General features: G+C 46.5%; 12 protein-coding genes and 1 long non-coding RNA gene across 24 annotated transcripts; 7 read left to right on the forward strand and 6 right to left on the reverse strand.

The window, feature by feature from the left end:
• Window positions 1-14,060: 14,060 nt before the first annotated feature.
• Window positions 14,061-17,955, forward strand: LOC121590648 (nucleolysin TIAR). Of its 7 annotated transcripts, XM_041910491.1 has the most exons (6): window positions 14,061-14,255; window positions 15,097-15,143; window positions 16,040-16,728; window positions 16,828-17,390; window positions 17,468-17,567; window positions 17,644-17,955. In XM_041910491.1, exons 3-6 carry the CDS (start codon window positions 16,176-16,178, stop codon window positions 17,805-17,807), a joined length of 1,380 nt encoding a protein of 459 aa, XP_041766425.1. In that variant the 5' UTR covers window positions 14,061-14,255; window positions 15,097-15,143; window positions 16,040-16,175; the 3' UTR covers window positions 17,808-17,955. The 7 variants fall into 7 exon arrangements, with proteins under 7 accessions (XP_041766425.1, XP_041766424.1, XP_041766423.1 ...); XM_041910490.1 differs by lacking the exon at window positions 15,097-15,143 and having other exon boundaries at window positions 15,313-16,728; XM_041910489.1 differs by lacking the exon at window positions 15,097-15,143.
• A 173-nt stretch (window positions 17,956-18,128) lies between these two features.
• Window positions 18,129-19,784, forward strand: LOC121590283 (uncharacterized serine-rich protein C215.13-like). The gene is made up of 2 exons (XM_041909796.1): window positions 18,129-18,950; window positions 19,122-19,784. The coding sequence occupies exons 1-2, from the start codon at window positions 18,129-18,131 to the stop codon at window positions 19,782-19,784; spliced, it is 1,485 nt and encodes a 494-aa protein (XP_041765730.1).
• Window positions 19,785-25,208: 5,424 nt separating this feature from the next.
• On the reverse strand, window positions 25,209-43,525 carry LOC121590647 (spastin). Of its 4 annotated transcripts, XM_041910485.1 has the most exons (7): window positions 41,891-43,525; window positions 41,812-41,820; window positions 31,574-31,744; window positions 30,703-31,158; window positions 29,253-29,506; window positions 28,302-29,181; window positions 25,209-28,224 (listed from the first exon to the last, which is right to left on the reverse strand). In XM_041910485.1, exons 1-7 carry the CDS (start codon window positions 42,639-42,641, stop codon window positions 28,061-28,063), a joined length of 2,685 nt encoding a protein of 894 aa, XP_041766419.1. In that variant the 5' UTR covers window positions 42,642-43,525; the 3' UTR covers window positions 25,209-28,060. The 4 variants fall into 4 exon arrangements, with proteins under 4 accessions (XP_041766419.1, XP_041766420.1, XP_041766421.1 ...); XM_041910486.1 differs by lacking the exon at window positions 41,812-41,820; XM_041910487.1 differs by lacking the exon at window positions 30,703-31,158.
• A 430-nt stretch (window positions 43,526-43,955) lies between these two features.
• On the forward strand, window positions 43,956-44,971 carry LOC121588980 (ribosomal RNA processing protein 36 homolog). The gene is made up of 2 exons (XM_041907480.1): window positions 43,956-44,186; window positions 44,258-44,971. Exons 1-2 carry the CDS (start codon window positions 44,043-44,045, stop codon window positions 44,969-44,971), a joined length of 858 nt encoding a protein of 285 aa, XP_041763414.1. The 5' UTR covers window positions 43,956-44,042.
• Window positions 44,955-45,771, reverse strand: LOC121588981 (39S ribosomal protein L11, mitochondrial). The gene is made up of 2 exons (XM_041907481.1): window positions 45,682-45,771; window positions 44,955-45,611 (listed from the first exon to the last, which is right to left on the reverse strand). The coding sequence occupies exon 2, from the start codon at window positions 45,604-45,606 to the stop codon at window positions 45,016-45,018; it is 591 nt and encodes a 196-aa protein (XP_041763415.1). The 5' UTR covers window positions 45,607-45,611; window positions 45,682-45,771; the 3' UTR covers window positions 44,955-45,015.
• A 3,030-nt stretch (window positions 45,772-48,801) lies between these two features.
• LOC121588979 (sodium-independent sulfate anion transporter) lies at window positions 48,802-66,187 on the forward strand. 2 transcript variants are annotated; one of them, XM_041907479.1, is made up of 9 exons: window positions 48,802-49,164; window positions 62,966-63,139; window positions 63,237-63,372; window positions 63,483-63,591; window positions 63,676-64,089; window positions 64,165-64,519; window positions 64,602-64,904; window positions 64,968-65,113; window positions 65,204-66,187. In XM_041907479.1, exons 2-9 carry the CDS (start codon window positions 62,992-62,994, stop codon window positions 65,558-65,560), a joined length of 1,968 nt encoding a protein of 655 aa, XP_041763413.1. In that variant the 5' UTR covers window positions 48,802-49,164; window positions 62,966-62,991; the 3' UTR covers window positions 65,561-66,187. The 2 variants fall into 2 exon arrangements, with proteins under 2 accessions (XP_041763413.1, XP_041763412.1); XM_041907478.1 differs by lacking the exon at window positions 48,802-49,164 and adding an exon at window positions 61,677-62,110.
• A 976-nt stretch (window positions 66,188-67,163) lies between these two features.
• Window positions 67,164-68,011, forward strand: LOC121588330 (60S ribosome subunit biogenesis protein NIP7 homolog). The gene is made up of 2 exons (XM_041906119.1): window positions 67,164-67,350; window positions 67,436-68,011. Exons 1-2 carry the CDS (start codon window positions 67,295-67,297, stop codon window positions 67,920-67,922), a joined length of 543 nt encoding a protein of 180 aa, XP_041762053.1. The 5' UTR covers window positions 67,164-67,294; the 3' UTR covers window positions 67,923-68,011.
• A 55-nt stretch (window positions 68,012-68,066) lies between these two features.
• On the reverse strand, window positions 68,067-69,617 carry LOC121588329. Its single transcript, XM_041906118.1, has 2 exons — window positions 68,853-69,617; window positions 68,067-68,664 (listed from the first exon to the last, which is right to left on the reverse strand). Exon 1 carries the CDS (start codon window positions 69,474-69,476, stop codon window positions 68,895-68,897), a length of 582 nt encoding a protein of 193 aa, XP_041762052.1. The 5' UTR covers window positions 69,477-69,617; the 3' UTR covers window positions 68,067-68,664; window positions 68,853-68,894.
• LOC121588328 (peroxisomal carnitine O-octanoyltransferase) lies at window positions 68,446-72,675 on the forward strand. Of its 2 annotated transcripts, none has more exons than XM_041906116.1 (3): window positions 68,446-68,697; window positions 70,793-71,725; window positions 71,799-72,675. In XM_041906116.1, exons 1-3 carry the CDS (start codon window positions 68,446-68,448, stop codon window positions 72,477-72,479), a joined length of 1,866 nt encoding a protein of 621 aa, XP_041762050.1. In that variant the 3' UTR covers window positions 72,480-72,675. The 2 variants fall into 2 exon arrangements, with proteins under 2 accessions (XP_041762050.1, XP_041762051.1); XM_041906117.1 differs by lacking the exon at window positions 68,446-68,697 and adding an exon at window positions 69,239-69,328.
• A 30,520-nt stretch (window positions 72,676-103,195) lies between these two features.
• On the reverse strand, window positions 103,196-104,785 carry LOC121589655. The gene is made up of 2 exons (XR_006004331.1): window positions 104,072-104,785; window positions 103,196-103,971 (listed from the first exon to the last, which is right to left on the reverse strand). It is a non-coding gene; the product is annotated as an uncharacterized LOC121589655 (long non-coding RNA).
• A 16,194-nt stretch (window positions 104,786-120,979) lies between these two features.
• LOC121589073 (UDP-glycosyltransferase UGT5-like) lies at window positions 120,980-123,157 on the forward strand. The gene is made up of 4 exons (XM_041907679.1): window positions 120,980-121,268; window positions 121,340-122,202; window positions 122,297-122,742; window positions 122,808-123,157. Exons 2-4 carry the CDS (start codon window positions 121,363-121,365, stop codon window positions 123,073-123,075), a joined length of 1,554 nt encoding a protein of 517 aa, XP_041763613.1. The 5' UTR covers window positions 120,980-121,268; window positions 121,340-121,362; the 3' UTR covers window positions 123,076-123,157.
• Window positions 123,147-124,777, reverse strand: LOC121589075. The gene is made up of 2 exons (XM_041907681.1): window positions 124,039-124,777; window positions 123,147-123,772 (listed from the first exon to the last, which is right to left on the reverse strand). The coding sequence occupies exon 2, from the start codon at window positions 123,770-123,772 to the stop codon at window positions 123,347-123,349; it is 426 nt and encodes a 141-aa protein (XP_041763615.1). The 5' UTR covers window positions 124,039-124,777; the 3' UTR covers window positions 123,147-123,346.
• Window positions 124,778-127,144: 2,367 nt separating this feature from the next.
• Window positions 127,145-130,069, reverse strand: LOC121589074 (transcription initiation factor TFIID subunit 12). Its single transcript, XM_041907680.1, has 2 exons — window positions 129,856-130,069; window positions 127,145-129,753 (listed from the first exon to the last, which is right to left on the reverse strand). Exon 2 carries the CDS (start codon window positions 129,751-129,753, stop codon window positions 128,326-128,328), a length of 1,428 nt encoding a protein of 475 aa, XP_041763614.1. The 5' UTR covers window positions 129,856-130,069; the 3' UTR covers window positions 127,145-128,325.
• Between the last annotated feature and the right edge of the window lie 10,541 nt (window positions 130,070-140,610).

Consider the following 140,610-nt stretch of genomic DNA (forward strand, 5'->3'; position numbering starts at 1 on the left):
TTCTAAATCCAATCCAAAAAACTAAAGAACTAAAAACCTAAACAAGTAAAAACAAAAAGAACTAAAAAAGTAAAAAACAAAAGAATTAAACAACTAAACAACTAAACAACTAAACAGCTAAACAACTAAACAACTAAAAAAATAAACAACGAATGTACTAAAGAACAAACAACTGAACAACTAAACAATCAATTAGCTAAAGAACAAAAACACTAAAACAATGTTTTTTTTTATTTTAATATGATCTTCTGATTGTTATACTTAATTTACGATGTTGTCAACTCATTAGCACTTGTTTTATCAAACTCTAAATCATTCTCGTATAAATTTCATAACACATATACTATTTATCCAGCAAAAGAACAGTACCCATTCATCCAATTGCCACACGCTCATTCAATAGCCCTCTAACTGTATTTATGTTAAACTGCCCATTATATGCTGCATGAAACCGACATTAAAATTGATTTCACAGTAATCATCGTTGGTTCGTACGCGCTATGAGCCATTTTCATCAATGAGCATGCGTGTGTGGGTAATGCTCGTGTGTGTGTTGAAGTGAAAAAAAGTGGAGCTACGACAAGCAACACATAATTAACAGTGGGGATTATACTGCTCGGCGGAGACAATAAAACACAGCGTTTGTTACTGATATCGGCCGGCTGGTGACCATCTCATTAGCAGCTAATGGACAATCCAGGGGATAAGCACGATTAACTCATTTTAACATCAGTAATCAACGCAATATTTATGACACCGAGTGTTTTTTTTTTTATTTGTCACCAACCAGTTGGTGCATGGATTATACATGATTATCGAACAATTCTGTTGCATCTGCAACCATTCGTTCGTTCGTTGGATAAAGTAAAAAGTTCTTATGCAAGGGATAAATGGCATATCAGCAAGAAAAATAAAACACGCCCAACGCAGCAAATCTCTCGTTCTCACCTTCCTTCCCATGTTACAGTATGTACGCATGAAGTTGTTCACCCCTGCACTGCTCTCACAGACACCGTGCAACGATTATTTTATCACCATTTAATGGATCATTGGACGGGTGCTTACTTTCTTGCGAAATCGCCATTCGCGAATGTTTACCAGTCCCATGCGAACAAAGAGCTCGCGGTGAAAGCCATAGTCCAAATTAAGATCCCTCTCCACGGCTGGGGACGGCGCGTTCAAACCCAAGCATACCCTTCGATTATGCTATGAAACCTCCTTCAATTCTCGCGCGTGATGTACAGATTGAAGGGGCGTTCCATTATGTCCACCCTCTCGGGATGATCCATTACAATAACATCATCCATCTAGAGGGAAATTATGCTCCTTCAGTGATACATTCGTCTCGTGTACTCGTTGGCACTCGTTTGTTCACACCGTTCACCTTTCACCTTAAAGCTGCTCTCTAAGCTCCACGGCGAGCTTTGCCACGGCCTGCTGTGCGATTTTGCGTCAAACACAGTTGCATCTTATTTTGGGTGTTAATGGTGTTTTCTTCTTTCTATGACTGGACTATCATCCCCTTTTTTAACGGTTTATCTGGTGGGTGGCACTTCGCCACTCTTAACATACAGTGCCTGTCACATAAAATTGAGATTTATGACAAATCTTCCCTCAGTCCCATTTTACACTTTCTAATGATGATGGCTGGAAGAGTCAAGTGCCTGTCGAGGTGTATGCCTCTGTGTGTGTGTGTGTGTGTGTGTGTGTGTGTGTGTGTGTGTGTGTGTGTGTGTGTGTGTATGTTCCGATTTTCCGCAAACTTGCCCCAGGGTACAAAGCGTAATGTTGAATATGGTGCAAATTTTCCAAACATGAAATCTACATAAACCGTACGAAGTTCGACGTGATCCCACGAACGCCCTGCTTTCGCACGGGTCGAAGGCGGTCGTCCGTTGGACCGGGGAAGGGTAAGTGTGAACGCATTTACCGATTAGCTGCGTTTATGGTTAGTTTTATTACCCACCATTACTGCTCAAACATAGCTCCACCCAAAGCTTTGTGTTGTGGCTCGGAACATTCGAGGTATTTCCGGGAGCGCTGTGTTTCTAACCCCTCCGTTTTTTTTTTTTTTTTTGTTCAAAGGAGGATTCAAGAGTGAGCCTAGCGTCGGAAAATGTCACAAATGAGCCTGTTTACGTGGCTCACAAAAGTAACAACCTCGCTTTAAATGTATTACTTCTGCAGCAAACAAGAGGCAAACAAGTGGCTGGCCGCATGAAAACGGGCCCCTTTTTTGAAAATTTATGACACAATAAACTCTTCCCCGTTTATCGCACAATGATAAATTGTTAGGATTCTTTATTAAAACTTCCCCGGCTAGATGGATGCGTTCTTGGGCTTATTACTCTGCGACACGTGTATACAGAGTTCTGTAAGTGTGCGTGTGTGAGAGTATTGTGTACATGACAATGGGTGTGAAACTTTATTTAAGCTAGTGTTGGTAATGTAAAGCAGCATGTGAGGGAGGTACAACTTTGTTAACATTTATGCAAAATCTACTCAAACAAACTTGATACGATGGTGTTAAATTTTTATGAATTTTGTTTTGTGCTTTAATTTGTGTAAGATTTGTTATTAAAAGCAAGCTTTATTCGGTTCGCTGTTACTTAAAGTATAAGCAGAATGTTCATGAGACGTATTGGCGTATGGATTGTAATTTTTATAAGAGTAATGGTACTATAAAACAATAGGACCATAAATCTCTCAGGTAAAAAAATGCGTTTAGAATCCTTTTTAAAGACGATATGCAGTACCGAAATTTAACACAGAAGGAAGGCAAATGGTAGATGCCATTGTTTAAAGCAAGCTGAATACGACACCCAAGCATGCTTAAACTTTAAAAAAAACGTAAACGCACCCATTCCATCGCATTAAGGCCAAACCATGAGTGATTAATGTGGACGTACAACGAAAAAAAAAACACATTCGATCGATAATAGTGCTGCAATGAGGGTAGCTTTATTTGAATGGTTTTCCGCACCAACGATCTGAACCGAGCCGGGAGCTTTAAATCCCTTTGCCATATGCATTCCAAATGCACTTCCGGTATGGGCAGATCAATGTAGTTTTTCCCCGTTTTTGTTTTGTTTTTTTTGCATTTTCCTGCATATCGTTTTCCGTTGTCCCGCATGGAGTTAACCAGCTTAAGCACATACGACTACATCGCCTGCATTTTCCCGTGTTAATTAAACGGAACTGTGACACGGGAAAATCAATATCGCTTCACTCACACGCTCTCGTGGGTTTTGGTCGAACCGAGCAGTGCTCGACGCAAAAATGGAAATCAATCAAAATAATCTCTTTCCCAATTTTCAGCAGATGAAAGCGAGCGTGTAGAGATAATGTGGAACAAATCGATGGAATTAATATTTCACCTCACCGAACAATGGGAATGTGTGGTGACAAATGTCCTGCCACCGCCCGTTTGTCTTTCGATCTTGACCGTCGATAGGAAGAGATAGCAACCATAAAAAGGTTGAGCAGTGGTGCATCACATCTTCGAGCAACAAGTCCACTCACGGTGCTGTAGATAACGCGCTTTCCGAACGCTGAAAGCATTGCAAGAAAAATGTACAAATAAGACACCGTTGCTTTCTTCGCTCTTCCCCAACTCACCCACTGCCCTGCCATGGGGAAAATGCTGCATATGAGTGGAAAAACAAGCACGAAGCAAACCCATCCACCTTCCACTGCGCAACAAACAAACACAGACACGATTCGGTTGTGTGGTGTCATTTTTATTGGACGCTTTATCGGTTCCCTTTTTAGCCCAGATCCTTTGGACGTAACGCAGCACGCGTCAGGTACGCGGGCAGCGACAGGTGCTTGTTAGTACCGTACACGAACCGATGAAATCCTTCCCCGCTGGACCCCCTTCCACCCCCAGTACGCTCACTATCGATTGCCTTACCTGATAAATTATCTCCCTCCCTACAAGATAGCTCCAAAGTCGGCCCGGCGGAAGGCAAACGAAACAACATTCGAAGAAAAGGCAAATATTTCTCGGTCAAGTCGACCCGCAAACCAATCAAAAAAAAAGCAACGGACCATGTCGGTGGGACCGAGAGTGGCGGGTGTGCGGGAAGCTGCTGACGTAAGATTTTGACAAATCGAACAACGATAAGATGGAATGTCGGTACCGTGCCAGTATCTTCACACACGTACATACCTACATACAAGGCACTTCCTCTCACCGAATCTTCATCTCCCGTTGGGCCCCAGGAAACCTTATCGGTGGGAGGGGGAAAACCAATAATAATAAATCACTATAGGTTGTGTTATGTAGCAGCAGGGAATGCGGGCATAAGTTTACGACGGGGTTGCACGGGCCGAAGCAGCAGGTTGGGTTGGCTTGCTGATGGGCGTAACACACTGTCATCCGCAGGTTCTCGTGTCTTCCGTACCGGCATGTAGTTAGGGCTCGCACTCCAAACGTTCGCTTCCTACTGATTGCCGATCTCGCTCGCTTGGGTTCGAAGTACTTAGTCGGTGTGATTGAACGCTGTTAAAGGTTTGCTGTTGTGCTGGCAGAGGAGAGACAAGAATAATTTCTCTAAAAAAAAACAAAGAAAAAACAAACTTTTGTTAAAAACAAAAACATCTCATCGGAATCGGTCCCGGAGCTTTGTCCCGTCTCGGGGGATTGCTGTAAGGAGCAGCAAAATCAAAACACCATTATTAATGGAGCTGGCCGGCGTCACTTAATTACGTTTTGGTCTGCCCAGCAGCAAGTTCAGCAATATATTCTGTCGGTGTTTTAGTTTTTTTCCTATCACACCGTTCTGTGTCCTTTGCGTTCTTTCTTTTTTTGTGTTTGGTCTGCTGACCGATGAGGCTGTTTATGAGCCAGTTTTGTTCCGTTTTTAGCCGACGGGAAAGATAAAGAATTTTTAATCTGTGTCAAAGTGTAGGTAATGAAAGGAATGGGGAAAATCAATAACTGCTTCGTTACATGGGGCTAATTTCTTTCTTCCTTTCGTTGCCATCGCATGACCGACCAGGCGTCTCCACCAGTAGAATGTTTCAGGAAATAAGCTTCCATTCTGTGATCAACAATAAGTGAGTGCTATCCGTTTAAAGCTTGGCTTGAAACGTTAAATATTAAGTTTTATCACAAACATTTACGGAAAAAATACTACTGAAACATACACTTTTTCATCTTCAAATGTGATCCTTTAAACAAAACGTGAGCCACCAGGCGCACTGGCACGTGGTCACTGGCACAAAACTGTTTATTGTGCAAGCGCAATAATTATAATTTTTAATGGAATGAAAAATGTTTAACCACCTAAGCTACGTTCCACACAGCCCATATTAACAGCCCATAAAACCGTAAACATCATAGCCCTCGGACGACCCCAAAACTCATTTCGTACCGGCCGATGTGCGTATTTACCGAATGTTTCAGTGTTTCATTATTCCGCCGAGAATTGGCCGCCCACAAAACGGACGCCGGTGCGTTAAATCTCACCAGACTGTAGTCAGTTGTCACGCGGGACCTGCCCGGTCCCCGTTGGTTCATTGAAAATGATGGAAACAACAACAACTCGCCACCATAAATGCCATGCCATCCATCTGCCCAATCGGCCAAAAATCGGGCTCTGAAAAGACGAATGAAAGGAAAACACAGAAACGCTCAATAAAAAAATTAACCTTCACATCAGAAACATATCCGCACTGGGATGGATGGCCGCCAGTAACGGCTTCGGTGGTTTTTGTGCAAGCGTTTAATTAAATTCTGCCTTATCTTCTTCGGTTCCGATCGGGATTGGGCGCTGGAATGAAATTGGTTGATTGAGATTTACTTGCCAGTGAAAAGCGGTTCGAAGTTAAAGTGGAAATTTAACCATGAAGAGTGAATACAAAGCGCCCCATACAATATGGAATGGGAATGTGTGGACCATTTTCCCGCAACTATCTTTAATCGCTCCCAAGCTGGACCTGGAAAGCAATGAAGGATGAACGAGTGCTTGAATTGACAACGTTTCATTCCGTTGCAGTCGTATGCACTGTATAGTAGAAGTGGTTATGCACCATAAATTACACATATTCTTGGAATACTTGCCCTATCAGTTAGCCGTGCTATAACACAACAATCGGTGAAGCAATGGAGGATATGCAGGTGCAACCCTTTTCATCGAAGTGCAACAAAGCAAGAAATAGTTATGGTTAAGGGAAAAATTCCATGAATTTTATGATTTTCCGAAATGTTTTGCTGCCTGTACAACTGACTGTTTAAAAAAAAACCGTACATACCAGGGCAATGCATCCACGCAGCCCAAGTAAGGCGGTTGGATAGTTATTTAAAATTGATGCAAACAATTCTAACATACTTGAGTGTCGGAGCTTCGGCTGGGGAATGGGACACTGAAGGATGAGTTAAAGTGATGTTTCGTTTCGTATTGGTTCGTTGGTATGCTAGATAAATCAGAGATGCTTTTTGAAACCTTCCAGGAATGTACCGTTATGCTTCAAACTACGGACAGCTTCAAATTCCGGACATTTGGCTTGTTTTTATTGAATACCTTCGGATCTAGGCACTGGTCATACCGTTTTTTCGCATATAATTGCCACGATTACAAGCAAGGAATTTTAGCTTGTTTAAAATTCCGTACAGCCAAATTTCCGGAATTGTAATTATTACATAAAAATACGTTTTTACACAGTGATAATAGCAAGAAAACAACGATATTTGAAGAGGTTTGTGACAAATGCATTAATGGCCGTACGGGAAAGGCCGCCAATTCGCGTAGCAGTTCTTGGGTTGCATTCATTTACGAGTACGAGAGAAAAATAACATCCAAAACCCCGTTGCATTTAAGACCGTCGTTCTGTCGGTCTAGGAGTACACCAACGTACAGAATCGAGTATCCAGGCCTTAAAACAAGTTAAAAACTAAAAAGGTGTAGTGTGTGTGTGTGTAAATCAAAACGTCCGTGATATGAAACATGAGCTCAACACTGTCCGGAATGTGAAACAAAATATCGTTACAGTTTCATGAGTTTTTGCAGTGTTTCGAGTAAAATTATTGGGAATATTTTTTTGTTTCTCAAATGTAGAAGGTTTGCTTTAGTTAAGTGAGTAATACAGATGTTTGGTTGATTAAAATTTAATTAGTTAGAAAATATTAAATGCCAAAAACGTCTTAAGTGTCCGTACTTCGCAGCAGTACGGTATAACTTTATACAATTTGAGCACTCAGTGAAACGATAAAGGGATCGAGAGAAGATGCCTTGGTATGCTTTGGAATTAATAATGCAGTAAAGTATTTCTTAGCCAATCATTCAATGTTCTGTGAAATTTTGATGACAATAGTACAGCCATTTTCTTCTGTTTGTGCTTATACATTTAAATCGCTGCTTTAAACCGATAGTTATATTTCACCTCTTTGAGGATCATATGCATCTACCATCTATTAATACCTTCACAGATTGTTCCCTTAAAGCAATTACCAGCATTAATATGTTTCTGTTAATCTCCTTGGATGAATCGATCAAATGAATTGGCCGCAAGCAATATTGTCCTGCATTCCTCGCGCACGGTGGCACGATCAACTGTAACAAATTCCAACGAAAAGCTCTCAATTGATTGTGTATAATTTATTGCGAACGAGACGAACCCACACAAACACGTCATCGTCTTCTACTACTACTTCTGTCACTGGCCCCCCAAGGAACCCGATTCGATTCCCTTTGTGCTTGGCCGCTGATTTTGTGCCCATGGTGAGAAGATTATCCAATATCATATCCATCTGCAAAGGAGCGTTGAATCATTCAATAGCATGAGCCCCGCCTCGGTGCGGTTTGATAGTTGTGGTTTAGCACCGCGTGCTTCTTGCGCCACCCATCCTGTCCCGGTCCACGTAGCTGTCTTAAGAAACGCTCCAATCGAACATTGTTATGCAGCGAATGTTTATCTTTCATATCTACCGTTGGCCTCGCCTCGGAACAGGGGGTTTCTAATGTTTTTCCTTCCTTTTTTTGGGCACTACGTAGCTCAATTCTGCATCGAGTCCCTATGCCAACCGAATCGAACAGTTCTTCCGAATTGTTATCTTTCGGTGAAGGGATAATATTTCGACAACGATTTCATGCTCGACATACTCACACACACACACACACACACACACACACACACACACACACACACACACACACACACACACACTAAAACCGGTACGCCAAACGACCGTGAGCGATTGGATGCTTATCGATTTGCACGAGCGTACGGACACGGTTGGCAGGGCCCGTACCTGTGCCAACGCCGGGGAGTTGTTACTACATTTATTTTACCGTTTCGTCTATCTCTGCAGTTTCATCGTTGTGTAGTTCTGTTGCGTCTGTCGCATCCTCCACACACTCATCCACGTACATAGCTCTACATGGAGAGCTATCACGCTAGAATGATTTGTTTAGTCAGAGGAAAAATGGGCAAAAGTTCGCTTAACTACCCTTTTCGCAAGTTTGTCGGTTGACAGAGCGGATGGATAGATTGTGCTCCACAATCAACTCACTTCCATCGACAGCTAATTTCGAATGTTTGCGTGATTATTTTACAACAGTGCACACGAAATGCTGGCACACGGGTGAGTACACTTTCCAAATGTAATCATAATACTTCACAAACTGATGGCATCGTTTTTTTTTAAATCTCTTTGTAATGTACATACGTGGAAAGTTAAATGACCTTCGTTAGGACAGTGGGTACGTTAGACTTATTTGCCTTGCATTCAGAACATAATCTTACTTACCTTACAGAAGTTCCAGAAGGTCCACGCGCGGGCTCCAACAAGCCCGAACGTGATCAGTGCCCTTTGATCATCCGGTTCTGGTACTGGTACTGATGAATCCAGGAAGCCTGTAAAGGCCGGCATACACCATACAAGGCGTAGGTTGTTTCATCAAGGTAGATGATTGATGAGGTTCGATCGATTAACTTGTTTTCTCAGAAAGAGACTCATACTTTAAGTTACTGATGGTTGCCAAATTGCTTACTGTGAAAAGTAAAAGCATTCGCCAGTCGCTGATGATAGCAATATACACGGAAAAATAATCAAAATAAGGAGTAAAACAGCAAGTTATTGAGAAAGAAAAATGATCTACATTTTTTACAATACCTATGTCTAGGTCACGCTAACTGTACTGTGATGCAATTCAACATTAACTGCATTCTTTTTGTCAAAGCATCATTCCCTTTTTTCAGTGTTGCTCCCATCCGTCGTAGCGTTGCAGTGACAACAAGGGCCGTGGCATTACAATACCTACCTGTGATTAACAAAGCACACATCATTTCGCTCGTGTGTCACTTCAAACGGTAGCTAGGGAAACGTTACGTTACAACATCCCGGGCCCAGAAACCTCTCCCGTTAAGTGCTGCCTGTACTAACACAGTGTGATGGGTCGTTGCGCGATGCTACATAATTAATGACGAACCAGACGTTCTGGTGCAAAGTGCGCGACAGAAAAAAAAGGCTTTGCAGAAAAAAAACAGCTTCACATTTGTAAATTTTGCAGTCTATCTAGGCTGCATCGCTTGCAGCCCCGCTGACAGTGTGGTAGTGTAAATAATTTCCTCATTACTTTGCACCACGCAGCTTCATCAAAGTGGCTTTTCGCGTTATCATCGTCATTATCATGGCCTCCGGTGATGCTGTTATTTTCCACTTACTTATTGCAAAAGGTGCATGAATTGGTTCATATATGGTTTCAGCATAAGCAAACAAGTGGTGCTTACGTACTTACCAATCAACAAAATTACGATACTGTATGTACAGCTGTAGGAACTGGTCATTTGCTCATACATTTCAGCTGACATTTATTGTATTTTTTTACTGGGTGTAATCGTTCTTCTTCTTCTTCTTTGGCTCAACAACCGATGCCGGTCAAGGCCGGCCAACCCACTTGTGGGGTTGGCTTTCAGTGACTTATTGAATTCCCCCCATAGCAGGATAGTCAGTCCTACGTATGGCGGCACGGTCTATTTGGGGCTTGAACCCATGACGGGCATGTTGTTAAGTCGTACGAGTTGACGACTGTACCATGAGACCGGCTGTAATCGTTATTGTTTTTAATTTTTTCTAAAGCTATTCTATAACTTTCGCTCATTTCTTTATTTGTACTGTGTCGCTTCAACGAACAATACGATATTGTGTGATTAATCTTTAAAGTCATACATTTTACACGGCAATCTTCATAGTGCAATACTCGGTTGAATGTATTAACACTCTGGGCGCTATGTGGCTCGCTTTGGAATCACAGCTTTGTTCACTGCCCTTCTCTGTGATTGGTCTCTCAGCAACTCTCAGCAGAGCGCATTGCAGCGGGAAGAAAGAGAGAGCGCATATTGCAGAAGCGGCATCGTACGTGAGGATCGGAAAGAGAGTGAACGATCGTAAGCCAATGAAACGCTCTCATCGCTCTCTTATCTTTTACTGTTTTCTCCGCAGAAAGCTGATGCAAAATGCCAGCGCCCAGAGTGTTAAAATCACCAGGAAATGACAAATTTGATACATTTCTGCAAATTGTCCAAAAAATGTTCACATTCTAGATTGAGTTTTTGAAGTATGTACTTCTTCTACGGCGGACATTCCGATCTATACAGGTTTTCTGTTACCACGCAATACAGTCTTATTAGTTACAACGCAGCCAAATAGCCAGTCCTTGCTACGAGGGGAACGTCCATGCTAGGCATAAAACCCACGACGAGCGTGTTGTTAAGTCGTGCAAGTTGAGTGGTAATATAATCTGTATTGTATTTGTAACTATCGGTTTTATACACATGGTAAGCAGTGTTATATATGATGCAATGCGACATAATACAGATGATGATTGTTTGTTTAGTGATTTAGTTGGGCTTAGCATTGCGTGATATTACACACTTCAATCTAGGAGGAACTATTATCTCGCGGCAGTATTTATATCAACGGATTTGTTGGCATAGATATTTAGCTTCAGATTCGCCTGGGCTGGACATACATTCCGAGTCTACGGTTCTAATCTCAGCTGGATGCATCAATAGCCAGCATAGCATCAACGCAGCCACTAGTCCTTATTTGCTCATGCGTTTTGATTGGGCACTACAAATGCAAAGAGGACAATACTGGTACAAATTCATAAAATTCACCATTTTTTTGGTTACGGCTTTTCAATTCTTTTCATCCTTTTCTCCTCACTTCCGTTTTCCTCCCCTGCGTGGAGAGGGGTTCGAGTTTCCCCCTTTGCTAGATTTCTTTTGTTTGGATGGTATGGATGGTTTTATTGAAATTTAGGATTACTCTCTAATCGGTTTTAAAGCATCCGACAAACATTTCCCTGCACTGACTCTAAACATCTGTTAACAGCAACATAAAATGTACCCGTTAGATATTACATTATTTTCGGATTAAACAACAATCCCGGAACACATGCCGTGCAAACGATGCTACAAAAAAAAAGAAAAGAAAAGAAAAGAAAAACGACGTACAGCGAAAATCCTACCCCAAGCATTGTAAGCCTTACTTTAGTCCGTTCCAATTCCTGGAAGGAGATGTACTAAACTTTCACCGCAAACTCTACCACATTACAATCATGTGAATTAGTGTGTGAGTGTGTGAATGTAGGCGTGTGTGTGTGTGTGTTTTGGTATGGGTACGAGGAACAATAGGAACCGCATTAGAAATTGTAATCTCCGGGTAGCCTCGCCAGTCATTCGTCGACGCTGAAAGGTGCTGAGTTTACGTCGGTTTGTTCGCAACTTTGCCATCGCTTCCGGTTTCCATCGCTGTCCGTAACGGCGTGCAATAAATTCAAATCAAAACCCGATCCTCGATAGTACGCCATGCGATAGTAGTTGCAACGGGCGATGCAAACGCTCGTTTTGCAAATGCTCGCTTGCAAGGACGATTAATTACTAATTCATGAGTGTATTCGCGTTGGCTTGGGCACACTTGGGCACACGGCGCGCGAACCGAAACCCGCAGTCAAATCGCAACACTCACGTTTGCATCACAAATGTAAGGCTGAGACTGGAATGGATGACGAATGTAGTCTATGTAATAGTAAATAATCATGGTTTAAACCAACTATCTAGACGCCAGGAATGTTGTAAAGCCCACGGTGGTTGTTAAATACTTACTTCATAGTATGAATGATTGTTTCAGAACAAATGTTTGAAAGTAAGAAAAAACCATTTTAGGTGTTAAAAGTAATCAAAAACCGGTAATGAAAATGAAAAAAAAGGAAACAAATAATTCCATGAAAAGTACGCCCAAAAGTATGCAAATGGTATTGCAAAACAACGTTTTGAAGTAGTTCGTAGCCCCACGAAACAGAGGTAAATGTAATCGAAAGGCAAAAGCTGCTGCTAAACAACGCAAAACAAGTTGTTTGCCATCGATTTGGTGGATTTTTTTTTCTCCAGTTTTCATAAACCGATCAAAGCTTAAACGTAAGGCCACAACAAACTAGTGCAGAGAACTTTTCAGCCAATCGAGTTTTGAAGCATTCAATTTGTGCTGTGCGCACTGTAAATGGTACCATGCTACGCTCTGCTTTTGCCCGAGAATTTAATTTTCTGTTCCAGTTATGAGTACTTAAATGGCCGTAAATCTAATTTCGAATGTGTTCGTGCACTCTAAACCGTCCCGTGATTGCTCATGCCAGTGTGGCTGGCGACGATTTCGATGTATTTAGCCCGTCCCGTCGCTTAAAACGTTGCACGGAAACGTTGCCCGCTTCGCACCGATTTGAACAATAACAACGCTAATGGTTAATGAAAATGAATGGCTGTAAAGTTTTGCTGCTCCAGCCTGGCCAAAATGTTTTACGTTTCGAGTAGGTGGTGGGGTGTTTTTTTTTTTTTTGTTTAATTGTATTTCTGCCCAACAATTCTGGCCTTAGACGGCCTAAGCGATGGTATCATATTTGGCTTCTAATTTCGTGGACGTAGGCGCAAAGTGTGACAGGTCAAGAAGTGCGCATAAAAGGTAAATTAAATATATTTTTGGGCCGTTTGAAGCGGTGTCGTTCAGTTGCCTCTGCAAGACCGCGTCTCCCACCCAATTCGTGAAGAGTATGGTCTGTAATGCGCTAATGTTGTCGTTTTGTTTTTATTTTTTCCACCGTTTCATTAAAAAAAGATCCAGGACATTTTAAACTACACAGCAATAAACTGGTGATGGATCATGGAGATGGAGATCTGGAAATGAATGGTGGGTGAGATATTTAATGGTGTGTTAATGTATTCAACATTTAAATGTACGATTTTTGTACACTGATGGTAACCGGCATCTGGCTGCCCCAGTGTTAGATCCGATTTTAACTTTATAGTACATACAAGCCGTTACGCGTTTAAGCCCTTTCAATTACCACGGGTCAGATATGCGTACACTTAACCCCTCAGAAACGTTCATCCCTGGTGGTTTTTATTTTTAACTAATAGTACAGCATTTTAGCAAAGACTGCAGCCTAACACAGAGTTGTGCACGACTTTGTTAGCAACATTTGCATGCAGCACCGTGATTTCATACAAGTACTGTGTGTGCGCGGAACAAAAATTAAATAACGGGAAAAATTATTTAGTTATAGGGTTAATGTTTGTTGTGCTTACTTGATAGTGGGACGGTAGACAACATGAAATAATCAAATCGCGCAAATATTATTTTTAAATTTTTTTTAATCGTTTTTTTTTTCAAATGTCTTGCCTATAAATTCACCACATATGTCCCTATCGTCCCATAGTGCATTCTACCAATGCGTTTATAGCTGCTGTTGCATTACTGCGATGTTTTATCGACGCGGTAATGATGAAGAATTTATTCATTTGCTGGCAGTGTTTAAAAAATGCATCTTAAACGGAAAATAATAAAAAACAATAAAATACAATCCATCACCGGCACAAAGTAATGAAGGATTATTCATACAATTCAAAAAGGAACTTTCTTCAAAAATCGGCACAGGTCCGCTGCAGCTATCAAGGTTATTTTTCACCGGGCTGCACAAGACTGCCAACCTAAACGTACACAATCGAAATTTTTAGCTGAACAAGAAGAAGGGAAAGCAGCACAAGAAGCGGCAGAGTAGCGAAGCAGAGGAAGATTGGGAGAAAACGAGAACGGATCGTCCGGTTAAAGTGAACATTTCATTTTACCCGCCTGTCCAGCCAGTGGCAGCGAATTCGTGCACCGAAAGACGAAAGGTTGCAGCAAAACGATTGGTGCCGCCCCGACGAAGTACACAACCGGAGCGCGTACGATTAATCGTACGAATTAGAAAGAGGTTCGTTCCGAGCTGTGCGGATACGGGAGGGTTTTTTTTTTACTTGCTTGCTTGGCTGCTCGTTTGCCCGCGGTGGTGGTACGTGTTTGTTCTTGAGAGTATCGTGAGTGGGCAATCGGAAAGGTACGAAGAAGGGTGGTGTTTTAGCGGTGCAGCAGCTGAACCAACCGGGCAATTGTTCTGCTAAATGCCACCGTTCGCCGAGTCGATACAGTTTTGCTCTTGCGTGTAAGATTTTTGCATTACTGGTATTTGTCTGGAATTGAGATTGGTGGGCAGCGTGAGGTGATAGAAATTGGATTTTGAGGTGAAAATAGGGAACATTCAGGGCTTTGTGCTCAACAGTGTGTATGCGCGTGGACGTGTGAGTGTGAGTGTGTATGCACGTTGGTAGTGGTAGTGGTAATGGTGGTGGTTTTATTGTGTCCGTCCGTGCTGTGCAGATCCAAGTGTTCGAAGGTAAAAGCTTTTACCTTGTGCGTACATGTGTGTGTGTACGTGAAAATGTATGCGTGAGAGAGAGAGAGAGAGAGAGAGAAAGGTAGCATGAGAGTGCGTAGAGAAAAGCAGAGCACGACCGAAAGTGGTTCAAGAATGGCGAAAGCGCCGCATACAAACAGTCCTGTATTTTTCCGTGTGTATCTATGTGTGTATGTGTGTGTGTGCATGTGTGTTTAGGTGTGTGAGTGTGTGGGTTTTGTATGTGAAATCTCGATGGATGGGGTGACAAGCGCGATAAAAGATACTATTTCCCCAATGGCGCTATATTGTCTTTTATTGTAATGTTTTTTTCCCTTTTACGTTGAGTTTTTAATTTCAATCTTTCCTTACCATTCTATAGTGCTAAAAGAAAGTGAAAGTTGCATCAAACAACGACACATGATCAAGGTTTACATTGGTTTTGTGGTTGACAAGCAACAGCTACCCGGAATCGAAACCGTGATTTGCTCGTGAGCATCTTCGCGTCGCGAGCTGTTTCATGTAGGGATTAAGCTAATCACAGTCAGACACACTCACACACATTCATACATACACTAACACGCCCGGTCGTCTATAGTGGTGCTGTGTATATCCAGTGTAGGCTCGGGTGTGCGATTCCTCGAAGTACGCAATACCAAATCAGCCGGCAAACGCGCGGTCGGAAGTTGTCCACCAACGCGGTCGCCCTGAAAAATAGGAAATATTCATTCAAATCAACGTTAGAGAGAGAGAGAGAGAGAGTGTGTGTGTGTGGTACGGCAACGCAACTGGCGACCGTCGTGGTGTGTCCTGGGACTGTTTGTTAGAAAGCGCCCAAAGTCTCTCGCCCAAACGGCACTCTCAGCTCAGCCAGAATTTCTGCCACCCATCACAAGCTAGGAGCGCGCCTACGGTCCCCGAAAAAAAATCGCCGAAGTACGCGCGCTCGCTCGCCTGATCCGCTGTGTTTGTGTGTATGTGCGTTTGTGTGTGTGTGTTAGTGCGCATTAGTGCGTGGAAGCAGAGCACCACCAAAGTGTGTAGGATTGTTGCGTGCGTAGTGTGTTAGTGCTCCGACCGGGCTATATACTCACATACACACAGCATCACGAGCATACATTCAAACAAGACTGAATTTCGGAGAAACAAACGGACGCTGCCCAGGGACGAGTTTGCAGGACGAAAACACCTGCACACTTTTAAGTTTGAGGAAAAAAGCAGTGAATTGTACCGAAAGCCCTTTAAAAACCAAGAAAAGAAAAATTACCAGTGTAAACGTGAACGTATTTCAGTTCGGTAGGTTAATTCTTCCTTCTCCCTTAAAGCAATCGTAGTTGGCTGTGGTGCGTGTGTGTGTGTGTGTGTGGTTCACTGTGGGCGCTTCCGTTGCAAGCAGCAGAGAGACGTCATTTGCCCCTTAACAAGGAACGATAACAACAGATAAAACAAAAAGACAGCAAAATGACAGAAGAATCCTACCCGAAGACCCTGTACGTGGGCAACCTCGACACGTCCGTGACGGAGGAGCTGCTCTGCACACTGTTCAGCCAGATGGGGACGGTGAAGAGTTGCAAAATCATACGCGAAACCAGCATCGACCCGTTCGCCTTCATCGAGTACGCCAACCACCAGTCGGCCCAGACGGCGCTGGCCGCGATGAACAAGCGGATGTTCCTGAAGAAGGAGATCCGGGTGAACTGGGCGACGAGCGCGGGCAACCAGCCGAAGACGGACACGAGCCAGCACCATCACATCTTCGTGGGCGACCTGAGCCCGGAAATTGACACGGAAACGCTGCGGGAAGCGTTCGCGCCGTTCGGCGAGATTTCCAACTGCCGGATCGTGCGCGATCCGCAGACGCTCAAGTCTAGGGGGTACGCGTTCGTGTCGTTCGTGAAGAAGGCCGAGGCGGAGAATGCGATCGCCATGATGAACGGCCAGTGGCTCGGTTCGCGCTCGATCCGGACGAACTGGTCGACCCGCAAACCGCCCGCACCGCGGGAGAACTCCAAAGGTAAGGCAGAATTGTGTTCGACCATCCGAGCGATCTAACAACCAGGAAACGAACTAGGAACTGTTTAAAAAATGTTCTCTTTTTCTGATTTTGCAATAGGAATTAAGAGCGGCAAAACGCCCGGCTTCGAGGAGATCTACAACAACACCAGCCCCACCAACACGACCGTGTACTGTGGCGGTTTCCCGCCGAACGCGATCACGGACGAGCTGATACAGAAGCACTTCGCCCAGTTCGGCCACATCAACGATACGCGAGTGTTCAAGGACAAGGGTTACGCGTTCATCCGGTTCGCCAGCAAGGAGTCGGCGGCGCGGGCGATCGAGGGCACCCACAACAGCGAGGTACAGGGCCACCCGGTCAAGTGCTACTGGGGCAAGGAGAACGGCGGGGATGTGAACAGCAACGGCATGAACACGTCGGCGATTGCGGCCGCGGCAGCGTCCGGCATGATCGGCATGAACATGAACGGCATGGTCAGCCCGCTGCAGCAGATGCAGCCGAACGCGGCGGCAACGGCCGCCGCCGCCATGGTCGCCCAGCAGCAGCACAGTGCCAATCCGCAACTAACGCAGGCGTCGGCGGCGGCGGCGGCGGCTGCGGCCGGCGCCCAGTACCCGTACTCGGCGGCGGCGTACGGCCAGATGGCGTACTGGATTCCGGTAAGTATGGTGGGAGGCGGGCTGTTCATCGGTTTTGCATTGTAATACTCATTCTGTGTGCTCTCCTCGTTATACAGAGTGGATATCCGCAGATACAGACCCAGTACATGCAGCAAGGGTACTACACCTACCCGACGGCGTACGCACCGTCAGCACCGCAGCAAACGGGTACGCCAGGTTAGTAGAATTTTATGCACAAAAGAAGTTACACGTCGCTACCAACACCGCTTATTTGTGCCTTCCACCATTGCAGGATACCGCATGATGCAACCAAACATGGCAGCAGGCTGGGGAATGCCGACGGTGCCGACTGTTGCCACCAACGGTGCTGCTGCGGCGGCGGCTGCCGCTGCGGCCGCTGCCTCATCGCAGCAGCCGGTGATGTACGCGACGATGCCCCAGTTCCAAACGCAATGAGAACTATTGAAAAATTACTCTACCAGCAACAACATCATCAGCAGCAGCACCAGCGTTAAGTCCAGCACCCACAGCAACATCAACAACAACAGTACGAAGAACCACGCTAGTACCAGTATCGCGAAACCTTACAACAGCAGCAGCAACAACAACAACATCAACAGTAGCAGCAACAGCAGTCTCCTAAGCATTGTTTCACCCTCCCCTGCCGCAATCGCGGGCAACAGTAGCAAGAACAATTTCTGCCTGATGCCAAACCTGCCCCTTCCTTCCGCATCGGGAGCTCTACTATCGTCGGGCACGTTCGACAACTTATCCGCAATGTCGTCCACAACTGCTGCCGCTGCTGCCTCGAACGGCGGATCCATACTGCTCGGCGGCGGTCACTCTACCACCAGCAGCACAAACTCCACCGTTGCCGCCATGGTAGCGGCAGCGGCCGCCGCTGCCGCAGCAACACTGAACAGCAAGCGGCATCCTCCCTCCGCAACGGTCGTTTCCTCATCTCAGCTTCTCGTTTCGAACGGTGTGGGGAGTGGTAGCAGTGGTAGCAGCAGTGGCATTGGAAGCACACTGCTTTTCAGCGGCAGTCACCATCGGCGTCTTCCACTCAATCCATCAACGTACCAGCCGCCGCAGCAGCAATCGACAGCATCGGCCGCCACAGCGCACCACATGACGGCGGCAAACGCGATAGCGGCGGCGGTCGCCGCAGCAGCAGCGACCGTTGCCCAGCAACAGCGCCAGTATCGTCAGCAGCACCAGCACGGCTACTCGACGACGGCCACGCTAGCCGCATTATTCCCGCCAATGAGCAGCACGCTTCGGACAAACAGCAGTAAGCTGCTGCTGCCGAGCAGAAAGCAACACAAATCCATCACAGAGCGCAGCAGCAGCGCAGTTCCTACATCTGCATCGAAGCAATCAGCGCTGGCAGTGAGAAACAGCACGGCAACAACCAGTGCCGGAACCGTGTCGACCTGTGGAGGCGGCGGCATCAGCAGCAGCAGCAACATTCCATCCGTTACGGTTGTGCCCTCCTTGTGCGGCGGCGGCGAGGTGGTGGGGGGTAGTGAAGCGACCGTGCGCACGCTAGTGGCAACCGTCGGGGCAACGAGCACGATCGCCACGCTGGCCGCGCCGGTACCGTCGGCAATGCTACTATCGGCGTCTTCGGCCAGCAGCAGCAGCAATAGTAATAGTAGTTGTAGTAGCAGTAATAGTAGTAGTAACCATAACGATACCATCGGTACGACAAATCATTCCCATCGGGCTGCCGCCGATGGTCTGTCTCCGTCCGCATCATCGTCGAAGGTCGATGGTGGTGAGTTTAGCTCGTCAGTGTCGTCAACCGTGTTGATGCCGTTGATAACGAACCCGCAAAGCAATGAACCCAACATCAGCAATAGTGGTGGAACCGGTGGCGAAGATCTTTCACACGCAAGCGTACCTACTGCCGTTGATGGCGAGACTGATCCAGCAGCAGAATCGTGTACGGAAACGGCAGTAGCAGCAATCACATCAGCAGCAGCAGCACCGCTCGTTGAGGACGGCACTGTAACGGTTGTCAATGGTGCGGACGGGATCGCACAACATTTTACCAGTCGGGACGAGGAGTGCTCCAACTCCACCATCACCACCACTAGCAACAGCAGCCGTAATGCTCTGAAGCACAAGCTAACTTTTGATGACGATGACGACGAGCGCGAACCGGCCGTACCGGCAAAAGTTCGAATATCGGAACAGGAGGATGATGATGACGGTTGTGCATGGGCGGCGACAAAAACCATCCAAACGGACGTGGCTGGTGATGGTGTTATCAGCGGAAAGCTACATCACGAGACAACTAAGAACTATGGTGGTAGTGGGATGCATAATACCATCGGCGCGTGTACTACAAACGGTGCGATCGAGGGACAAAGTCCACAAACCGATGGTGGTTCACCCACGGAACGGTGCAACAATATTCCTTTATAGATGGGACGGATGCCTGGATCGTAATTTAATTTGTCTGATAAGTTCCCTTCCCCCCTCCCCATTGCTGTTGCTGCTGCACACGCACACATTCGATTGTCCTCATCACCACACAACCACCATTCGCGTGCAGCGAAGCGAAAGGAAGAAGGTTTATTTTGCTAAACAGACGACTTTTTTTGTTGAGATAAGGGAAAGAGAAAACAAAGCTCATACACCCACCACCACTACCCCATTCCTTTAAACACAACCTTCCAATTAGGTTCAAGCTGTAACGGTGAATTAATCTAGACCACCACACCCAATCCTTGTCTGCAAGCCACAACGCCGGACCCCATGTGCCCCATAGTGTAAGCGAAATGAGTTGTAAAATAGGACAGGAAATGGCGCACACATGCACACTTGTGGCTGTATGTACAAAATGCTTATATCTATGCGTATAGCTTTTTGTTCATTATTGCGTCAAGGTTGTTTTTTTTTTTTTAGCATCTGTGTGTACCACAGGATCCAAGGCGTAGTAACGCTTTCCTCGCGACGCTTCTGCGTTTGTGATCATCAGTTTGAATCCGGTGCGCACACAGCAGCAGCAGCAGCATCGTGATTTTAAATTGCGGGCTGATCGTCCGCCAAAGACTGACACACACAACTGTCCCTGTTGAAAAGTTCAAAATGATGCAAAACACGTTCCTCTCTCTCTCTCTCGCTCTCGATTTTACACAGCCCTCAGTCCGGGTAGCAGTGCGGCAAAGGAAACCAGTTTTTGACCAGTCTGTCTGCAGTCAAAAAAAAGGACACAGATAGAGCACGAATAGGATTACAGCAGTGGATGCGCTGCACACAAGGTTCGGAAAATTTGACACTGTCCTTTTGTGTTGCAAAATGAGATAAGAGGCAGGGAAAAGAGGGGCACCCTCCGAAAATGGTTGGTTGTGTGTGTGTGTGTGTGTTTATTTTTTTGATAAATGTAAAGAAGTAAATAGATATGCAAGAAAGGGGATTTTTTAACAACAACCACACACGTATGAACGCACAGTGTACCACCGTGGAAAGGAAAGTAGGAGAGCGCAACCCTTTTTACAAATTCACAAAAAGATCACTCCCGGACATAACCCAAAAAAAAAAAGGGAGAACGCTTTAATGTGCTGCTGAGGACGTTATTAGCAAGGGGACTGGAGATAATTCCATCCTCTTCAATTGCTCTTCCCGATTTGTCCGTTTTGTTTGGTGTGCCCGGTAAACAACGATGACGAGCTGCTGGTGGTGGTGGTGCATGTTGGATGTTGTGTGTACTATTTGGTAAAGAAATTCTAAGAGGTTGTCGTAACTATATGAAGGAGAAGAGCTAGCGAGAAGGAGAGCGAAACAATAGTGTGAAAACCCGTGAAGCAGCGATGCAGTGAAATTAAAAAAAATCCCCCTCTTAAGATGCTGCAGAAAAGGCGTGCAAAATGGAAAACATAGCTCTAGCAAAGATAGGCACAGATGGGTGGGTGTATGCGAATGATGTGCATGTTGCGTTGAGTTAGTTCGTTGATGATAAGATGCGCTATGCGCTATCACATAAAACAAAATCAACCTCGGACGGATATGCGTCGTGTGGTTAAGCGTGTGTGTGTGTGTGTGTGTGTAACAATGAGATGAGGAAAGGTTTAATGGGTTAGTTTTCTACTCGTACGGTAAGCAACAACAAACAAAAAGGAAAAGGATAGATGAAACGAAGGAAAGCGAAAAAGAGGAACAGATATATTTATTATACTAATTAACGCACAAACCTGGCTGGAAAAACAAGACACACACTCACACACAAACACTGACATAGAGTGGTTTTCCAGAGGTGTTAGGGGACGAAGCAGAGAAGGGGGGAAATCCAATTAGAGAGAGAGAGAGGGAGAGATTCCTGGCTAGACAATTTTCGAGAATTGCGAATAGAATAAAAGAACGACGGAAACCATCGTCAGGTGCAGACGTGAATGAGATACGAACCATTACTCTTGTGTGGATGTGTATGTAAGTGTACGGATGATGGTGAGTGACGTTGTCGGATGTAAGTTATTAGAATATGCTAAACCACTCTGTTGTAGCTCACCGGAAGACGTTGGGAAAATAACCTAATTGGATATGACTGTAACTGGGGGAAAAAATCAGCGACAAAAAGGAAGAGAAGGTTAGCGAAATGTAGGTTTGATTGAAAACAAAAAATAGTATTGGAATTGTGTGTGCGTGTGCGTATGTATGTATGTGTGCGTGTGAGAGACAGAGAGAAAAAATGGATCACTAGATCCGTGATTGATACATTAATTGGCCAATGCGCAAAAAGAGTACGCAAGTGCACTACGCAAAGACGCGCCAAAAGTGCGAGTGTGCGGTATGTGTGTGTGTGTGTGTGTGTGTGTGTGTGTGTGTGTGTGTGTGTGTGTGTGTGTGTGTGTGTGTGTGTGTGTGGTTAAGGAAACTTTTCGCGGGTGTGGCAAAGACTGCACACAGAAGGACCTGGGATGGATGGGGTGGTACAACAAACCAACCCATAACACCACCCATGACCCAATCCTGTGGGCAAACACCAGCAACTCAGGGACACAGGAACACAGGTGTCGCACGTGTCAACTACTACTGTACCCCGCGTTGTCTGCTATACCGGACGATTTAATGATGAAGATAAAGAGCGAAAAATGAGATTGGATTAAACAAAAGGGTGGTTAAAAGGCCAATGGGATGGGGGGGGGGGGGGGGGGGATCTGTATAAATTAAAAAGGGCTCTCGGTGTGAAGAGCAGCAACTCAGAACAAACTCAGTGAAGCAAGAAAAGGTCTCTGCAATCTTCCATTGATGTGGAAACACACAAACACAAACACACACGCTTGCAGGACAGGAAACGGAAATTGTGCAGGAAGGAGTCAGTTGCCAGGAGTGTTAGTTTGTAAAATGAATGATAAAAAGAAAGGCAGAAAACACGAAGAAATAAAGCGGAAAACATGAATAACACAAATACAAGTCGTGACAAGCCGTAACAGAGCTGCAGAGGCGTCAAGCATTGGTCAAAATGCTCCATTGTAAAATGTGTTTTTTTGTGTATTAATGAAAGTTACACAATATCAGGCCTTTTTTAATTTATCTTTTTTCCCCCTATAGTACCACCACACTTCCTTTCATTAGACTGCTCAGGTGTGTTCGTCTGTGTGTGTTTGTGGGTTTCCATTAGGCAAAGTGAAGTGGATGGAAGGGTTTAAATTCTATACGTAAAGGTGTGTGTGTGTGTCAGATAATGTAAAGGAAGAAATGAGAAATTTAGGGGGGGAGTTAAAAAAAAACTAGCCGTTAAAGCTACTGTGTCCTAGTGAGTAAGTAAGATACTGTCACACAGCAAGAAGAGGAAGGTAAAACACAGAACTAACTATTTAAGATAGTGGAGAGACAAGGCAATGAAAGAGATTGGCCCGTGGGAGGAAGAGAAAAGCGAGGAAAGGTTGCGTTGTGGACACCGCGCGCTCTTCTTCTATTTGGCTAAGGCTAATGACCTACAACGTGCGGTGACCGATCACCCTATATTACACAAGGCTTATGAAGAAGACCTTCTTCAGAGTCCTACCCTAACACGTAGCCGAATAAATAAGTCAATGGACCCTTGGCGCTATGGAATGGACGTGGTGTCCCACATGAGATTTGAACCCGGGCGGGGTTGCAGCATGTTTGTTAAGTTGTGCGAGCTGACGACTGTAGCACGGGATCGCGCTGTGGATATGATGTGAGCCAATTATTTAAACTAAGTGAGTGAGTGAGTGAGTGAAACACGCAAAATACTATAAAACCGCTGAAATGGCGTACAAAACTCTCAAATTGGACTATACGCGCAAAAAAGAAGAGGATAATTACAACGAGAGAGAAAGAGAGTTATGTGTATGGAAAAAAGTGGTGCCGAGTTGTGTTGTGTGTGCATGAATTTAACTATTAAAGCCCCTCCCCCTTTGGTAGTGCTGGTTAAGGTTAGGTAAGGGGAAAGTGGGAAGGGTGGGAAAATGGAGGGAAGAGCAAAGAAAAGGATCCCTCGGAATCGGCGACAAAAAAGACAACACTTTAAAGAAAATGCAGCCACACACACACGTGGGGTGAGTTCACTGAGGAAAGGAAGGTACGCAACTCCACCACACCCCCATGCTTGATGTCGCGGGTGGGCGGATAAAGAAGAGTCCGAGGGTGTCGAATACTACTAGGTGCAGAAGAAGACGAAGAAGAAGAAGCCAAATGTTTTCCTAAGGTAGTACACGAGGGGGAGGGGGAAGGGGGGGGGGGGCGAAGTGGTCTAATAAGACGAGTGGGAGATGGGGAAATGGTTGATGGAAACCACTGCGAGGTACAACGAAAAAGACAAACCACACGCACTAAATCCGTATCCGGATCCAGCATTAGGGACGGATTCTGCCACCCAAAAAAAAACCGCATAATTGTGGCAGAAGAGAGAGAGAGAGAGTGTGTGTGAGTGTGCTCTAATGGAGGTGAGGGGAGAAACAGGAGGTGCAGTTGGAGTAGTACATAAGACGACGCCCCCATAGTTTGTAAGCTACATTAGGATGTTAAGGACTATTGGATTATGCTGAATAATAATAATTATAATAATTATAATAATAATAATGGTTTGCGCAAATCCGGGGGTGTGTGTGGGAGAGACGACGACATGTGTGATATAATTACAAAAAAAAGCAAAACAGATAAAGAAAATGAGAAAACTTAAACAAAAAAAGCATTAAGATAGAAAGAGAGAAAAATGATGATTGACGGAGACTACAAAACAACTATTAGAAAGAAAGAAAGAAAAAAAAGAAGAAGGCAAACAAAAACGACCGGGGTGGGTAAGACGAATCAATTATATTAGTTATTTTAAGAGAACAAAACCAGGAAACAGGAAAAGCGCAAAACAACACGTTAGTAGGGGATATGGGGAGGGCGCGCCGGGTGTGAGTAATAAATGGCGAGAACAGAAACAAACAAACAAAAAAACGGGCGCGCACAGTACGTGTGTGCTGTTTGCGTGTGCGCGCGTGTGTGGAAAAGAGTAAAGTGGATTGACAACACAAAAAAAAATAATAATTAAGAATGTGAGTGTGTATTTCTTTTCATTATCATTTAAAACTTAACTTCCGAAAGCGAAACACATATCGTGATTCAATTTTGTTTTCATTTCTTTTGGATTAGTTTTATTTCTGCCTTCTTGACGGATATGAGATGGATCTTTTGTTTCGTTCGTTTCCATCTTCTGGTGTTTGTGTGTGTATGTGTTTATTTGCTTCATTTCGTCACCGTCGTTCATCATGTTTGTGGTGTTTGTGTTTGTTTGAATGCTTTTATGAAATCTACTTTGTGTTGTTTGCTCTTTTCTCTATTATTGTGTGGTTATGTTGTTTGCTTTTTGTTCTTCTCTATTTTCTGTTTTACTTACTATTGCTATTACTACTACTACTACTACTACTATTACTACTAATGTTAGCAACTCACTCGGTTTCCACTTTTGCTTTCTTTCTTTCCCCTTTTATTTGTTATCTTCCTTCGCGCGATAAGCAACTGCTAAAACTGATTAGTGTGTTTCTTACGCTACTGTTACACGCTAAGGATTCCAACGGACGTTACGTACGCCGCAAAGCGCACGCGCAATCCGTTCCACAATCGTTGTTTTCGGCCAGTGAAGAGAGGAACCTACCCATTCACCCACCCAGCACCAGCCAGCTGTTCTAAAACAGCACCGCAGCCTACTAGTAATGCTCACTAGAGCAGAAAAAGGGCGAGCGGGAAAACCGTTGAATCTTGTTCGCATGATTTCTGTTCTATTCTGTGCTTTGTGTTGCATCACTACTGGATGGAATGTGTATTTTTTTTTTGCTAAGTAAGTTTTGTTAAGAAAACAGGAAGAAAAGCCCCAAATCGCGTTAGAAACGACACAAACCAACACGCTAAGTAGCTGACGAGCAACACGAAGGGAGAGTGAATAACGGTTAGAAGAGAACGCTATAGCTAAATGGTAACCTGCTGCAAAGTGAACGCAAAACTCATACTAAAACTTCCCTAAGCTTGGTGTGAATTTCTCCATACTACTACTCCAAAATCCTATCTGCTTTAGTTGTGTGTAGTATTGTGTGTGTTAGTTTGGTGTATCTTTTTGTACAAATTCCGTCATCGTCGTCGTTCGAAGCTACCTTCCGCACCTCGCGGCACAATTTGTTATTTGTATAGTAGAGCACTGTATCCGCAAAACGACTGTGTGTATGTTTGATTTTGGATGCACCTGGATGCACTGTAAGACTAACTGCTCCTAACCTTGCGTGTATGTATAAGACTTACTCCCATGTACGTACCAGACGGCTAGGAGCTATTTGTAAAACAAAACGCTATATGGCGTGTATGGCGAGTAAATTCCCTTCATTCTCGTGTACAGAGCAGCGTACAGAGAGCAAATGGGTAAAAACCGGCCGTTGAACCGGCTGTTGCCAGTGCCGCCACACAGTTTTCTACCTATCGACAAATTTGCTGTGTATTGTGATTGCGACATTACTTTTGGTTGAGGCATTTGCTTTGGCGTGTTTGCGGCGCGCGTTATGCGCAATGATTGCGTTTATGTGTGAGGGGGGCACTGCGCGTTCCGCAAATGGAGAGTTCCGTGTTTTTGTGCCGATCCCTTACTCCCCGCGGAAGCTTGTGTGATGGTGATGGTATTATGGCTTGACGATGCTAATAATGATGTTTATGATGCGTTAAAAGCGAATGGTTTTTTGTTTTGTTTTTGCGTTTGATTTATTTTTCGTTTTGTTATTTTGTTATGCTTTGTTTTTGTTTGTTTGATTAAGACCCGAACGGTTCATATCAGGCTGTTTCGGTTTCAATTTCAAGGCAACTGCTGTTTCACACTAAGAGAAAACGAAGGGAAAGCTAATGTGTAAGGTGGATTAAAGCAATTAAAGGAATTGAAACATTTTGCATTTTGTGCAGCTGTGTTTGCTAATTCTTTTATAAAAACATTTAAAATGGTAAACCAATTTGGCTCAATTGTACACCACATGGTTGCATTCGTTGCCCATGCTAATGCGTAAACCGTGGTATGTCGAGAGCTCATCAAGCACACGCATTCAAGCAGCATCCATTGTATAAAACCGTTTGCAGTGGTACAAACAATCCGTGTTTGTGCCGGTTTCGGTAGAAGCTACCGAATCTCCCCATTACTCTCTTTTACATTAATACATTAAAAACAAAGCCTCTAAAATTCTCAAGCTTGTACATATTGAACAAAGAGAAATAAACAAAACAACCAATAACGTACCCAGTTTGTTCAGCTTGTTTACATGTTCTTTACACCGACAAATACCAAATTCCTGCTTGGTTTCCAGTTACGCGCTGACATCCTTTCGCACAGCGTCTAAAGCATCGCGTGGCATCACAACGGGTTGCAATAGGGATAAAGTAAGATTACTTGTATAGTAGAAACTTTGTTCACTTTCGACCGAGCGGCAAACGGAGATTGTTTTGTTTTCTTATTCGTTTGCGAGGATAGATGCTTACAACATTGAATTAACCTACAATGATCCGGTCGGTCGGTTGGTTTGGACACTCCGTTTCGCTTCCGCACATCATCTCCATTATATACATACATTCATCGGGCAGTACCACCAAACGGTTAGTTGTTTTACCTAGCCGGATCGGTACACACACGATTAAGGAAAAGGCAAAACAAACCACGATAGCACGAGCATTTAGAGTTTGAGGAATAATAATTGCTATCTAGACGGTTTGTTCTGTAGCTATGTTTAAGTGCCAATGGGTGAGTGTCTTTCCTTACGCCTCCCCTTAAGGCGTACAACAACTAAACTGAAATGTACAATACGCATAATAGCTAAAGATCGTGTAGACGATGTGATTAACAAAAAAAAAGAGCTTGCGAGTGAAGCGAACATACAACTATACATAATACGCATACATACACACCGTCGCACCGACACACGCAACACCGTAAGTCTTTGTCATTGCGACGATTTCACAACCAAGGATAAGAACACAACAACAGCAAGATGATTAATCGCAGGCGGGGAATTACTTGTCTTATATGTATGTACCAGAGTACCACACGCTCTGTGTGTGTCTGCTTTGAAACAAGGGACCTTTGTCCGCACCTGTCCGCATCCGACCGATGCCAGCATTCCTACTGCCTCCCTCTTCACAATGGCCACACACACACTTCCTGCGACATGTTTGTGCGTCAGAAACAATCTCCTGCGAGGTGCCTTCCTTCCCATTCCTCCTGCTTATAGCGTAACGTCACCAAAGTCCTGCAGCCACTTCTCGTACGCGGCTAAGCTTTGCGGTGCCACCGAGCGGCGGATGCGCTTCAGTGAGTTGTGAAAATCGCTCTCCCGAATGCTGCGCAGCTTGGTCGGGTCCATATTTTTCACCTCCTCCACGTTAAGCTCTACAAAATAGCATTGGAATTTGTTAGCATTTCCGCCAACCAGTCTCAATATCTGCATTCTGCAAGGTCGACCTTACCTCGTATCGGTTCCAGCGCCGCGTCCCGCGCCAGTGCCGTCAAATCCGACCCCGAATAACCCTCCGTCAGCTGGGCCAGATGGGCCAGATCGGTATCGCTCAGCGGGCTGCCCTGCTTCTGCAGCAACCGCCGCAGCAGCAGCTCGCGCGTATCGCGATCGGGCAGCGTCACGTAGACACGCTTCGGGAACCGGCGCAGCGCCGCCTCGTCCAGCTCCTGGGGCCGGTTGGTGGCGGCCATCACCACTATCCGGTCCGCCTCCGAGTTGGCCGGCAGCCCATCGAACTGGACCAAAAACTCCGTCTTCAGCCGGCGCGTCGCCTCGTGCTCGTTGCTGCTCCGCTCCGACAGCACCGAGTCGACCTCGTCGATGAAAATGATCGACGGCTGCAGCTCGCGCGCTACCGCAAACAGGGCGCGCACCAGCTTCTCCCCGTCGCCCACGTACTTGCTCGTGAGCGTTGCGGCCGAGATGCTGAAGAACGTGGCGGAACATTCGGTCGCGACGGCACGGGCCAGCAGCGTTTTGCCGTTGCCTGGTGGCCCGAACAGCAGCAACCCCTTCGCCGGTGTACGCAACCCGGTGAAGAGTTCTGGCCGCACGGAGGGTAAGATGACCATCTCCTGCAGCGCTTGCTTCGCCACCTCCTGGCCGGCAATGTCCTGCCACTGGACCTTGGCGCCGCCCTCGACAATCTCGTCCATGATGATCTGTACCAGCTTCGGTTCAACGCCCTTGACGGAAATTTGTGGCTGCTGCTGCTGCTGCTGAGTTTGCTGCGGCTGCTGACCGGCGAGGGGAGTTTTCGAGCGTGGCGGTGGCGTATTTTTGCTACCATAACCATTGCTGGCCTTCCGCACTGGCGAGCTACCAGGAATCTGTAAAGTAAAAAGGGAGAATATGTGTGGGAGAGAGCGAGCGAGAGAGATTGTGAACTCGGGATGCTTACGGAAAACTGACGCCTGATGGCAGGTGGCGTTGCGGCCGGTTTTGGCACAATTTTTGGCATCCCCGCACCACCGCCCACGATGCCGCCTCCGTACGTACCGCCGTTCCCAAGCCCGCCGGCAATGCCGCCCGCTCCGCCCGTTCCGGTCGGGGTCGTGCGGGTGCCGCCCATGCTGCGGGGCAGGGTTTGCGATTTATTCATCACGCCCAGATTGCCGGGACGCTTGTAGCCGACTGTTAATTTCCGCCCGGATGCTGTGTGATGAAAAGGAAGAGAGGGAGGGAGAAAAAAAACAGAACGATGCGACGTTAGAGAGTGTTTATAGGGTGAAGGTCTCGCGCGTAACATTACCCTTTCCCGAAAAAAAGGGGCAAGTAAAATATTCACTCGTTAAACTGCGACAGGAAGTTGAGTGGGACAGAGACTTAAAGGATACACAGCGGGGAAGGACGAGCGTGCAATTACAAAACGGAAATCAAGCTTTCCACGCGTGTTGTGGGTTTGCTCGTTATTACTGTGGCAATTTGTATGCTTCAAGGGTGTTTCCATTAAAGCAAAACGTGAACCTTGCGTGGGTTGGTACGGGCACAGGCATGTGATTGAACTTGAAATCTCCGCACCGCAAGGAGGTAAATGCATGCATACATTAAAATAAGTAAGGTACAACAAGTAAGTTAAATTATAAACACAGTAAAGGTGAATGTTTTAAACACAAGCTTTACAGTACAGCTCTCTAATAGCTGGCTAAGAGTACTGTTTCTAATCATTGTCAAACTAAAGCTGATAAAGTGCTACATAAAAAAGGTGCAAAGCGTAAAAGAAGACAACAAACAAATTACAAAAAAATGCCTAAAAGTGAAATACTAAACTAATTTGTGCTGAAATCACTCCTGTTTGTTCAAAGCCACTTAAATATGCGCTACATAAAGCTAACAAAAAAAAGGTACGCGATCGGGCGTATGAGCTTGTGGTTCGTAATAAAAAATCATACTCCCGAGACATGTTTCAAGCAAAAATAACACAATAAACGATCTTTTTTTTGTGTGTAGAAAGCACACAACAAAGGAAAATGATTTCCCATATAATGTGAAAATGCGTTCCCTGTCCTTTGTTTGCTTGCTGATGGGCGCTTTACACTTTACGATAATGATGCTCACAACAAGCAACCTCGTCAAGTGGAGGATGGTTTGTTTATCAACATTACTATACAATCGTTATCATCATCGTCCTCATCACGCCCGCAACAAGCAGCCCGAAGTAGGATGGCAGACACGTTTTGTTATCCTGCAAAAGCCCCACACCGGTCCCGGGTCTGTTTGGTAAAGTTCTTTCCGTGCGCTTGTGTCCTCTTCACTCGATTAGAGTGGCGCTTGTTTCCACATTCTTTCCCGGTGCTGTACCGCAACAATAAGGTTAGAGATGATGTTCGGTGCGGGAGGGGGCGGCTTACCTTCGCTGACGGTTTGTTTAATGGGCAGTGATGGTGTGGGTGCCACAGTGGCGGCCGTTGTTGGCCTCGTCGAAGCAGCAGTACCGCGGGCCGGATGGTGGTTGGTGGTGATGGTACAGTTTTCATTAAACGATACCATCCTGTTCTCGGTCGGCGTACTGTGCAGCTTTGATTTTACGTCCCGATAGGACAAGGTGGTGGGACTTCTGGTGCCATTGCCCGTTTCGTGCAGGTCGGATGGAATGAACATGGGCAGCTTAAACTTTCGTTCGGGCGCAGCAGCACCACCACCGGAAGTGGCGGCTTTCGCGGATGACAAAGCGGCCGCTGTGTCCTCATCGCCGAGTGTGAACGTGTTCTGGCGCCGTACGGTGGAGTGTGGTGGTTGCTTGTGCGTTTGCTCGCCTTGCTCGCTGCTTTCGAGCAACTCAAGCCGTTTCGCTTCCAACATAAGTTCTGGCATGGGGATGGGAAGATGGGGATGGAAAATGAAAATAATAAAAAAAAAAATACGCAAAACAAAAGGCTAAACTTAAACCCGAACCCGTCACCGAGATACACTACACAGCAGTTAGCATCCTGGATAAGCATTAGCAGCTCAGTGTAAAAGCAAAGAATGGAAAACAATCAAGCCAAAGCCACCCACCACCATTCGCTTCTCCCATGGGGACAACAACCAAACGGTGATCTACATTGCCTACACAGACTACTACTACTACTACTACTACACTGGTTAGAGTACAACTGGAGAAGAAGCAACAATTGACAGGCAAAGGTCGGGGAGAACATTTGCAAAAGCTCGCACACACCACAGACACGTTGGATGCAAATGCTTCCGTTGCAATCACACACACACACATACACAACATACCCAGAAACTGCAGCCGATCGCGTGCCATCGAGAGGTTGGTTTGCATTTTATCGTGCAGCCGCTGGGCCCGCTCCCATACCTCGCCCCGGCCACCCCAGCACTCGACGGCGATGCCACGCTCCAGCTCCAGTATGCCCTTCCGGTACAGCTCGATGGCCAGCTCTTTTTGATCTGCGGAAGAGAAAGACAGAAGAAAAAAACAACATAGTAAAGCTACTGTTTGCAGTCAGCGTAACCGAATCGGCGTGCAATCATTTGCAGCAAGCTAAATATAAATCACACACACACAGCAAATTAAGCAGTAAACGTAATCCACACACTGTTGCATGGGCATCCAGGTTTACAAGTGACTGCACCCGAAAATAAATAAATAAAAACTATGGAATCACGCTTACCACACCGCCCCACACTTAATCTTCAATTATGTCGTTAATAAAGCAATTTTCGCTTTCCCACCCAAACGAGGACGAAGACACACGGCAAGCACACCACAACGACACACCACAATCTTGTGGTGGTGGTGCAGCTGGGTCTGCAACGGTTTTGCATCGTTGTCTCGTAGCCAATAATACCTCTGGACCACTGCATCCATTTCCCAAAAAGCATCGATAGAATACGGTACACACCAGACCCACCATACCTATATATCGGGATCAAATTTGCATTACGATGATAGGGGGGGAAAGCTTGCCAAAATCGAATGCTCCAACACAGTTTGGGCTGCAAACAACACTGTTTTTGGTTGGCAAGCAAAGTGTTGCTCTCGTTTAGTGAAAATAGAATTAGATTGTCATTTAAGAGAGAGAGAGAGACAAATTGTTTTGTAGAAAAAGCTTCGTTTAAGTAACCGAGACATGGTCTGTACCACTTGTGGGCTTGGCTTTCAGTGACTTATTGATTACCCCCCATAGCAGGATAGTCAGTCCTACGTATGGCGGCACGGTCTATTTGAGGCTTTAACCCATGACGGGCATGTTATTAAGTCGTACGAGATGACGACTGTACCATGAGACCGGCTAATGGATATGGGCAGATATGGATATGGATCGAAATTTAAAGAACATAATTTATCCTTGTAAAAACATTGAAAAACAACAAATTGTGCTTCTCAAAATATTTTAGAAAATTTTAGAAAATTTTAACAAAGCTCCCTTTAAAAAAAGCGTTCAACAGTCGTTAGAGTTAACAAGTAACGACTGCTCATCAGGAGCATCACAAAACGAGAGCCGCGATGAGTACTAACTTGCTTAACTTGAGCACTACACACGTGCATGTCACTCCGGATGCCACTTTCCAGAGCTTATAATAACCTAATTTAAAACAACATTAGTGTCACCGTCAAACGAAAAAAAAAAAAACGGGTTGAAACTAACAAGAAACGACGCAGCGTTGCTACTCGCTCATCACCGACAAGCGACCAAATGTGTGCCAAGTAGATGCTGTGTTGTGTGCTCGTGTCGTCCGGAAGCGATCCCGAAGCGACGACACCACTCTTTTTGTACCATCACACCTGTGCACTCCACTGCATACATGGTGACGAGTGGAAGGATATGAGGCCGCTTCAACGCCCGCGAGGTATTGCAGCATAATGATGCAAAGCACAGCTGACAATTTGTCGACGCGGCACAACATACGACAATGCCAACAACCGCGTGTGAGCTGTGGGGATGATGATGGTGATGATGGAACTTCCCTGCCATCGAAGCCCCCCGACTCCAAGGGTACGCAAGATTGTTTGGTGAATTCTCACGAGAATACGACGCAAACACACACGCACACACACAGCCAGCTGGCACAAAGAGGCCCCGGGGGAGGATATCAACATCAGCAGTCGCTTTAAACTGGGAACATCATCAACGGTCCTGGAAGCTTTAAACCATCTCATGCAAGTATCATAAACCACGGGACAAAAACGGAACGAACGGGGCCGCAACAATAGAAGTTGCACATTTTAATAGGACGACAGAGAGCGAAGGGAAAGGCGAGCGGGATGATTGTGCATCTTAAGCTGGATTGATATTTCCGTTCCAGAGAAGGACGAGCTCGACGGCCAGCCATTTGCTCGGTGCTAGGAAATGTCCTTGCATTGCTCCAGTGCCGTCCTTTCTGTGTCTAAAAGAAGACCTTTTTTTTACTTCAGCCGTGTGCATTCTTGTTGCAAGCTCGAGGAGTGATAAAAGGAAAGCTGATTCATGGTACATCACACAGCAGCATTCCGTGAGCTGGTGAAGAATTCGAGACAAAACTTTCGCTACTCTCCAGTGAGAAATGGCATCAACGTTGACACGTGTAGAGCTTTGCCGCGGCACAAAGGGGAAATAGGAAGGAAAAAGCTATCCACCAGACACGGTCATCTTTACGTTACGAACGAAGCAACATTACTACTGTTAAATTTTATGATTTAAAATAAAAGTTTAGTATTGCATGAGCTGTTTCAAGCTTGAAATGAGCTATTTTATGCTGTGAGTTGACAACTGTACTACATACTAGTGATGGGCAAAGTTGCGACAAAAATCCGGAGTTGACTCCCATCTGATACCGAAAATTTCGGAACTATCTTCAAAAGGTAGGTCCGCCCAGCATTGATATGTCTACATGTTTGCTCTCTCCATGGTATATTCCGACTCGCCGTACTTGCTATGGGCAGAATGATCCACTTTTAAGAGCAATTATCACTTTTAATGAAGCTAAAAACAGTCTGAACTCACTGGTTTAACTTTTATTTCCTGCCAATTACTGAATATGTGCTTTTTAATTGGCTCGTTTTTCCATACATAAAAAGTTTTCCCATGAAATTTTTGTGAAATTTTCAAAAACCAGTTTTCCCATGCAAACACATGCTTTTTAATTGAACTGTCAGTCAACTATCGAGCGTTCAACTAAAAAGCATGCCGACTAAAAAGCGTTCAACTATTGAATTCTGACTGAATACTTTTAATGAAGCTTCTCACCTGCTCGATTTAAATCTTTCCTCTGTTCAATTTCGTAGATTTATTCACATCCTTTATCAGTATACCTTGTGTGCGTTATCGTTATTGTATAATTGTCCTCTCAATGTTATTTCCCGTAACCGTATTAATTCCTGGACTTTGCGTAAGGTTCGGATAGTATAAGATAATATAGATATAGGGTGTAAGAACAACTTGTTTATCCTATTCCAGCAGACAATTGAATGTACATAAACAATAAACAATTATCTGAAGTCATCCGATCCGATACGATTGACTCCGGACTACTCCGGACTACTCAAAGCGACTCCGGACAACTCCGAGCGATTCCGACGTCTGACGAGTCCGGACGACCCAGATTACTAAGACTCCAGGCGGAACTAGTGGTTCCTATTTTGCCGTGGTCGGAATCGTACTAACAGTAGTCGGAATCGGATCGGAGTCATGAGTGCGCTCTAAACAGCACATCACTATTCCGGATGACTTCGGACGACTCCGACTGCGGGTAGGGTGGTTCGCGGTTTGTCGAAATCGGAATCGGACTAACAATAGTCCGAATAGGATCGAAGTCGTAGTTGCGCTCCAGAGAGCACATCACTACTACATCCACTAAATTATGAGATTTGACATTGTCATTAATAGGGTTCTCTAGCCAGCCCAACATCAAACGCTTCACCTTCTAAACACCAAAATTCTCATTTCCACAATGTCAAACGTGTGTCGACCGTAACCCTGTCATTCCAGTCGTTTTGCTACATCTAAAGCACGAACTACATCTATTCGTTGAACGGAGACAACTATCTTATTTGGTAGCAAATAAAATGGACTACAGCTTTTTGCTGGAAAAAGTTATCACGGCAAAGGGGTTTTCCAAAAATTACCTTTATGAATCGACCCTCCATCTTCAATCTAAAACACACTTCAAAGTGCCACGTAACAAGCTACCATTTTTTGGGATTGTATACGTATTCGTTAAAAAGTTCCTATCATCGCCCCAATGCCTCATCTTCCCTTGGAAGCTTCACCCGCCCAAAAGCTTCACTCTCTGTCCGCCATATCAGCGCGTAGCGGTAAAGGACAGCCGAAAAAGGGATTCTTTTAATACCGCAATGTAAGTCCTGCAGCATGACGAGCGAGAAAAAAGGACACGTTCGGAACTGTTTGAAGGCAGTTTGCGTGCGGTGGAAGGAAATGTGTGTAAGTGGCATACGTATAGCTTGTTTTTTTGTATTCACTTTGCTTCAAGCTCCTTATTGCAGTGTTTCGCCTGAAGTATCGCACTGCCGAACATTGGCATTGGCACTGCCGGTCAGCAACTTTGCCAGTTGGATCGAATATTTATTGATTGATCAGCTCCAACCGTCCGTACATCAACAAACCCCATGTGCCGACAATTCCGTACCGTTGCTTATAGATGGTTTTGCTAACAGGGAAAAACTTTCGACCTCACCGAACTCCACCACCGGCGTGGGGGATGATAGAGAAGCAAACAGTACACCCAGTCCAGCCTGCCGAAGCATCCATTAACTGCTCTGGCAATGGTAAATTAATTCCAAATTCATTCGTTCTGGCTGTGAAATCATCACACAAGCATGTACGCACGCCAGCCACCCCGGCAACAGTCCCACCATCCGGGTGGTGTATAAATTCTGCCAAATTTTAGCATCATCATCATCATCATCACTTGCGCGCGGGGTTTTGTTTGCTTGCGTAATATTAACAGTCAAACATTACACCATCGCGATACTCCAATCCAATCGTTCGGAAGTACCTATCTGTAGTTTGGTTTCCGTTTCATTCTGTAGCAGGGATCTTTCCGCAGGGCCAGCAGGCCAATAAGGACGCAACAACATGCGTTAAAGAACACGATGTAATACAGCAGAGTAGTAGGGACGAAATTGGGTTGGAAGGAATTATGCGCAGAATCGAAAAAACCTGTTCACCACCACCTCCTCTTGCGAAAGGGAGTCACAAACCGGCCAAAGGGAAAGGAACTTTTGATGACAAATTTGATGAGGCGACTGTACCAACAGATTGGCACACTGGCTCGAAGGTCACGTGTTAAAGGGTAAATGCGGGCGGTAAGAAAAGAAGGCAAAAATTGGATAAAAATGCAAAATGTAATTATATCAGTAAGGTAGCGTTTGCTGCTGCTCTGTGGAACTGTCTGTGTGTGTGTAGCGTGTACGGGTGTACCGAAAATGGAAACTTGCCGTTGGGGAGAGGAGCATTGTGATTCATTCGCCAGCTTGACGCCAGCGCAAATAAGCCAAAGCACGCGGTTAAAAATGCATGATGAAACGTGTTAAAGCTCGAATTTCGACTGTGCACAAAGGGTGTTTTAGTTTGATTTCTTTGTATGAAAGACAGACACAGTGGCTACGAAACCCAATCAGTAAGCTACCGTAATGGCCAAGGACTCGTTCTATCGTACCATCATAAATCGTAAGCTCATATAGAAGCATTTTAAACCACATAAATGAACCACTTGTTGTAACCAAGCATAAATAATCGTATATCGTTGTTTAATGAGCCGACCGACAGCATTCACGCACCAATGCCTGATGGGGAACACGGAGACGAACCGATTAGATTAGCAGTTTATCCTGCACAGAGCTAGCTATATTTAGCTTGGGTCGTTCATTCACGCACTTGCACTAATTTAATATCGTACCCACCCGGTAACCTTGTTACAATTAACCCGATGGAAACTAGAGACATACCATTGCTGGAAAGATCTTTTAAAGGGGTTGGAAATTACAGTTTCCTGGAATTGGGGAACTACGGGAAAATACACTCCCAGACAAGCATTGCGTGATGGCGCAAACCCCAAACTTGTTTGGGCAGTGATCGAGAAAACGGTGAAACTTGTAGACAAGGGAACATTAAATTCGTCGCGCCATTACATTGTCCCGTCCACCCACCCGGAGGAGAAACCTTTCCCATAGCTGCCCCGTTTTAAGCTGAATAAGGGGTTTGTGTTTAAGGGGACAGACTACTTCATGAAAAGGCTTCCCACCCTGGAAGAGGTCACAACACCGGTTCTATGTTCGGTACCGTGTGTGTGTGTGAGTGTGTGAAAGGAACGCTAGACACATGAAGCAATTGGAAGAAAAATGACATAAAACATAAGTTATGTCGCGTGTATGCTCACATGCACCATGTACTGGGGCGAGGGGGCGGCGGGCAGCAATCATTCTGCACTCAGTGCACGTTTGCTGGCGCACACGACAACCTTCTCCCACATCCAGCCCACAACCCCCACGGTCATGAACGATTTTCTTTTGCTCAATTTAGTGTCGGGAGAAAATTGCCACCGCCTTTGGAAAAAAAAAACAACACAAAGATGGGGTTTTCTTTGCCCGACGAAGCCAAATACTTTACCGTCCGGGGTGCCCCAGGATATCATCCACTGCTGAAAGGCGCTTGTGTTTCTTCTTTTTATGTGCTTTATTTCAACCTCCCACACACACACACACACACAAGGTAGGGAGGGCAGGTTGGTTACGGTGAATACAGAAATTGATTAAACTTACAGCACGTAACTTTGGCGATCGATTGGCCGCAGCATGTTTACAAGCAAACCGTGGGGAAGGACTTGTGGAAGAGAACGGACGGAAAGTTGAGACAACCAGAGGGTATATGATTTATGATATTTTGGTATACTTTTTCTTACATTATCAAAGATAGTTTACCGTGAAAGTGAAGTCCGATAAAGCAAGATAGTTCAATAAATAATGTTTAAGGGAGGGAAACACTGTAATTATAGTTATAAAACAATGTCGTTTAAAATCAGGCACAATAAAATCACCGAAAGTATCACCATTTACGACAGGATAATAATTTGCCATTTTACACAGGACCGTAAACGCTCGATCACGCTCGATAATCGAGTGTCGTCGTTGAACGTGAAAAAGGACACTTTTATGAGCCCCCAAACAGTAGCACAGTAACGCACAGCAGTGTCAGCACAACATGCCCAAAACTCTCCCAAGAATCCTTCCGAAAGACCCCTCTTACCCATGCCATACACGGTCGACACAACATCCCTTTAGTCCTTTTTCCTTTTGCTGACCAGTCACTCAGTCAGCCAGTCATTCAACCTTGCCTCGATGTGTTAGCCGTATGCCGTTAAGTACCACGTTTTGTCGCAAAGGCTCACAGCAACGGACGCGAGGCGTAGGGGAGCCCGCGTTTGAATTCGGTATCGATTATACCGGTACCGGCAAACTGGTTTCGGACCGGCCTGCAGCCCCCCCCCCCCCCCATCTATGGTAACGATCCTAACAACATTTAGGTTAGTAGCGTGTGTATGTGTGCACGGTGCGTCATGTGCGTTTGCGATACCATTTGGCTGCACGACGAACGAAACAAAAAAAAGAGCGGTGTTTTTTGTAACGATGGTAAAGTTGGACAAAATAAATACACCAAAATCCGGAAATCCTTTGCGGAAGCGGTCTCCCGTAGCGCTGCTTGCCGTAAATGGTGCGCCATAAACGGACGCGCCACACGGACACCCGGGTGGGAAAACAGAGCACGCTAACGCACATAATCAGCTAAAGTGTTGAAAAGTTGGCCGGTTAGCAGCGAATCGCTGGACCGGAAGGAAACGGGCCGATCGATTTAAAATTTGATCAACGCGCATCAACTCCCCGATATCGCGAGCTGGAGCCGTAGTGCGCCATTGTGCGCCGCTTCGTATTGTTTTTCTTCGTTCTGTACAGTACCGTTGCAGTCGGTTGCATTTGCATCGTTCCATTGCTTACTGCATTGTGTGTGTATTGGGCATGGTGTGGGGGAAGGTGTTTGCATATTTATTCCAGTGCTGATTGTTGTACCGTTCGGTTTGTGCAATAGGTTTGCTTCCGTAAATGGAGCGATAGATAGTTTACCGCCGATACGTGTTTATGTGCGTCGAAGCTGAAGGGAACGCACAATTTCAGCCCAATGAACCTGCTTCTAAGGACATCTAGATAGCGCATTTAATATGCTTTTCATGAGTAGTATGATTCGGGTAACTATTGTCAGATCTCAGCAATTGTTCAGAAAAATATACGAATTAAACCAAACAAATAATTGTAAATATTTGCAAATAAATGTTGCAAAATATAACATTGAATATTTAATTCAAGTGCTCACTTTCAGCAAGAAACAGCAACCAAGCTGATTAAAAAAGGATATTTCAAAAACGATTTTTCCTAATTTTAATAACCTATTTCCGGAAACCCTAGAGATGTACTCATTCCGTTTAAATATTAACAATTAATAGTGCTGCACCATCATTCCGAAATTACATAAGCAAACAACCAACAGACAAAAGAAAAGCTGATTTTTCAAATGTTTCTAGCACGATAGCCCCGCCATCAGTCACGCCATCGGCCAAGTCGCACCAAACAACAGGCACCTAAAAGTAACAAGATTAATTTTTTATCGGCGCTCGTCTGGATGTATTGATTTTTTGAGTTCCAGCATGTCCCAGTTGCTTGCTTGCTCTTCCGCTCACTTCCTTGTTCCCTCCACGTTTCCTTTTTGTCCCATTTAACCCGTTCCCAAGCCATCGTGTACCGCCAGAGCGTCCAAAGCTTTGCTGTTTCCTTGTGTGTCGGGAGAGTGTTTTTTTTTTTAATTTTTTGTTCTTTGTGTTCGTTAACGTTGGGATAGGACAAGGCTTCATGCGTACCACACCACACAAGCTCCAGTGTGTCCACGCTTTATGCTTGCAGTGACTTTGACATGCATTACTAATCATAAGGATGCCTTCCCTGGACTCTGGCGCGCGTTGCGTGTTCCAAACGTGTTGTTAGTACAATTTTATAAAACCAGCACAAGGATGCATTAATTGTGCAGGTTTTCGAGGCCAATTTCACCTTCCAGAGAAGGTGCTTTCGCTTGGACGAGTGATGGTGATTAGCGGCGATTAGCTGTAATTCATTTGACTCAAGTTCGCCAACTTCAAGGTGATGTGCACAAGTTTACCCCCTTTTCGAGCTGGTTTGACCACCTCCATGCAAAGCTGAGTCATCGTTCAGGGTTAACAGGGCCAAAAATCGTTCAGCACACGCGTAAGGACTGGAAGTGAATGACCTCCGCCAGCCGAGTCGACTGGTAAGTCGCATAAAATTCAACACCATCTCGACACCCCGGTTCACCTTGCCGCAACGTGCCCGGAGGTTTATGTTGCAAGCTATAGCCCTCCCATTAATGCCGCCACCTTTTCAATTCTTCCCAACAGGCGACGCCCAACACTTACCCCCGCCGCTTGCCGGAGTGTTTGGCAGCAAAATTAAAACTTTCAATTACTTACCAGCGCGCATTGCGAGCGGACTAGGAATGGAAGTAAAAGTGCACCGGCAGTCAAAGTGCAGAACACCGCGCGGGGCGCCACCATCCGGGGCATGCACCGAACGGCACCTTGCCGCTTAATCCTTGAACAGCACGACACAAACACAAAAAGTGCAGCAAAAGGAGCGATGTGCAACGGCACGAAACCAGCGGACAGGCGGCACACATTTTTCCGCTGTGTACGTGTCTAGCGAGCGGAATTGAAACTATTCCCTTTTTGTCCTGCCATCCCCGTCCCGCCACTGGCCTTCCTCCCAATGAGTCTGTAATAATGCTGGGCGGAATGGCTTTGTGCCGTTCCAGACGACACAAAGACGGCACCACCGACACTCCGCCATTGCTAACTTTTTCTTCCGGGAGCAAAGTTTGCTAAAAAGCTCCTTCAACCAGACGCCTGGGCCTTTTGCACGGCACCGGCAGTACGAAGTACGAAGTGCACAGGGTGGACAAGATTAATCACATCCTTTAAAACTCAATGGAAGGATATTTTTCGCCTGCCAGTCTCCGTTAGCGTGTGATGGCCAATGGGAAATTCCCCATTGGTGCCAAGTCTGCCGACATACCGCTGCACCCGTGCAATGGTCCACCCCTGCCAATCGTTCGTCAGCAAAAAGGTACTACTGGCGTTAGGTGCTAGAGGTATGCCCGGGATGACATTTTGTACGAAAATAATAAAAATAAATCGTCCCTCCATTGACAACCTCAAACTGGTGCAGAACCAGTTGGTTTGGGGGGGGGGAATGGAAATGAATCAGTTCGGTGAGGTTTGCAAATCCGTAAAAGGACAGGATTTGCTGGTTGAGCGAGTTGTCTCAATGCCATTTCTGTGTGCGCCGTGTGGTTGAAGGACGCCAAATATCTTATGCATTTGTTGCTCAATATCGCGAGAATGTCAGAGAGCAGGAGCCGCGAGCAGTATGTGTTTTTCTTTTACAAAATAAAACTTGCCATTTAGAACTAAAACAAAACAAAAGCTAAATAGTAAATTGAAATGAAGCTAAGCCCAAGCTGCCCCAACCCAACTCACCCTCGTTGTCTTCGTCGATTTTGAGCGCCTTGGAAATGTACTCGAACGCACGCCGGTGGTGATGCTTCTGCTTCGCCAGCAGCGGATCCCCCGGACCCACCTGGCTGCCGCTCGCTGACCGCTGGATGGACATTTCGCGACCTTCGCCGTTTACCAAAATGCCGCTCTGTGAGCACTGCAGCGGATGGGCCGCTTGATGCTGCTGCTGCTGCTGCTGAGGTTCTGTGACACCGTGCTGCTCTTGTTGCAGTAGGCTGTATTGATGCTGCTGCTGCTGCTGCTGCTGTTGCTGCTGAAGCTGCTGTGCGGCGGTGGTACTGTGGATGCTGTGGCTACTGTGCCGATGATGGTGATGGTGATGATGGCCGTGCTGATCCGTGTTGATCACGATCTCCAGCCCGCACTCCTTCCGGACCGGCCGGTACACCACCTTCGTGGTGAAGTTGTACACGTAGCGGAAAACGATAAACAACTGATACAGCAGCGAGCGCAGAACGTTAAACACAAAGATAACGGGAAACGAAATGATGTAAAGGTTTTGCTTGTGGACCGAGCCGCCGTCACATCGTTTGGCGCCCGCGTCGGTTCCGCCTCCTACAGGACTGCCGGCGGCGCTTCCGCTGCCGTCCAGGGTGCCGGTTTCGCCGTCGTCGTCGCCGGTGGCGTCGTGCTGCTTGCTCAGGCTGCCGGTGCGCGATTTTTTACTGGGCGACTTGCCAGCGGTGGTTAGCGTGTATTTATTGCGCACCATCGGTCACACGGGCGCGGATCCGGGGCCACGGATTGCCTTGCTGCTGCTAACCTTCCGTGGCGCGCGCGTTTTATTTTTCCTTTTCACCTCTCTCCTTGCTTAACACAAAACACAAGACCTACGCTCCTTCGGCTTTCACGCTGGTCGATGAGCGCTGCCGCTCACAGCTTCACCATACACACGGACCGAACGAAAGTGTACTAATCGTGCTACGCCTATCGCGCTTACTACTGGCAACGGGGAACAACAAATCAGGACGAAAGGCTAACAACGACACCCGCCTTATGATACCCATGTAAGCTGGGTGGGGGGGGGGGGGGGGGCAAACTCTACTGCTTTCTGCCCTGCCCTGGTACTACACAACACGCACTGTGAACTTCTATGCTAGCACGAACGAAAGCACCGCTCACCATAGCGATAGCATAGTGAAGGGGATGCTGCACAGCACACAGTTGGCGTGGGAATAATGGGTGTGCAAACGCAATCCCCACAAAATAACACTACAAAAATCACACATACACACATGTGCGCATCGACACACGCACAGTAACGCACGGAGCGCTTCTTCACTCTCGCTGCTCGCACTAGGGCACTAACACGGAAACGTTATATTTACACGACGGTGTTACAAGAACAAACGCTACAAACGGAACGGAACCACCTATCGCAAGGCTACGGAGAAGCACTACCAGTTGCCCGTTTGGAGAACGAAATCGCTACGGGAAATCATCCCTCTATGCAGATGGTTCCGCACTGTGCCCGACTACAGCTAGACACACTGGGACGGCACGGCACGATGATACAATTCACGCCCGTGACCGAAACAAAGACTGCTGCTGCTCAGTTGTTGTTGCTGCTGGTGCACACAACTTTTCGCTGCCCGCAGCTGTCAACGCTTGTGCTTAGGGCGCGTGTACACGGTGTCGCTTCCTGAGGCAATGGGCACTGCTCGTTCAGCTGTACGGTAGGATTTTTTTTGTTATTAGCACTGGGGGGAAATCAATTGCAGCACCTTGGGAAAACGTTTTTTTGGTCCCAATTGCTAGTTTTATTGAGTTTAAGTTTAATTTAAATTGTAGTTTGTTGATATTTTTAATAATCCATCGCTGCCAGCAGACTTATTCCTCTTAATCTGCTTGATAGCTGACAATCTCATTCAGAGATGGCCGAGGCCCCTCGTCGTCTGCACCAAATTTGTTGATTTCATAACAAATAAAAAAAATCATATTTTGCGCTTTTTTTGCAAGTTACTGCATCGTGTAAACGGTGCTAAAGTAAAAGCGCCTGCTAAACAGCTGTCAAGTAAATGCCAAGCAATGTTTACAGCACGTTTTGCGTCACCGCGAAAATAAAACAACGTTTTTTCCCCAGAACCATCGGTTCCAATCTACCTAAAAAGCTATGAACTCGCAGGCTAACGACTCCGACAGTGAATATTCGGTCGAAAATGAGGGTTTGGAATCTTCCGCGGAAGAAGACAAAGGCAGCGACTCAAATGACACCGACGAGGAGGATGCTGATGACGATGACGAGGATGAGGATGTGGTAAATATCGGGTCAAAAGAATCGTATACCGAATGAGCTACTAAAATAGATTTATGTCCTCCTTTACGTAGCCAAAACTTGCGGACGATGAGTATAAAACGATGCCGTTCGAAGATTTGCTCAAGCTGCAGAAGAAGCTTGGCGCACGGATGTACAACGAGGCCATATTCGGCACATCGAAGGATAAGAAACCAAACGCATTGAAACCTAAACCCAGCAAAAAGGCTAAACAAAAGTCCGCATCGGAAAACGAGTCGAGCAGCGATTCGGACAGCGGCCCGGAGGAGATGACTTCCAAGCGGAAGGTTCCCGCGCTGGGAATGGGAAAGAAGGACAAGAAGGCTTCCCTCGCCCAGCCCAGGGATCCGCGGTTCGATCCACGGCAGGGGTACTTTAGCGGCCGCCAGTTTCGCAACAACTACAGCTTCCTAAACGACCTCCGGCAGAAAGAGCTGAAGAAGCTGAACAACAAACTAGAGGCCGCAACCGATCCGGAAGAAGCCAGCAAGATCAAGTTTCTCATACAGCGAACGGAAAACCAGGTGCGCGAGTACGCGAAGCATAAGGCACTCGATGCTGACCGAATGCGCGAAAAGCAGCAGACCCGGACCGCGATACAGGAAGGCAAGCGACCGTTCTTCGAGCGCAAGAGCACCAAACAGGCGCGCGCACTGGTCGAGCAGTACGATAAGCTTAAAGACCACGGAGCGCTGGACAAGCACATCGACAAAAGGCGAAAGAAAATCTCTGCTAAAGATCGGAAAAAGCTCGACTTTGCTACGTAGCGCCGTTTTATTCCTCTACTGCTCAAATAAAGTACACACGCACTCTAACCCACACGCAACATGCGCGCTTCCCGCTTCTCCTGCAGCTCCTTGCGCTGATCTTCGACCACTTGCCGCCGCTGTTCGAGAAAATCCTTGTACTCGGCCGGATCGAGCTCGTTCACTATTTCGATCCCACACGTGCGGGCGACTCCGACCAGCGCCTTGCACATGTGCTCCAGCGTGAGTAGTGCGTTGGGTGGATCTTGAAGTTTGATTTTCGCTATTTCGTACAAATGCTTTCGTGTGATCTTGCCCGCAATCTCTTTGCCCGGGCTCATGGCACCGCGCTGTATGCCGGCCGCTTGCTTGAGCAGGAACGTAGCGGGAGGTGAGTGGATCGTCAGCTCGTACGCCCGGTCGGAGGTGACGGCCACCCGGCAGGGCAGTGGAATGCCTTCCTTGATCTCTTTGGTCCGTTCGTTGAAGTCTTTGCAAAACGCCGCTATGTTAATGCCCCGCTGACCGAGCATCGGCCCCAGTGGTGGACCGGCCACTGCCATGCCGGCTGGGATGTTTGTTCGCAGCTTGCTGGTGTGGTTGATTTTGTCGAACGTTTTCTTCATCGTTTTCAGCCGTCCCGCCGCTTTCGACATTTTGGCTGGAAAATGAGGTAAACGCGCATTAGAGTAAGCTCGACAAATTATCGTAATTTTTGATGAAATACTTACAGGTTTTATTTGCTGTATCGCCCGGGAATTATTGCATGCACGGTGTTGTCAAAATTGTGTAATCAAAACAAACGGTTTCGTAGAAAGAAGGTTGGCTCATGAATTTTCCAACTGCAAACCACTGACAGGTAAGATTGACAGTTAAGAGCAAAGCAAACCAATGTGATTTCTAAATAGCGAGTGAATTGTTGAGAACGTTTGAAGTTTAAATATGTATGTTTTTTTATCTCAATGTAAATGGAATTTTTCTTTTTGCAATATTTATGTTTGAATGAAATTGAATTTTTTCACTATTGTATGAGAACTACGTTTGAATATTCAGTTTTGAGCTATGAAACTTTGATTGGTATCATTATATTCTTTTTCTTCTTCTTTTCGGTGCAATAACCGTTTAGGGCAGGGCCTGTCTGTACCACTGATGCGCTTGGCTATCAGTGACTAATTGAACACCCATTCCAAGCGCCACAAATTAAGCTTAAACGACTTAAACGACTGGAAATCAAATATCTACAGAAAAAAAGAAAGTTCCATAGCTTCATTGGTTTGCTAAATAGAAGGCGTATTACAACTCATCATTTTATTGTTGTCCTTTTCTTGAAATGTGTTTTTGCCTAGCTTCATCTAATCATGGCTTAAATACCCTTCCAACTTTCCGAGTAAAAATATATGAATGGTCGTGTCAAGGTCAAGATACGTGAGTATCAACACCATCGACCATTACTCAAATCTCACTTGCATCAGTTCTAGTCGTTAATATTGGAGTTAAGAATTTTAACAATCGTATCGCCGTTCAAGTTCTAGCGATGCATAACTTCAATTCAAAACCATACAACAGCACATAAGAAAGGCGAAAGCTCTCTAAGCGAAGTAGGCTCCGCTATCCCGCCAACAGATGGTGCCACCAGCTTTTATGCTAGTTTTAGAATGCATGAGTCGTTTGCCGTCTGCTAATCGAAGTCTTTTTATATTCCGTTTAGGTTGAGAGCTTGAGTCCTTTAGAACCCGATTAGTGGTCGTTTAGTGTATTTGTGGCACCTGGGATAGCAGGATTGTAAGTTCTACGCATGGAGGGCATGCATGTTACATACAGGGTTTGACAGGCATTTTCTTAAGCTTTGCGATTTGACGATTCTACCACTGGACCGGCCCTAAAACTCAAGGTTTTGGTTTTCGGTCGTCTACCAACTGTTTGGCTCTGCTTTGTTTTATTTATTTGTTGCGTGCAATAAGCACGTAACTTTTTGTCGGTTCGTGTTGTTGAGATTGTTTTTGGAGAGATGCAATCGTATCCTAATAAAGAATCGAAATATTAAAAAAAAATCAAGAGCAGAATGCATACATATCTGCGTTTCTCGATTTATTTTTATTTTTTGGTACTTTGAGCCTATTGAATTCATTTGTCTATTCGTGACTCAAAATGGTACTGTGGATTTAATAAATACAATTGAAAAGGTATCATGCTTACCGCCATCTGTTGATAGGTACAGTGACTTCCCTAGATTGTTTGATTTCAATGATCGTTTTTAAGCTTTTTTAACCTCATACGAATATTACAAAAGCGAAATAAAGGAAATCCCGTTCAAAATTATGCTCACCAATCACTTCCGGTAGTATCTGCCCAAACCGGAAATAAAACCCATAACGTTCTCTACCGCATTTTCCATCAACAGTTGTCACCATAGCCAGTTGTTCAAAAGTGGATGTAATTTAACACCTTTCCCTTTTCTGCACACTTCAAGTTCTAACTCGCGACCGGTTCGTGCGTGTAACCCGATATGATGCAATGGTATGCGATTGATCAATTAAATTGTTATCACCCATCGTAATAAGAAAATGGAACGAACGCATCCCAGTAGTTGGTGAATTAACACAATTAACAAGCCACCCAACCGGTGAGCGTACACGTGCCTACGAGCAAGCAAACCGATCCGCACCATCAGCGTGGCAGTCGTGGTGGCTGACGCTGTCCAGCACGTGGCACCAAGGGAATGCGCTTAATGCGTGCCGACAAAAGGTGTCGACATACTTAGGCACACGCAGCGCACCACCGGAAAGGCTGATCGGCTCACTTCCGGCATACGAATGGAATTTCACCCAGATTCGATTGCCCGCTGGTGCATCGGGTGACAAACTCTTAGCACGCGCCACCTTTTCTTACCAAAATAAAAGGTATTTTCTTACGAATTTTCAACAAAAATATGACACACCCAGCAGAAACAGCAGAAAAAATGCTGACGAACCACCTGGTGCGTAGTGTGGCGCCACCGTGTAGCGCGTAATGTTCTAGCTCGATTATTAGCGCGCACACAGCAACAAAAAAGCCACTGCTTACCGAGGCACATTTTTTGGTGTGGACGGGCGGAATACAAAAAAAAAAACCATAACAAACGGAAGGAAAATCGCACCCCGCACGTGCCGTTTATGGTCATACGCGCCTTTTCACAGTGAGGGCGGTACAAGGAAGGGCGCTCCGGAGCTCTCTTGCGTACGACAAAACGCTTATGTTTCCACTTTTAATTTATTTCACTTTATACTACCCTACAGTCGAAGATAATTCAATGCGTGGGGTTCACGAGCGGGGTGAGAAAGCACGATGTGTACGGATTTCATAATCGGTGATAAATTGAAAAATCAATGAACACATTTAAACCTCCGCTCTCCCAAAAGATCATGTAATTTTGGGCAAGGGTTTGGGCTGTGCATTTTTAAAGGGTAAGGAATGACGAGGCGAGCGGGAAATATAGAAAGATAGAGGAAGAGAGAGCGAGACATTATGGTATGGTGGCAGGTGGTGGTGGTGCTACTGTGGGTACCAAACGCAGGCTCTACTCCCTTACCCCACGAACGCTGCTATACCCGCTCGTTTCGCACCGAAAACGATCGATCGATCGACCGCGAGTGAAGGTTCTCTACAGGTAGTGCTCTGCTGGTCGTGTATGCATCGTGCACCGGGGCCTGAAGGTGCACGGGAGGGGAGGAATGTAAAAGGGGGTTCCAGCCGGCAAGGTTGGAAAATTCATAGGCGAAAACGCATCGCCCACCGAAGCCCGGCCGACGACGACGGCGGCACCGACGATCGAGCGGACGCGCTCACGGTTCGCTCAGTTGTTTACAAGATCGCGATAGAGCAGCACGCAACAGCGCTCGGACGGCTTTCACACCGTGCGCGCCTTGTCCAACCGGGTAGGAAACTGGTAAATAGTAAACAGAAGAGTCGTGTGTCGTTGCACCAGGGTTTCGAAAGCTTAGTGCGCTTTGCGGGTGTGCAGGTGTGTATCAAGAGGTGTACGCTGAACGTGGTAACAGAGAGTGCCAAAATAATAAACAACAAGCTGTAATTTTGTGTTTCTGTGTGAGTGTATGTAGTTGTGCAACTGTAGTGATATTAAAGTGTAACAAAAAACGGAGTGGTGCGCATCATTGTGCTTAGATCGGCCGTATCCTTGGAGGCTCCTCTTGTTCCCGTGCCATCGGTGTGTGAGTGTAAGTGTAATATGGGAATAGAAACCGATCCTGTTCAGTTCAGTTTGACAGTCAGTCCATCAACAACAACAAAAAACGTGGGCAGTATTATCACGGCCACCGCCGCACTCTGCCGATCAGCATCTTTTCTCCACAAGAAGACTTTTTGGGAGTTCTGTCTGTCTGTCTCGGCAAAAAAAAGGTGTAATATTAACGGTAACATTCGCCGCATATTTACACAGTCGGAAAGTGAAAACGAGAACGCTTACGCGTTCCGTGTGTGAGCACGCAAACCGGCCACCATCACCACCACCGCTATCACTGCACACGGTCGGTCGGTACACATTGTAATGCCTGGGAAGCCGGGGGAAGCAGGTGAGCTTCCTGATCGTGGCCCGTTTTTCGCTCTTACATCGAAATGGTTTTGCCTTTTTTTGGCTCTGCTTTGTTTTATTCCGTTTTGCGTGCAATGAGAATGGAATTTTCAACAATTTTAGTAACACACGATCGTACACGATCGACCTCCCCCCGGCTAATAAAGCTTCCAATCGAACCTATTTGCCAACTGAGCTTTACGGCGAGGTTGGATTATAGCGAAACGGCGGTGTTTGCAACATCGTTACGGCTGACTGATGCGTCAGGAAATGTGTATCTAGGGGAAGCCCCTCATATGGGGCGGCGAGGGTCGACCCGGGTCGGTCGGTTCGCAATGCGTGGGAGCACTTGTTTTGGGTTGTTTTTTTTTGCGCACAAACACACAAAATAGATGTTTAAATATATTTTTTTGCAACAAGTTTTGCATCATTTATGTGTGTAGGTGTGTAGGTGTGATTGACGCCTCCCGATGAGCTTAAAGAAGGAGCGTTAATCCGATTGCTGTTCAGGCACACGCGGCCCACGTGCGCGAGGGGTGTGTTTGGTGGGGCAGAGCTCACTCCAATTGGTGTCACCGTTAATCTCTGTGGTTGATGTATACTACCTTGGAATGTATAATTTATAGTACAGAAGATCATCCTTGACCGATAGCCGATTTTATGTGTTGAGCAATCGAATCAAATCTGATGAAAAAAAAAGACATACAAAACCCATCTTTAAACTGCTCCTCGTTTCAGAATCCATTACAAATTGAAACATCATTTGCAAAAATTAAATGCTGCACGAAACAAATGCTAATTGAGATATCTTCCCAATTACAAGGTTCGAGCTTGAGTTCAGCATTCCAGTCCATCTTGTACTCGTTCTGCAATGGCACCTGCAAATTGCGCCTCATCTTTACAACTGTGTGCGATCCAAATTACGCACACACACCGTCAGTCCAGTTATTAAATTGTTAAACAGACAGCAAAAAAAAAACAGAAGTGGCCATGAACTGTGCACTGCGTCCTGTTCAACAAGCCGGAAGGCTCCATATACCTCTGCAACAAGTAGCACTAATGGAAGCAAACACAAAAAAAAACCACAACGATAACCACAACCACGGCAGAGGGTTTAGTTCGACGCAGAAGAAGTAATTGAGCATTGTTAGGAACCAATAGGGGGGGGGGGGGAGGTTTGTGGGTTAAAAATTGGTCTCGTTTAACCTTTTTTTTTGTTCTTTGTCATTCGGTATTCCCAAGTTCGGTATTGCATCATTAGGCTTTTGATTTCCCGTTAGAATGTGGTAATCATATCTGAAATCACAGTACCACAAATCAAAGGTTGACCTTCGCAGACGCTTCCTGATCGGTATCGCGTTTGAATGTAGCATGGTGAGTTGGTTGTTTGGTTTTTTGCAACACCATTTATTTAATTCCGAGCGAGCTACAAATATGTACACATTGGGGGATTTTTTTGGTTTGAATTTCTGGCACTACGGCAATAAAATAGACCGCACAAATATGGAAATCGAACCGGTAAAGGATTGATTGTATAGTCTGCAATCTAATTTGCGATTCCAATAATCCCTAGCTCCAGCACAGACATCATCTCCGGTTCATTACCATGCGGAAAAGGGATTCCCCGCCTCTTCCCAGCCAAAGCACATCTGTGCCCGGGATCAAAAATCCAGTTAGCGCATAAACAAGTGAACCGGTGCCTGATTTGTTGTCCGATTGGCTTGGGTACAGCCTGAAAACTGCCGTGCAGTGTGACGGCACCAGACGCGGCGTCGTATCAAATGATAGGTTAGATTCCGGGGCAGTGTTAGGCCACGCGGTTGAAGAGTGTGGTATTTATTTTTTTCCCCTTTGTCAATCAATTAATTGGATGCCACCCGATCACGCTTACAAGCACGATCTTGTTGGACCGGAACCGGTTCGTCCCGGGTGGGGGGGGAGCCCTGACGTTGCATTTTTGGCATAAAACGATAGCCTCAGTCATTGCACGTGCAGTAAGGAGAGTAGGGAGAGAACAGGGCTTGGTGGGAACCATTAAAATTGAGCCGTTAATGTACTATTAAACTGATTTGGACATACCTCAAACACATTTAAAAAAAAACAATAGAAACTGCGACAAAATGAAAAAAGAAATCGATACAAATTCTACATGAGATAAGCTTCAAATATGATTTTTGTGAAGTTTTTCGAGGCTTTTAGTTTTTGTTTTGCTCATCTTTCACTATTAAAATGATAAAAGTTTTGGACTCATTAGAGTTCAGAATTGCTGGAAAATGTTCCACTATTTTGTTCTATGCACTCAAAACTTATACAAACTTGTTGTAACAAACTCCTTTAGGTCTCGTTTTTACCCCACAATGACGAGATTGCTTGGATTTTTTTTTCTACCGATCTGGTATGATCAATTGTTAAACGTTTCCGCAGTGTCCCTGTCGGCGATCATTGGCAAATATCGTAGGCAACCTTCCCAGTACCTGAGATAATGGACTGGATGCTGCCTGTTTGCATGAACGGTTCCACAGCTTCGCATCTCTGGCAAAAAGAGACGTTTGTGAGCAAAAGAAACAATAGAATTGCACCTCATGATCGCTTGCCGATCATGAGATACCGCGGCTGATGCTACCGCGGTGCCAGTACCACAAGCTCAACAGTGAGCAGTGTTTCAACCTCCAAATTCCAAATTCCTAAAACTACTTTACGAAAGTTTATAAATCCGTTCAGCGCTTGCTTTTTTTTCTCTCTCTCTCTCTCCATTTCGAAAGCCCTTCAAATGCGTTACAAATTTGCCCTTTTTTTCGACTAAATTGCACCAAAACCTCCAGTACCTGCACGGTGGAGGGACGGCACCGCTTAATAACGCCCCGCACCACGGCTGACCTTCGGTGACGCTTTCGGAGACGCGCGCGCACGGGCTCGTAATTGCTTTCTCAAAACTTCTCTCCACTACAGTGGCCGGTGCGCTGCCGTGACGCCCCTGTGGGCAATCGCGTCGGTCCTCGGTGCGCAGGTTAAGTGTTTTTGTGTTTTTGGTTAGCGGCAAGGCGGACAAGGCACCCCCCGGGAGACAAGGTAAGGTCGCCTCACTTCGAACGGCAGACTATCTTAGGGGCAGACAGGCAGGCAGGGTCTGGTCCGGCCAGCGCGCCTAATGGTTCGGTTTCGGAGCTGGGTGAGCAACGATGGGCATTTTATTAGTTGCGACATTATTATATTATAATGATCATCGGTGTCAGGCGAGTAAGAGGTGCAAAAGAGTAAGCAATCGCACACATATCCATCAGACCAGACAAAAGGTGCTGCACACCAGTTGCTGGAGAAAAAAAGCGATTAGAAGAAGAGCTAGGACCCCCACCGGGGTGTCCTTTACCTCCTTTGTGCGGGTTGCGTGGATGATTTTGAACTTTCGCAATGATTTCGCATGGTCATCGAAAGCATCGAAACAACAACAAAACCAATTCCTCCCTTAAAAAAAAAAAACAGTAAACCCACATCCAGCAGATTGTAAAACTGTGAAAGTTCGCGAACCATACCCGCCGCGGCGGTCTTAGCTTTGCCCCTGTGACGAACCGGCGACAAAGGATTCTCCCGCGTCACGTGCGCTGCTTTGCAAGTGCGTACCGCCGGCAGTTTTATGGTCCCGCGCACGGTTCGTTGACCACAGCAGCAAAAGCCCCGTCCGTAGGTTGCGCACCGTTTATGGGTACGCAAATTTTACCCCAGCACATGGGCTAGCCAAACCATTCATCTAATAGCGGCATTATATTCACACAACCCGAAACAAACACACGATGATTCGATGCATTTGAACAGGGCAAAAAAGAGTCGCGTTTGGAGGATTATAGGTTTTTTTACCTCCCTCCTCATTCGTACGTTTCTTTCGCGACAACGATCACAACCGGTCGTTACCGGTTGTTTTTTTGCTACTGTAGCGAGCAGGGCACTGTGAAGCGTTAGTTGTAAACAAAAATTGTAAACAACTCGGCATACCCGGTCACAGATTCGATCGTTAATTGGCACGCAAAATGATGCTTTGCTACAACACTCTTCTCTCTTTTTGTCTCTCTCTCTCTCTCTCTCTCTCTCTCTCTCTCTCTCTCTATCTCTCATTCTGTTTATTTGCCTTTCAAAAAAACGGTCCCGTGCGTGACGCTTTATCCAAAAAAAAAAAAAACGCATCAGCACAGTTGCAAGCACGCTTCAAGATCTTGAGGCGATCGTCATTCGCAATCCGAAAGTTGTTTGCGCTAACAGGTAACCACCGACAGAGAAAAAGTGCACAGAGCTTGTGCAATTTGCATCCGTATCTCAGCTTTAGAAAAGGCAACATTTTAAAAGGAATTATTTAGTTTCATTTTTTTCTAAATAAACAAATCAATCTTTGCCGATCGATCTTAGTGCACTTTGTGTCTAGAACTAATCAAGATCCAATCTTTCCGACACACCACAACAACCACCAGTTGTTTGGAATGTCCACCAACGTTTGTTTCGGTTTTGTGGTCGAATTGGGGAATCCAGCCTGCCCCCCCCCCCCCCCCCCGGTACTGCCCACAGGCGATGGGGGATCAATGAAGCGAAACAAACCACCTCTTACATTAGATGTGGAAGAAAGAAAACCCGGCATTTCCAGCTTTTTTCTTCATGCTGGGAAATTCCCTTCAAACTGGTTTCGCTTTGCTGGCTTGACCACCAACCCCGGGCAGTAATCGGCAGTAATACACGATCGTTTGGCGGGAAATATTTGCCCATACGGGTGCCGATCAGGAATAATGGGCAACCTTGATAGATTGCGATTGCGATTTGATACAAATCTAGGGAGCAGTAGCGAATTTCTGCCACAGTAAGCACCATTTGTGTTATGGCATTGATTTTGGCCACCTCTACAAGGGGAGGCCTTACCGTGCATCTATTTTGCTTCCCGTACCATTTCCCATGATGCACGGCAATGGAATGTGGAAAATTGCTTCGAGCTACTGTTGGCACGTTGCCGCACACCGTCATCATGTACGTTTCACCGCCACGCTGACAGACTCACCGATGCCTTGTGACAGATACGCGCGCACAGCCCAACCTTAGCACAACACAGCGCGGGAAATGGTGGCACACAGTAGTAGCCCGGAGGAAGGAGCGGGAGCGGGAAAAGGGGAGGAATATTGCAAACAAAACACGATCCATCCATTCCATCAAACAATGCCGTTCCATTGTGCAGCTGTAATGGCTTAGTGTGTGATTGTTTGCCTGCCCGGTCGAAGAATGTTAAACGTATTTGCAAATAATTGTGATCTTAGCCCGAACGGTTTGCACAAGGGGGAGGGGGGAGAGGGGGATTCCCCTGCAAAAAGGAATTTGACCACATCCTGTGAGCAACAAAGTTTTAAGTCGCGCTGTCAGCAACACGGGTTGTGCTCCAATACAGCTGGCCATAGAGTCCGCGATGGCCGCCGGGAACCCTTTTCACAATCATTAGCATTGATGGATCGGTAGGGTAGGAAAGCTTGCGTCCGATCAGCGAACCCGTCCATTACGGTGGCTTATCGGGGTAATTAATTACTGGCGAGAGTGTGTCGCCGTTGGCGGGCGATGCAGTGATGCAGTTCCGGCAGACGGAAGGAAGCTGCTGCACTTAATGAGAACCGTTTTAACCAGCCGGTCGGCCAAACACGTGCCGGCAGCACCCACGCAGCGAGGCTGCGAGAGGTGAGAGACGGTCGCGCTTGCCCGTGTGCACGAGGTTTGTCCCACGCTGGAAGCTTTCGGTTGGTACGGTGCACGCTTCGTGGCGCACGGGAGAAACCATTCCTGTGCAGGGCTGTCAAACGCTAGACAGCGCAGAAGAGAGTTGGTGCGGAAGTGCGATCCCAATGGGAAATGAAAAAGCTCCACGCGCTTTACCTGTCAGTTCGTTTGAATTGTACTGTCTAGTCGAGAATATATGTGAATGAGAATTTATGTTGTGCTTAGACGCTTAACGAAATGCGGTGGTTTTAAAATATTTAACGTTGAACGTCGATTATCGTCGGGGCGGATTAACCTGCGGGTGGTTTCATCATGCGCATGAATTTGCCTGCTGTGCAATTGTGGCAAACATTTGTAGCGATTTTAAGAATCTGTAGAAGAAAATAAAGTAATGTAGATTTCTAGTGTGCAGTGAGTTTTACATTGACATTTTTCGGACTATTATCCGTAGAAATCGATTAACCGGCAAACGTCCAGTCCCTACCATCCCTAATAATCGACGCTCTACAGTACTTAAAAGAATTTTTTAAAGACATTTTCATTCTCTCTCTCTCTCTCTCTCTCTCTCTCTCTCTCTCCCTCCCTCTATCTCTTTCTTACCTTCTTACTATATTTTAGATAACAAATCCATTAGTACATTAGTACTACATAAGTAAATAATCCTAAATAACGTTTGGCGAGGACCATTTTGACGTAACTTTTAGCTAATGTGTGAACGTTTAAATCTTGTTTTGATAAGACAGTACTATCTGTTTGTAGCAAACATTCTACAGCTTTTTATTATTCCAGCTTATCTTTCATCTTTCAAAAGTAAAAACTGAAATTTTGCATGAAATCGGTAAAGAAATACTCACAGGGTTTCCCACGATTTATTGGTCGGTTTCCATATTGTTTTGGTGTGTTGCCACGAACTTTTGGGCATTTCCCAGAATTTTTGGTTCAATTATTTTGATATCCAATCCGAAGATACCAATAAATTATGGGAACGAACCCAAAATCTATGGGATAAGATGAATAAATCGTGAGACGAACCCAACAAATTATGGGAACCGATCAATAAATCGCTGAAAACCCTGTATTTTAATCTTTCCTTAGTTATCAAGAGTCGCTTTCTAGGATCGCGAGTGCCATGGGCCGTAGGTTGGAATCCCTTGGTCTATTCCAATACAATCATAGCCTTGACGATTTAAAATAAAAATCATACATGTTGTGTTATGTATTTTATACTTTTGTATTGCGGTTAACAGTACTGTTGACAACATAATATTATCAATCATTTAACACTTTCAATTGGTACCATCTTGTCATAAAGGTGGCATTACTCTGTCAAAGTAAAATACTTGAATGAATTAAATTTAATCGTCTTCTTTAGAGTTTGACACCACTGAACCGCAGAGCGCGGTTGATCGATCGATCTTTTCGCGCTGGGTCGTTTTTAAATTGTCATCCGCACGGTTGCTGCACAGCAAACCAGCTGCAACTAGCTGTAACCGGTGTGATGTTATTCATTTTTGTTTTCGGTTGCCCGACGATGATGTTTACAAAACCTGTCCCCTAAAGCGCGGTCCACGGTCAGGTTCAGTGGCTATCGTCGAACGGGACAAAAAAAAACAACGCACAGGATGTGTACAACCGAATGCATCGCATTGCATCAGCGGCTAGCTGCTGTACGCAGGGATGCATTTGAACTAGCAGCCCACCGCTTAGGACGCTGCACGATAACGAGTTGGCCAGTTGGCCACCGCGCAGCACAGCATTGCGGTTGTATAAGCGCGCTCCGTTACATGATCGTGCGCGCATAGAAGTTGCTTTATTATGGGCACGACTACCATGCACCGTGCGTCCCAATTGAGATCGATGTCATTTCCTTACAATCGGCACAGCGCGTAGCACTGCCTCACTAAAGCTTAGATTTGCAATAGCTCGCGCACACTCGTCCCAGCAAGCCTTCAACCTCCGCGGGTGATGCTCGCGGCGATCGAGCGATAGAGTTTTTCCAAGAACCGGCACACAATCAATTATATCCGATTAATTGGCATCAATCGGGCCACTGGCATTGCATCACCCAAATTGCCGTTCTGGTGATGGTTTGCTGTTGAGCTGCTGTATGTTTTTTTGCAGAGTGTAGCATCGGGCACGTTTGTGCCGCCATCTGTGGTGCATTAGGCACCGATCACCTTACATGCCGCGGCTACCAAACGAGCAGCTCGCCCGGTTCTGTTTGCCCATTAAGCATAATTATATTCATCGCCAAACTGGTGGCTTCAGCCGATGTTCAATGTTTCAATGTTTGCAAAGCATACCTCCAGGCCTCCAGTGTGCTACCCTCGTCTCGTCCGTTTACGATATACCCACTCCTCGTGCGTCAGTGTTATTGTTAGGTTTTACAGACGTTACAAAGGTCGAACGGTTGAAAATGGCGCACCGTGGTGCGTTCAAAAGCGCTCTCCCCGCTCATCAACAATGTCAATGTGAATGATCGTAAGAAAACAAAACAAAACACACACACACACATAGAGTGCATCCCATGCACAACAGCCACGAGTTCACGAGACGCACGGCGTTGCATTGGCGCTGACGCCGCTTCCACGTTTTTCCATTCTTGGCTGTGCGTAAATCTTGCCCACCCCCCCTCCGTCCACCAACTCGCTTTACACGCTAACCTTCGCGTGTACAATGGCTTCTGGCAGTCTACACACATTCCACATGCACTGCGTCTAGCATCACCTCCACGGCGCTGATGCTGCGGTGTGCTTGTAGAACGGTGTGCGTGAACAGCGAGGAGCGAAGGTACGCAAACAAGATCGCGAATGGATTGTTTCCTTTTTCGCTGCCCGCAACGGAACTGACAAAATCGATCACCCAGGTAACCTCCCCCCCCCCCTCCCCCCGCCCAGCGCACAACTCATCTGCCTCGCCAGCGCATCTTGCTACGGCTCCGACTTTAGGCAACCGGTTACGATGCAAATGGGCAGTGAGCAGGCGACGAACCCCGATGCAAAATAAAAGGAAAAACAGACAAAACAGGACGACGCAGCAGGCCCCGCGGTGATAAACGCGTACGAGATCGGTCCCGCCAACAACAAAGCAGATCAATGAACGATGCAAATATGTGCGCGGGGCCCGTTACGGCGGGGGCTTCCGGTTTGATAGCGGTTCGGTTGTGTTTATCGCAGTCCGGAAGATCCTTGACTTTGCGATTGTTGGCCGGTTAGTGATCGAGGAGGGTGTGTGTGTATGTGTGTGTGTGTGTGTGTGTGTGATAGAACGTTCCGGGATGGGGTTGAGAAAACACGCTTTTTGGTGACAACGTTTTATTGCCCCTTTGGCGCGAGGGAGGCTTGTTTCGTTCGAAGGTTCGTGGCTTGTTTTTTTGTTGCGAATTTAGATAAATGCCGTTATGCTCTTAAAATAACAAATGTAAATTCGGAAGCGGTGGAAGCGATTCCTCCGCTTGGGAAGGTCATTCGTTTTATGGTTTTACGGAGATGTCATGCAGCTAGTGAATTAGCTCGTGCCATGTCTGATGTTTCCCGTGAGGATTGAAATTTGAAGTCACAATCGTAGATGTAGACAATGACATTTAATGCCCTGCTTGTGTCTCCTAATGGTCTAAAGCAACTGGGAAAAAAAAAATCCGGTACAAAATATGATCCTCTTGTACCTCCGCAGCAGGATCTACCATCCACACAACACAGCCCGTGTGACATATGAACAATGCAAATAGTAGAATAATTTGCTCGCGTCATCTACCTTTCCTCTGCGACCGAACGCCCATTTTTCTCACGACTCTCCTGACGTGTTCTAACCCACCGACGCGTTCACCTTGCCCTAGAACGGGTCACGAAGGTAAAGAAAGAAGGAAAAAAATAAACAAACCAACCTGCCTTCCCCGGGGAGTGTGTCCGGCCGTGCCGCCCGAAGCATTAATAATCAATTTGTTCCGGTACGCTAATGGGAATGCCACCCACCAGCCAGCCAGCCATCCAGACTAGATCGTGCCACTCGGGCCACGAAAGGAGGGGCTTTTAGTCACCCTCGACAGCTGCGGGAGTGGCCATTCCCGGACACATTTTACACCCTTGAAAGCTTTGTATGCACCACAAAGGGAGGATTTGCTGCACACATTGGACCGTCAAAAGCGTTCCGACATGTGTATGTGTGTGTGTGTGTGCCCTGCATTGGACGGCTCGGGATAGGTGCAGGGCTGGATATGCAAATCCGCTCTCTTTCGTCATCCGATCCGGTCCAGACCCCGGTGCTTTATTGTCTCGGTGTGGTGTAAATACGCGCCTGGTGTGTTGATTTATGGGCATGATCGGGATGGATTGTTTGCTGGTGAGTTTCCACCGGCTTGCGACAGCAGCCCCCTGTGCACCCCAGCAGACCTGACGGTCACGATCATCGATACCGGCCACTGGTAAGCGCGTGTTCGGTTGAATCGATTTGCATAAAATGTGTACCAAACGCGTGGTTGCACGCGACGACAAATGTGCCTGTAGCGGCATACTCCGGAGGAGGGTTTTTTTTGTTACGATAGGTGGTTGGGTGGTCACACTCACTCACATCAAACACTCTCCCAGCGGTTCGGGAAGAAAGAAATGTCCAGGTTTTTTGGTTTTTTTGTCGGGAGAAGTTATCAATGAGCTATGCCGCTCTCTTGGGAGGGAACTTTACCACCAGCAGGAAGTGTTTCGCGTGTGCACGTACCGAAGACTGAAAACCTCCCCCCGCCTGAAAACCGGTTTCCCGTGGTTTTTTGGGTGAAGGGTCATCGCGTAAGCGGGGCGCGGCAAGCAAGACAGCCGTCCCGCAGAAGTGAACCGTGCCGCAGGGTCGGGTCAAAACTGGAACGGACCGGATCATTCCAACGGCGTGCGGATGGACCCGCCGGCCGGCAGATGAGCGCCAGGGCTGCGTTGGAAATGCGTTCATCACACTCTACCTTTCGTGGCGTAGGCGTGCAGACAAAGGGGGTCGTAAACCAGGGGACGACAGAGGTGATGTACGCGATCGTAAACGATGGTGGAAGTAACTCAAGGGCGCTTGTACTGATTCCTGTCCTTTCCGAGAAAGGGGAGTGACGAAGTGAAGCTTGTCAAACCACGTACACACAGATACATGCTTCTTACCGTCTGCACTGTCACACTTCAGGGTGTGGTGGTGTAAGCTGCTCAAACCGTTTCGCTTCGGGGATGCTGGTCACGAAAACGTGCGTCGATGGAGCCGCCTGGTGGAATGGAAATTAAATTTTTATTTGTTTTTATTTTCTTTTACCTTACCACTCAGAGAAGAAAAGCCACAGCCAATAGAAACAAGCTTTTTTAATGCCTTGTTTTTGGGTTGGGGGATGAAAACAAAATAACACAATCAGCGTCACAAACTGGTTGCTTGCCTTCGCGTTTAATATGATCGGTGAGAACTGTTTTTTTATTTCTATTGACATAACAAGGTCACCCCAAGGGAGGGGTGCACAACTTCACTTTTCGTATCACTCGCACGATAGCCTCGATCGTCAAGATGCTTCTAGAACGATCGTTTGATGTAGTACACCACTTTTTGTTTTTGCCTCTGCCTTCTCTTTGTTCGGAGAGGCTGTGGTTCCGCCTTCGATGCAAACGCTATCGATCGAGGGCGATCGAAGGAGAGTGTTTAGATCTGTGGGAGAAAAATCACCGTTAAATTCAATTAAACCCTTTCCGTGATCGGAGCCGCGTGAAGGGCGGGTCGAGCCTTGCACACCGGTCGGGGCAGCGTTTGGTGTTGGTAGATAATCAAAAGGGTTTACACTGCTATCGTACTATCGTATGCCTATCTCACGGAACGATCGCCGACACACAATTGATCGGTATGGGGTGGTAGTTTTCCGGCAGCCGCCGGGTTGCATTGTTTTTCACCGCCTGACGCACGATTAGCATCTATGCGGTGATAGCAGACTGTAGCCATTTTGATCGATGTAGATCGTTGATCGTTGTTTTTGCTCCTTGATGTTTAAAATATTTCTTTTTTTCTGTGCAAAACAAGCAAATTAAATCTAAAAGATCTTTCATAATTCATCCAAAATTGATTTCATTTTTAAATAGTGCGCACACACACATACAAAGGGATGGTATTAAACCTACCTGAAAGCTGAAACATGAAACCTGATCTCCTAAACACACATACACATACAGAAACAGTGTTTAGAAAGGTCTGCACCCGTTCCAGGTGCCCTGTGATTCAGCGGGATTTTCAGCAAACGGTAACAAACATGCCTTCTACCCTGCCGAGAGAAGCGGAGAGAGAGACAAAGAGAGAGAGAGAGAGAGAGAGAGAGAGAGAGAGAGAGAGAGAGAGAGAGAGAGAGAGAGAGAGAGAGAGAAAGAAAGAAAGAGAGCACTCAACAGAGAGGGAGACAGCGACACATTTAAGCTCTTGATCGTACGATTCGTACGATCACAATCGTTTCCACTGCCATCACGGAAAGGTTGAAACGTCCCACTAGCTTCAAACGGCTTCAAATACTCACATTCTTGTTGGGCCACGCGTGCGTTCTGTGTTCTCCCCGGAACGGCACGCTTGCGTCAGTCAGTACCCGCCTCAACGCACTCGCCAACCGTCTGGCTGAGTTCCTGGCGTTCCGTGATTCAGACGGTAGTAATCAAGTGTACAATTTGATTCCGACTATAAATCCGAGCACAACCAAATTAAGCTTTGCTCAAAAAGCCGAACTTAAAAAAAAAAAAACGCCGCTTTTCCGATCGGTTCGGCCCAGTTGGCGAACCTCCGACACTGCTAGTGCGTCATTCAGTGCGTAACGCCTCGCTGGGCGTGAGGGTGTGAAAAAAGGCACGTTTGTTAACGTGTTAGAATGTTTCACGGTAAGTCGCTAAGTGTCACTAACAATGCCACAGGCCAATCAGTGAGGTAAACTATGCGTGATAACAGTCCATGTGTGTGACGGCACCGTCGGGATGATGAGTGAGAAAAGGGAATTCGGGGTGGGAGTAAATATGTCAATAATTTGCTCATGATTGAGCGATCAGTTTAATTCGAAGTTTTTGATCACTTGTTTAACCAATGGTGCGTGTTCTGTGTGTGTGTGGGGGGTGTTGTTTTGTTGATACGATCGTGGGAAATGGTGATTTACCGAAACCAACTACGGTAGCAAATGATGATGTAAATTGGTGCCCATGCACACCCGTGCTGTGTTTGCCGATCGAAACTGATCGTTGTTTACTCAAAAAAAAGCGTGATACACTTATCAGCTGGGAGAGGATCCTTGTTACCTTGACGGCTTGCGGGAATGGTTGCATCGCCCAGGTGTCGATCGACACAAAGCAAAGCAATGTTGTTGTAGCAAATAGAAGCAACCGCAACAACAACAACAACAACAGATCAATATATCATCTACGTCTTTTGCGGAAGAAAACATGGATTTGCAACCGTGTCCCACCCGAAAAAAAAAAAATAAACCTCCCCTAAAACGCCCGCCGCCACACACGCACACAAAATTTGCCTAACGAATTCATATCCTCCGCGGTGCGAACCACCGCGTGCCTTTGCTGCGCGGCGCGCCTGTTTGTGGCGCGAGCTGCCGCCGGCGCACATAAAACTCGCTCCGCCGGTCGGCAAACGGTTCATTCGTCGGCAGCGGTCACGGTTGTGCGGACGTACTGTTGCGTCCAGTTTTTTGATTCGGTTTTCTCCCCCGCGTTTCCTCCCCCCGTTTGCAGGTGACAACGGTTGCCGGCTGGTAAGCATGAAGACGCAAATCCACACGCAGCTCAGTGCGCCGCCGCACGATGGGTCGTACGATAACGAGGCGCTCAGCTGCTCCACGATCGACATAACTGCGCCGAACAGCGGCGAACCGCACGGTGGTTTACGCGGCTCGAACGAGTTCATACGTAAGTGACCAACTTCCCACCGACTTTTGGGAGTGAAAAGTGCTGATTTAACTGCTTTTGTTTGTGATTTTTTGCTCTGCAATTGTGCTGCTAACAGTGTCCGACAGTGGGAAGAAGGTGACGGGCGATGATCAAACGGGCCAGCTGAACATGTGGCTGCAGCGCAAGGCCCGGAGTGCGTTCTCGGAGAAGATGATTAAAAAACGGCTGCCCATCCTACGGTGGCTACCGCAGTAAGTACCCGTGAATTCCCGGTCCCGGGTCGTTTGAACCTGTTCCCCGAGACGGTCGTAAATTCAAAAAGAAACAGGTTGTCTGTAACCAATTCCCTCTCCCTTCACAGGTACAACTCCACCGACGCGATCGGGGATTTAGTGGCGGGAATAACCGTCGGTCTGACGGTAATACCCCAAGCGCTTGCCTACGCCGGTATTGCCGGGCTTCCCGCTGCGGTTAGTATTCGCTACGGCTACCCCTAAAATCCATCAGCTGGCATTGTCGCTAATCATTTATGGTGTTTTTTTTTTTCATTACAGTACGGACTGTACGGCTCGTTCCTCGGGTGCATCGTGTACATCGTGTTCGGTAGCTGCAAGGATGTGCCGATGGGACCGACCGCCATCGCCTCGCTGCTCACCTTCCAGACGGCGGGCGGCAACGTGGGCAAAGCCATCCTGCTCTGCTTCCTGTCCGGCGTGGTCGAGCTGCTGATGGGGCTGCTCGGGCTGGGCTTTCTGGTGGACTTTGTGTCGGGGCCGGTCTCGTCCGGCTTTACCTCGGCCGTGTCGCTGATCATCGTCACCTCGCAGGTGAAGGATGTCCTGGGCATTACCGCCAAGGGCACCACGTTCATCGAGATTTGGCGCAACATCTTCAACGACATTCACAACGTGCAGGTGTGGGACACGTTCCTCGGGCTGACCTGCATTGCGGTGCTGCTGATCATGCGAGTAAGTGACGGTTTCGGGAGCACACTAGGGAGTATCTCTAACTAAACTCCGTTTTTTCCACCCTGCTGCCCGCAGATCATTGCCGGACTGAAGGTGGGACCGGCAGATGATGAGCTCAAGTCTAAGAACCATCGCATCATCAACAAACTGATGTGGCTGATCGGTACGTCGCGCAACGCGATCCTGGTGGTGTTGTGCGGTGCCATCGGCTATTCGTTCCAGTCGTCCGCCGTCGCACCGTTCAAGCTGATCGGGGACATTCCGCCGGGGCTGCCCTCGCTAAAGGCACCGCCGTTTTCGCTCACCGCGAACGAAACGATGAGCGGGTCGGAGGAGTCCTTCATGGAGATGGTGTCCAGCCTCGGTTCGGGACTGATCGTTGTGCCGCTGATCGCGCTGATGGAGAACATTGCGATCTGCAAAGCGTTCTGTAAGTGTATGGGCAAGTTTGCCAACCTCAAAAAAGGCGGCATTTATTTATCCCTTTTTGTTTTGTTCTACCTTTTGTGCAGCAAATGGAAAGCCGGTCGACGCGACCCAGGAACTGATCGCCATCGGGCTTGCCAACATTGCCAACTCGTTCGTGCAGGGCTTCCCCGGTACGGGGTCGTTAAGCCGCAGTGCCGTGAACAATGCTTCCGGCGTGCGCACACCGTTGGGCAACATCTACACGATGGCACTGGTCGTGCTGTCGCTGCTGTTCTTCACGCCCTACTTCTCCTACATTCCGAAGGCGTCCCTAGCGGCCGTCATCATTGCGGCCGTTGTGTTTATGGTGGAGGTTAAGGTTGTGAAGCCCATGTGGAGAACCAAAAGTAGGTGAAGATGGTTTGATGAAATGCGTCAGACGTCATGACTTTCACTGTTTAATTTTGCAGAGAGTGATCTAATTCCCGGGCTGGGAACGTTCATTGCTTGCCTGGCCCTGCCGCTGGAGATGGGCATCCTGTTCGGCGTAGGGCTGAACGTGGTGTTCATACTGTATCACGCCGCCCGACCAAAGATTTCCGTCGAACGGCTAACGGTGAGTGGCGTAACATTCTTCCCCCTACTGCAAGTGCATTCTTGATTCCAATAACGCTGATGCATTGCGCTTCCCTTCCACCCATTCCAGAGCCCGGGTGGTGCCGAGTATTTGATCATCACGCCCGATCGCTGCCTGATCTTCCCGTCGGTCGACTACGTTCGCAATCTGGTGACGAAGCAATCCATCCGCCAGTCGCTGCCGGTCGTAATCGACTGTTCGCACGTGTACGGTGCCGACTTTACTGCCGCCACGGTGATCGACAGCATAACGCAAGACTTTGCGCGGCGCGATCAGCCACTGTTTTTCTACAACCTGAAGCCGAGCGTGTGCGCCATTTTCGAGGGACTGTCACCGGCCGACTTTGTCGTGTACTACCGGGAGGAGCATTTGGACGATCTGCTCAAGCAGCGCGCCTACAAACCAAAGGAAGTGATTAGCGCCTGATGTGCCTTCGTGCGTCAACGGGGCGGGAGGATGCCGGACGATAGCGAAAGCGGGTCAAGAAGGTGGGGTAGGAAGGGGCGGGGGGGGGAGTCATTATTGTTGTCCAACTATTTCGAGAACAGTATTAAGCAAAGCGAAACGATAGCAAAAGTGCCAGATGATTTACCAAGCTGTGCCGCTGCCGCGCGCCTGTCCACCCAGAAGCTTGGATTGGAAACTATGTTCGACTTGTGGTGCTGGATGGTGCCACATGCGTTCGAGGGGCTCAAAAGTACGGAGCGGAGCGAACGGCGGTCCCAACGGGTTTGAGGTGATTCAACGAATGTATAGCTCCTACGATGTAGGTATTATTATTATTTAAAACAACCAGAAATACGGGCACACGCGTGCGAGCGGAAGGAGCGTTTACAATATTATTATTTAATTATTAGTAACACGAACATGTTCCACAATTGGTTAGAGCTTAGCGAGTAAGGGCACACATGTTTTAGTATGGCCTAATAATGTAAAACAAAACAAAAAAACACCATTGGCATCCCGACGAATATGAGTACTTAAGTTCCGATCATTAGAGGTATTTTGTTCTACGAATCTGAACACTAATAAAATGATCCAATAGAAAATGGATGCGGCTTTGTGTTTATTTGTTTTTTTTTTTCACTATTGTTATGGTAAATTCTGAGTTTTTCTTGGTAGCTGTTCCGGTTCCCGCAAGACCGGCTGTGCATCCGCGGAGATATTGTGCGTAAGTGTTAAAGAAATATTTGATACAACCTTGAACTGGTTCAGGCCTTAGTTCTAAGAAGAAAACAAAGAGAAAGAATGCGACTTTTACGTAACATGTATTCAAATGAGCACATTGAGTGTAAAAAATAGACAATATTGTAACGTTCTTCAAATTTAATTTTTTTTTTAATTTTTCCAATTCAAATTTAAATGCGAAATAATTCAATTGTGAAATATTTCAAGCTGTGTTTCGAAGATTCAGTTTTTAACATTTGAACTACTGTTTTATTAAAAAAAAACTTGTAAAACAATAAGTTTTCTGATAATTTCCTTAATTTAAATTAAATTTAATAGCTAATAAGATATTAAATTAGCCGGTCTCGTAGTACAGTCGTCAACTCGTACGACTTAACAACATGCCCGTCATGGGTTCAAGCCCCAAATAGACCGTGCCGCCATACGTAGGACTGACTATCCTGCTATGGGGGGATCAATAAGTCAATGAAAGCCAAACCCACAGGTAGTGTGGTACAGGCAGGCCTTGACCGGTAACGGTTGTTGAGCCAAAAGAAGAAGAAGAAGAAGCTAATAAGATAAGTCAAATGTTTATAAGTCGCTAACCGTTGAATTTCAAATGATTTATGGAGTTATTTTTTTAAAGTATTTGATAAAAGGTGATTTTTGAAATCAATAATTAAATTATTTAATAATTTCTTTCGTTGCTTATCAATCAGTAGATTTATTGATAGATATATTGGTAGATTTTATAGAAAAAAAAAACAATGATGTTAACGTGTACAATTTTGAATCATTTCAAATTTGACAGCTATTTCGCCGTAAGTTGTCAGATGGGACTGGATGACCCAACCCGTCCGCAAGCATCACTTGACATCAATAACAACTCGTAAACAACGTGCAACGTGCTGCGAGTTGCTGTTTCACCGCTTCGTAGTGTCTTAAACAGTTTAATTTTTCGTTATTTAGCTGTACCACTCTTCCACACTCATCATGAAACGACTATCAGAACAGCAAACAAAAGTTTTGTTTGAAAAGTTATCAAAATAGTGAGTATTTGGGGCGTAAACGGCTCGTCGCACAAAGCCGGCAATGCGGTGCCACTATACAAGAGTTTCTCCACCCATTTTCCAGCATCGGAACGAACGTAAAGCTGCTGATAGACCGGTCCGATGGTACCTACTGCTTTCGGGAGATGAAATCCCGCGTCTACTACATGTCGGAGAAGATCCTAAAGCTCGCGGAAACGGTACCGAAAGAACACATGGTATCGGTTGGGACATGCTTTGGCAAGTTCACCAAGGGCAACAAGTTCATACTGCACATAACGGCGCTCACCTACCTGGCCCCGTACGCACAGTACAAGATCTGGTTGAAGCCGGCCGCCGAGCAGCAGTTCCTGTACGGCAACAATGTGGCCAAATCGGGCATGGGCCGCATCACGGAAAACACCCCCGTGTACCAGGGCGTGATTGTCATGTCGATGAACGACGTGCCGCTCGGGTTCGGTGTGGCGGCCAAATCTACCAACGACTGCAAGCTGGCCGATCCGCTCGTGACGGTGTGCTTCCATCAAGCGGACATAGGCGAATACATTCGATCGGAGGAAAATCTAATTTAGGAGGGAAATAAAAGAAAAAGGTTGAAGTAAAAAAAAGCAACAAAAACAATGCGTTCCATGCGCTTTGAAAAGTTTCATCGAAAGTTTTCACGTAGCGTGAAATTTATTGCAGTTCACAGAGCTCGGCCGACAAAGTGACAGCGCGTTGTAATTGTTTTGGTTCTGGGTGGGCAGGTACTGGTTGTAATTTTGTTGTGTGCCGCCCAAACCTGTCCGTCGCCGGCCTTACACTTGTTTTGCGCCCGTCTGTGCACAGCGAAATATCGCCACCACCTAGAGCGAAGTCCCCGCAATTGAGGACTCTTCCAGTACCAGTGGTTCCAAAGTCCAAAGTCGTGCACGATCGCGATTCGATACCGTGCGTGTGGTGCCTGGTGGGGATAGTGTTGAAGCAGTAGAAAGTGGAACGCGAGACTGCTGCTCTACAGTGTCACAGTGCCAGAGGTCATTGCACTACGCATGTAAACATCGCCTGTCGGTTGGTGCATCGTTTGAAGCAGCTGGTAACACCCACTTCCGGGAAATGAACCGGGAAAGCATCTACTATCTGCCGGAGGGTAGCACGGAAAGCACCTTCTGCTACGATGAGGACCGGCCCCGGCTGCCGCTGCCCAAGCTGGAACACACGCTCAAGCGCTACCTCGAGTCGTTGAAACCGTTCGGCACGGCCGAGGAGCTGGAGAATACGAAAAAAATCATCGAGACCTTCCGCAAGGGCGTCGGTGCGAAGCTGCAGACGATTCTGGAAGAGAAGGCGGCGAAGGAAAAAAATTGGGTAAGCATGTGTGCGTGTGAATTATCATCCACGGGGGCGCTCCAATGTCCGGGGGTTATTATCTCGCGCAAAAAAATGAAAGTCATATATTTCAGAATATTTAATCAGCCAACAAGATAAAGGCAACGAACGAAGGAATGAGACAAAACACTTACACGCACCACTACCAACGGAGAGTGTAAAGTTCACTATCGGTATCACACACCCTTCCGTCCCGTCCCGATCACTGTACCGTCGCCGACGGGTGGATCGGGCCGTCTGAGCAAACGATCGATCCAGTAGGCGGCTGCGTAGTTGCCTTGCTTTAGCAGCACGTTCCGGTAGCTATGGAGACGGTCACGTAGCGCGGGCGACACTCGGAACGGTCCACCCAGGCCACCCTGCATGTGGTGCAGAATTTCGTACCGCAGCTCGTTCGGGATGTTGGTCGGGACGCGTCGGGACGTGTCCGTTTCGCTGTAACCGCCGTACGTGAGCACACCGCCGCCACCGTTCTGTGCCATCGCAACGAACGTTTCTTTCAGCACTTGCTGCACTCGCGGCTGAACGTTTGGGTCGAACTGGGCCAAAAAGCGGACAATGTTTTCCTGCGACGGTAGTAAGCTTTCGAACGATTGCTTACATTCGGTAGGTAGGTCATCGAACGGCTCTTTTAAATCAACCGTCGAGATGCAATCGGCCAGGATCGTCCGCTCTGTTTCGAACGGATTGAGCTGCTGCGTGCCTGCGATTCCGGACGACACGGCCAAAAGCACCAAGTACCGAATGCTGTGCACCATTTCGATTAACGAGTTCGTACTGAACGAGACAATTTTGATAGTGCAATATTGCTTGCTTGGTCCCGTCACTCTCTACAAGGCGCTCTCGGCGCTCGTGTCAGGTTCTGATAAGACATTAGATAACCATCAACACCTGTTCGGTAAAGAGACGATGAAGCGACTTTTTCTGTGTCTACTGTTTGTTTGCGCTAATGACAACGGAAAAACCAACGCCGTGTCCCGGTTCGGTAAACAAGCGCAAACCAACATGGGAACGATGCGCCTTCGTTTGGTTTGTTTTGTTCCCCTTTCCCCGTCTTCGATGATTCACTACCGGAAGTCATGTGTGCGGCTGATGCGCAAAGCAAAGATACAAACACCTTCAGTGCTGTTGGACAAGCAGCGCGAAAGATTTATCTAATGGGGAATGTTTGCTTTTTAGTGCCAAGATATGGTTTCGGTAAGCTTGTCCACTATAAAAAGATGCTGCCTGCGAACGGTACGGGCACATTGTGAAGTGTATACAACCCCGTGAAGCAGCTGCAAACAGTAGCCATGAAAGTCCTGATCGTCCTAGCACTGGTGGCCGTCGGTGTGTCGGCCATGCCCGCCCGCGGTGACGCACGGGAGAAGCTGCACGAGTATTTGGCCCTCGTGCCGGAAGACATTCGGGCGGAGCTGGAGACGGCGATCCGCAATCGCGAGAAACCGTCCGATGCGTTCTTCGAGAAGGTGCGCGAGCAGATGCTGACCCAGCTGGCGGAGAACCAGCGGTTCCGTGAGTTTGCCGAGCAGAAGTACGCCCAGTTCCTTGGCATGCTGACGCCCGAGCTGCGCGAGGAGGTTGATGCGCTGATGCAGAACTGGATCCGGACGGGCAGTGTGCCGCATGCGGACGAGGAGCTGCGTGGCAAGATGCAGCAACACTTCCAGCAGCTGAAGCAGTCCCATTTCGAGCAGTTCCTGGCGCGACTTTCGCCCGCACTGCGCGAACAGGTGCAGGCTGCACTGAGCCAGGCCGGCCAGGGGCGCCCACAGTTCAACGGTGAGCTGCGCGAAGCCATCCGGGAGCACTTCCTGAAGCAGAAGCAACCGCAGCCACTGTAAGGAGGGAGAGAGAGAGAGAGATCAGCTTTTATCTGCCGATTGCTATTATGTGCGCAAAGGCTATAAGCGAATATTTAATGAATAATCTGAAAATTGTGAAAAAAAAAACGATTTCAATTTCAAGTGCCTTTCTTTTGGTTTCATTTACTTTGTTTAAGGGGAGAAAAAATCTATCAAACTCAGTTCACTCATACTCACTCCACTTCTACGGTTCCGCTCTCTGCCCACAGGTCGACAAATGGTGGGAAGACTACGCTTACTGTACGCTCCGCATGGCGTTGATTCCGTACTGCGTGATGGTGCAACCCCTGCTGCTCGACGCCGTCGGTCTCGCCGCGGTGCCGGAAAACTTTCTCAAAAGCCCGGCGACCTGCCTGCATCACAACATGGTGTTCTGGAAGCTGCTGCGCACGGAGCGGCTCCGGCCCATCGCCAGCGCCGACAAGAAGAACGTATTTTCGGCCGATCTGTACCGCCGACTGTACAACACCGCACGCACGCCCGGCCTCGAGATGGACAAGGTGGAAAGCCACTTCCGCACGGAGCGCGAGGGACCGTGCGCGTCCCACTTCATCGTTCTGTACGGGGGGCGAATCTTTAAAATTCCCGGCCTCAACGCCACCGGCGATCCGCTCAGCCCGCAGGACTTTCTGTTCATGCTGCAGCAGATCCAGGTGAAGGTGGAGAGCGAAACGACGACGGTCCCGCATGCTGGCGTGCCGGTGCTGACGAACGATGATCGTACGAGCTGGGCCCGCAATCGGCAGCACTTGATCGAGCTGTCGGCGCGCAACGCAACGATGGTGCGTGAAATCGAGGAAGCCGTCGCGCTGCTAATACTGGACACCCACTGTCCGCAGAACTTTTCCGACCTGGCCCAGCTGGCGCTGACCGGTGACATACATTCGAAATGGACGGACAAGAGCTGCGGTACGATCGCGTTCAAGAACGGGCAGATGGGTTGCTACGGCGAGCACTGCTGCTACGATGGGTCGATCTCGATGTCGATCAGCCTGTACGTGATGATGAGCATCGCGGAGGAAGGCGTACCGGATTGGGACGTGCCGGCGGCGAACCTAATACGCCCCGAGGAGCTCGTGCTCGATTTGGACGATACGCTGCGGGAGGAAATCGTACGCATGGAGAGCGTCGCTGACGAAATGGTAAGTGTATGTGTAAAGGGATGTACGTACAAGATCAATAAAAGTATCTGCTTTCTCCTCCCTTTTTCTTCAGCAAAATTGCGTCGTGGTATCGATGGACCAGTTCCAGGACTACGGCAAAGCGTTCATGAAGCAGCACAAAATCCACCCGGACGCGTACGTGCAGACCGCGCTGCTGCTGACGTACTACCGGCTGCACGGCACGTTCGCGCCCACGTACGAGACGGCCATGATGCGCCAGTACTACAAGGGCCGGACGGAGACGTGCCGCTCGTGCAGCATCGAGTCGGTCCGCTTCATAGAGGCGATGGAAAGCGCCACGGTGGCCGATGCGGACAAGGCGAAGCTGTTTAAGGCGGCCGCCCATCGGCAGATGGAGCTGATGAACGAGGCGCGCAAGGGCAACGGCATCGATCGGCACCTGTTTGGGTTGTGGTGTGCGGCGTACGACAACGGCATACCGATACCGGAGCTGTACGACGATCCACTGTACAGCCGGAGCGGCGGCGGCGGCAACTTTATCCTTTCCACCAGCACGCTCGGCTACACGATCAACTGCGGGTACGTGGCGCCGATGTGTGCGGACGGGTACGGGTGCTTCTACACCATGCTGGAGGACTGCATTTGGGCGATCTTTTCGGCGTACCGCGACAGCACGGTCACTAGCGGGCACAAGTTCCAGCAAACATTCCACCAGGTGATGGGCGATTTGCGAGCGCTGCTCGAGCGCACGGAGATGACGAACAAGCTTTAATGTAGGGATGGGATGGGGGAAAAAAAGGAGGAAGTCGAGGTGTGGGCCAATTTTGTGTTTTTATATGTTTTTTTTTTAAATTCTGTTTACTAGCCGTATTAACGTAGTCATGATCAAAGGTCAACGGGGTGTTGTGGTTATATCGGTATTTGTTGTATTTAAACGTTACATTAAAGTGTAAAGCGTACAACATTAATTCTGTTTTAATATTTTAGTGTACAAAAAATAATATCACAGTCATACGAAGGGGTTCTTAATGTATTTAGTATGATTTTACGATAGAAAATTCAAAGTAAAAGCATTCCGAAGACTTTTTAACGCCTTTGTTTATCAAGCGATTCAACCCATCCTGCACGTGATTTGCTGTTGTCGTGTAAGTAAATTGCCTAAAAATAGATAATTTTTTGGTAATTACCCTCCCGCTTATCTCACTCTCAGGTGCCTTGGTGACAGGATGTTGGTGAGAAAACGGTTATCATCACGCGCCTGCAGCTGCTACTACTTTCTATCGAGCACGGTGATTCGATGCGATGATGCAACAATGGACATATTGAAGTGTACCGCAGCCACCGATTCACGTGATCGATGGCCAACAGGTGACTCACACACATTGGGGCTCCGGGCCCCCTCTGGTGCAGCGCGATAAGACATATTATGCTAATTGGCCGAACGCAAAATTGATTCATGCGATGGTTGGAGAAGAACCTTGATCTGTTCGCTCGGTTTGATATCTTCTCGTCACGGCGGTGCTGCTGCTGCGGCTGCTACTCCATTGCGATAAGAACCACTGGACGACGTATAAAAGACATCCTGCCGGACACACGAGAGACAGTGTAGTGTGTTCGACGTAAACCTGTCAGACGCAACGCAAAGATGAAGGCACCGACCGTTCTGTTGCTGCTGGTGGCCAGCAGCTGCTGCATCGCCTCGCCCGTTCCGCAGGCTCGGCTGCAACGCCGCACCGAAGTGGCGGACGAAACGCTCGACCTCGTGTACGAATCGTTCGTGACCGTGTTCCGCACGGTGCAGGCAACCTATCCGCCCGCTCTGCTGCAGGAAATTGCGACCGAGCTGCTCGCGACCGGTGGCCGCTTCCAGTTCTCCGACGCGCTCGCCGCCCAGCTGGACGAGAAGAATGTCGAGGTGCGTGCGAACCTGAAGTACGCGCTGGAGGATTTGGCCGCCACTGCCGCCGGGCTGGACGGTGCCGATGAGGTCGTCCTCAGCAAGGTGCACGACTATCTGGACTACGCCGTGGACGTGCTGGTTAGCGCGGTACCGATGGACGTGGTCGAGGCGCTGGTGGTGGAGGTGCTGGAAAAGGAAGGCTCGTTCGATTTCACCCCCGAGCTGGAGGCGATGCTGGGCGAGGCGCTGGCAGCCGCCAAGGAGGAGCTGCGCAAGGTGATCGACTACGAGTTCGAGCTGTTCGACGATCTGATCGCGCTGGACGACGAGACCCGTGCCCTGATCTACCGGGTGATCGACTATCTGGCCGACGAAACGTACCAGGCGATCCCGTGGCAGCTGCTGGAAGACATCGTGTACGAGGTGATCGAGAACGGGGGCGTGATCGCGCTGTCCGACGAGCTGAACGAGCGCGTCGAGGAGACGCTGGAATCGTTGCGGCAGAAGCTGCGCGAGGTGCTCGAATCGCTCGAAACGCTGCTCACCCCGAAGAAGGTCGCCCGCGTCGTTCCGGACGAAACGATACAGCTTATTTACGAATCGATCGCGACCATGCTCAACAGCCTGCGCGCCAACTTCCCGGAGGATGTGTTCCAGGACGTGGTGCACACGGCGCTGGTTAACGACGGTGTGTTTGCGTTCTCGGAGGAGCTGTCCGAGCGGCTGGACGTGGCGCTCGAGACCGTGCGCGGCGCGATGCAGCAGGATCTGGTCGCACTGGCGCTGCAGAGCGTCGAGGGTGCGGACGAGGAGGTGGTCGCCAAGCTGACCGATTACTTTGACCACGCGACGAAGGTAATGTTCGAGGTGTTCCCGGCCGACGTGCTGGAGGAGATCGTGAAGGAGGTGCTGGCCAACGGCGGTGTGTTTGAGTTTTCGGCCGACCTGCTCGCCATGATCGACGCCGACCTGGTGCGCATCAAGGCGGGTCTGCGCGACCTGTTCGAGTACGAGTTCGCGGTGTTCCCGGAGCTGCAGGAGCTGTCCGGCGTCGAGCTGGAGCTGGTCTACCAGGCCTCCGACTACGTGGTCGATGAGGTGTACAAGATCATGCCGTGGAGCCTGTTCGAGGAGATCGTGTACACGATCGTGAGCAACGACGGTTTGGTGGACTTTTCGGACGATCTGATGGAGCGCATCGACGCCACGGTCGAGGAGCTGTTTGTCCAGCTGAAAGACATCATGGACAAGGCGACCGAGCTGTGGGAATAGACGTTCCATATCGCCCTGTCGCGTAGATCGTGCCAATTGGAACGATCGATTTTTGGGAAAGCGATAAATAAACAAAACTCCACACACTTTGGACGAACGAAACGGATCGTTTATTGTTTGTTGACTAGCTTGGGGAACAACTTTCTCAGCGCTTCCTCGATATCGATGTCCTGTTTTGGCTGCGATTGGGGGGAGGGTGCCTTTGCGTCGGTGCTCGGTGCCATGGTGGACGGAGCGGCATCCGTTTCTTCGGCGGCGTGACTTAGCCTGCGGAACAGCTCTACGTCTCCGGTGGAGGACAGCAGCAGGGCAAGAATGTTCACGTAGTCCTGGTTGATTTCGTTCTGTATGTTTGCCGTCACGTTCACGTTCACGTTCACCAGATCTCCGATGGTGTTGCCGGAGATGGTAATAGGATCGCCCGAGGCCAGCGCCAAGCAGATAGCGCTGCTTACCAGCAGGAAAGCACTAATTCTAGCTCGGATCATTTTGATGCAGTGCTGGAGATGGAACCTTGCGTAGGCTCTTTTATATTGTACACATGGTTCAAGAAGATGTGCAAGCCTGTGGATGAATGTGCACACATTGGGCTGAATTGAATCTGCATCGCTTGTGAAGGTGGCAACATAATCTTGACAACCGTTTATCTGTTCGGTGTACTTGGGCCTCTTCCGTCGAGCGGGACAAGACAATGTGCCTAACCTTGGCAGTATAGTTTCATCACACCTGTTATCACGATGGAGATTGATGGAAGAGAGCAAAGCAACAGAACAACAGAACAACAAACACAAAAAAGGTCGTTGTAGCATCTGGTACGGTATAGCGATTGTTTTTGCACATGCTATCAGAATGGTTATCACCTGTTGGTCAAGAAACGTGATTGAAACCAATAGCCTATTCCATTATGCAACTAATTTTGATGGTCTATTTCGATTCGTTTGGGAAGAGGTTTCGCTATAGAGATTGCAGAGTGATGTACCGTTTGAATCACTGAAACATCTTTATCACTGATAAGTAATGCATTTTATATGAACAAACGAGGAAAAGTAATGACCCTGAACTGTTGACTACTCAACGCTTTTGTTTGTAGCATTATCTGAGATTTATTTGCGTACAAGTTTCCTGTTTCCACGTTTTGTAAATAACAGATCATTTCTCATGGTGAAGCTGTCCAATGATTAGTGTAGCAACTTACCCGTCTCCCGTTGGCTCAATTTGGCATTTGGTCAATGATTAGTGTAGCAACATACTAGTGATGGGTAAATACAATTATTTTCCGGAGTCGGTTCGATCCGACTCCGGTACCCCTCGGAGTCAGAGTCGGAGTTGCTCCGGACTGTTTAGCGGGGGGTTTGTGTGCACTGGAAAATCTGCGGACTCATCGTCTCCGAGTCCGGATCAGTTTGGGTCGGTCCGGATCAGTTTGTGTAAATTGTTAAACCTTTTCGTACATATTCGATGCCTTACTTGAAAGTCAATGAACTCATCAAGAATTGTCTAAACGATAATGGACAGTAATTTTGGGAATTAGCAATTGCAACGTCAATCTAAACTACTCGCCCGGACTCTACCGGACTCGTTCCGACTCAGCCGAATTCACCAGGACTGATCCGGATTCATCCGGACTTATCCGGACTCCTCCGGACTCATCCAGACTGATCCGGACTGATCCGGACTGATCCGGACTGATCCGGACTGATCCGGACTGATCCGGACTGATCCGGACTGATCCGGACTGATCCGGACTGATCCGAATTGATCCGGATTGATCCAAATTGATCCGAATTGATCCGGACTGATCCGGATTGATCCGGAGTCAAATCCGGTTATGATCCGGAGTCGGAGTCATATTTTGCGCACCGGAGTCGGAGTTGATCCATGACTTCGCTCCGGATTACCCGTCACTACAACATACCCGTCTCGTTGGCTGAATTTGGCAGACCTTATGGGTAGCTCTGCTGGGATGAAGACGAATGCTAGGCATATTAATAATAACTTTGAACGGACAGCATTTAAATCAGTAGGTAGTAGAGAAGATCCTTTAGTAAGTGTTTTGGTTTCAAAGGAATATCAAGACATCGGACGTACACATTTTAGGCTTAACCGATAATGTTTTATGAAGCATCGATATTTGCTTGTTTCATTGCAGTGAATACAGCAGACTCCAGTGGCGGATAAAGGGTATCGGAGGCCCTAGGCGGTAGGCCCCCTGTAAATGGTGAATGGTGTTTTAGGGGGGGGGGGGGGGGGGGAAACTTCCATCCCTCCGGGGGTTTTTTTAATTCTTTGAGTTCTTTATTATTGATTCGTCCTTAACATCTACCAAAAGAACCCGTTTGGGCTTTTCTATTTATTTTACGATTAAACTTAAGTTCCCGCATTGTCTTATTTCCCAACAATGATTGGGGAAAAAGTTCCCACATCTATTCAACTGTTTGTTCCGTTCCGTGAGCCGTGTTCTTTGTCCATTTCCTACCAGGTTTCTCCAAATCAAAGTCCTGCCTGCCTCAGCGCGCGAATTTGTTCGCCGATGTGACGGCCGCACGCTCGTCCTCCGTAAGGCCAGATCTTCTATCGGCAAGCTGGGAACTCGGCAGCTCGTTCCACGGGGGAGGCTGAGCCTCGACCTCCGCGCTCGGGGGCCCTTGTCGTACTCTGTCCATACGGCATACTAAGGACTAGCGATCTGCGGGGCCCCTCACTCGGCGACTGCCTGGTCTGCCAACCGTTAGATCCGCCACTGGCAGACATAACAAGGGAGTTGTTGCACTAGCTACCACTACATCTGCAATATCAATCCATGTATGCCTCCAAAATATAGGCATTTGTCTCCGAGCTAATCAGTGTTGCTGCCTGAAGAATTTACAATAGTTCTTCCTTCTATAGCACAATAACCGTGGTCGGTAAAGGCTTTCTTTTAGCTACTAGTGGGCTTGGCTTTCAGGTACTTATTGATTCACCCAAAGCCGGATAGTCAAGTTTAAAATATAAATTAAAAATTAAAATTAAAAATTAAAAATAAAATATAAATATAAATTAAAATATCAAAATTTAAAATATTTTAATTTTACAAACATGAACTGGCTATTTTTATCAAAACATAAGATAAATAAAAAAAAACTTAAGTAATTTGTGATTAACTATATACTTTGACTCATTATCTGTGTTGTTCGAGTATCCGAATGAAGTCGAGTATTGATGAGCCCGGATAAATGGCGCTCCTGACTGTATTTGACGTAAAATAAAAGAAATTAAACAAAATGCGTCATTTGATTTGATGTTTTGCGACATTTAATGCGTTTATGCACAAACAGTATACAGCATCTAATAAACCTTGCAAACGTGTGTCAAATCATCATTTTATATCTTTTGCTACATAGTTTGCATTAACAGTTATTCAAATGTGCCAGCATACAAATTAATTACAAAGCACCAATCAAACCTTAAAACACAAATTTGCTAAGGAAAAGCCTAAATGATCTTAAAGATCAAAACATTTTGCTCGTTAAATCACTGTTGCAAACCAGCTATCACAAAGCTTCTCTAGCTACTTTTAAAAGTGTCCAATCCAACCGAAACCATCTGACAGGCAGGCTGGTATCAATATTTTGACTCTTTCCAACCGATCGCACACCAAAGTATGGTAAGCAAAGTTGTTCTTGTTAACAATAATAATGATGCTCTAGAAGTTTGCTAGAAATTGACCTTCTACCCAAAACACACTCATTCCCTTTGTCGAAGCAATTTGGAGATGGTACGGGCCAATAAAGTTTCAAAAAAAAAAAAAAAACAATAAAATGGCAGCAATAGAAAAATAAATACACCAATTATTCTTTAGCTCAAAGTAAGCAAAAGCGATCGAATTCCTGTTCCAATTCGTTGCAAAAAGTTTGCCCAGCAAACAATTGCCAACAATGCGGCACCGGATACAGAGGGCGCACGCAAATTACCCAATGCCGTAGCATACCGTGCACTGTAACATTGGCATAGCCGGTCTAGCGTTCTAATATTTCCCATTTTTAAACATGGACAAAAATGGCCCAAATAGTTCGATTGCACACGGCAAATGGGCAGATTTATGGGCTAAGCTTTTGAGGGAGGGGGAAAAAAGGTCGCTATACTTAGTGGGAAGGTGAATTTTTCGGTCGTTTTTCTTTCATTTTCAAACGCTGGCTCCGATTACGCACTAGCACCGTATCGAGCAGGTTCGGAAAATCATTTGTGAAAAGCACGAAAACAAAAACGCACGAACAAGTGGAAAACGATACCGACTTTTACCGAATGCGATTTAAGCGACATCAATAATGTATGTATGCGCCAACCAACGAGCGTTGCGTTTCGCCCTGTGATTGTGGTCGAACAAGCGGCTCCATACCATGTGGCGAATGAGGCGAAAAAGTTTCGGCAAGTAATTTGCAACTTAAAACAAAAAAAAAACGGACACAAACAATGACTCTCAATATGAAAAAAACAATGGAAAAAAAACAGCAAAAAATCACTTATAGAAAAAGGCATTTATTTGTCGGGAGGAATAATAAATGTGAGCGGGAGTACGAATTATCAAAGCGAACTTGGTGGGAGAGAAAGAGAGGAGGGGAGGGGAAAGGGGGCTGGATTGGGAAAAAATCACGCACATCTCTCCCCCTCCCCCGTCCCATTCGTTGGGCGGAAGTGGTGAACATTGGTGGTAGGAAAATGACGGGAAAAAAACACCAGAGCGGAAACGTTATACTCACGGGACAGCGTTGTGTGTTCCGGGTGTGTGTGTGTGTTTTTTTTTGTGGGACAAATCTGCACACACACACACACGCACAAACACACACACAAAGGGACGATCAAAAAGACGCAAATTAATTTCCTCCTACATAAACCATCATCATTTTCCATCATCGGACGGCCGTCCCACCAAACGCATTGGACAGAGTGTGCCGCAGCTCCCCACCCCACATCGCCGGAAGGACGGAAGGATGAAAACCGCACCGCATCCTCTTCCTCACAGCAAAAATAATGACAACAATTGAACTTTCTGGCCATTGCCACAAGGGACGCTTGGTAGGCGCACCGTGCTTCTTATTGTTTTTCGTTGTATGCAAATATTATTCCTGTGTGTGTGTTTTTGTTGTTGTTGCTGTATCACTGTCATTGTTGTTTGCCAATTGTTCCCCTCCATCCCCTCTCTCCTGTCCTTGCCCCGTTTCGGACGGACGGTCACGCGGGGCAATGAGTTGCCCGGATGTTGTGTGTGTGTGTGTGTATGAGTGTGACATTTATTTTAATTTTCTTTTCATTGAAATGTAATTGTTTCGCCGAATCGTGCGGCCCAAACCCCCCACAACCCCCACACACCCCCCCCCCCACCCCCTCACTTGGTGAAATGAAAAATGTATCGGTAATTGTCGTACGCTTTTCCAACGAAAACGTATGGTTTAATTAAAAATACAAAACAAAAAACAAAAACAAACCCCAAACAACGCAATGTTCATTATTTTTCATTACCATTATTCAATTAAATTTATGTGTTTACAAATAATTAAATCCTTCACCGAAAGCCGTCGTTCGGCCGTCTTGGTTGGGCCTTGTGCTGGCACGTTCCAGTCCTCCACCCGCACCCCTCCCGCACAGGGATCAGGGATTTATCGGTGACCGCCTGTCCGGTTCGCGGGCCGCACTTTGCCGTACCAGCGTGCCAGCGCCTGGCGTACGTCCGCCATCTCGATACCATAGTGACCGTACTCGTTCAGCGCACACACCACAATCTGCACCAGCTCGAGCGAAACGTTCGCCCGGACGGTGCTGTTCACACGCACGCTGATGCTGATAATGTCACCGACGATGCTGTCCCGGATGCTGATCGGTCCGGTCACCGCCTGTCCACCGTACCGACCGCCGACCAGCTCCTCGGCACTGTCCCCGAACAGGAGCAGCTGCGATAGTGGATCTTCTTGCTCGGCTGGCGCCACCCGCCCGACGGTGGCGACCAGTACGGCCAGCCCGACCAGCAGGGCCGCGCGATGTTTCATTGTGTATCGAAAACTTTCCCCTCGCTCCACACTCGTGCGTCCGTTGCACCGTTGTACCGTTGTGATTGATTCACCTGCTCCCGCTGTACTGAAGTGGACGTGGCCGTCCGAGGAACCGTTTTGACAGCTAAAGAGGGGCAAAGGAGCCGTTTTTGGGGTCGGTTGATCCCGCTGTCGGAAATCAAATCACGCCCGAAGCGGCGATCCAGATTAGATAGCCGCGAAGTGTAGCGCCCCTCCGTGCGTGAATGTTCACCAATCAATCGGGTTGCAAAACGAATTGATTAGCTATCGCGAGGGCGGCATCATCGTTTGACTGCTTAAATTAGCACCCACCACGGACTGTGGCGGCACCATCTGTGGCCTCGCCAGTGCGCAGCAAGCTTCTCAAGATGAAGGATCGAGGTGCAGCAACCATTCTCATTGCCATCGTCGTCGCCGCCCTGCTGGTGGCAGCGAATGTACCGAGCGCGACCGGTTCCCCACTGCCCGGATTGGGCGGCATGCCCGCGGACTTTGCCGGGCTGGGACACGGGTTTGGCGCACAAATTAGCAACATCATCAAGGGCAACACGTACGACCAGTTCGAGCGAGTGATGCGGAAGCTTTCCAAGTCCGCAGGAAGCCGCAGGTCCAGCCCGGAGTCGGGCGACGTTTCTAGCGCCGAGAGCGACAGTTCGTTCGGCATCGGAGGGGCACAGTTCGGGCAGCTGTTGGAGATGCTGCAGCAGCAAATGGCCCGCCAGCAGGGACAGGACGCGGGCGAGCATGCTGGTAATGCGGTCCCGTTTGCTGCCATTGATAATAGTGTCGATTAATAAAATGGTTATGTGCTCAGGGAAGATTCGTGTTCGTCGTAACTCGTTGCTTTCTTTCTTCACCCACTGTAACGATCGCACCATCACATCGGGCGGCCATTGCTTCACGGTGCTCATGAGACATCCATCTCGGGGCGTCAGGTTGTGCCAAAACCGCACACCAAACGTTGTTTGACAAATGTGCAGCTGGAGATGTACGGTTGCAACTGCACCGAAGCTTTTTGCCCGTCCCAAGAAGAGTTCTTGCTGTATACTTCAAGCTTTGAGTGATTTTGCGACGGTAAAACATTGTGGCACATGAAATATGAAACGCTGGACCACAAAAGCTATTCCGTTTCATTTATTTGCAGGCCCGGAAAGGCTGGGGGCCGATTGGTTTGCAAATATTACACGATGGCTCATGGCAAGTTTGTTTTCGGAGTGAGAAATGGTGCAGCATTACATCACTAACAAGGGCGCACCAGTGCCAGCAGTTCCTTAGCGATAGAAGGGGCTGTAATAAATGACAGTGACAGGGGTCTGCCGACGTTACCAATTTCAACCAAATTAGCGGAAGCGGATTGATTCGATAGCAAAGACAACAATCGTTTCTACAGTTAATAATGTTTTAATGTTCATTTATTTTTTGGTTTGGGAATTCAGCTTAACGCTCTCGGCGTTTCATCAGTTTTCACTGGCAACGGTCTTGCTTATGGTTGACGATCGACGATGTGCTTCTGGACCAGCCGCGCCACATGCTTGCGCCACAGTTGCTCCTTTTGCTCCTTGGTAATGCCGGGCGCATTGTAACCGTCCGGTTTGGTCTTCACGAGCGACTGCACCAACTGCCGGTAGGGCATGGCATCAGGCAGTGCCGTTGTTGGTACAGTGCCGGTGGTAGTGATGGTAGTAGAACTTAATTCTTCGCTGAGTTCTTCGCTGGTTTCTTCGCTAGTTTCCTCGCTAGTCTCCTCGCTAGTCTCCTCGCTAGTCTCCTCGCTAGTCTCCTCACTAGTGCCCTCAGACGAGGAGGATGACGATTCGGAGGATGACGATTCGGAGGATGACGATTCGGAGGACGATCCCCGGCAAACGTTCACGTTCACATCGCGCAGCTCCAGCAGCAGCTCGGCAATCATATTCACCAGCTCCACGTTGATCTCGCTCTTGATATCGACGTCGGCATCCACGTTAACCTTCACGATGTCGCCGATGTTGTTGTTGCTCATCGATATCGGTCCCGCTGTGACCGCACCGAGCAGCGCCACCAAACCGAGCAATGATAGGAAATGCTTCATATTTTTCGTTTTTATGTTGTTGTTGTTGCTGTTATTTTTTAGACACAACTTTGGCAAAAACTTCGATACAGCTAAGGGAAGTGTAATGATGCCAATCGGTTGCTGGCAAATGCTTTTATACAGGTGGGAGTCGATTCCGTTCCCAAGGGACACGCTGAGTGGGTATGGATACTTACGAACCACGAAGCGATAAATACGGTAAAGATTTTGTTTTATTATTATTATTTTTCTGCTAAGTCTGAGGTCAGATTTAAACCACAATCAAAACGGGCGGTACGATAAGAGACGTTGTTCACAGGGCTTACATTAAGTGGTAATCTTTTAAAGGTATGAACAGCATTGATTGAACTGATCGTGCTTGATAAGACGGTTTCGGTAGGTTTTTAATGAGAGGCGGTTATTGATTTATTTCGTTTCAACAAACATAACGTATGAGTTTTTTAATATATATACTTTTCTGCTTCTTTGGTGTATCCGACCTATGGCGTATGCATGACGGCCGACGCAGACTTCTAAGATTTGTCAAGTACCTCCCTGCATGGATAGACAAGACTAAGCTATGGAGGGATAGTTAGGATGGGAATCGATCCCGTCCGGCATTGCAGCAATATATTGGAGCAAGCTTGGAGAATTTATGCGTTGCTATTTCTTTTAGATATTAGAAATTGATGTTCCCAACATAAAGATTATGTAGGGTTATGATGTAGGCTTATACTCCCGGAAGCCCATATCCGGTGTTAGTTTATCCTTTCCGAGGATAAATAGTACATAAGTGTACGTACGCGTGCCGTACGTTAGTGTTTGTGGCGTATATTTATTCCGCTTTTACACGTAGCGTACCCAGTTTCTAGATTAAGGTGATCGCGCACCACGCGAATGTACAGTTTGATACGTGCGTAACGGAATTAATAATCGCGAACGTAACATTTAGTAATGAATAGAACTAATAGATGGTATTCCAATTCTTCAAAATTTCCTTGAACCATGTGCACTGTGTATTTTGCAAAAGTATTAGGATGTTCTATTAGTTGATGGCCATCGTCTATTCTAGTTCTGGCGATGAGAGTTATTGGTGTACTTCCTGAAATGTAAAGTGCTCGATCTTCAACCAGCTGTGATCATTCAGGACTTATGATCTCGAAAACGAGGGAACTTTTTATGCCACGAACCTCAAAAACCAGTTTTCTGGGAGTACTGCTTAGACACAACTGCAATAGCAATGTGCATATACCCTAACCATGGATTGCAATTTCTGCAACAGAATCTTCCCGCAGGTGACATTGTTCATCCTTCCTACGTAAAATAATGTAGAAGAAGCGTCTTATGGCATTTGATCCGAGATGTAGCTGACTGTTTGAGCACCGGATCTGCTATCTATGAGGTACTCAACGTCACGAACACTTTGGATTTTTGTAATAACGTAATCCTCACCCAGTTCTGACATCCACTATACAAGTGACTGTGTTGTAGCTTTTAAATCATTATCCTGCACGTGCAAACTCAAAACGACCTCCTTTTAAATAAAACAAAACGAATGGAATAAAAAAACAATGCTTTCAATGAATTCCTCAATCATCCCCGTCCCCCCTAAAGCAAGCTCCTCATTTACATTGGTTGCATGTTGTACTATGTCCAGCCCAACTCCCAGTCCAAACCGAGTTGTTGCATTACGGATCACCTTTCAGCCACATCAAGATTAAAGATGTTTGATGGAAACAAAATAGCTTAGCATGAAAGCTTATGTTGTGTTTTGTTTTTGTACACCCCCCTCCCCTTCACCAGATGATCGATTGTAGTGCCATGGGGCGAGATGTGGGCACTGTATGTGAGGGGTATAATTTATGAAACCGTCAACCCGTTGCGAGCATCGGCGTCCGTCCGCCCGCTCGCCAGTGGTTTCGTAGTGTGACAGTGGGAAAATAAATTAATTTTTAAGGAATATGAATGTGCGCCGTAAGCGAGAAACGCCCTTATTCGGTGTTGCAATTTAGGGGGGGGGGGGGGCTGGAAAGGTGGCAGGAAAGTCAACTAACAGCACCGTAGGGCAGGTGTAGTTTTGCATGTATTTATTGCGCTGCTACAATATTCTGACACGCGACACATGGCCATACACACAGAAGAAATAACAGAACGAAAAGAGCGCTGTGTGCAGCTTTTTGTGAGTGAAATCTTTCGAGAAAGGTATTTAAAACGGTCGTTCGTTTTTCGTGCTACCCAGGGCCCTGCTTAGGGCACGGTATCATGTTCTCCTTTCTTCGTATTGGCTTTCAGTAGCCACGTGCAAAGGCCGGGCTTGTCCACGCTTGAAGGATATCGAGGACGGTCTACCCTACGGGATCAGGATTCTTTTACCGAGGAAAATGGAACCGAGAATGGGAGTTGCAGAGCGCGACAACACGACAGTCGAGGGAGCGGATGGGGGAGAATGTACGGCCCGCGGGCAAGGGCAGCTGATGTGTCACATCCAAACATATATCAACTCGGTGGAACTCAATTGAAACCAACTGTGCCAGTCAGTTGGTGCAGCGCAACCAAACCTCGTGGCTGTTCCCTGCACATAGGAGCATGATGGAAACTCCCACCCCACCAAACAAACAAACAAAAAACCCCATATGGGTGGCAAAAAAAAGTATCCCAGCAAATGATAAACGACGGCCACGGGGTGGGACAGGGGGGAAGGGGGCACATGAATCACCCCTAATGCCCCCGTGCGGTGTGGAGAGTAATGGTAATCGTGAAAGCGTTTGGACATTTATACAGTTTTTATTCCGCCGGCTGGCTCGGGGGCCTCGTGTTGGCATACGGTCGCGTCCGGGGTGGTCGTCACACCGTCTCACAGCTTTGCAGCGATTATGTACGGTTTACGGACGGAATCACATCAACGTCAAATGCCAAGACATTTAAGAGGCAGCGAAACGGGCGCACCACGACAGTTATGATACGCGAAAAGTATAAACTGATGGTGCCATACCAGATTGGCTAGCTATGGCCTGAATACGGCAGCTAGTATGGTTTGGTCCGTAGCAAAGAATGGTTTGACATAATCACGCACCTATCGCTCAGGAAGCTTGTTGGTGGGCAAATAAGAAGAATAGTATCTAAAAATAAAAAAAAAACTTATGAGGAAGTCAGAACCTGGCTGTATGATTTTGTTACTCAACACATGTGAGGAACGACATTTCGGCATATTTGAACGGACAATGTTGTCAAAGTGCTTTGGGATAAATTAAGTGAAATGATTTTCTTCCCATAGAACCCCTCAACAACAATTGCAGTGGTTTGCTGGGAGGCAAATGAAACCTATCGGTCCTTTGTCTGTGTAGAAATAAATAAACAACATGTCTTTTTTCCAAAAAAAAAAAAAAAAAACTCAGGCCAGTTGTCCACTTTGCGTACAAACATTCGGTCGATTGGCTGCTGTTACTATTAATGCATTCTGGATAAAAATGTCCCTTCTAGTCTGTTGCCCAACTTCCATGTTCGGCCGAATTTCTCTGGAATTACCTTACAACAATTTTGTAGAGCGTTTCGTACTAAACTGGACAACAACATAAGGTTTACATTTGAGGACTATTATTCCTTCTTGAAATTTAAAATGAAAGGTTGTTCCCAAGGTACACTTGTCATGCAGATCGTGGAGTCTTCGCGTAGCTCAGGTGTTTGCGAAAGAAAAGTTTTACAATTTTTAAGTGTTAGTTAAATTTAAGTCGGTAGGTTTAAATAAATTGCTACAATAAATATTGCTTTACAATAAATTAGCAATCTGTTTGTTTTCTTTAACAATTAAACAAAAATCAGCGCATATGTTTTGTATTTGAACATTGATCTGTTACTATTGATCGTATCGGAACTGTTTGTTCTATCCACTGTCGAACTTGGGTATACGGTATATACGGTGGGATAGGGAAACATGCTAAAATGTTTTATTCATTCTTTAAATTTCCATTTTTCGCGTATGGTCAATGTATCTATAGGGGTGTAATGAATGGAGTTTTGATTAATACAAAATGTAGGAATGTTTTGATTAATACAAAATCTATGTAATGTTAATCAAACTGATTTGTTGAAGCTTGTTTCCATTCCTCAGTGTAGAATACTGTAATAATATTGAATTTCAGCATCATTCAATAGTCAGAAATGTAAAAATTTGCTTGGTGGAAATATTGAATGTAGCATTAGTATTAACGACTGTATTTAACCCATTTCTGGGAAAGTGTACTTGAAACAGAGGCTTATCTTTCACTAATCTAGATATGCGAGGTTTTGCAAATGGACTGTTTTTTATGATATCATAAAAATAACTATTATGCATCATAGCTGATTTCTGTGTTGGCGCAGTTACTAATTAGATTACACCAATTGCAACTCAAAGTAGTTATGAAAAAACTAAAAAATAATTATTTTGTTTAGTAGTCATTTAGACTACTCCATTCACTCTAGTTATTGTTTGGCTTAATTCGACGAATAAAAAAGCGGACATCTTGTTTTGTTTCTCCGAGAGTCGTTGTCTAACACTTGGGTAAGCAACTGAGCCTTTAAAATCCCTGTAACCCCTTGGTAATGCATATTAAATAATAAAATAATTAAATCAATGAACATTTGGAATCCGTTGGATGGCATTAAGCCAAACATTTTGCCTTTGGCAGATTATTGCGTATTTTTTTGCGCATGATGCTACAAACTATTAAACGGAGATAAAGCTCGAAAGTTTCTGAACCATATCATCATTCAGAAGGGTAATTGATTTTATCCTCTTAGGGTTAAAATGAGGGAAACAAGAAATGGTTGCCTTTTTTTTATAATTTTTGAATTTTTGATCCTTCACCATTAACTAACGTTCGCTTCGATCATTGTGGTGGGCGATTGCGCTTTCCCACCGTTTTATCAAGCACAAACCAAAATGCAATGGTTAATACACACGAGCAATCCCTACAGATCGTAATCCCAGCGCGTCTATCGTCAACCAATGGTTAATAGTTAATGAAGTCGTAAATTGTTTCATCAAAGTGAAAGGCTTACAATGCCAACCTCAATAATAGCAACGACAAAAAAAACAACCATAACCTCACGCCAAACGGCTCAACAAACTGCTCCACAGCTACGACATTCACAAGAAACGCCCGATACACCATGCCTTCGATACAATTTGTCTACCAAATGGGACTTTATTATCGTGATATTGTGTAGTTTACTTTTACATTAAACGGGTTAAAAGCACGTCCTGCCCCGGGCGAATGGACCGTCCACAACCGTCGCACACCTTGCCAAGTCGACCCAAACGCTTCGCTACGTACTGTGCAGTGTGCGCGGAAGAAAGTGTCCGATCGCTCCGTGCGCGGACCAACGCCCGCCGGAGTGTGGGGGGAAATTCTTCAAACCCCCTCGATTGCACCAAAGATGGAGCCAATGTTCGCGCCATAAAGTACGGCGTGCAGATAACGAATGTAGTGCCAGTACACCAGTGCCCGGGTGCACAAAAGAACTGGAACGCGGATAATGTATGCAAACCCCGTACCCGGCCGTTGTCCGGTTTCGTGTTCGGTTCGTGTTCGATTTGGCCATAGAACGAACACGCGCGGTACATATTACGGTGCAAGGGCTTGGCTGGGGAAGCTGCTTCGGCAGCGGGTATGCAAACCGTTTCCTTTCCATTTTTTTCACGATCTGGTGAACATCTTGGTGCCATTTCCTTCGCTTGTTTCCCTTTTGGACTCGATTTTTTCTTCCCTTTGTTCCGTTGCTGTTTCATCATGGAGAGGGGGGTAAAGTTTGCCGACACACACACACACACACACACACACACACACACACACACACACACACACACACACACACACACACACACCCTGAAGGATCGAAACTTCAGAATGTTTTATTGTAATTGTGTTCCGGTTTGCACCGGTCGTTTTGTACCCCGGCTATTGGGCAACGGAATTGGCCGACGGAAGCGGTAAGGTGGAGTGGCGTAAAGGGGTTCGATGGGGGGTCCGGCAGAACAATTGTGTTTGCATTTCGGTTTGGTTGCTGTCCGAGCCGGTCCGATGCCGATTTTTCGATTCCAGCTTTGCTCCACATGCCCTGCCCCTGTTCTCGGAGCTCAGAATCGTATTTTACTGTTTGTTGGAGCGATAAAGAGATACAGAAAGAGAGAGAGAGAGAGAGTGAGTGTGTGTGAATGAAACGTATGCAAATACGGAAAGCTGTCCAATCGTTTCCGATTTGGAAAACCCCCGTTCAGCGTGCCCGGGAACACAACACCGTCCCATCGCCGGCGGTAGATCCTTTGGCAAAGCCGGACACGAGGTCACTCCAATGAGCCCACCGGTTCCCGTCCGGCTTGCGGTCGGTGGCTTCATGTTTGCGCCCGTACCAGTGCTAAATGTCGAGTGCCGGGCACTTCCGGTACCGCCGGGCAAGGCACAAGGCTTTCGACGGGTTCGCAGCGTTCGCCGGTAAACAACTGTGATGGAGCGATGCGGTCGGAAAGACGGCAGAGACGGGCTTTGGGCTTGCAACCGGATTACCGATTGACCGATGGGATGCTGTACCGATGTTTACCGAACAAATTTGCAATTATCGCCATCTGGTTCGTGATCGTCTGACCGGGTGTCCGGATCGCATTGGGTTGGTGTGTGTTGGTTGCCGTGGCTGCAACCAGCGGCAGGTGTTTAGCTGGACCCGTCGCAGATTGTACCATTGATGTGCTGACAAGTGATAAACAATGTGTCATCGTATTGTTTGTATCGGAATAGTCACGATGACGATGACCGGCATGCAGTGGGGAACAACGGCCAAGCATCGGGTCGGGTCGAGTGTTCCCTATTGGCTGGGCAGCCGGCAGCCGATTGAACTTTTGTCTTTGATCCGGTGTTTGGCTTTGAATTTTTACATAGAGTTTCTCGTTTCTCGCTGCCCAGTTTGCACCCGGACCGGACGGTTCGTGGATTTAGTCGCTGCATCAGAATTCTAAGAATATGATTGTCAACCTGCGTTGCAGGCGGCAGGAGTCAAACTGCGAACGCAAGCTTATGTTACACTCGCTGTCCAGATGCTGCGGTGTCGGGACGGCCAGCGCACACAAAACCCATCCATGCAGTTTCATTACAATTTCTGTGTCAGTGCACATATTTTTAATTTTATGCCCGGATGAGATTCTGCATCGTACCTGTCCAGCCGGCAATGGGTTGCAATTGGTTTCTGGAGATTTTTTTTGTTGTTGTTGCGCTAGCCTGCCATCTCTTACATCGAAATGGCGAGTCGAAAGCGCACTGCTGAGGAGTGTGCGGCACAGCCGTACCACAATGAACCGTATGGCAGTGCATTTAGCTGTAATGCGGGGATGGAAAGCTTCCCGGCAATCCTTTTCGCATTTCGCAAGCGGCTACGGTGGATGGCGTAGTTGATGACGACTCGAGGTTACAACTAACTGCTTTGATGTTTTCATTATCATTGTGCAGCTGCCGGGATACAGCTGTCTCTCTCTCTCTCTCTCTCTCTCTCTCTCTCTCTCACACTCTCTCTCACTCTCTTTCTTCATCATGAGAGCTTGTTTGACTTTTTCTCCGTTTTTCTTTCCCGTTCCACTAAGTTTTGTGAAAAAATCGACCCGCTTCTAACAGATACTAGGTAAAACTCGGGAAAAGGATAACTGTCACCAATCAAAAGTATGTTCCAATGGGTGTTTATGCGTGCATGAGAGTCGCTTTTTTCATTGCATGGTTTTGCTTGGATTAAATTGAAACGAGTACTAACGAGAAAGGAATACTTTATGGAAAAGACGTTTACGTTAAGAATTCAATGTAACTGACACAATACAATTATTTAAATTATGTTGTTTATTGTAGTACAAAATTCAATTTTGAAGAATTGGTCACTAGTAGGGTAAGCGTACCTATAGTGGTGATAGTACCAATAAAGGTGGCGTTGCAATTAAGTGATTTATGTTAGTGATAAATGTTCTCTGATCTTTTATGAATTTTAAACTAAAATGAAGCCATTTCGTTACATAGTGACAGAAAAATCCATTATGTTGTGAAATGTGTCAACATTTTTCCAAAATCTTTAGGATTTCGTTACTAAAATCATATAAACGCTGTAAATGTCCAAATAACAACGCAATATAGTTTTTAAACATAACGTTTATCAATTGTTATTGATTTACTATGATAAATTGCCTTTTGATCATATGTTTGCATTTTCAAGTGTTTTTTATTCTGTAGTGCCATTATAGGTACACAAAATAGGATGTTCCTATAGCGGTTATCGTCATAAAATCAGTAAAAATAGGACATTTTATATTCTGTCCAGGATATTTTTTTAACATTCAACGTATTGTTATTACGAAAGTAAGCATCAAATATTAGTAATTTACCAAAAAAGGCCAAAATTCGTATTTATAGCTAAGTCAACAATTGACATCGAATCAAGCACTCTCTTCCCGGCGTTGGCAGATTACAGTGTTTATTCAGTACTTTTTCTAATATTTTCATTACTCAAATTAATACATTTTTTATAATTAAAATTTCTAAGAAATCAGTATTTGGCGGCAATCCTTGCTATTCATATGAAAACAAATTTTAAAACTAAGTTCTTTTTATAGTATACTCAGGTTTTGAGATATACCATCACTATAGGAACACAATACGACGACTATAGGAACCATACCACCATTTTAGGTGCAACGAAGCAGTCACAAAAATATGTATTTTTTCGTAAATTTGTTGTGTTTGATGATGGAAATGGTTGTGATGGCAAAGGCAAAACATATTCTAATTGCTATGTGAAAATAAGAAAATAAGGTGTAAAGTATCTTTCTTTGGGATTTAAATCCATCGAATAATATCTGTGCCACTGTCAATAACGCCACTATTGATTCATTTACCCTGCTGCTGAGCTATTCCAGACGCAAATGCTGCAGTAATGCGTCATACAATTCCAGTTTTGCGCCTAGCTAGTATATATGGCTCTTGCGTGTGTGGCTCATAAAACAATGTGAGTCAGTGTTGCAATCGAATCGAGCTACTTGTTTGGATAATTGTTTACAATACCATGGGGCGTGGTTTGCGAGTACCAGCTATCAAGGACTGTCAAATTTGAAATATGGTGGCCAGGCTAATGGTCAAAAATAGAGCTATGGCGCTCGGTTGTCAGCGTCGCCCGCATATAAGCCGGTGTGATTCATACTCCGGGAGCGGGATGATTCAGCACACTTCCTCAAAGAAAACACGCCGTTGCACTGCGCCAGACGATAAGGCGAAGGTAGCTTGGCGAACTTCCTGTACACTTGTACTGTTCTTTCATCGCAAGCCACTACTGCTTATTATAAGCGATGAAAGATTCGACACTTGTCGTCGCACATAAAACGCGCTTTCATTGCAGCCGAGGTTTATTGGAGGTGTAAGCTTCATTCCAATCCGTGGCTTATGCTTGATTTAGGGTTCACACCGAGAGACTGATACACCTGTTTATCGGCTTCCGTTCGTTGTTGCGATTGGGTGGCGGGGAGTCCGCATTGGCATTGGAAGGTTTAGATGAGCTATGAGTCAAAAATGTAAACAATACTTTTGCAATTAAGTATGTACGTGTTAAGAATTTTGTGCAGCATCTTATAAAGTAATCTGATATACGGCGAATGTGACATCATTACGATTCATCATCACATTGACAACACTATCATTACGTAACCGCCTTTTGATGGACCTTATATACCCAGAATAATATTGTTTTGCAGAAACAATTTTCATCAACAAGCTCAAACCTTAGTCATTTAATTGATTCTAGGACATTCGAGGTTCAGGGGCATGGAAAAAGTATTAACAAAGTATTTATGTGCGTATTCAGTGGGAATAAGTGAATGAGCTGAATCCTGCAAAAGAATTAATGGATTCATCTCAGTACAAAGATTTTATACTTTCCACTTATCTTTCCACTGTATATGATTCCTTTTTTTACATTTCTCCCTTTGCATCATTTAATTTAATCTCTTCTTTAATATTTAATCTTTAATGTAATCTTCAATAAAATTCAGGGAGTAAAATCTCAAAGCTGTGTGTCGTTAGTAGGCTCAGAAGATGAGTTCGATCGCAATCCATTCGCCTAAATATTTGTGTAGTGCTGTTTTATTCAAAGCGTGAATGTAAGAATCAAATCTGAATACTAGCTCATCTTCAACTCATTGATTCAACTGACTGATTCAACTCATTGAATATTTTTATGTGTAATTTGACACAAAACCCTCCGGTATAAACCATCCTTAAATGACACAGTAGTGCATTACAAGGCTCTTTACAAATAGTGCAGTATCAAATCCCAATTCAAATACTAATAAACATTGCAATCCATCTAATGAATCCTCTTACGTATCCCGCTGTCTGTCTATTGGAGGGTGCCAATTGGCAATGCGCTAACAGAATTGACACAAAATTGCAATTTGTAACATAGATAAATGCACTCTCTCTCTCTCTCATACACATACACACACACACGTATGCACCGTGTTCTGGAATTGTCTTGGAATTCGTCTTTAATGCAGCGCTCGTAGCGTGAGAGGCGAACGCCGGCCAAATCTTTTCACCCGACAGATGCAGTGTGGCCACGGGGGCGGGCACGACACGTGGACGCTCCTTGGGGAAATAACAAGGATAGGGATGAAACTAATTAAGAATTTAATTAATTATTAATCGACCCGTGACGGAATCGAACGACGCTGGAGAGGAAACCAGTGACAGTGTGGCCTGGTGTGATGCAGCCTCGAAAGCGCCTTCCCCCTGAGGATGGTGGGAAACGGGTGGGAATCGGACGAGAACCGAACGAAAATCCCGGCAAAAGCCCGGACGGCAAGCGCGTGGCTTTAAGGAATGTCGGAATTGAAATTCGATCCCGATGGCGGCACTTAATTGAAGTGATTTGTGGAGCCTGGAAGGGGTTTGGATTTTGCGCGGCTGCGTGTGTGTGTGTGTGTGTGTGTGTGTGTGTGTGTGTGTGTGTGTGTGTGTGTGTGTGTGTGTGTGTGTGTGTGTGTGTGTGTGTATTTGCATGCCCGCTCGTTCGCGGAATGCAATTCCATCGGGATGAATTAAATTGCAATCATTTCGCGACCCGCTGCTAGCGCACGGGCCATCTCCGCTGAAGAGGTATGACCGCGCGACCACACACAACACCCATCTGTCAATCGGCAGATGAATTAGCTGCCCGGAATACCTCAATAATTAAGACATCGGGCACCAACATTGAGCTGGACCGCACGGAACCGGAGGTCCTGCATCACCGACCAAGAAGCCTGCCTTCTGCCAGCCGTAGCCGGTTCCAGCGGCTGGAAATGGTAATTTCAATTGCATCCACACCGCTAAAAGCCACCCACAAGCACAACGGGCTTAAAGATGCGGTTGCACTTAAAGAGTTGGGTTTGCATTTAGGGGTCTGCCGATAAAGCCGCCAGTCTATCGGTCGCCATTTAACACCGGATATGTTAATGCCGCGTGCCGCGTGCCGAACGCCGGTGGCTGGAAGAAATAATGGAAGTTGGAAATCAAAGTTTAATCTTTTGCACTTGAACTCGTCCACCGCCTCACTCCGAAGTGGTAGAAGTGAACCGGAGAGGGCGCAAATGGTGCAAGCAAAGGCTGTACGGTATAATGGATGGTGCTTGCACGGCACTATTGGTTTGGCATATGGTGGCCACGTGTCGTGAGTCGCTTCCGGCTTTCCTGAACAGTATTAGCCCCGTTCACGTCGACCAGAAGGGAGCGTTTTAAAATTAGCTCGATCCTGTTGCTCGCATTGAAAAAGGAAACTCCCTCACGGCACACCAACACAAGTTTGGAGAGGAGTTGTAGGTTGTTTGGCTGCGTTGTTGAGTTCTTAGGGTCGTGCTGGTTGCGTTTTTTTACTCCCCGTGCCTGTGCAACACTAATTGAAATCGCATTTCCCGGGAGGCCCACCCCAGAGTAATCCCTACCGGAGCTAACGATGGCGGAAGCGTGTGTCGGCTATTATCGGCAATCGGGGGTCCATCAGTCCAACAAAAAATGAAGGTTATTTTTTTATGTTGCCAGGATAGCAGCAAGCAAAAAAAAAACAGGCCTAAAAAAGTTACCCACTTGTAAATTTGTACTCCACCGACGTAACCTGACCCGCAAGGTGATTAGCGGTACACGGCAGGATAATTGTGCCTCTGGGTGGGTGGGAATACGAACGTCTGTCAAAAGCGACAGACGTTTCGCGCTGCCATCAGGGATCAACAATTCGGGTTTGGTTAGTTTAAGTTTAAAAACGGTTTTGTGCAGTTGTTAAGCTTGGAATTTCAAGTAATTGTGGTGAATGACATCTCTCAAGTCTCTTCTTAAAATATACTCTAAACCTGTGATGGAATGGTTTGACAGACAGTTCAGAAAATTAAAAGACAAATGAGTTTCTTAATAAAAGTTTTTTACAGCTTATTGAATAACGTACACCGATTTATAATCGAGCTCGATTGTTAGTCTCCTGCAGCAAGCCTCTTGCTTTAACCTTGCTTTAACGACGGGAAAGCCTCAGGTTGTCCACCACTGGATTAAACCGAAAAAAACCTTGTTGATGATTTTGGTACAAAAACGACTACCTTTTTTTTTGTTCTTCAAAAAGCATCGCACCACTGAGTGACAGGGCGCACCACTTCTGGGCTGTGTTGGTCCGGCACCGGACAGGATGTTTGGTGTAAAATCAGTTCTTTCCGCTTACCACCATTCGGCAACAACATGCCGGCCGACCCGGGGAGCGGCGAAGCTAGGCAAGGCTGTCCGACGGTTAATTAATTATTTGCATGCAAATATCAATTTACGAACGCATTACACTGAGACCATGTTGGTCGGGAAACAGAAAGTAGAACACACGGAAACGCGGCAAAGAAACCACACCGAATCGCTGCGAAGAATGTTAAGTTTCACGAGCATTTTCTCACAATTGCATCCTGGCCGGGACGATAAGAAATTCCGAAGAAATAATTCTGTACAAAACAAAACATAAAAAAGGTCCTTTACCTAGTCGGTTGCTGTAATGGTGTAACGGTGGAATCAATTTACCCCGTTACATACGAGCCACAAATAGGTGTGTGTGTGGTGAGGTGAGGTGTGTGTGTCGGTAAGTAGGTTTTCTCCTAAACAAATGGTAAACCATTTACGTTTGCCAGCTCTTCATCTCGCTTCCTCCTCCGCGCAACTAGATCGCGCCTTCCCACATCCTGAAAACGGAAGCGGAACAGTTGATTGTTCCCGCTCAAGCAGGTGTTTAAGAAATGGCAAGCGGAACTGCACATTCGGAACTGGTTAGTGTCGCTGCATGCTTGCCCGAGCCCTAATTATCCTCCATCGAGCACGGCAGAACGACGGGCGGGTTGGAGTGTATGTGTGTGTGTGTGTGTGTGTGTGTGTGTGTGTGTGTGTGTGTGTGTGTTGTGTGTGTGTGTGTGTGTGTGTGTGTGTGTGTGTGTGTGTGTGTGTGTGTGTGTGTGTGTGTGTGTGTGTGTGTTAGTGCCCGGGGGAAAGGTAGTTAGGTTTGGAAATATTTTTCAATCTCTCAAATTGTAACTAATTCGTCTAAATTAGACTGCTCATTAGTGACGGGTTGCGCACGGTGGCGCGCAAGTATGTGTGGTTTGATGCATTTCAGCATTAGTCCGCGTGTGTGCGCTTACGGAGGGAGCAGACAAAGAAGCAGGCGGAGCAGGCGAAATGGTGAGTTTATTTTTCTTACAACTCATTAGCATCAAACTGTTGACAGTTAGAACCCTGGTCGTGAGTGTGGCCATCAACTGCCATCAGCTCCCTGGTGGCTCGTCGAATGTGGAGTACCGAATCGCACGCAAAACTGCATTTTGCACAATCTGATGAATGGAGCCGTGCGGTCTGCAGGGAAGTGTAGGGGGGAAAAGGTTGACTTGTGGCTGGGAGGTACACATGACCGGCAATTACCATTACTTAATTGTTAATCAGCTTTAATAATGAACTTTCCGACATTCTGTACCGCAAGCGTAATGAGAAGTGGTAAAGAGAAGAGAGCACACGAAACGAAAACGAAACACCTAGTAACCTATTGTTCATGCGCAATGCACAACATTAAAGTTTAAATGCCTTTCCCATACAAGTTGCTGCTTGAAAAATTCTTGGGGAAAAATTTCAAATGGATTTTATAAAAAAAAGTGTGAAAGTGTACACTTCAAGCATTCTGGTTAACCTTCCCATCATCTACCAGAGTTTGCATTCGAAAAGATCAACCTTACCAAGGCAAAAGGTGGGACGGATTAGTATGCTACCCTCGGGCCACACGAATCAGACTCGATAGCTTAACATGGGTGTTGTCCTCGGACCCTGTCACCAAGGTACCGGGTTCACCATTTGATGGCAAATGTAGTGACTACATACGTAATATACTAAAAAAAGAAAGCATAAAGACCAACGATCGGACAGCGGATAAGCCGCTGAAGCGACTCTCTGTCCATTGTCCCAATGTGCTATGAGGGAGTGTGGAGACAGGGGATGAAAGAAGCGCCGGGGCCCCGCGAATGGGGGGTAGGTAACGATGGATCAACGATTTCAAATGACTGTCGATTGTGTGTCATTTAGAGAGATAGCCATCTCATCGCCAAACGACACAACAGTGTAAAAGAACAAATATTGCCCCAGAAGGTGCCCACTGCCTTCCATCGTTCCACCCTTAAGAGCAGCAAAAAAAAGAAGAAAAAAAGCGGGCATGAGCCGTGCCAACCCCTCGGAGCTGTGGCACGGAAAAGTGTAATTGATTTTGTGCATTAAAATGCATGCGATGTCATTAGAAAGTGATTTGGATGAAGCCGGGACAAACGGTTTCCCCCATTTTTTTTGTTTTGTTTGCCGTGTTTGCTTTGCTGGACCATGGACCATGGGCAGTAACTGGTTGGCTTCGGCTGGTCCCGGGTTTTCCTCGCGCCCCCCCATTATCGATCCCACGGTGAAGGGACACATTTACGACCGAAAAAGCCGCCGGTTGTTGTTGTGGTGGCGCTGCCACCGGTGCCCAGTTCTATGCAGGGCGGCACATTATATCGATCGTCCCGTGTAGCTCATTTCTCTCCCCGTCCCCGTCCTATCACACTCCCCACACCGGTAATGTTTTCTACTTTAAAACGAGCCCACCAAGTGGAAGCGGAAGAGCGAACGGCTGACGGTGGTGTTGATGGAAGAAAAGCAACACGCAGGCGAGGTATAAAATTTAGAGGAAATAAACAAATGGAATTAAATTTGTATGCAAATTTGAAAAACAAACGTCACCCATCGCCCGATAGGGAGAGAACGAAATGTGCCCACTTTACCCATCGCTCACCCCTGGGCCCATCATTTCATTGCCGTTTTCCTCGTACCCGAGAGGAGCGATGGTTGTTGGCTTCCGGTGGATGGTATGAGTGTCCGTGTGTTTGGGGAGGTTGAGCGCCGGGCGATAAGACCGGACCACCCGCGGGCTCAGACTAGGGCAGCTATCTCGCACTTGTGAAGGCCCATCCCCGTCCGGTCGGCTGGCTCTGGTCTAATTGCTGTGCAAATTATATCTCTAACGAGATAGATAATGACACTTTTGCTCCCGGGGCTGACCCCGCTGTCCGCTGGGTGAGCGGTTCCAAACTGAGTTTCTCCAAGGCGGAGTTTGGCTGACTGAGGCTGTCTTATCGTTTTCCGGGTGGTGGAGACAAAAAGGGAACTATCGATTATGGGATTCTAGGATTTATAGGAACCGGCTGGATGGAATCTTTAATTTTCTGCTTCAAGCGAGGAATTAACTTAGAGGGGGTGAAACAGAAAAGGAGGGAAAACAAATGGGGTGCAATGGTCATGAGCACGGTTGTTAGAATTTACCGTGTTAATGTGTTATGTGTTTATTTAATAAAGTGGGTAAACAATCACAACTTTCATCGCAACTTCCATGCCCATAATCAGTGACGGTGCAAATTAAGGGTTTGACGACTGAATGAAAAGGTTAATTACTATGATTTTGTGACATTGTTTGCGATGGTAAATATAGGGAGCAAGTTTGAACATTCTCTCCACCGTTACGCGTTTTCGCCCTCCGAAATTAATGAAATCATACGATATTCCAAAAAAAAAAGGAAGTGATTTGTTTTTCCACAACGTTGTTGCCCTCGTTGCCCACGGTGGGAATGGGACGATGACAACAGCGCTGTGTTTATTAAAAACCGTCAATATTAATTCAATAAAGTCCTGATGAAGCCGAGGGAAACTCATGGGGTAAGCCCAACGTTCGCACATGCCGTGCACCTGAGGGAAAGTATTCTTTCTTTTTTATTCATTCCCTTTCGCGGTAACGGTTTGAGGCTTGTTTTGTGCCTCGCGAGCTTTGCTCTGCGAACGTCGCACGTGCTAATATTGAGCACGGGTATCGGTGGAGATAATTTAGAAAAAATCCAGCAGCAACACTCCACACCCGACCAAGCGTTGCATGAAAAATGATGCAGCATTAACTGAGCATAAGCGCTTTTTTGTTTTTGGCTCGGCTGTAGCAATTTTCCTCCATTCGCCTTACTCGCTCATGGCGTTTGTTTTGAGCGTTCGATTGAGCGAAACCCATCGAGCTAATAGGTCATCAATATTTATCCTCTCGATTCTCGAGCGCGTGGCCTCTCCGCGTGACTGTGGAGAGCGCAATGTGAAGGCTTTCCGGGCTAACGATGGAACTTTTCACCCCGAAGCCCGGTGCATCCTCAGAACCACGGCACAGGAAGAGAATTCCCATCTATAAAAAAAATAATAATAAACACCCTTACTCATCGGAGGAAAGGATATCCAGTCAGGCCGGTTTTTGGTTAGCCAAAACAGAAGTAGAGACAAAGATATACCAAAACAACACACAGAAGTGCTGGATAATTTGTCACTAATGAGATATTTTGCCACCCGGTAGCCCGAATGCCACTCACCCTCACCGGTAATGGAGTTTCTTGCCACTGGCCACACATCTGTCAGCCCTTTTACCTCGGCGGGTCCAACTGTCGTGGTTTAGTTTTGCCGGAGCGTAGGGTGTAGGGGCAGGGCCGGCAAGCCATGTCCCCGGCACGGCGTATATAATGGTATTTTTCATTAAAAATGTAACACTTGTCCCGCTGCGGTCGCCCGGCAGCGCTTCACCCGACCCGGTGTGGGGTGATTGAAGTCAAGCTGTGCGTTGATGATTCGAGTGTTTCGTGCACACTCGCAGCCGCGCAATGAAGTGGATGATTTGATCGATCGCAGGCAAACGGTGAAAGACAAGTGCTGGAGGGCGTAAAGGGATGGACGTGGAGGGTGGAGTGATCAAGGGCGGAGGTTCCGATTCATTAGCGAGAGTGCTCGGCGCTCGCTGTGGGGTGGTGGTACGGTCGGGCGACGAAGTAGAACAGGACCTTGAGAAGATGGTTACAGGTTTCTTCGGTGGAGCTGGAAGGGGGCATTGGAGCATAATTTCGCAAGTTTGATCCGGGAACAGTATTCGATTATTACGTACCAGTGATGTTTAATTAAATGGACCTGGTGGAAGGCAGCATTTTGCATACCGCTTCACTCAGATGTTCATTTCCATTGCACTTTGGTAAACAATATTACAATAATAGCCCGAAGCGTTTTAATTTTGCTGTAGATAAGCGTATTTCTTACCTAATATTTTGCAGGAACTCACGAAAAGTTATCTTGAGGCTTATTCTATCCCATCAATCAAGTCTTCTCAACGTCAAATTGAGATAAAAGTTCATTTTATGCTTCTTTTTTTGGCAATAATGTAGATGAAATCAAAACGTAATAAGTCTAAAAATTGTTAATAAAAGAATAGCACCTTTATGTTGATTCGTACATAATAGTACATGCTTCAAAAACTGCTTTTTTATTTCGTGTTAGCTTAGCCACATTTTTACATTATGATTTGGTTAAAAGGTAAATGTTCTGTGCTAAATATCCATTAACCTCTAAAACTACATATCTGCTATGGTATTGAACAATCTATTAACATAACTCAATAGAAGTATGTGTAATTGCAATCTCATCTCTTATCCTATTTTAAGAATTTCTCAACAAACAAACAAAAAATCTACCCTACCCTATATGAATCATGATTATGGTAATCTTCCGCTTTTCTTGTCATGGGCATTCAAAAACTAAGCCAATTTGCTTTGATCACGACGATGCGGGACCGGCTTACCCACGCTGCTGTTGATTGCTTCCACACACACACACACGTCAACGAAAGTTTACGTTTATCCTTCGCCAACCCAAATATGGCCACGGGCCTCGAGCCATACTTTTGACAACTTTAAACAACTTTGAAGTGATTCAAATTTCAATTACACGTACTTCGTACGATCCTGTGTTTTGCGCTGAGGTTTGCGCCCCGGAGGTGTTTTATACCCGTGGGGGGGCAAACCGGCCCCTAGTCTAGCGCGGTCTATCGAGTACGGGCAACTAACGGGTGTGCATCGCCCCCGGGGGAAATGATTGTAATAAACCAACAGAAACATTTTCTTTGTTTCGATCCCCCGTCTCAGCATTAAGAACGGGAAAGAATGGAGGCGCTGGCAGCGAATGGAAGCGAAGGACGAAATTTAAGGCGAAACGGACTACGGTGGCATAACACGATCGCACTTAACTCGTCACCGCGAATGCGCCAACCAATCATCGGCACTGACATTGATTTTGTGCCATTTTTGCCGATGATGACACTTGCCCCGAGACGCAGACAGCACTGCCCCTCGCTGCCAGCCATCGTACGCACCCGGCACACAAGCACACAATACGTAGGATGATTTGAAAAGGATTATCAGATTTCGGTTGTTTTCCTGCCTTCCTGCTTGACATGTTGATGTTTCTTTTTGCTTCTTCCTGTTTTTTTGCCTGTACTATTCTGTTACACGCTCCTATATCCGCATCCTTCATTGTGATGTTCCCAATTTTCCCCGGTGCCTTTTTTTCCCCGAACCCATTTTTCTGACCTCAAACCCCTCCACCCCGGTCCCGGGGGGGTTCATGCGTTATCGTGTCAAATCGAACAGGCTTGCTGCCGTTTGAAGGGTTTACACTTCCCGTCATAACATATCGGGCCCAAACGGGATGCTTTTTGCTTTATTTGTTCTCGTCTGTACCGGACTCGTCTGTACCAACGCTTGGTGGGAGAAATGGCAAAGGATGGGAGGGTGGGGAGGTTAGTGAATTCAATTTTGTGCCCTTCTCCGTTGTTTGATTGCACAACAGCACGGGAGCCTGGGAATGCGTCGGCAAGCCGGAACAAAACGATACCGACAAATCAAAAGGATATCAATCCCTTTACTGGGATTCTCGCACGACGAATTGTGTGTGTGTGTTTTGGGAGGAAATCTGACAGAATTTTCTCGGGTGAAAATCCGCAGAACGGCATCAGCAGGTTTGCCAAGCTCGGATACTCGGAACAGGTGGACGGATTTTTTTGGACTGGGCATCGGGTTAAGTGAAGGGGGTGTCGATCTTGTTTCCTGCAAGCAATTTCGATAAATTTCATCGTCATCATCATCATCCTCACCGTCGCCATCATCGGCATCAGCAGGCAGCGTGATCGTCTGGCCATTGACCGGGAAGCGGAACGAGTCAAGAAAAATAGCCACTTTAGCCCGGTTCCGGTTCCGCTAGCGGTGGCGGTGGCCTTGGGGCAAAAGATGAAGAATCACTCCGTGCCGTGCCTTCCTGCCGTCTCAAGAGATTTCGCTGGTGCGGGAGAGGGGGCAAGGAAAATCACTGAACTAAAACAATTCCACCGAAAGGCAAACGGGCAACGTGAAGCGTTTGCACCCGTTCGGGGCACCAAATAGAAAGCTACCGAGCGTGTGTCTGTGTGCTGTGAGGGCGAACGATCGGATATGGAACGGAATTGTAAAATTTATTTGCTTTCTGACAGTTCCACTGAGCAAGAGGGTTGGTGGTGGCGTGGGCATGTTTTGCTAGCTGAAGATGAAAAATCGTCCGTCCCGGGCAGAGCGGAAGGAATCCCGGAATACACGGGAATTTACACATCACCGGCAATGGCACGTGATAAATATCCGGAATCGGACATTATTATTTTTCTATTTGTACTGTGTCTGCGTGCTGGGTTGCAGTAGGTGCGAGGGAGTGGGGAGGAAGGGGGAAATACCGAACCAGCTCATTCCATCCCTCGTCCCTGTTGTGTTTTTTTTTGCCGACTGGTTTGTGTTTATTTTATTTTTATTTTTGTGCCACTGTGCTACAGCCCTGCTTTCCACTCGATAGCCTGGTGATCCCTCGGCAGCGGTCAAGCGAACTTGACGAAGGAAGCAAAACAAGGAAGGAAATTCCGGACCATTTGCAGCGAAGCGTCGTAGCGAATCTTATTGCCGTGGCCGAGTCCGTGGCGATTGAAAGAGGAGCATCAAATACAGGGCAAAGCGGAGGCAGAGAGAGAGAGAGAGAAAGATAGAGAGAGAGAGAGAGAGAGAGAGAGAGAGAGAGATATATGACAGCGGTGGATACGGATTCGGTATCGATTGCCTATCGAACGAGGAGAAGGAATGAAGCAACCGTCGACCGCACGTGCCCACACGTCCTTGCTGCAGTTGAAGTGGGGGCGTGACAGAAGGGGCAGGAGTGAAATCTAATTAAGGCTACGGATTAAATACAAATCAGTTCCCGGTGCGAGTGGGGTGAGCCAACCAGCAAGCCAGCAGCAGCCAACAATGAACAACAGCAACAAGAAAAAACCCTCAGTTGACATAGGAAACTTTAACCTGCCAAAAGCAATAAGATTACAGGGCGTATTAGCTATTATGATGTAACTAAATATTCCACTAAAACCAGCATCATTCGCCATCCCCGCGCACTGTTTTGTCCGTTCCGGTGGATCGTTCCCGGTTCAATGTACGATTACCGAAGGCTGCACGTTGCTGCGATGGGTTTTGCTTGCTGGGGTGAGTGAGTCCACCTCACGGCCGCGATGCGCAGGACACACTTTGCTGCAACATTGGACAAGAAGAAGCTCATCAGTTGGAATTGAGTGGATGATGATCGTTTCAATTAGTTTTGGTTGCACCAGCACCAGTGCCCGCTACCTACCCGATTTCCGTCCGATTGGTTTAGTGGTGTCAGATGTACTTCGGTTCGATGTGTGTGTGTGTTTGTTGGATAATGTGATTCGTTGGGATTTTATTGCAAATAGCAAGTCCGACGCCTCTGATGTGGGGTTGTTTCGTTGCCACTAGCTCCGCTATCCTACAACGGAGTGATAGTTTTGTTACCGGCACTTCCAGCCGATCAATTTGTTCAAACATTGGAGAGATTTCAACCTTCACAGCACAAACTTCAGAAAATCTCAGAAATAGACAAGTTCTTCAAAAATTTTCCGACACCGCTGGGTGTGATCACGCCGGTAGCCTTCATTGCAGGGTGCGGTCACGATCACTTTCGGCGAGTGTTTCCTGACCGGATCGCTGGTGCTTGTTTCCTCCGCCGGACACACAATGGTTGGCTTCGGGCAGAGGCTTTTGCACGATCCGTTCACTTGAACCCACTCGCAGCACGCGTACTGCCACTCGCACCCTTCGCCCGCTTCCATCACTAATGCTTGGGAAGTGATACAGCTTAGCCATAGAACGCAGACCGCTAAGAAAGCCACCTTCTTGCTGCGACACAAACCACTAGCTGTCATCGTTGGGGATGCAACCCCCGGTGGGTTGCCGAACGATTGAATTTAATGAAGATCAGCAACAAAAGTGAGGCATCCCCCGTTCGGGCGTCAGTGATCGCGGAACTGTAATCGTACACTGGCAAACGGTGAAGCGAACCAGGGCAAACACGCTTTGAATGATGCACTGCAAGCGGTAAATCCCCGCACCAGCACCAGAGATAAGAGAGGAGCAAGGTCAGCGCTGTTTAGACGAGCTGTTTTGGCACGCTACCCAAACAGTGGTGACTGTTTACCTATTTTTTTTCTTGATATGATAGTGCGATTGTACCAGAAATGTGTGTGTTTTGCAAAGGTGAACTGTAACTAATTTCAATAGCATGAAATAATGACAAAATGCTCGATTGCGTAAAAAGCGCTATAGAACGTCAATCGTGTGTGTAAGCAAACGAGGAACTGAAAGGTTCAGTCGAGAGTCAGTATAAATAATGATCCACTGTTTTGTATTTTCCACACCTAATTGGCCGTTTCATTGAGCCGTATTGGATTGAATTTGGTACAAATAAGCATGTATCTCAAAATCGTTTTGTAAATAGTATTTCTGTTGTTTTTTGACTCAGGCATAGAACATAGAGGGTCGCTATAATCCTCCGCTCATCAAACGGCTAAACCGGCAACTATTGTTTGACTTAAAACAAGAAGACGAAATAGGAAATTAGAATGAAGCTATACGCGCCTCAAAAAGCATCAAAATGCTATGATCCCAACAAGAAAGCGGATGGATTTGATAAGACTGATTAATTTGTCCCAGCGCCTGGGCCGTGCAAATCCTATCTTGAGCAATGCTCCCGACAGCTCCAAAGCGACCCATTTCCTTGAGTAAGAAATGCGTTTGCGAAGCGATTTGAATGATTGATTAATTTGTATACTTGCAAAACCGGCCGCTGGCGCTATCGTGTATATGCCCGTCCTCACGGGCACCGACACTATGCGCTCAGGACGCTCCACATCGCTAGCTTCTTCGGTCGGTTGGCTGAACATAGATAGAACTGTTTGTTTTCTTGCACACTTTGCCGGATGGTCGATGCCGTTGGTGCCCTCAGCCGTTGTGCGCCCGGGAACGATCGGCCGCCCGACCGACCCGACGGTAATCGGGCCTTTGCCCCCGGGTGTGTTAAATTTTACTGCCACGGAGCTATTGATATTTGCGACCGTGATTGGACTGGAATATCCATTAGCAGCCGTCGCCTCTATTCGATTGCGATTGCGGTGCTTTGCTCGGTGTTTGCTCTAGCTTTAATCGATGCAGTGCGATGCAAACGAAACACCAGCACACATGTGGTGAGTGTCACCTTTGGCTTAATCCTTATCTAGCCTCCAGCAGCATCAGCAGCAGTGGCAGCCCAAGCAAGCGTTTGTTTTGCAATTGTCAATTGGCACAACAAAACGCATGCCATTTCTTTAGATTGGTAACTTTTTCAATTACCATTTGGGTGCTGGGTAGCGCTCAAGACCGTACAGTCAGGAGCGGATGGTGACACAAGTCGCTAGTGCAAAGCCATTCGCCTTGAGCATCGTTTCGGGGTGCCATCGAGAGCCGTGTCGTGTTGTACGGAGCAGGATCATTTAGCAGGAAATGTATCGGATCGGTAGTTCTGTATCGGGCTGTATCTAGGATAAGCATTTAGAGAGAGAGAAAGAGTTTGTGTGTGTGAGAGAGATAGAGAGCGATAGTGCGAGATGGAACGAGAAAGCATACTGTTGTGACGTTTTTCTCGACGTACGAAATAATACAACCAATAAAATTTTCAATCAATTTGATGCGAATGAAAGGTTATTGATTTTGAATTCCACTGGTTTTGCCTCCGTGTTCTCTTTTGCTATCTGGGAGTATTCCAGCAGGCTTTGTTCGTTTTCATCCTCAGTTGAGACTTGGGTGAGAAACAGTGATCTATGAAACTATCATTACATTCCGGACGCACATTATACAAATCAATTTTTGTATTAAAATAATTCTCATTAAGAGAGTTGTGCGAGCCTAGAATCGATGCTTTCACTAGATGCAATAGATTAGTTTAGAGTAAAATAAACACATTAGAATAATCTTTGCAAACGGAATTGTTCTAGCAGATCTTCGTGTTAACTCAGCCTTGTAAATTAAACGTGCATAAGACTTTGTAGTATTTTCAGAAAAAAATGTATTTACATTCCCAACTCGAAATCGGAATTGGACAGGATGCACATCTGAACACCAATCAATATTTTTAAGCACAAAAATCACCTGAATTGACAACCGATCAAATACTTTCACACAATGCTTTAGCGATGACAGGTTGTCAAAGACCGAGAAAAATAATTCCTAGGAATCATTCTGATCTTTCGTTCGCACCCGTTGTGGCACAGTCTGCTAGAAAGTGAAGCTATAGCGCGGTCTAAGGTCTAATTGTAAGCCCCATTACACTAAAGCTCGGTCTCGTTTATCGCTGTCACTGTGGTCAAACGCTGTTACTGTACGGCGAATGACAGGTTTTGATTTATGGTACACTCTGTTCATTACTCTTCCGTTTAAACCTGTCAGGACGTTGGCCACAATTCTACACACACACACACACACACACACACACACACACACACACACACACACACACACACACACACACACACACACACACACACACACACACACACACACACACACACACACACACACACACACACACACACACACACACACACGTACACCTTTCTTCACACGCACAGAACGATCATTTCCGTTCTGGGGGCCACTGCCGAATTCATTGAATAACTATTTTGGAATATCAGGTTTCCTGTTGGCATGGTTTTCGATGCGCCGGATAAGTTACGCTGTGTAAGCGGGACGGTATTGGTCTGAAAATAATTTCTGACGAATAATCGTTGTTCATTTTATTTATGCTGTACAACATAAGCAACGTAACAATGTGCAATAATTGAACGGTTGCAAAAAGTTAACCATTTTCTGGGGAGTTATTCATGTAGGGTAAAATTGAGCTTTGCGGAACAGTATCCATTTGTGAAAGGTAATTCGAAATTTTTAATATTATTCAATTCTGGGAAACAGTTATGTTTTTATAAAAATACAGAAAAAAGACACGCTAGTAAATCACAAAAAAAATGTTTGTCGAAACGATGAACGCATGTGTATTTTCCGAATTAATTGGTGTAAAATGATACCCCAACAGGTTCTGCCAGCATCGAAATACTTTGTTCAGTATTTTGCAGCTTATTTTGGTAACGATCTACCTCCATTTTTACTGTGAAATTTGTAAATTGCTGCAAATGTAGTTCTAGCAAATGGTGTTAAATTATCAATAAAAAATAATAAATTATGCATCCATTTGCTGCACGCATTAGTCGAACTGTTGATGTGCATTTTGACCATTCGACGGTCTAGCAAAGTCCTGCCGTGCAACCCGGCTAACCCGGGATGGTTTGTGGTCCAGTCCCATTTCACATGCGGCAGGTGAGTGATGAAATTCCGCAAATGATTTCTGTCTCATCAGGACAAAGCCAAATCCACCCCTCTCCCCTTTCACCGCTCCCCATTTCGTGTTGGAGCAATGAGGAGGGGTTTTGGTGGGACTGGCTGATTGACAAACAGCACCGCAGCGTTATTCTTTCGATCGTCGACCAGTGATTTAGCACGATGCCACTTTCACACCTTCCGCACTGCACGAAACTGCCGGTACTGTAACTGATTGACTGGTATGAACTACGCCTCCCACCCGCCTGCCCCTTCAACTGCTTCGCCCCGCATTTGTCTGGTCGGGCGGGCGGGCAGCAGCCTTCAGTTCCGGTCGATAAAATGTGGCATCGTTGTTATATTATGTGTGCCGGACTCCGTTTTGTGGCCTGACACGACTCAACGGCACTACGGGCTGCACAAACCACAGACCGGAAAGGTGAAACAATATAAATTGCAACCATGCCACGGCAAACCCGTTCCGTACGTGTCATAAAACACGGGACTAGGGCCGTTTGGCTCCCGTTCGGTGTTTGGAGCAAGTGCCGGAATGCAGTCACGTTCTGGACACCGAGCGTTTGTGTGTGTATGTTTGGGAACGTATGTGTGATCGATTACTGCCCACGGGAAGTTGTGAAATGCTAGCGTTGAAATGTCAATGATGAAATCTACACCGGGTGGGATTTGTGTTGATTGTAACATAATTTATAGAAGGAACAAAAAAAAACAGCCAGCAGTCCTTAAAGTATATTAAAGTGAATGTAAAAATGACCTTAAAAAGTGTTCAAGCGTTAAATTACCATCACCGGAATCACACACACACACACACACACCACACACACACACACACACACACACACACACACACACACACACTGCACCCCAAATCAATCGATACTGGGTGTGGAAGAAAGGTGTAGTGTCAAATGCACAAAAGGTGTATATATATCGAGCATATATCCCTTCAAACTTTCATCCCAAGAGTCTGCCGTGGATGTGTTAAGCTATTGTAAACGGTTTTTGTAGGGGAGTAAAAAAAAAACAACCTTTCACCGATTTTTCTTCACACCATCTTTCACAGCTCGCACAATCGCTTGCAGAAGGCAGTATCTGTGGGATGCTGTGGGATTTTGCTTTCATTCGACTGCCCTCGTCACAGCTTTGACGCGAGCTCCGGACACCCTGGTTTTAGCTTCACTTGAAACCGTACCGTACGCGAATCCTCTCTCTCTATCGGTCGTTAGAATGTTTATGCACCCCACGAACCTTTCACCGAGCCCACGAAAGGGAACGTTCTACTTCAGAACGGGAATTCATTCCAAGGGCATGGGCAGCAAAACAAAAAAAAAAACAAGAACCGGCACACGACCCTAAACAGCTTCGTGATAAAAATGTTAAAACACAATCTCGCATTCTCTCGCCCGGCGAGGCCGGCTCGGTGCGACGAGAGATCGCGCTGCAAATCAATGTCAGCGGTGTAAAGGGAAAATTAATCAAATGAACACGCGGTTCTGAATTTCAATGAAACGAAACGATCGTGTAGTTTCGGTGTTCTTCCGTTGCTTTTTTTCTCTCTCCCGCTCCCCTCACGCGTTTCGGTTTGTTGGTTCATTCAATTGCCGAAACATTACCACACGGCCGCTCGGCACGTCAGTCGTTGGCAGAACCGCGGGCTGCTTGCCTACATTATCGCCTTGCCGATTTTTACCGCTGCCAAACAGGGTCCCTGCGACAAGGGACAGGCGAAGAAGGAAGGGAACAACAATGAAAATGAAAGAAAAAAAAATCATTTCATTTGTCATGAATGTATGCTGGACCCGGAGGGAGGGAGGGCAATAATGGCCGGGTAAATTAAAAATGGTTACATTATGGTGGTACAATTCATCGCACATTCATTTGGTACGGCCCTGTTGATCGATGGCATGAAATCGAATCGATCAAATGTCACGGATGTCATTTCGCTTAACATTTATGTTGCCATGGACAGTTGTGTGTGTTTGTGTGTGCAATTTTTAAAGAGTTTTAATGAAATATGACAAAACGGATACAGAACACAGCGGATGTAGTTCTACTGGGATGAATGTGGAAGCTGACAATCGAATCAGCGCTATCGTTAGATTATTAGTTTAAGATTATGTAGAATTAAGTAGGTATATGATTATAAATAATTTACAAAAAAATAGATTTTCTTTCTCGATGATTGATTCTCAATTCTTGCTGAATTATTTTTTTCAATTTGAAGAACAAATAAAACCAAATCCAATTGAAAACGACTGGTCATTTATTATTTGAATTTCCACCGCACCGTAGCGGTGCAAGCGTTGTACTAAATAGAGCCTACTTTCAGGGGCAGTGTACTAAAACTAATCACATTGCTAGGAAACAAACATTTCTCTTGCTTAGTGTTCATTGTCTTTAGTTTCTGTTATTTATTTCTGTTTTTATTGCAAAAAATAAAACATTCTAAAAATTTTATTAACACATTATAGGTTCTTGATGAACTAAAATATGTTCTATTGCTTAGTTTCATTTTTACAAACATTGTAGGCGTATATTTACAAACTCATGGTATTTGCTTCCACGTATTACATTTTTTCTTGAATTTTTGCATCATTGTAAATTATGTTTTTGCTTGTATTGTTTATATAATATATGACGCGTTATTGAAAATACAAGTAAGTATGAGACAAAAACATCACCTTAAACCAAAAGATCGGGATGAGACACGAGATAAGAAAGGAATTTCGTTCAAATCTGCCTTAGTGCACGATTGTCCTTTTTGAAATAGAGTAATGTTTAAGTAATATGATATGTAATATGATTGTTTTTAATTACGTCGTTGCTGTATTTCATTACCAACCCCCAAAAATCATTACTTAAAACTATTGTGTGTGGTGCAAAATTAAGTCAGCTGTACAGTACACCTGTTAGAATTTACAAGGACGTTACGCACGCCGCTTTTATAGCCTTACACAGTGAATTAATTTGCAAAACAACAGCGGCAGCCGAAAGACTTTGTTGGCTTAAGAAAATCGGCTCTACACCCCATGGCCATGCAGTGTTTACCTTGAGTACCGTTTCGGGGCTGCATTTGTTTTGCCTGATTGGAAGACTTTTCCCCCGGTACACCTAAGCCACCACTGTTGCCTCCAATATGATATGCTCTCGGTACACGGCACTCTCGATAAGCCGCAGCCGAGATGCCAGCAACGGCAAGCGTATAGTAGTGTTTTTGCTGTGAAGACAACCACCCCGTCATGCCTCTTCAATCCCGGCCCCGAAGCAATCGTTTGCAAAAACCAGAAACCGATCGAGCGTAAGTAACCCTCCCGGCATTAAATCCTTCCCAGTGTGCGAACGAGATTTGACGCTCCGGGCGCTCCGATGGGCTCTGCGTCTGATAGGTTAAATTAAAATGCTGTTCCATTGCCACTCGCGTCATCCTCGCGGGGTGGGGAAGAAAAGTTTGGTCGATTGAAATTATCGTCCCCATCGTAGTGATGGGAGTGACGGTGACATCAAAGCCCGTTTCTGTGCCGTGTGTCTGTATACATCTGTGTGCACACGGCCCGGAGAAGCACCTGCAGCATCTCGTGACATAACTTAATTTCCCAGTGCCGCACCTTGGTGGGTGTCGTTTTGATACGGACTGCTTGGAACCTTGGCTCAGTCCCTTTTGTGCGGGCAACGGTACCCTGCGAGGATCGAGCAACACGCCAGCCAGCGTCACCTCTTGTCACCCATGATAAATCAGTGCTCAGCGTTAGAGTGGAAAAGCGTAGCGTATTATTGGGCCAAAATTAAAATATCACCCAGGCAGCACGGTACCCCGTCGCCTCAGGGCTCGACGCAGCAAGGACCGTGTTTTGCCACTCCGTACGGGGAACCGTACGCACAAGGGAAGCAAATGCTGTCCATGCAACACCATCACTGAACCGAAGGGATATTAGATGGCATTGAAGGTGGCTCATCCGTGGTGAATATTGTACGAAACATGCATCAAATAATTGTCAATGGTAATAGCATGAGTGATTGTCGTGATAAATAATGCGTTCCAGTTGGTTAAAAGGACAGGAAAAACAGAGCATTAGGGTGTTGCACAGGTACGGTGAAGGAAGGGAAAGGACCAAAGGAGGGGAGAAATATTAGATACACAACACAGCCGAAAGGGACAGGGAGCGGAAGGATGCAAAAACGAAGGGCAGGCAAATCCTACATCATCCTTTGTCAACCGAGAGAAGGGAAGCACAAAAAAAAAAAAAATGCCCCGAATTCAACCCCAGGCTGCATTTATTCTGCACCTTCTCACCTTGCCCCTGTAAAAAGTGCCCTGTGTCACCGTAGTATTGAGGGCAGCTTTACGAACCACGCCTAGACCGGCTGCTATCGTGGTGTGCATGGTGCACGATAAGGGATGTTGTAACCCCTGGAATAACAAATCCTGCACGCACTGACGCTACATCCACCCACTGACCCCTATAAGCGCCAGGAGCTCGCTTTCTAGACGATGCTGCAACCGAACGCCGATAGAAATACTACTCCTGACTCAAACAAACATATACAAATGAACATTTGGAGCACATTGTAAGCAACAATTGTGCGTGTTCGTGCGTGCGTTTGTGTGCCGAGACTAACGAACAAACACTCTTGCTGTAGGCCGCGTGTTGGTGATACATATGTTTTCTCCCTTTTCCCTCCTTTCCTTCCGAGATGTTTTCCCCGTCGCCGTTACCCGTGTTGCGCGGGAATACCAGCATATGCCGGCACCTTTCCGGTGTGACACGCAAAGTGTCGATGCGTGAAATGCGTTGTGATTCGCCTGCGTTCTCCCCTTGCTTCGCAGCCTGAAACTGAAGCGTCTGAAGATTGTGTTCTTCCCTACTGTATGCAGGGACGTAGGTGAGGTGCAGGATCCAAACTATCGAACAGTCGGTCGGTAAATAGTAATTTAAAACCCCTTGCATATAAACTCCCGCTTTGTGATGAATTAGCGAGGGAAGGATGCAAACAATGAAATGGATCTCCGGTCGGGCATAATCGGGGAACTCGAACTGGAGTCGGTTTTTGGACGGGATTGTCGATTTGTTTCGAGAATGTTTTCGAGAGCTCAGGTAGCGAGGGTTGCGAGGGAGACACAAAGGATTACATTGCACTGTGTTTGTTCCTCTGTCTCTCAGTCTCTCTCTTTTTCTCTTTTACACTCTTTCTCCGTGTACGGATGTAATGTTGCATGAAGCGAGATAAATTGATGGTAAGCGGGTGGACCTACCCAATGGTAGGTAGATAGGCAGACACATTTCGAGGTACGAGGATGATAAAGGATTAGCGACGATGTCTCGTGTTTGTTGGAAGGATTACGAGCCAACCGGCAGGGAGATTGTTTGTCCCTGTGACACGGGTTTTGCGATGAAATTAATGTAATTAAATAATGCCTGTGTGGGAAGCGCTGCTGCTGCTGTTTCAGCGCTGCGGTGCTGAGTGGAAATCAATTTCAAGTCAAGTGAAGACGGGCCCGCAAAGCGTACTGTAAAGGACAGTTGTGTAATGGTGAATGGAAATCGAATGGAGGTTGGTTTTTTTTTGTGATCACCATCCACAACAAAACCGTAGTCTTCGGAAAAAGTATAACTTTTAAAAAGAACATTAGAGTTTTACGGTATTATAGCGGTGCTGTAGGTTACATTGCTGTAGGTTACATATATTATACACTACAGGTATTACAGGTCACAAAGCATTTGTATTTACTTTTTTTTAGCAAACTTTACCAGTCGAATATTGTTTATCTCAATGATAAGATATTGTCTGAAGTGAAAATTAACTAGCATTAGCCGAGCATATTACTTCCGCATACAATGATGACTTAAAACATAACTTGTACTGTTAAGATGAAAATAAAATAGATATAATTGAAAATATAACATTTTAATATGCCAAATATGTGAGTTTCAGTGTAGTGCAAAAAATCGTAATCTAATTTGAGGTGTAACTAATGTCTTTGGAAATTAGTAAATTGGACTAGTTTTTCTACCACAAAAAAACAAGCAAACTATACAGTTTTTAGTGTGTTTGTAATGTAATACGTAAATTCCTGCAAGAGTGAAAAAAATCGACTTACAGACAATAGGTGCGTTAGAATCCACAATTGATGTTTTAGAGCTAAAATTTAGCGACAACGACTGTATTATAAATGTGTGACTGTCCTGTACTAATTACCGACACTACCCAGTAACGCTACCGTTCGCAGAACACGGAGTTGCCAATATAATGCATGATTTAACCAGTTAAATTAATTACAATGTGACGAAACGCAAGAGCAAACATGAGTTCTGTGCAATGTCAATTAACTGTCGATCAACATTAATTACATTATCATATTATTTATTGGATACAAACGGTAGTGCATCCGATGATGTCGTTATTATTACTTGATATTTAATTGCAAAACAATCAACTCCCTATACTTCCAGTTGATACTATTTTCGCACGAATTGATTCGATTCTGGGTAGTGCAATATTGCACAGCATTGTTTCGTTTAGTTGCCTGTTTATTGATGAAATATGCGCGACGCAAGTACTGCCAGCCTGTACTAAGCGCAGCACAATCGAGCCTGAGTGGGCCACTTATTGACGTTTCGCTTATTCCCGGGAGAGTTTAAACAATCGTACGCGTCTGGCGGGCGATTGTATACAAGCGGCTTTTCCCTTTCCCCAACCGCACCGCAAATCGGTGTCGGTGGTTGACTTAATAATTTTCTAATTAAGATTTCATGCCAGTTTAACGTTCAATAAACCTGGCAGTTTGTTGCAGGAATCGTTCCCTTATCATGGGACACGTGCTCAGCGTGCACTGTCTCCTCTTTCCATTTCTGCTGAATCGATCCTGTTTACCAATTTGTTGGTGTAACAAGAATCTCCCCAAACGGAAGGGATAGAAAGGATCACCCTCCCGAAAACTTCCATTTGCAAGCGTAAGCACAGTTCCCGACACGCCGGTGAAAACGTCGCTTGACGGTATATACTACATGGGGTTGAATGAGAACGTTTTGCCTGGTTCGGTAGAAGGGTGGTGTCTCAATGTGTAGCTTGAAGGTAAAGCAAAGTTGAAAAACAAGACAAAGGCGGATATAACTGACTCGCCCGGTTGTTCTTTCTTCTTCACTGGAAGAACTGGTTGAAGGTCTCCGCCCGTACGTTGGAGGTGTGCAAAAACGCGTTTCCATTGCTACATGTCAAAGCAAACGGCATGATAATAATAACAATAAAAGAACTGCGCAGAACACCCCCTTCCCTTTACCCCTTCGAATGGGCAGTTGGCAGATTTTTGCACGGCATAGCCAAAAATTTCTAATTATACTAAATATTTTAATTAAAATTATAACGCTCTCTCACGTATGCAAATTATGAAACGGCACACGGGCAGCAATACGAGGAAAGTTTCGGTACGATCTTGCATCACACCAAAGCCGTGGAAGCGCTGACCGGTAATAGTGGATCTGAACCGAACCGTCCGCTAGGGTTGCGTTGGGGAACCGAAATTCCTTCCCATTGCCAGTCGACGAAACTTTGCCCGACCTGCGTCATCGTTTCCCAGGAACCGTTTTCAAGTGCGGGCCAAGTGTTCGGGCAGCAATTAATAAGAACACACTTTTCGGCCGATGCTTCGCTTTTGCGGGACCTTTTCGGGGGGCTCTCATAAACACAATCCTTTCATTGTGCGCGCCCGCGTACCAAGTGAGGGTTGGGTGCACCGTTTGCGAGTGGGATTCGTTAGGCCAAAGTTCGAATCATACGCCTCACGTTGGATTCCACTTTTGGCTTGTGAGGTGAAAAGCATAAAGGACAAGATAGTTTGGCATTAGTGCCATGTGCATACGGAGGTGAAGTCGGAAAGTTGAAGCTGAAGTTAAACGCCGCATAACTGTCTGGATTGTGAAGGGAGGTGCAGTTTGCAAGACGAACAACTCAGCAATAGTTATTTAATTTTTTCATCTCGTATTCAAATTGAAATTATTAAGTGTTATCCTTGGCATTTATCACTGTCAATGTGAGGCTTCAAGCTGCATGTAATGGTATGAAAGCCTCGAAGGAAGACTCTAACAAGCACTCTCCAATACATTACCCTTTTAAAGAGTGGTTTTAAAAGATAATCCCAAAAATACTCATCACCCGTTCGTCTAGCAAGTGGAAGTACGTTATTATTGTCATCACTATTCGGCATACTCGGCAACAGAAGCACTCACGAGCAGTACTGATTGTATCGCTAGAACATGACATGACAACATTTAGTCCCGCTGTGTGCATCAGAGCAAAGCTAGAGCCATAATAAATAAATAAATAAAATACATGCTTGAATCTGGGCAATCCGGGAGGGAGAGTGTTAAAATTAGCGTATTCGTTTCCGTTTTTTTCCCAAAAATCCCGACGTCATTTGCTATTCCGTGTGCCATAAATCCTTACCGGGCGGGCCCAGCACGGGCAGCGCGAGACCACGCTCACAAATGCACGTAGAATTGAAGGATTCCTGGGGCAATGTTTTTTTTTCTTCATCCCGCTAGTCAAATCGCTCCGGAACCTCCCCGGGAACATGTGTGTGTGTGTGTGTGTGACCCGGGGTGGTTACCTTACGACTGGTAGGAGGTACAATGGAAAAGATGCTGGTTGTTTGGTTTCAGAATGGGAGGGAGGTTTGGGGACGACCAAATCTCGACTTCTTTGCCTATCGTCGCGTCGGTTCAATGCCGAGCGAATCGGTCCGGAACGCGGCATTGTAATACCCTTCGCATACCGTGCGTAATGCGCTGTGTAAGAAGAGAATAAAACGTTGTATTTTTGATCTTGTGCGCGCGCGTGTGTGCGTGTGTGTGTGTGTACTGCTTTTCTTTTGCTATTTATTTTTGCTTTCATTTTCCATCGCCCCGTAGTGCTCCCGCTTGATGTACCAACAAAGGTTGACTGTTTGGTATTTGGGGCGGGAAAGTCTCTCTTTCTCCTCTCTCTCTCTCTTTCCATTTTCCTCCCTCTCTGTAATGCGCTTTCCGATCCAGAAAGCAACGACGGTTTGTGTATCACAACAAGAACCATGACGGTCCTGCTGAAGGACAAGGAGTGTGCGAGTTTGTTGCTAGGAGACCAGGTTGCACCAGCACCAGGCAGGGACGGCAGCAGATCTGACTGGAGCGTTGTACAGCAGTGCCGGAGATATTGAGCATGGTTTGTTATTTAGAGCATATTGACCGTGGATGATGTGTAGTGTGGTGGGTGGTATGTGTTCATTATCCGAGCGCCCTCGGGCCCCTGCAAACACAACTGTTCCACTGTGGGGTGATAGGGAGCAAAGCATTAATGCGATATCTTCACAATAGCTGAATGGGTAAGATTCGGTATGTAACGCTCATACAAACACCGCACCATCGTTCACATATTTACCGCAAGGGTAATATAGATTTTGTGCACACAAAAAAAAATCGAAAGCACTACTACCGAATCACTGCAGAAGTTAATTTCATTTTGAGTTTTAAATTCAACAATCGATGGCACGCGCTTGTTACGGCGTTTGTTTGCCGGCATACACAGGCAAACACGGCTGCAGCTACCTCTCACCGCTTCTCCCTCGCACATTTCCATTTATGCTGAGGATCGCTAACATTGCCCACTCCCCCCTTCTGCACAATGCTGACGCCAGTTTTCAGGTTTCAAATGTGCATAAATCAACATCATCAGGCTCGTCAAGCGTGGAAAAGGGCGCAACCCGAAGGAACAGTGTAAGAACATTCTTGGGTGGCTTAACGACGACCGGAACACACTCCCCATCGTCGGTCGTTATAGCCATCAGCAGCCAACGAGCAGCCGACCCGCAGAAGCGGTCGGAAGGGGCGTAGAATGCCGGTACTCGAGTGTGCGAGTGTGAATCATCGCCGGTGGCTGGCTGTGGATGCTGCGGAGCATCGGAGCTGCATCACTCGTCCATAAATTACATCAGATTTCTTGTTTACATTACTTTACTGGCCTCTTTGTATCATCGCCAGCCATTACATTGCTTCCAGCAGGCTGCACAGCTAGTGCAGTGCAGTGGCAGAGTGGCATGTGGGCAAGGTATGTAGTGGCAAACGACTACTACAACCCGAACAAACGCCGTCCTTGTATGTGTGTGTGTGTGTGTGTACGGACGCATTGCTATGGTTCGTCTATTCTTGCGCCTTGTATTGCTTCCGGGAAACGGAAACCGGAACCAGATGAACGGATGAGTAAACACACAAAACCCTCTCGGTGGGTGCCGTATGCGTGAGTGTGAGTGTGCGGCTGGAGTGGTACGTGCAGACAGGCCAACATCGTAAGGATAGTTGCGTTCGTTACGCTTTACACAGGGGAGCGTTGTGGGGCCTTTATAGGGATGGCCGGTGTGGAATAAAAATACATTGGAAAAGTACAGCACAGCGACAAACAGCAGCGTAGGCCACGTAAATGAGGAAAGATAAATAAAGATGGTAGAAAGCTTCCCGACCCCCACCACCCTTTCGCAGGCAGGTGAAGGGGGTGGGCAAAGTTTGCAATGTTGTTTAGTCAGAGCAAATCGATGCGTTTGGGCAAGGTTAAGGGGGTTCGGATTGTGTGCAGGTTAATGCATAGGGCGGTTAGCAGAAGGGTTGGCAAGGCTGGTACAGATCAATAGCAAGATATACCTGTTGGTTACCATTCGTTGATGAAAGGATGGTAAGCTAACATAGGATAGAAACTGAATGTGGAAGTTTTTATTATGTTTGTTCAGTGTACGATTGCAGGGATGTGGTTTTTGTAGCATATCTAATCAAGCAAACCATCATTAAAAGGGTGTTTTTATCTTTAATGAGTTGTACAACAAGGAGCCGTTTGGAATCGTCCGGAGCCATGCGGAATCACCCGGCGTCGTCCGGAGTCGGAGACATCCGGAGTCATCCGGAGCCGTTCGGAGGCATAGTCATACGGAGTTGACTGGAGATGACCGATGTTTTTGTGGTTAGGCATGAAATCATGCCTATCCGACTTCCACTCCTGCTGACTTTGGTCGCCTCAAACCACTTGTCTTACAAAGAAAGGCCTTTGTAAGAAGTGTAAGAAACGCAAAATGAAAAAGGAAACAAAAAACACGAAATGAAATGCCTGCGGAAGAAACGTACACCGGCAGACTACGGACGACTCCTGGCGGAGCTAAAGTAACTACTATCAATAACTGGGTTCGAATCGGATTCGTGAGTCCGCTCTAGAGAGCACACCACTAGTTTGTTTATCTCCATGGGCAAGTATTTTGTTCTCAATTAAGCTTGTCAACGATTTTGCCATATGTATTACTACAAAAATCAGGGTTTGGTACTCATCAGTACCAAATAGTAAGTTTTGAAAATCAGGAATTTTTAACTATCTTACTTACTTATCCGGCACTACAACCGCTTTGCGGTCTTGGCCTGCCTCAGGAGTGTCCGAAACCGCTCACGGTCTCGCGCCTTCGTCTGCCAGTCCGTTATCCCGGCCTTAATGGCGGACGCCTCCACGCCATCTTGCCACCTCAATTTGGGCCTACCACGCCTCCTCTGTCCTTGTGGACGGCCTAAAAAGACTTTACGGGCTGGGTCGTCCGTTTCCATGCGTATAACATGGCCAGCCCACCGGAGCCTGGCGAGCTTTATACGCTGTACGACAGTGAGGTCGCCGTACATCTCGTATAGCTTTAACTATCTTACTACAGTATAATTGATCGTGGAATGCAAAACAAGACTTTTTTTAGTAATTTCAGCTTAAAACGTCAAAACCATATTTTCATTAGTGTCAGTCCCATATGGGAGCAATAGTTACAATTAATAGTCATAGTATCAGCTGTAACTTTGGTACTCGAAATCTCTCCAAAAACTAAATCCGTCGTTCTTGTTGGGCAAATCCATATGAAATCTTAATTTTTTACAGCTAGATCAACAAACTGATCATTAATTTTAGAATCCATTTGCAACCATTTCATTTTCGTGCATAAACGCGCCATCCTGAATGAATTATTTAAACATGTGGCGAAAATCGCAAACAAAAAACATACGAACGTTCCACTCCAAACTACCGTAAGTGCTAACCGTCCACGCAACGCGTCAGCTGTGTTCGAGAATCTATTCATTAGCAGCCACACGAGCGTTATGCACATGTTTAACTTACCAATAAGCACCGCCAGTAAGTCTTTCCGTTGAAGATGGTTTTTTTTTCTTCTTCAACTTTTGCCTTTTGCAATGCCTGCAGTGTGTGATATACTATAGTGACACGGTATGACAACAAGCAGCCAATGGGACGGCGTTGTTCCGCTATATTTATTCATTTACATTCATGCTGTTTACACTGCATGTCCGCTGCTGTACGCGGGGCCGTTAGACGGCTAAAGGTCGGGACGGCCATTGCCTTTTTAAAGGTAAATGGCGCCAAACTGGTTAGAGAAACAGGCAGACAAACGGTGGATTTTTGTTGATAGATTAGAAGCTCTTCTAGCCACTTCAGTGCGTAGACCACGCTGATGATTGGACGGAAATTAAACGCAGCAATAGAGTTGGGGTTCCTCCGTGATGGGTGCGTGCTATCGTACGTCATATGGACGCAATGATTAGCGACGCTTCAATAATCATTCTGAATGCGTGTGTGAGTGTTCAGTAGAGTGTCGTTTTTGAGCTATTTTTAGACAGCGATAGGAAATGAAAAAAAAAACCTACCAAATCAAACAGACACAAATACATCTACGAAACGAACCCATTAGACGACCAACGCCGAACGACGAACAATGTGTTTTGGGTGTAACGCTTTGGTTTCGCTTGTCAGTGGCCAGGCAATGAACCGCAACGCAAGTTCATTGCAGCAGTTGCCGTTCAATCGCCAGCCGATCGGCTCCAGAGGCAGTGTGACATTGCCGAGCTGCGATTCAAACCCCTCACACACAGCGTGACGGAATGACATGAAATCTCCAACCGGCAGCAAAACAGTGCCCCCAACACACACACACACACACACACACACACTCGTCCGGTGCCGGTGATAATTGCCTTTTGGACCAACGACGTCTGATAAGATATAATCGTGAGCTCGGAGGGGGATTTCTTCCAGTTTGTCGTTGTTTTACATTATTGAAGGTATGTACGAATGAAAGTCTCGTCTCGTCTCACACCACTGCGTTGTAACAAATGTTTAATGTCCGTTTTAGAATACGATCTACGATCTCCAACCATGACGACACAGCGCTGGATCGCGCTAACCCTCGCACTAGCTGCGATCTGCCATGTGCACGCCGAAAATATACTCTTTCTCCAGACGACGCCCTCGAAAAGCCATCACATCTGGAACCGGCAGATCTTTGACCGGCTGTACGAAAACGGACACAACCTGACCATCCTTTCGTTCGAGCAGGAAACGTCCGTCCCGGGCAAAACGTTTCTGGTGATGGACGGGTACTACGCGAAGATGATGGCCGCGTTCGCCGACAGTGCGGGTGATTTCTCCAGCTACGAGCACGCGTTCGGCAACATCATGAACGTGTACCAGTACTACAAGGTGGCGAGCGGGCTGCTGGAGGAGGAGGACGCCATCCAGCGGCTGCTGGCGTACCCGCGCACCTTCCGGTTCGATCTGGTAATACACGACTTCACGATGGGACAGTGGTTGCTTGGCTTTCTGGAGCACTTCCACAATCCGCCGCTGGTTAGCATCTCGCCCTACAACATCCCGTCGTACACGCAGTACCTGGCCGACGTACCGGTCTACACCACCTACCTGCCCCATCCGGCGTCCAGCTTCGGGACGCGCATGACTTTCGTGGAGCGGGTTCAGAACACACTGTACTGGTGGTTCGACATGCTGTACCGGCAGCAGGTGTACATGCCCCAGGAACAGCAACGGCTGGGGCGCGTCTTTGAGGGTGCGAATCGCACGCACGTCAAGCTGCTGGAGCGCCGGTCCGAGCTGGTGCTGGTGAACAGTGATCCGGCGCTCGACTTCTATCAGCTGCTGCCCCCGAACGTGGTGCAGGTGGGCGGTTTGCACATCAAGCGCGCGGAGGAGATGCCACCGGTAAGTTTGGGAGGGGTTTTTGCGGGAATACTATCATGGGAGACATGCAAACAAAAAAACGCTATTAAATACCCTTGCATCTCTTCCACGCTAGATGATGAGTCAGTTCATTGCCCGGGCGAACAAAGGCGTGGTGCTGTTCAGCTTCGGCACGAACGTGCAGAGCGAGATGCTGGGGGCGGAAGTGAACCGGCAGCTGCTCGAGCTGTTCGCCAGCATGCCCGACTATGGCTTCATCTGGAAGCACGCGAACGCGGACGGTTTGCTGATGCCCCCGAACGTGCTGATGGCACCATGGGTGCCCCAGTCGGCCGTGCTGGCCAACGGGCGCACCAAGCTGCTCGTTAGCCACGGCGGTCTGCTCAGCCTGCAGGAGGCAGCGTGGAACGGCGTGCCGGTGATTGGGGTGCCCTTCTTTGCCGATCAGTTTTCGAACGTGCGGCGGATCGAGCAGGCCGGCATCGGTATCGGCATACCGTCCGCGCAGCTCAACGCCGTGACGCTGAAAGAAGCGATGGACACGATACTGAGCGATAGCAGGTAGGGCAAAATAATCGATCGGTTCTGCACTGCATCACTTTCACTGCCGTTCTTTCCACCGCTAGCTATCGCGCCCGCGGTAAGGAGCTTTCGTACCGCTTCCGCACACAGCCGGAACCTCCGCTCGAGCGTGCCATCTTCTGGATCGAGAAGACGATCGCCAACAAGGGCCTGCGGTATCTGCGCTCGCCGACGCGCAGTATGGCACCGTACCAGGTGTACGGGCTGGACATGGTCGGGGTCGTGCTGCTGATCGCGCTCGGATACTATCTTATCTTTAAGCGTCACTCGAAGCCACCGACCGGGGAGGCGAACAAACCCAAGAGCGACTAGTACCCGCGATAAGGGTGGAAGATTTCTCTGTGCGGAAAAAAGCACGGTGGCAAAACAACACGGACACGGCGTTTGAGCAGTAGCGCATGTTTTCTGTCTTTTTTTTATTATTTCGCAATCATCCCGAAACTAACGACGCGGGCACAGCGCACAACCAGTCTTTACAACACAACAGCAACAACAACAAAGATGGGCGAACGGTGCCAAGAAGCACGGGAGCGTTAGCCGCTCCCGAGGCGCACTCGGCACGGCGCACGCAATGGCACGTAGATCAGATGTGGGCCGCCACGTCACGACCGAGCGCGACGGCGTACGGGGGCGGCGGTTCCTGTGGCGGCGGGAAGATCTTGCTGATTTTTTCGTACGATGGGGGGGCATGGTCGCCGCCCATCACCGACTCGTACGACGGTGGGGGCAGGGTGGCATCGTGCCCGCGCTCGATCGAGTAGATCGACGGCTGGTCGGGCTGCGGCCCGGCCCAGAGACAGTTGCCGACCCGGTGCGTCAGGTAGACGGAGATCATGATGCAGATCAGGAAGAAGGCCACCGCCAGCGCGGCCATGATGAGCTGCGCCTCCAGCTGCTCCGCCCACCCAGTTCGGTTCATCATGTAGTCCAGTAGCAGTGCCACGACGACGAGCGACGGGATCGTTATCAGGATGATAGCGAAATCAATGACGCACTGCTGCAGCTTCATCTGCAACGAGGATGAGGATCGAAAGGCACACACAAACACACACACACACACACACACACACACACACACACACACACACACACACACACACACACACACACACACACACACACACACACACACACACACACACACACACACACATACACACACACAATTAGAGCACACGATTCGATAGGTTTTCCATCACGCACTGCAAACATGGCACATGTTCACTGTTTCGTTTATTTTTTGCTTATTCCGTTTGGAACTTTCCGTCTACTTACGGTGCTACATTTTGAATCACAACGGAATTGGAATGTTAACGGCCACGCGTTACTTCAAGTGCACTGTGCGGGTTTGCCCGGTAGTAACTAAGCGAACCGATCTGATCGCGACCACTCAACTCGAACCCGGGCGCGCCAAATGTCCTGCGCGGGCAGATACTGTGCTGCGAATACGATAAGCGAGCCCGCCACAGTCGGTAGATAAATCGTTCACTCCCCTACTCTCCTACGTGGTTCGTGAGATACTCATGGGGTTTTTGATGAGATGCTAAGCGTATTCGCACGTAGACCAATGCACACTAGCACGCGCACGCAATCGCATCTCACCTGACCGGACGGGCCGAACATCGCTCTCGCGGGCTCTCACGTGTACCACTTTGTGTACGCTGAAGATGCTGGCCCCGGCCCTTGGTGACACTCTAGCCTGCCGTGGGCCTGCACCTTCCTCCCCTCCTGGAAGGCACTCTCCTTTATCCGGTGTTTGGCACAGCTTTGTTGACACAGCGATTACGCAGTTCGTGCTGATTTCGTTCGCGTATGGGTCGGGAAGATGTTGTGATCTTCTATACGGTTTGCCGTTGGGAGAGCCTGGACTGGCTGGCTATAAAATCAGGTACAGAGCGCAGACCTGATACGCGATCTAGGTGATGGGGTGTGGGACGCGGTTTGGCAGCGAAAAATTGGAGCAGAATGTAGTGAGATGCGGCAAAAAAGATGGTAGCAAACAACGTGCTGCAACAACCCCCGGCATGACCGGGTGCTAATTGTAACACATTCCCCCCCCCCTCTTTCCCGCTTTGTTGCTATCAGCGTGTGGGGTTTAAAAAAAAAACTGGTAACTCACAATGTGAGTGCGAGATACTCTCGCTTGTAAGTCCACTCTCTTTGCAGGGGATATTGCAGAAAATCTGAGAAAGAACTGCATTAAATTAAGTATTAAAAGCCTTAAAGCATTATTTTATTAGGTCAAAAGATACTTTTAAAAGTAAAATGTTTGCCTTTTCCCCAAGTCATCAAGTTGGGCATATGAATAAATGGTAAAGACTTGTTAACAAAAACGCGAAATACAAACATTAAACTGGGTCTACATACTGCCATGACAATTACACACCGCACAACAACAACATTTCGCATTCTCCTCGGTGATCTTACACTCTCCTGCAAGTAAGATCTCCACTCGCATTACACGAATTGCTCTTGAGATGCTGTAGCTTCCCTTTTGTTTATTGCTCTCCACTGTCGGTTCCCACAACCGCACAGATGGCGCCAGATCGCCAGCCGTGTACTGCGCAGCGACCAACTAGCCGGAAGGGCCGATCTCTGTGTTTTCGTATCGTCGCGATGACGTACTATCGACGGTGGGGGTGGAAAATGCAGCAAACAGCACGAGATAACAATGCTTACTACTGGCAGACAGTGGCAAACCGTACCGCACCACACCGTTGACGGTGTCAATGTCACAACAAAAAAAACGCGTGGTGATGACGCGGCGCACGCCACCGAATGCTGTCGTACGTTGGGCCGTGTAACTGGGAAAGTCATCGGCCACTGCCGATGGGTTCGGTGCGGGTGGAAACTGCGAGGTGATAATTGGCCTTGAAAGTGAAATTTTGCGCCTCGGCCACTAAGGGGCGGGTGGATCGTGAAGACCGGCAGGTAAATGGGCCGGAATCGGTTCCGGTTACGTTACCGCTTCGCTACGGTGAAAGTCCTCGCACGTGTCGCTGCCGTGGTGCAACCGGACAAGCCTATGTTTTCGGAAGGTGGTAGCTGCCCAGCTGTCGTCATTCTGCGCGAGCTTAGATAATCTGCGTAAGTGAAAAGCGATTGGTCATGGCAGTTTTGGAGACAAAAATGGTTGGTTTTTTGAAGGTGTAGTCTTTGGGTGGAATTTCCCATTTCACGCGTGATCGCTCAGCCGTGACTCAGGATCGATCTGGGTGACCGGGTTATAATATTTTTAGCATTCATTGCAGTTGCGAACCTTTGTTGCAATGTGTCGTGTGACGTGCTTATCGTTTTGTGGGTCGCTTGTTCAGGTTCAGAGGAAAAAGAGTTGAAAAATACAACAGGAAATACAACATCGACAGTAGTGAAGATGAGTAATCTTGATCTGGTTTAAACGCATTTACATTAGCACTGGAGAATACCACGAATGGTACAGCCCTTGCCCTTGGATCATGAATTTACTAATGATGCAAATTACAATTGCTGGAACCGGACTGAAACTGGGAACAAAAAACCTCAAACAAAAGCGTAAATATTTCTATCCCTGTTCCGATGTCGCGGTACATTATGAGTGTCCGACCTTTCACGTCAGCAAATGAACCATTAAAACGCACGCTTAAGCGTAAACCCTAATCCAGTCGTTCATGATTTAATTTAGCGCGATTGCCGGGACACCCTACTGGCGGTGGAAGGAGTGCAAGTATTTCGGTGCAGCAAAATATGACGAGCATTAGTACTTTGCTCACGTACATTTTAACATCATTATAATACCTATAAATTTCATCTTTTATCGTCACCCACACAGCATCACCCGAGGCACATCCCTAGGTGGACGCACACTATCATCATCATCTATCTTTTCCCGGGGTCCCTTTTTCTACGGGGCGAAAGGGAATTTTCTGGCAGCTGGGATTGCTGTGGGGCGTTGAGACCGTACCGTGCGCGTCTGGAAGGGAAAGCTTGCGTGTAGTAAATTCTCGCCCTCTCGCATTTTGTCTCCCTTTCTGTCTCTCTCTCTCAAGCGTGTCCCAAGCGCCGTTACGTCTTTGTGGGGCAGACACATTACGACGTCACATTTATTACGTTAGTTTATGAATACTTCTTTCCGCCCATTTCTTAGGCGTAATGAGATGGCTATCGAGAATAGGTATTTTCTGCTGGAGATAGCATCATTTGACAGCTATTAAACTTACAGCGCATAGGTCAAACGCAACGCAAAACGGCTGTGTGGTGCGTTGTTGTGTACAATTGTTGTGCATTATTTCTTTTGCGGGCAGTGCTTTTCATGTACCATTGTTTGGAAAATATTTGTGAATTATGTTATCACTTCTAGGTGAAGTAAGGAAGGTGGAAGAGAAAATAAAATAGTAAAGAGTAATTCGTATAAAAATATCGCTTTATTTGGTATTTCAGTAACAAGCAGGTAAGCTTCATAGAAACTATTCCTATTGGTGGAAACAAAATGAAGACGATTATTTACAAGAAAACAAGGCAAAGAACAATGAGAATAAATTTAATGAATGATATTGAATGAATGTGTTTGAGCGCGCGCGCTGCTAAAATTAACTACAAACCTAATAACAATACGAGCGAGGATGGATAACATTAGTGACAGGTTCTGCCAAACGGGTTGAACAAAACAATAAATTTTAAATTTTTCACACAAAAAAACAACTGAAGCACAGAAGATTAAACTACACCACTTAAGCGAGCAGCAAACAAACAAATAAATAAACATTAATGCAATCTCTCGGAAAACGAAAGATTTTTGTTGATTCAGTGCTGCTGCTTGTAACTGGTAACAGCTCACGATGAACGTTCGATTAAAATGGCTTTTAGTAAACGTTTTGCGCTTGACACGTAAAACACAAACACACACACACGCAGTGTCGTCATGGTTGTGGTAAAATAATGAAACAACATATCTAAACAAAAAACTACTCCCGGTACGATAATTCGCGCTGCCAAGTAGGAAGGAAACCAAGCTAAAAAGGCTAGCCGAAACAAAACATTCACTAACAACTGCCCGAACAACATTGTATGGCAAACGACCAGTGTGTGCACTGGTATGGCGAATGCAGAAAGCAAATGAGAAAAAAATATAAGATACTAATTAGGGCTTGATAAGAGAATGAAACAAACCACAACGAAAAAAAAAACACATAGTTAGCAGCTTAAAACAACACGAGTAGCGATAATTGGCACGATACAAATGAGCAGGTATCGTAGCTGGAAATTATGCAATCATGCGTTGGTCACTGTTGCCAAAAGAAAGAAAGAAAAAAAGGGAAGGCAAAACAACCACTTTTCCCTCCCCCTTTTGCAGTCTTAAAATGTAACACCCAATGCGTAGCGGAAGACGGACGATGGTAAACGCATACCGGGCTAGCTGGGCCATGTTCGCCACTGGATGCGATTTTGCATGCTTCGTTGGGCACACACAAACAGACACGCACGCACACACACGCACACACGAATACAGGCTTATAAATGTATGTTCCCACCGACATCGATACCTTTGCATTGGAATCGCTGGCTTCCTCAATGCCCTAAACCTTACTACCAGAAGGAACTGCCGGCCCCATGCCCGGGCGGCGGTAGCGGTGGCCCGCTGGCCGTCTGCTGCTTCACCTTGTGGATGATCGTCTTCACGATCGGCACCTTCACCGGGATCGGGTGGGGCAGATAGACGGGCACGTGCTTCTCGACCGGGTACGGTACCGGCTTCTCGATCGGCACGGGTATCTTCTTCTCCACCGGGTACGGGACGATCTTCTCGATCGGTACCGTAATTTCCTTTATGTCCGGCACGGCGATCGGCTGCGCGACGGGTATGTGCACCGGGTAGGGGCGCGGCACGGGCACCAACACCGGGTGGGGGATCTTGATGCGTACTTCCTGCGGGATCGGTACGTGGATCTTCTTCACGTACGGTACCGGCACGGGCGTTTCTATCTCCACGTGCTGGCTGATCGGCACCGCCCGTCCCTTGGTGTGGATGATTTGGTGCGCGGCGGACCCGGTGGCACCGTAGCCGGACGTGAGGCCGGCGGCGGCCCCGATCGCTGCCCCGCTGTGGAAGTCTTCGTCTTCCTCGTCGAACTCCTCGCTACCGTCTTCATCGTCGGTGTACTCGTGCGAGGTGGGCAGCTGGTTCGGCGTACCGTGCAGGATCTTGTACGCCTGGATCAGCTGCGGATGGTACGAGGTATGAGCGGACGGTACGTGATGGTGATGATAGGAGGACTGTTGCTGCTGCTGCTGCTGTTGCTGACGATGGTGATGATGGTGATGCTGCTGCTGCTGCTGCTGGTGTTGTTCCTGATGCTTTGGACGGTGTTGATGCTGAACGTAATGCTGGTGGTAGCGATTGCTGCCCAGACCCGACGAAGCGGCCGAGCTGCTTGCATGATGGCTTTGCGGTTTCTTGCTGCCCTTGCCCTGGTACGCACGATACGCATTGTAAGCGTTCGATTCTTCGCTAGCGCTCGTATCTTCATCGTCTTCCTCCTCCGAATCCGAATAGCTGGGCCGGTACCGTGTTCCGCCGCCATGTTTGGTGGACGTTTTGTACGTCGTCATGTACTGATGGGTAGCACCGGCCGTAGCCGAATCTTCCGCATAGTCTGACGACTCTTGCTGCTGCTGCTCTTGGTCCTGTTGGTCCTGCTGGTCCTGTTCCTCGTTGTCGTCGTACTGGTCGGGTTCCGGTGCCGGCCGATACTGGGGCCGATAGTGATAGTGTTTGTTGGGTGCCGACTGTGGTCTCGCATACTCTGCCCCACCTTCGCCACTCTCAATCCCATTGGACAGTTCGTTTATCTCGTCCGGATCGTCGTGCGGGTTTAGGTGCAGGTTAGCCCCAGGCGATTGATACGCCAGCACATACTTTCCGAGTATTTTGGCCGGCACGGGATTGCCCCGGATGGTGACGCACTGCACTAGCAGGAGTGTTAGCACGGTGGCAAACACTGTAATAGATGCCATCTACAAGAGAGGGAGGGAAAGAGAGAGTGAAAAGCACACGCGCACAATGCTTGTCAGTAAAGGTTAACATCACAACACCACACACTGCACCCCATCACTCACTTGTTTGATCGTGTATCTACTGCACGGGTTCGGAACCGAATTTACTATTTTTCACCCCTTCACTCTGCACTGCTCGAGCATACTACTATGAAAAATGCAATACGGACTACTAGATGCGGGAACGAATGGTTCCCGTACTTGCAACACGCACCGCTTTGATCTGCACTTGGTTCTGGAGGTTGTAGCAACCTGTAGCAAACTGTGTCTTGTGCTTGTTGAGTGCCGACCGCTGAACGAATGCACCCATTATCGTGCAGTGGTGCAATATTTATAAGAAAATTGGCACCCGAAGCCACCGAGGGCTTAGCTGTGGTTTGCAGAAAGACGACCACATTCACCTGGGGTGGAGGGGGGCCAACGCGCTATGCGGGCGTTACTGCGTTCGGATCGGATTTGCGCTGGTAATTCGAGCGGAACTTCGTGCGAGCGCCACTTCCGCCGCCGCCAACCTCTCAGACACCGGGGGTTGCGAGGGCTTCCAGTTGACGGAAGAAAGTAAGTATGAGGATGGCGGGAAGCCCAACGCCCGTGCCGACCGAAAGTGGTTGGCGAGGAATTGTTTGGGTGATTAAAAATTCCCATGATCGTAACCGATCGTCGCCGTGTGGATGTTTTGTGGGTCGGGCAGTGTGGTTGCAGGTCGGTCGAGCCAATTAGGGCGCGCGTAATGCGTGCGAGTTTGGTTGTCTTATGAAAATAAAATCGCATTTCGATCGCGCTAGCATGACCGGTAAGGATTATGGTTTAGGGTTTGTTTATGAAAAGCGGCACGGGACGTCCAACCTACGAGCAACGAGCTGTCGGGCTTCGTTGTCCGAGTGGTGTTAATAATGGGCGCGATAATCCGGATCAAGAAATCAAACACACTGCACACACGTGCATTTGCTGTAATTGTTTGCTTTATTGCGCTTCCAATTGATTATTGGAATGATTAATGTAACAATGAAATCGAAATCGAAGTGTAATTATGAAGCAGAATGAGGCTTATTAATTCGCAACATATCGTGCTGCTGGAGTGTAATGTGTTAGCGGTGCGCTCGCACCCTGTACGGCTGTACCTCTGTCGGTCTTCTTTGCCCGGCACAGTTTAATGAGCCATAAGTCAATCGATGTGGGTTTAGCAAAAAAAAAACCGAATCAATTATTCCACAAAGTTGTATCTTTTACGAGTGATGCAACAGATACGTTTATGCTGGATGATTTTACTGGCAATTGAAATGGTTATATCGACCAATACTTAGCGTCATACTTTGCTTCGATTAAAGGGTAACTTTACAGAATTACAGTCGACGGAAATTATCGCTATCGATGTTGTTGAAGGTGCATGCAAACAAGAATTGCGATGCATAATTACATTAATTTAAATACATTATTTGCTTTGTATATTGTTGCGATTATGCTTTATATATTGTTAAATAATACATACATTCTGTATCACATTGCCAGCATCTTTTAAGATACACTGTTTTTAACATTTAGATCCAGACTAGCTGTGGCGTAACTGATGTAATAAGTAGATAGCGGTAATAAAAAAGGAAGAGAAATAAACAAAATTAATAATATCATTATGTATCATGTTGTACTTTATCTAAGCCTAAAAATCATATTAAGTTTATCATAACGTACGCTTTTATCGCTCGTTCGAAACCTACAAAGCGATGAACATTACCTTGAAAAGCAAATAGTGAAACAAACGGTTGTAGTGTTCGTACTGTCTGTCATTCATTAGCATCTTTGTCGTGGCCACGCATTTCATGCTAATTGTAAACAAATTACAAAAATCATCTCTATTTATTGAAGTAACTGAAACAAACAACTAACACACATTTTGCACCAGAAACCCTTTTTATGTCAAGAATGTTTTGCAACAAAAGTGTCCCTATTGCAAGTATTCTCGGTCTATTTTCCACTTTCGAGAGTTTTTCAACTTCCAACCAACCATTCCAACCATTCCAGCCCAGCAGGAACGTCACGCGGGATGCTGCATTTATCGGATTTTAATCACATTTGTGTTGTCCGCGTGCTGCCCACTGTTTCCCAATGACAATGCCCCCGTCCCCGACCATCAGCACGATCAGCACTGCCGTGAAGCGAAAACCGTCGTTCGTATTTCCGCCCTGGCGCAGGGGCGTACACTGCATCCGGGCAGTGCATTCCGGCTGAAGGGTAGCATAGAACAGCATCGATCTCGGGAGCCAAGCTAGTGACAAAAATAGAAGCAAACCGAAAACTGGCCCAACAACTACAGCAACAAAAAAGCATCGACGAACAACGTTTGCACGCCTCTTGCAATGGAAGGCCAAATAGAGTGCGTGCTTCGCAATAATGCAAACACGGAAGCAAACACCGTAACAAAAAAAAATCAAAATAGCAGGGCTAAACTTGCTGCAGTCCCGGGTGCGAATCCCGGGACTACATTTGCGCACATCCGGGAAATGGTATGCGGCCCAAAATCGGAAAATATTAGCTAGAGCTACTCCGGTAGCGTGGAACGGTTCCTGCGACCAAGCGGACTAGTGGAGATGCACTTCTGTCGCACAAAAGCTTACGTTGCTCGAAAACAAAAAAAAGCAGAGAATGGGTTGCGAAGGGAGGGGTTGACGGAACTTTGTTCTATGGTCGATAATTTGATTGCCTATCAGGGACCAGTGGAAAGAGCTGTAGGAAGAGACAATCAAACAACTGGGGGGGAAAAAATTGGACGAACTGCAGCGAAGGCAGTGGCGAACGAATCTAGTGTGTGTGTGTGGTTTTATGATCTGGTTTTCGATGTTGTTTTGCCCAGTTTTGGTCGGAATTTCGTCGCTGTTCACAGTGTTTACCATAACCGAAAAAAAAGAATCAGTAGGAAGCGGCGTTTGCTGCCTGTGCAGCCAATCATTTCACTGTATGGAAGCTGATGTTTGCAGCACTATGGCTATCGATATAAAAACACAGTTCTATTATTTTGTTGAAACATTTTTAGCCAACGTTGGACGGAGAGGTGAAGTTTTTTCTGCGTACGCAAGTGTTGCTATCCGACTCAGTTGTTGGCAGTTAAACAAAGCACTGATCAAAACTCAACAGTCAGCACACACAAAAAAAAAAACAAGGTTTAGAGCGTATGCGATTCTGTGGAGATTTGATGGATTGAAGGGTAAAGCTAATTGGAAGAACAGTGAAAAATGAAACGAAGCTCGTGGAAGAAGGCTTTTGGTAACAACATTGAAGAGAGCATGAGTGATTTAGTGCAACCAAATGGAGCTGCATTCGAAATATTGAAAACAATTGCCCAACAAAAACGCATATTCCCACACTAAAGGGAAACGTTCTTGCAGGAAAAATGGACCTAGAGCCGCGCGATCGTTAATTAATTAAATTGTGTTCCTTTGTTTGTATTGGACTTTTTCTTTTTCTTTTTTTTTTGGGTTTGAATGATCTCTCTCCACACGCACAATGGTTAACTGGAAGTTCGCTTGCAATCAGGTAATTGTAAGCTTCGACCAGTATTAGGCGAAGTATCTGTGGACTCTGTGCCCGCGTATGGGTTGTGGTTGAAGAATGTAGTTGAAAACATTAATAAAAAAGGCAAATACTGAACGATTCGCCAAGGGAAAGAAAACGCGTGAAAAGAAAAAAAAAGCGAAAGGGTAACATTGGACGTTCGATTTGTGGGTTAGCATGCACACGCAACGCAACGCATCATAACGCTGGGACGGAGTAATTGGAGATCCCAAGTGTTGTAAAGTAGCTGGAACAGTCACACCCGGTGCTGGTAACCACTCCTAAGGTGGCGTCTACCACTACCATCGTTGGCAAGATTGAGGAAGTGGACGTGAGCCTGGCACAATAGTTTTGCTACCAAATGGGCAACCGGTCCCATACCGGGCGTTCGATCACGCGCGCAGAATGTGCCCGTGCACGCGGGTCGAATTGCAGTGGCGAGCAAAGCTAGCGAGGAAGCAATACAGGATGCGGGTCGTTCCAACTGTGTTTGCAGTCGGTACAAAGCAACGTGCCCAAACAGAGAACGCTTGCGTAATGGTTGAATGGTAAAGTGTAACATTAAATAAATAGAAAAGAAAACAAAAGGGCCAGTACGACAGTTTGGCCGGGAAGCCGAAAGTCGTAGAAAAGCTCGAACCCTTTCTCTTCCGGTTCGGAACCCCGCAGCACAGGTCACTCAAAATCGTTCCAAATGAAGCTTGCTCGTACGTGCTCGATAGAAATAATGTCTCGTTTTTTTTCTCTCTCCCTGTGTACAATCTAAAAACTACGAAGATAATTGATGCAACCTCTTCCTTATCGTTCTGTTCTTCCTTGTCGAGTGGTGCATGAAAAGAAAGACGAAAAAACACGAAAAACAACACAACGGACCATAAACCACGCCGTACCAGTCGATCGGAGCGATAGTTGCCACCGATTCGCATCCAATCTTGCCCCGGGTTCACGGTACATTGAGCTTAATTGATGAATGAATGAAACGTAAATGGACTCGGCGGCCACTGGCAGGCACACCATCGCGGTTGCGAGTGTCGCGCTTGCAGTGGCCCGTTCGCTGTCTCGTGTTTGCGCCCAACACCTTGCCCGTGTTGCGCCCAACGAGAGTGAATTTTTACGCTCGCCGTAGGACGTGCGAAAACACCGACCGAACGCTATGAACAGCGATTGCCGGCCCGGGCAATTGGCGTCCCATTTTAATGGCGCTGTTTACATATGTTAATCAAATGAGCATAAATCTGATTTGATTGCTTCCGATGTCCGGGGTAGCAAAAACGTCGGGCAGATCGGTTGACGGTAATTATTCATGGCAGATTAGTTTTCGGTCCTTTCGGCCTGGTGGTGGTTCGGCCCCTTTCCGCTGCACTGCACTGCCGGAGTGGTTTTGGGGAAAAGTGTGCGCGCCGGTAGTGCATGCCGTATCGAACAGAAAGGACAGGAATGAGCATGAGCAAGGGCGGTGCATCCAATTTACTCTCGGTTGGAGTGTGATAGAAGGCGGATGATGTTCACAACCAAACGTGAACGAGTTGCTCCTGGAAAGAGGGAGGGCATTCGAGTTGCATAAAATTAGGGAGCATTTGGTGTAAAATCAAAGGGAAATATTCAGCAATTGGTTTGGTAGACTTTCTTTGGCGAAAGATAATGTAACGCGTTTTTGATGCATAAAAGGGATGAGGGAGCATGAAACTCATATGAACTGTCTATAGGGAACGATCGTTATAGATATTAAAACAGAAGCTAATGGAATTAATGTTGTATAAGCGAACAAAACCATTAATAAAGTATGTTTACTATGGCAATCAGATCTGGCCCATCATGGCTGTTAGTTCCAATAGCGTTCAAATTTTGAACCTTTAAAGTGGTGCACGTTATGCATGATTTATAAAGATTCAAGAATCAAATAACACTGCATTCTGTCTAAAGGGAGCATAATTTCACAAAAAAAGAAACAGTAACACATGCGCGTTACTATTATTCATTAAATATGTTTTCCTTTTGGCGTTTCCGCTATGCTGCACGCAAATTGCTACACGCCCCGAAGCCTGTAAGTCAAAAGAAGCCAACTCAAGTCGGGCAAAAGGCTTGCATCAGCCAACCTCAAGCTTCCCGGGATGGGGTGGTGAAGCAAAATGGCGCGTATGACCACATCTAGATCTCTAGCCGCTGTTGGTTGGCTTGGGTTAATTTGTTCCTTGTTCCATCCGGGTTTCTGCGGTACGCTGTGGATGGATGTGGCGGTTTGCTAACCGGCGATAAGAAGCAGTATCATGCATGCCATACTACAGACACACATACACATCCACACATACACATAGTCACACAAACATAGAGAACTTCACCAAAATCCAAAGCCACGCATCACGGACGGATGATTAAGTGTAACTTCTGATGCCATTCCCATGCCGCAACTCCGCCAAAAGAGGTCCCGCGTGATACGGTAACGCGCCGCGGTAAGTTTAGCACACGTACAATAACATCAACCACACACACACACACACACTCACACACACAATCGTGCACCGCGTTTGGCGTGGGTAAGTGGCCAAGATCTGGTGGCGGGTTTTCGCCAGCGCCAGCGATACACGCCCGCAAACACGCGCACGCATTAGAGCGCCACTGCTCGAACAAACCGTTTATCAGAGGCGTAAATCAAAATTTACATAAAGTTACCCGATTATTCCTGGCAGTGAAAACTTTGCGTTCGTTTTTCTCTCTCGCAGAAAAAATAACGCCCACCGTCGGGTGCCGGAGTTGAAAACCGGGGTCGAAACATGTGCTCGCTTGGCCCGGCTGGTTACGTTGAAACTTTGGTACGCGGCAACCAGACCGTTGTCTGGCGGATGGTGGAAGTCAGGGATCTGGTACTAATGGAAAGGGGAAAGATGATGGTAGATCATACCATCGGGAATTGGTGTAGCTTACCACTCCATCTTTTCGGAGCACTGGATCTTGTCGTGACAGACTGCTTCCCTAACGAAACTCACTGTTTTTAAAGCGACCGGTGCATTAAAATTGGTTGGATTTAATTGGCACGAGTCGGCAAGTTGCCATTTGGAATTGATTCTACGAATATATTAGTAGAGGAGGGTATTAAATATCAACAAACTGATTGAGTTTACAGTTCTTCCATTTAATTGAAGGATAGCAATTCATTAACTGAACAAGAACAAGAACAAGAACAAGAACAAGAACAAGAACAAGAACAAGAACAAGAACAAGAACAAGAACAAGAACAAGAACAAGAACAAGAACAAGAACAAGAACAAGAACAAGAACAAGAACAAGAACAAGAACAAGAACAAGAACAAGAACAAGAACAAGAACAAGAACAAGAACAAGAACAAGAACAAGAACAAGAACAAGAACAAGAACAAGAACAAGAACAAGAACAAGAACAAGAACAAGAACAAGAACAAGAACAAGAACAAGAACAAGAACAAGAACAAGAACAAGAACAAGAACAAGAACAAGAACAAGAACAAGAACAAGAACAAGAACAAGAACAAGAACAAGAACAAGAACAAGAACAAGAACAAGAACAAGAACAAGAACAAGAACAAGAACAAGAACAAGAACAAGAACAAGAACAAGAACAAGAACAAGAACAAGAACAAGAACAAGAACAAGAACAAGAACAAGAACAAGAACAAGAACAAGAACAAGAACATTTTGTTTTTAATTATCACTTCATAAATAACATTGCGAACAACAAATATGCGTCTTAAATACGTTAAAAACATGAACGCAATACGTGAATTCATCCCAAAATTCTTGAACATTCAATTTTTCGTTATAATTTTTCTAGATAGAAGATTTTTCAGACATTCTAAAATCTTCGTTTTCTTCCACTCTAAATTTTATACGCCATTGTTGAGTTCAAAACTACGCGATCGATAGTCTTTTCGCGCCGTGCACCGGAATACTAAACCTCGGAAAAGGTTATCGCGCAGAGCAGTATCCCATCGTGAGCGCGTCCCGTTGGGAGTTTATATTTCTCGTAAAAAGCTACCCAACAACTACACACATCAAGCACGAAGGATGGACCATCTTGGTATGGGAGGTATGGGAGGGTATACGTATTTTTTTGCAACTCCCAAATTGTACACTGCCAAAAAGTACACAAGCAAACAAAAGTGCCAAGTGACCGTTGCGCACACTAAGCGACGGGAAGGTGTGAAAAGATACGCATAAATCATACTTTTGCCCCCGATTTTCTTGAGCAAACCCCGTATCGTGCTCGTGTTGTAACATCGATGGAGGTGGATTAGGCTACCGGGAGTGGAGAAAAAAAAACAGCGGAACTAGAGAAAACTCTCACAGGGTCAACCGTGCGCGGGAGTAGAAAAGCGCGTCCGGCAATAAATTAAATGAGTTGCGAAAATCCGCCTTCCGAGTACTGTCGCTCCAGTCTGCCATCCGAAACAACGCTCCAACTCTGCCTCGTGTGTGCGTGCATGTTTGGATGTGTGTGTGTGTGTCTGCCTTACGATGGAAGAAAGCTTTAAGCTCAATTTATTTTACTTCTTTTGAGAAGCATCCTCGCATTCTTTCCTACATCAAAAAAGGGAAAAAAGCAAAATGTCGGCAATCGTCCACATTGTCTGGCCCCTGGTGCTCCCAGTTCATTCCACCGAACGAACTCTCTTCGACGTGTTGATAAGAAAGTGAAACCGTTCTCTGTTGCTTCATTTGGCTTTGGTGTATCGTTTTTCATGCGCTGAGGGTGTTTTTTTTTCTTCTTCCGTTTCCTTCCTTCCTTGCTCTTCCCACGGCGGTGGTGGCGATCTTAGAAGGGAAGGAAAATCCAACCCAAGCATAACGGAAAGCCATCAGCAGTCGGGATGCGTTCCGCACCAAACACGCACCGGCGTAAAATCGACCCGGTTAAGCTCCCGGTTCAGATCAAGATTCGAGCTCGTCGGCGGGTGATGAGCAGCTTTGGTGCTCGCCTTCCTTCACATGCGGTAAATTCATCATCGAAGTACTGGACGGGATGTGACGGTGCGGGTGATGGAGTCGCTTACACCGTTTGACGGTTTTGATGTAGGTGACGCTTTTTTTTCTGAGCAAGCGTCCCTCCCGTGCCATGAACGTGCGAGAAGAGTGTGGAGCGGGGGTAGAATTGGGAAATGAAGTGGATAATTTGCTTTCTGTTTTCGTCGCAACCTGTTCTATGCGAACAGCCCTCACCCGTGCCTTTAGATCGTGAAGAGTTTTCATGCCACGCTTCGCAGGTTCCGTTTTGTTGTTGTTGTTGTTGTTGTTGCCAGTACGGCTTCGGTTCTGGCTGGGCAAAGAAAGTGTAGCGTACCGTGGCTGGGTCGTCCCTTCCCTCCACCAGCAAAGACGCTCCATGTACGCACATACATGCGTTGGAAGGTAATGTTGTGCTTGTGTAGCGTCAACTGCACAGAGATCGTCGTTGTGAGGTTTTTTTTCCGTCTGCTGTTTTTGCCACATATTTTGAGACGACTTATTGGTAGCATTTTATTTTGCCTCCTTCACCACCACCTTCTATGCTCTCATGGGTGCTTTAACACACGACAAGCAATTTGATGGCGAACGCAACAAACCAAAGAAAAAAACGCGAAAAGCGAGAGGGATTGAAATCCTACCCTCGTACTGAGTAGATTTCAAATGACAGCAAAGGCTTGTGATTTAGCGCGACGGAGAATTTATTGACAGAGATAAGCGAGTTTATTAGAAATGATTTAATCAAACGGTGAACATAGCAAGAAAAATCAAACCTTAACAGCAGATACACATTCAAACACACACGCACACACAGACATACACCCACTGAAATGGTGGATATTGGCAAGCTAGGAATGGTGCGGGAGCTTTCCACATGCCTTGAGTTCGGTGAAAACTGTCTTTCGACAAATCCCTGCGTAGACGACATGGGCGAAAACGAACCAAAAATAATAATAATAATAATAAAAAACAAATTGATGCTTTTGGAGAATGAGCGCACGAGCGTGCGCGCGCGTGTGTCTATGTGAGTGAGTTGGGAATTTTCCACTTCGGGATGCAAATCTCTGAGTTATGCTAATGGCATCGACACACTCTCTAGAACAAAGAACACGAGCATTCGTAAGATTGCCGAGACCGAACCTTTGGAGGCTGGAAGAAAAATGGTCCCGTTCGAGATTTTTAAACATTGGACATTCAATGGGATGATTTTGTGCAGCCGGAAGTGTGCCCATTGAAACGGACAGGCCCGACCGGAAACGACCGGGCTCTATCTCAAATGGGATTGGGCTAATGTGAGTGTTTTCTGTTCGACCAGAACACAGCTCGCAAAGCATCGTAGTGAATAGGTTGCGCTGATTTGTCTCCGAGTTTATTTGTAGAGTGTGCTCTTCCAGTAGATTATCGAGAATGTTATATGCTTTTATTCATTCCATTGAGTAAGACAAGTCGATACGCTCCATAAACAGAGAAATTCATAAAATAGAATGATTGTCTACTAAATTAGCCTTTTATCACGTGTATCTTAGTTTCTCTTTGATATTTATAACTGTCATTCATGCAATGGAAATACTTTTTGTTTCAGAGTATGGAAATTACACGCCATATCACAGGTATTAACTGTTTCCAATCCTTCAATTATTGAGATATTTTGGTTGTTCTGTTATTCTGCTTTATAGTTCTTTATAGTAAATCGGCTTCGGCTTCGGTAAATCAGCTTCATTAGTAAAATTGGTCAATAGTGTACTAATGGTTCAGGGATCGGTTTTTCCATTTTTATTTTGTTTGACTCTACAGTTGTCCCGTATAAGATCTGTAGATCTTAAATTTTCCTCATTAGTACCTCAGTTTTATTATACGTTGTTTGAGTTCTAGTTCTGTAGTTGCTAGAGATTTGATTGTTGATGTGGAATTGATGAATTAAGCAATTGTGAATTATAAGTCGCCATTTGCTATGGATTTTTTGTGGAGCCAATGTCCAACAATCGAGCTGAAACATTGCGAAACATGTTGTTTTTCCGCGGTCCATTGTTTTTCCTTTTAGAAAGTACAATCCCTATTGATTGACACCAATGTCTAATAAATGTCATATGAACTTATCTGTCACCTTTACCATCGCATACAAATGATATAATTACCATAAAATGACCGAAATTCGCTAACACAGTGAGTTTGCCGAAACAATCTCTCCCCCTTTTGACACGATTGCCACCAATTGTTATTGATGCAAAGCAAAGTATAGTTTTGCTCTAAGCTAGTAGTTTGCCATTTCCACAAAGGTCCACGCATTGCTCACCCTAA

Source organism: Anopheles merus, chromosome 2R (assembly GCF_017562075.2).
Source record: "Anopheles merus strain MAF chromosome 2R, AmerM5.1, whole genome shotgun sequence".
Taxonomy (NCBI): Eukaryota; Metazoa; Arthropoda; class Insecta; order Diptera; family Culicidae; genus Anopheles; species Anopheles merus.

What these genes read in the sequence shown, in the direction of transcription:
- LOC121590648 (XM_041910491.1), top strand. Translation starts at nt 16,176, where the DNA reads ATGACAGAAGAATCCTACCCGAAGACCCTGTACGTGGGCAACCTCGAC. An exon ending in AGATGGCGTACTGGATTCCG is followed by an intron (nt 17,391 to 17,467) that starts GTAAGTATGGTG and finishes CTCGTTATACAG; the next exon opens with AGTGGATATCCGCAGATACA. An exon ending in GCAGCAAACGGGTACGCCAG is followed by an intron (nt 17,568 to 17,643) that starts GTTAGTAGAATT and finishes CCACCATTGCAG; the next exon opens with GATACCGCATGATGCAACCA.
- LOC121590283 (XM_041909796.1), top strand. Translation starts at nt 18,129, where the DNA reads ATGTCGTCCACAACTGCTGCCGCTGCTGCCTCGAACGGCGGATCCATA. An exon ending in TCGCCACGCTGGCCGCGCCG is followed by an intron (nt 18,951 to 19,121) that starts GTACCGTCGGCA and finishes TCATCGTCGAAG; the next exon opens with GTCGATGGTGGTGAGTTTAG.
- LOC121590647 (XM_041910485.1), bottom strand. Translation starts at nt 42,641, where the DNA reads ATGGTGCGCAATAAATACACGCTAACCACCGCTGGCAAGTCGCCCAGT. An exon ending in CGATCGGCTGCAGTTTCTGG is followed by an intron (nt 31,159 to 31,573) that starts GTATGTTGTGTA and finishes TCCCCATGCCAG; the next exon opens with AACTTATGTTGGAAGCGAAA. An exon ending in GGCGCTGGAACCGATACGAG is followed by an intron (nt 28,225 to 28,301) that starts GTAAGGTCGACC and finishes GCTATTTTGTAG; the next exon opens with AGCTTAACGTGGAGGAGGTG.
- LOC121588980 (XM_041907480.1), top strand. Translation starts at nt 44,043, where the DNA reads ATGAACTCGCAGGCTAACGACTCCGACAGTGAATATTCGGTCGAAAAT. An exon ending in ATGACGAGGATGAGGATGTG is followed by an intron (nt 44,187 to 44,257) that starts GTAAATATCGGG and finishes TCCTTTACGTAG; the next exon opens with CCAAAACTTGCGGACGATGA.
- LOC121588981 (XM_041907481.1), bottom strand. Translation starts at nt 45,606, where the DNA reads ATGTCGAAAGCGGCGGGACGGCTGAAAACGATGAAGAAAACGTTCGAC.
- LOC121588979 (XM_041907478.1), top strand. An exon ending in TTGCCGGGCTTCCCGCTGCG is followed by an intron (nt 63,592 to 63,675) that starts GTTAGTATTCGC and finishes TTTTCATTACAG; the next exon opens with TACGGACTGTACGGCTCGTT. An exon ending in TGCGATCTGCAAAGCGTTCT is followed by an intron (nt 64,520 to 64,601) that starts GTAAGTGTATGG and finishes CCTTTTGTGCAG; the next exon opens with CAAATGGAAAGCCGGTCGAC.
- LOC121588330 (XM_041906119.1), top strand. Translation starts at nt 67,295, where the DNA reads ATGAAACGACTATCAGAACAGCAAACAAAAGTTTTGTTTGAAAAGTTA. An exon ending in TTTGAAAAGTTATCAAAATA is followed by an intron (nt 67,351 to 67,435) that starts GTGAGTATTTGG and finishes CCCATTTTCCAG; the next exon opens with CATCGGAACGAACGTAAAGC.
- LOC121588328 (XM_041906116.1), top strand. Translation starts at nt 68,446, where the DNA reads ATGAACCGGGAAAGCATCTACTATCTGCCGGAGGGTAGCACGGAAAGC. An exon ending in CGGCGAAGGAAAAAAATTGG is followed by an intron (nt 68,698 to 70,792) that starts GTAAGCATGTGT and finishes CTCTGCCCACAG; the next exon opens with GTCGACAAATGGTGGGAAGA. An exon ending in AGAGCGTCGCTGACGAAATG is followed by an intron (nt 71,726 to 71,798) that starts GTAAGTGTATGT and finishes CTTTTTCTTCAG; the next exon opens with CAAAATTGCGTCGTGGTATC.
- LOC121588329 (XM_041906118.1), bottom strand. Translation starts at nt 69,476, where the DNA reads ATGGTGCACAGCATTCGGTACTTGGTGCTTTTGGCCGTGTCGTCCGGA.
- LOC121589073 (XM_041907679.1), top strand. Translation starts at nt 121,363, where the DNA reads ATGACGACACAGCGCTGGATCGCGCTAACCCTCGCACTAGCTGCGATC. An exon ending in GCGCGGAGGAGATGCCACCG is followed by an intron (nt 122,203 to 122,296) that starts GTAAGTTTGGGA and finishes CTTCCACGCTAG; the next exon opens with ATGATGAGTCAGTTCATTGC. An exon ending in ACGATACTGAGCGATAGCAG is followed by an intron (nt 122,743 to 122,807) that starts GTAGGGCAAAAT and finishes TTCCACCGCTAG; the next exon opens with CTATCGCGCCCGCGGTAAGG.
- LOC121589075 (XM_041907681.1), bottom strand. Translation starts at nt 123,772, where the DNA reads ATGAAGCTGCAGCAGTGCGTCATTGATTTCGCTATCATCCTGATAACG.
- LOC121589074 (XM_041907680.1), bottom strand. Translation starts at nt 129,753, where the DNA reads ATGGCATCTATTACAGTGTTTGCCACCGTGCTAACACTCCTGCTAGTG.